Source organism: Bufo bufo, chromosome 1 (genome assembly GCF_905171765.1).
Source record: "Bufo bufo chromosome 1, aBufBuf1.1, whole genome shotgun sequence".
Lineage (NCBI taxonomy): Eukaryota > Metazoa > Chordata > Amphibia > Anura > Bufonidae > Bufo > Bufo bufo.
In genome coordinates, this window is record NC_053389.1 from 784,307,527 (window position 1) to 784,428,775 (window position 121,249).

The 121,249-nt window shown below is 45.3% G+C and overlaps 1 protein-coding gene, 1 long non-coding RNA gene and 15 other non-coding genes across 17 annotated transcripts; 14 read left to right on the top strand and 3 right to left on the bottom strand.

Moving 5' to 3' along the window:
* Positions 1 to 2,127: 2,127 nt before the first annotated feature.
* On the top strand, positions 2,128 to 2,200 carry TRNAV-CAC. Its single transcript has one exon. It is a non-coding gene; the product is annotated as a tRNA-Val (tRNA).
* A 334-nt stretch (positions 2,201 to 2,534) lies between these two features.
* Positions 2,535 to 2,606, top strand: TRNAE-CUC. Its single transcript has one exon. It is a non-coding gene; the product is annotated as a tRNA-Glu (tRNA).
* A 6,639-nt stretch (positions 2,607 to 9,245) lies between these two features.
* Positions 9,246 to 9,318, top strand: TRNAK-CUU. Its single transcript has one exon. It is a non-coding gene; the product is annotated as a tRNA-Lys (tRNA).
* A 288-nt stretch (positions 9,319 to 9,606) lies between these two features.
* TRNAN-GUU lies at positions 9,607 to 9,680 on the bottom strand. The gene has a single exon. It is a non-coding gene; the product is annotated as a tRNA-Asn (tRNA).
* A 6,385-nt stretch (positions 9,681 to 16,065) lies between these two features.
* Positions 16,066 to 68,576, top strand: LOC120986364 (CD209 antigen-like protein C). The gene is made up of 8 exons (XM_040414894.1): positions 16,066 to 16,097; positions 37,710 to 37,813; positions 48,827 to 48,937; positions 51,757 to 51,816; positions 59,068 to 59,115; positions 61,180 to 61,322; positions 65,879 to 66,000; positions 68,039 to 68,576. The coding sequence occupies exons 1-8, from the start codon at positions 16,081 to 16,083 to the stop codon at positions 68,169 to 68,171; spliced, it is 738 nt and encodes a 245-aa protein (XP_040270828.1). The 5' UTR covers positions 16,066 to 16,080; the 3' UTR covers positions 68,172 to 68,576.
* TRNAM-CAU lies at positions 21,809 to 21,881 on the top strand. Its single transcript has one exon. It is a non-coding gene; the product is annotated as a tRNA-Met (tRNA).
* LOC120986366 lies at positions 43,136 to 44,357 on the bottom strand. Its single transcript, XR_005775674.1, has 3 exons — positions 44,192 to 44,357; positions 43,446 to 43,448; positions 43,136 to 43,224 (listed from the first exon to the last, which is right to left on the bottom strand). It is a non-coding gene; the product is annotated as an uncharacterized LOC120986366 (long non-coding RNA).
* Positions 68,577 to 70,582: 2,006 nt separating the features above from the next.
* Positions 70,583 to 70,655, top strand: TRNAV-AAC. The gene has a single exon. It is a non-coding gene; the product is annotated as a tRNA-Val (tRNA).
* Positions 70,656 to 73,618: 2,963 nt separating this feature from the next.
* On the top strand, positions 73,619 to 73,691 carry TRNAV-AAC. Its single transcript has one exon. It is a non-coding gene; the product is annotated as a tRNA-Val (tRNA).
* A 7,255-nt stretch (positions 73,692 to 80,946) lies between these two features.
* Positions 80,947 to 81,019, top strand: TRNAV-AAC. Its single transcript has one exon. It is a non-coding gene; the product is annotated as a tRNA-Val (tRNA).
* A 13,560-nt stretch (positions 81,020 to 94,579) lies between these two features.
* TRNAV-AAC lies at positions 94,580 to 94,652 on the top strand. The gene has a single exon. It is a non-coding gene; the product is annotated as a tRNA-Val (tRNA).
* Positions 94,653 to 96,794: 2,142 nt separating this feature from the next.
* Positions 96,795 to 96,867, top strand: TRNAV-AAC. The gene has a single exon. It is a non-coding gene; the product is annotated as a tRNA-Val (tRNA).
* Positions 96,868 to 99,040: 2,173 nt separating this feature from the next.
* Positions 99,041 to 99,113, bottom strand: TRNAV-AAC. The gene has a single exon. It is a non-coding gene; the product is annotated as a tRNA-Val (tRNA).
* Positions 99,114 to 102,729: 3,616 nt separating this feature from the next.
* Positions 102,730 to 102,802, top strand: TRNAV-AAC. Its single transcript has one exon. It is a non-coding gene; the product is annotated as a tRNA-Val (tRNA).
* A 7,745-nt stretch (positions 102,803 to 110,547) lies between these two features.
* TRNAM-CAU lies at positions 110,548 to 110,620 on the top strand. The gene has a single exon. It is a non-coding gene; the product is annotated as a tRNA-Met (tRNA).
* A 3,209-nt stretch (positions 110,621 to 113,829) lies between these two features.
* Positions 113,830 to 113,901, top strand: TRNAE-CUC. The gene has a single exon. It is a non-coding gene; the product is annotated as a tRNA-Glu (tRNA).
* A 349-nt stretch (positions 113,902 to 114,250) lies between these two features.
* On the top strand, positions 114,251 to 114,323 carry TRNAV-CAC. Its single transcript has one exon. It is a non-coding gene; the product is annotated as a tRNA-Val (tRNA).
* Positions 114,324 to 121,249: the final 6,926 nt, after the last annotated feature.

Below are 121,249 nucleotides of genomic sequence, written 5' to 3' on the forward strand. Positions count from 1 at the left end.
GCGTGGGCGGGGCTAAGCTCCATTCAAGTGAACAGAGCTTAGCCCCGCCCAAGCTAGTTGATCCTAGTCGTGACTTCAGTGGGCCGGCGGTAATCAGTGAGAAGGCCGCAGCGCTACTGGAGCGCCGCTGCCTTCTCAAACAGCTGATCGGCGGGGGTCCCGGGTGTCCAGAGGATAGATCATCAGTTAAAACAAAGTGCAGAACCCCTTTAATTCAGGCCCACAGCCAGAAACCTAAATTCAGGCCCTTGACCAGACCCCAAAGTTAATCACACTCCAGTTAAATTACCATACTTCATATTTCAGACCAGATACTAAGTAAGTTAGACTCCAGTTCGGACCCTAAAATTAGCCAAGCCTCTGTCTAGAGCCAAAAATGTATTTTGACCTCAGACCAGACATCAAATTAATTTAAAGTCTAGTCAGAATGTGGCTCCCAGTATTAATAATGCCCCCATTAGTGCCCCCCCAGTAATATTAATGCCTCCAGAACAAATGCCCACATTAGTGCTCCCAGAACAAATGCCCCCATTAGTGCCCCCAGTAATGCCCCCATTAGTGCCCCCCAGAGTTAATAATGCCCCCATTATTGCCCCCAGTAATAGTGATGCTTCCATTAGTGCCCCCCAAAATTAATAGTGTCCCCATTACCACCCCCATAATTAATAATGCCCCCATTACCATCCCCCAGATCTAATAATGCCCCCAGTGCCCCCGGTAATAGTAATGCCTCCATTAGTGCCCCCCAGAATTAATAGTGCCCCCATTAATACCAGCTACAATAAATATTTCCCCCATTAGCACCCCCCAGAATTAAAAATGCCACCATTAGTGCCCCCAATAATATTAATGCACCCATTATTGATCCCCAGAATTAACAATGCACCCATTATTGCTCCCCAAAATTAATGCCTTCATTAGTGCCTCCAGTACTAGTAATGCCTCCATTAGTGCCCCCCAGAATTAATAGTGCCCCCATTAACACCTGCTAAAATGAATATTGCCCCTATTAGCACCCCCCAGAATTAATAATTCCCCCAATAATATTAATGCCCCCATTAGTGCCCCCCAGAATGAATAATGAACCCATTAGCATCCCCCAAAATTCATAGAGCCGCCCAGTAATAGAAATGCCCCCATTAGTGCCCCTCAGAATTACTAATGCCCCCTTCTCTTCTCTGTGCAAAAAAAACCAAAACCTCCCCTCCTCCATTTGATCACGCCACGATGGTGACCACTCGCTGCTGACTGGAAGCTCAGGACAGGACCTGCGCTCCAGCGTGATGACGTCTCGCAGGTCCTGTCCGGTGCATCCAGTCAGCAGCGAGTGTTCACTGCAGTGCGAGCAAATGGAGGAGGTTTTTTTATTTATTAATTTTTTATTAACACAATTGGGGGAGGGGGGGAGTTAAAGGCTGTACTAATGAGCGCTACACAATGGAAGCACTCATTAGTAACAGTCCTTATAGGACCAGTAGAAAAAAAGCACCGGCATCGGCAGGGCCACCAAAATACCTGCCTGGCAGGCGAGATACCGACCAGGTGGTAACTGTACCCACACTCCCTTGTCTCCCTATTTTAGAAAAGAGACGTGAGCGGGGGAAAAATTGCAAGTTTTGTGCGCCGATACTTGCGACATCCTTAGGCCTCATGCACACGACCGTTTTTCCGGGTCCGCATCCGAGCCGCAGTTTTTGTGGCTCGGGTGCAGACCCATTCACTTCAATGGGGCCGCAAAAGATGCGGACAGCACTCCGTGTGCTGTCCGCATCCGTTGCACCGTTCCGTGGCCCCGCCAAAAAAATATAGCATGTCCTATTCTTGTGCGTTTTGCGGACAGGAATAGGCATGTCTAGAATGGGCCGCCCGTTCCGTTCCGCAAACTGCGGAAGGCACACGGGCGGCTTCCGTTTTTTGCGGACCGCAAAAAGCGCACGGTCGTGTGCATGAGGCCTTAAGCCACTTTTGACCTGATAAATGACCTCTAGTTCTTCTAATTAGAATTAGGTGTTTGTAGCACATGGTAACATTTCATGCAGGGCTCTCAAGCAGGTCCTAGTGCTGTGCTCTGAGACCTCTATCAGAACAGTCAGGTGGCTCCCTGCAGGAAGGCTGATCTGTATAGAAGTTTCTGTAGTGTAGTGGTTATCACGTTCGCCTCACACGCGAAAGGTCCCCGGTTCGAAACCGGGCAGAAACACTTTTTTTCTTTTGTGAAACTTTTTCAACTTTAGTATGTTATAGCTTTTGTGAGCATTGAGAATCATGAACTGACTGTGTATTGTAGACTGGGCACTTAGAAAAAAAAAAGTTTTCTCATTCTAGGTAGTGTGTTATTATACATAGTCATAGAGCTGGCAATGACCTCTAGTGAAAGGAGACCAAGTGGACATCCACATTTAAATATATGGGTGAAGGAGGCAGCAGCACCCCATGTTACTCGCTGGGGAGGTATTTGTGGGTCAGTCTGTCCAAGAACAGTGGAATGGATGTAGGTTGTTCATATACAGATACATGTGCAGCTCCTTTCAGCTTCCCTGGTGGTCTAGTGGTTAGGATTCGGCGCTCTCACCGCCGCGGCCCGGGTTCGATTCCCGGTCAGGGAAAGAATGTTTTTTGTTTTTGTTTTTTCTTTAACTTTTTTTTTTTTTCTTCTTATGATTGATATGCATTACTATTAGGAGTATGCATTGTTTGCTACACTGATGCAAAAGAGCTCTGTGTAAAAGACATTAATTAGGGCCAAGTAAGTTACAACAAGACAACTCCTTGTTAACTGGAAGCCACCCCACCAAGGTTTAAATCTATTTCTGAGCCAGAAGATTGGGGATACACGTCTTATTTGGTGGGGGTCAGACTGCCTGGACTCCCATAATTATCGATCCTGTGTCCCCCACCCCCACCCCCACATATTTCCCAACTTTTGATAAACCCATGGAGGGACACCATCAGTGGGGCTCATAGCTTACGCCTCTAACCCCACCCAGTGCCTACCGATACACGCCCGACCCTGCATAGTCCCCTTTGTGCCCCCAGAAAGGACACAATGTGGGCATTACTACTAAAAGAGGGGCACAATGTGGGTATTACTACTGAAAGGGGGGGGGGGGGGTAATGTGGGCATTACTACTAAAAGAGGGGCACAATGTGGGTATTACTACTGAAAGGGGGGGATAATGTGGGCATTACTACTAAAAGAGGGGCACAATGTGGGTATTACTACTGAAAGGGGGGGCATAATGTGGGCATTACTACTAAAAGAGGGGCACAATGTGGGTATTACTACTGAAAGGGGGGGGGGATAATGTGGGCATTACTACTAAAAGAGGGGCACAATTTGGGTATTACTACTGAAAGGGGGGGCATAATGTGGGCATTACTACTAAAAGAGGGGCACAATGTGGGTATTACTACTGAAAGGGGGGGCATAATGTGGGGATAACTACCGTGTGGTGGCACAAGGTGGGCATAACTACTTTGAGGGGGCACTAAGGGGACTGGGCAGGATTGGACTTGTATAGATATGCATTCCGTGGCTTAGTACTATAAAATTTGCCACCCTTCTACATTCTTACCAACATTTCAGTTGGTACAATAGGGGCATGTAAGCCCTGCCCCTGGGAAAGCCCCAGTCCCACCTGGGTACACCCACTTATAGGCATGGGTTTGCGTTAGCCCCACCCATTCTCGACCCAGGACAGTGCAAATTTGTTGGGACTGCCTCTGAAAATCAGGGACAGTCCTGACAAATTCATGACAGTTGGCAACTAAAAATTATGCCCCCTTTTTAGCACCAATGCCAACATTGTGCCCCCCCCCCCAAAAAAAAAAGACGAAAGGCCGCCGGACTGAAAGTCCTGCATGTCCGACTTTTTAGTCCGGCGGCCTCTCACCGCGAACTGCCGTTCTGCGCCGGAACTCTGCCCCCCTCCCCATTATAGTCAATGGGGACGGAGCGGCGGCACGGCGAAATAGCGGCAGGACGGATCCAACCGGGTAAACAGCCTGTCGGATCCGTCCACAGCAGCATCGTGAGATATCTGTGACCGCACCATGCCTGCTGGGGAGTGCCAGGAGCTGAATGGTGAAGTAGGGATTGCGCGCTCTCTGCTCTCTGCAACTGTGTCTCTGCATCCTAAGAACACAGAGACAGTTGAGAACAAGACATACCTCCGCCCTCCCGGGACCGCAAGACAGCCATTGACATCTAGGACTGCCCTGCCAGATCCAAGACGGTTGGGAGGTATGAGAATACCCCCGAGATGTGCCCAGGGGTGCACCTGGCCTTTCTGCTGCCTGAGACAAAAACTAAAACGCCCCCCCGCCCATGCCAATTTCTTAATCTAACCCCTTTGCCACAATGAAAGTGCTTATAACCCACGTCCCTTCCGCTGCCCCCCTCTTGCCCCTACCTGGTGCTGCCTGAGGCGATCGCCTCACCTGGCCTCATTGGTGGTGCACCCCTGGATGTGCCCATCATACAATAATGATGCATTCTCATTGCCTCTGGCACAGTATGATGTCCCCTTTGTGCCTCTCCATACAGCATGATGAACACAGTCATCTCTGTGCCCCACACACCATAGAATGACCTCCAAGTGGCCCCTGACAGTATTAGGTTCCAATAAGTGCCCCCCATATAGTATGTTTCCTTAAAGAGGTTGTCTCGTCTAAGACATTGTTAGCATATCACTAGGATATGCCATCAATGTCAGAAAGGTGCAGATTTCAGAGGTGGGACCCTATTTCCAGAACGGGCCCCTGAAAGTGAAATAGGGCACAAGGTGCAAGCATATCGCGCTCACCCTTTATTTACATGGGAGTTCTGAAAATGAGCAAGCGAGCATCGGCTTTAACATTTTTGTCTACAAAACGGAAGTGGAGAAGAAAGTTAAACCAGTTGATGAACAGGGACCAGCAGGCTTGACGTGGGTTGTGTCGCTGTGCAGATTGATGATATATTAAATTTCGTGGATGACTTGTGTAACGCCCCCGAGTGGCGTTACCACTCTTACTCCCCGCTTCTATCTATTCCTAGGGAAGGCTGTGTCCAAGCCAGCAAAGCCTCTTCAGCTCTGCTGGATCCAGAGGCCAAAGCCTGAAGCCTCAAAAAGCCAGGAAGAAAATTCTATAGACCAGACTACCGAAAGTTAAGGAAAAGATTCCTATTAATCCTGTTAGCACAGCAGAGCCAGAGAGCAACAGATGTAGCAGAGCCGAGTGAGTTAGCCTGCCAGAATTTATGCCAAAGCCTGCTGGAAACTTTGGAGAAGCGTTTAATGAAAAGTAAAGCTGTTATCAACTTCATCACAAGGTCTGGACTCAATTTATTTCATCATCCCCTTCATCCACTATCTCTTTTGCTGCATCGGAGCCAACGCCTGGGGTTGCAGCAGATCCAGGTAGGAGCACCGTGACACGCGCACATCACGATTAAGGGAATTTGGGCCACCCTACACCACTCTGGCATACCTACACCATATCACTAGAAGGGGGCCTGTGCCCTTGTTGCTTCACGGCAACACAAGTAACTTTTTCCCTCTTAAAAGGGACCCCTAGCGGCGGCGATGCTGCATTTACTCCCTCAAAAAGATAATGCGACTCCTCCAAGGCCATCTGGATGGCCAAAAGTTCTCTATCACTAATAGAGTAATTACTTTCTGAAGCAGAAAAGGCCTCGGAGAAGAGCCTGCATGTCACCATCCTGCCTGAAGGAGCCTTTTGTGACGGAACTGCTCCAGCACCTATAGATGATGCATCTACTTCCAAAAGGAATTGCTTGGCAGGATCAGGATGTTGAAGAACTAGAGCAGGAAAAAAAAGGCATGTTTCAGGGAGGCAGAATCAGCCTCGGGGTCCATTTTTTTTGGCATCTACACCCTTATGGGTCAAGGCAGAGATGTGTGCAGTCAAAGACGAAAAAGTTCAGGGGTAGCAGTGAAATAGGGGTAAAGCAGGGGTCAGCAACGTTTGGCATTCCAGCTGTTGGGAAAGGTGGCAAACCTAGTTGTATCCATGTCTTTGGGACACTCCCTACACTCCCTGCCCTACCGTCTCTCGCCTTTTCACTAGATGTGCATCTCCGTCCCTGCACTCTTCCACAAGAGCCAGGGCTAGGTAAAAGAGGCCGACCTAGTAAATGCAGCAAGTACGCAGGGGGAGAATCAGGAGGAGAATGGGAGTGGTAGTTGTGGCACTGATATGAGTAGTGGTGTTTCACAGTGGCTCACTCCAACGCTTGCAGGGAGTGGAGGGTGCACCCTAAACATTCTGGGGCTCCTGCCTGGTGTTAGGTGGGCATACCTCCCAACCGTCTCCAGCTTCGCCATTTGCCAACTGCTGCTTCCCACAGAGTTGCCAACCAGAATCTTTCTTTTTTCTGGACAACTTATCCCAAAATCACAGACATCCAACATTTGTACAGACAAGTTAGAAAACCATAATGAATGATAAAGATTATAAGTAATCCATGTCTACAGCTCAATATACTGATAAGGAACTAAATACCAGCAATGACTGTGAGCTGTAAAATGATAATTACCACCAAATTATCAAGTACCACCAACCTCAGGCACATCTGGGCATAGCTACTGTGAAGGGAGCATATCTGGGCATAACTACTGTGTGGGGGCACATATCTGGGCATAACTACTGTGTGGGGGCACATATCTGGGCATAACTACTGCGTGGGTGCACATATCTGGGCATAACTACAGTAAGGGGGAACATATCTGGGCATAACCACTGTGAGGGGCACATATCTGGGCATAGCTACTGTGGGGGCGCATATTTGGGCATAACCACTGTGAGTTGGCACATATCTCGGCATAACTACAGTGAAGGGGCACATATCTGGGCATAACTGTGAGGAAAACATATCTGGGCATAACTACTGTGAGGGGGCACATATCTGGGCATAACTACTGTGAGGGGGCACATATCTGGGCATAACTACTGTGGGGGCACATATCTGGGCATAACTACTGTGAGGGGGCACATATCTGGGCATAACAACTGTGAGGGGGCACATCTAGGTATATCAACTGTGAAGGGGGCATATCTGGGCATAACAACTGTTAAGAGGGCACAGTGGGGGCATAACTACTTTGAAGGGGGCACAATTAGGACATAACTACTGTGTGCTGGCACAAAGGTGGATTTATTACAATGTGGGGGCATTAAGGGGACTGGGTGTGTATAGTTATGTTTTGGGCGGAGTTAGAGGCGTGGGTTAGTGTGTAAAAAACCGCCAGGTGCATGCCACACATATTGTTCCTCTTTGTGTTTTTCAAAATTTGGGAGGTATGGGTGGGGTGTCCTTGATGTTAGGTTAATGGGTGCAAGGCAGGAGAGCAGATATAGGGGCCCGCAGATGATGGATGGTGCAGTCAATAACCAGGCCCGTTTGGTTGCAATAAATGAAGTCTCTCTTTATTGACTAGATAATGGGAATAGTAGTTCACACAGCAGCCATCGACACAGTTCTGGAGTATGTTACAGAGTATGCTTCTTGCAATAGTTAAGTATAAGCAGTAGCAATGATGGTAGTAGTAGTCCTCCCTGAGTCTCACTCTAAACACACTTTGCAACCTTCCCAAATAACCACAGGTATGCATTTCGGTTCTCACAAACTCTTTCTGCAATTCCAAGGCTGCGGGGGCCAGTCTGTCTCAAAGTCTGGCGGGTGTAGGAGGCAATTAACCCTTTCCACAAGCAGTAAAGTCTTATTGCTACATGCGGTATATAACTTTCAGAATCCAGCACGGCCTTGATGGTTCTAGATGTCCTCTGATTGTCTGTTCTGTTCCAGTCCGGGACAGTCTCTCAGTTCAGTTGTTCTCCGGCAGCTTTTCAGTCTCAGGAATGGTGTTTCCTGGATGAGGCTTCTCTTTGGGCCTACTTGGCAGGAGCTCACACATGTATGTCTCGCTTCTAGCTCTGCTTAGCTAAGACTCTGTCTAACGAGGGGGCGGAACCAGCCCAGAGCCAGCGTAAAAAAAAAGAAACTTGAAACTTTCCCCCCCAAAAAGTTGCATTCAAAATGTTACAGACACACGGATCACGACTTTTTAAAGCCACTTTTATGGCACAAGGGAGATGATAAATTGCTCTCATAGTGCACAAAGAGACAAGTGGTTTTAGCATTAAAGGAGTTCTGCAGTTTGTTTAAACAGATGATCTATCCTCTGGATAGATCATCAGCATCTGATCGGCGGGGGTCCGACCCCCGGGACCCCCGCCGATCAGCTGTTTGAGAAGGCAGCGGCGCTCCAGCAGCGCCGCGGCCTTCTCACTGTTTACCGCTGGCCCAGTGACGTCACGACTAGTATCAACTGGCCTGAGCGCGGTTAAGCTCTGTTCACTTGAATGGAGCTTAACCGTGCTCAGGCCAGTTGATACTAGTCGTGACGTCACTGGGCCAGCGGTAAACAGTGAGAAGGCCGCGGCGCTGCTGCCTTCTCAAACAGCTGATCAGCGGGGGTCCCGGGGGGTCCCAGAGGATAGATCATTTGTTTAAACAAATTGCAGAAACCCTTTAAATCACAACATTTAACTCTGCAACTTTTAGCAGGGATCCGCTGGGTCACTTCAAAAACATCACTGGAGTACAGCAAGGAAGTGGGAACGCTGTATGTTTTTGTTTAGTTTTTTTTAAATGGTACTTTGCAATTTATGAGGGCACTAGGTGTGTGTGTGTGTTTTTTTATTTTTATTGAGGGGGTTCAGTATCAAAGGCATGTTGGGACTTTAAAGATGGCGTCCGCTCAGAAGCTAACATGGTTCCATAGACTACAATGGTAGATCACTGCAGTCTATGGGAGAAGCGATGAGACAATAACATGTTAAAGTCTCCTAGGGGGACTAAAAAAAGCGTGAAAAATAGAAAAAGGAATAAAAATATCTAGAAATTCTAATCCGTCCCCATTTTATACATAAATAAGCAAAAAAAAAATAGCAAACATCCTTAGTATCGCCATTTCCTGACATGCCTGTGCTATTAGAATATACAAGTATTTATCCTATATGGTGAACGGAGTAATGGAAAATAAAAAAATCTAAGTGAACAATTTGGTGTTTTTTATTTTGTTTCACAATGATATTAATTAAAAATGAGCCCTGACACAGCGAGGCTGAAATAAATATAAAAAAAAAAGATTATTGAAGGAAGAATAGAACAATGCAAGGAACAGCAGAGGTTCAATGTGTTCAGTACCTTACACACAACTAGCACTGATCCATCGTCTGCCCGGCTAGCTCAGTCGGTAGAGCATGAGACTCTTAATCTCAGGGTCGTGGGTTCGAGCCCTACGTTGGGCGAACTTTTTTTTTACCTCATGATAATTTTTTTTTTCTAAATTTCCACTGTAACTTAGATTTTTTTTTTCTCCCCGCTTTTCTTCCATTATTTTATTTTTCTGTTACACTGAATAGATTTTTATTGACAGTGCATTGTATTAAATACAATTATATTCAAATCTAATATCATTCTATATATCTACTGGTCTATCTATCTATATTTGAAGAATGATGGTAATACCTCACTAGTATAATATACACTCACTACAATACTGATTAATAATAATAATATAAAAAAAAAAAAACTCTCGTCCCTGGGTGGGCTTGAACCACCAACCTTTCGGTTAACAGCCGAACGCGCTAACCGATTGCGCCACAGAGACGGCTGATGACTTGGCTCTCCCTGCACTGTGGTGAGTAAGAGCCTGCACTCCCGGGAGCTTCCACAGGGCACAGTCAGCACAGACGACTCCCTGCGGCCGCCCACCTGATGGTTTCCCTGAAGCAGAAGGTAGGCGCTCAGCAACATCTACAGAAAGTCACCCCACTGAACTCCCTCACCCTGTGGTGCAAGTCTATGATCCTTCTCTGTACAGTTCAGCGACCAGCAGCATGGGGGAGTGAGAGGAGGCAAGCAGGACCCTGGGGCATACCATTGTAAGCTGCAGGGGTGTAGCTGGGCTGGATATATTAGAAACAGTCTGGTAGCGCAGGGTGAGCGGCTGGCAACGAACTGGTCTGATCCCTGAGTAATGAGCCCTTGGTCTGACTGTGTGATGATGCTGATCTACTGCTAGAAGGGGAGGTGTGATAGCAGGCAGCAGAGTGGCGCAGCGGAAGCGTGCTGGGCCCATAACCCAGAGGTCGATGGATCGAAACCATCCTCTGCTAGATGTGACTTTTTTTTTTTTTTACTTTACATATAATAAATGCATTTTTATACTTGACATTATATATATAGTGTGTACATGTATAGTATATAGGGAGTGTGTGTATATATATATCGATTTTGACAGAGTGTGTGTATATATATATTGTATATATAAAAAGTGTGCATATATTTTGACTGTATACATAGAGTATATATATAATTTATTTTTAACTGCATTATGCATTTGGACAGTTTGCAAAATAACAATCTTGGATATTTTGTGCCTATGGTTAAGGGCTCATTCACAAGACCATATATTTGAGTCCGCATCCGTTCCGTAAAATCATTCACTTCAATGGGGCTGCAAAAGATGTGGACAGCGCACCATATGCGGTCTGCATCCGTAGTTACTAGTGTTCGGCCGAATACCGCGTGTGCTCGAGCGCCATGCTCGAGTCTCCTCCCCGCACGTTTGTTTGCTGCTACGCAGAAAATAAACGTGCAGGTAAGTACTGCCTTCACTGTAATACCGTAGCCACATGTTGGTTACTGGCATTACAGTGATTGGCTGGCCGGAATACGTAATTGGGTGCTATATAGCACCCGATTACACGTGTTCGGCTCAGTATTAGTCAGGGAGAGCTGGAGAGCAGAAGGGAGAGATAGTGTAGGGATTGAAATAGCAATATTTTAGTTTTTATACTTTTTATAGCCCCAAAAGTCCTTTTAAGGACTATTGTGTGTGGCAGCAATATATATTTTGAACGCAACCTGCGCTAAATAGCTTGCAATTTTTGGCCGCTGCAGACAGCGACATTATCTGCGCTACATCTCCTGTCTAACGCGTGCGCAGCCTAAAAATATCTGTGACATCCAATGTACTTTTTCTGTAGATAGACAGTTACATGACCTGTTCTACATCTCCTGTATAACGTTTGCGCATCCGAAATATCAGTGACATTCATTGATTGTAATTTTTATTAGGCGGTGGTGACAGTGACATTACTTGAGCTATACCTCCTGTTTAACGTGTGCGCATCCTAAAAATATCTGTGACATTCTGTGTACTTTATTTGCGCATACACTTACAAAACCTGCGCTACAGTACGTGTGACATACTTGCAAGCATATATACCATCTAATATGCACAAGGCGAGCAGTAAGGGACGGGGAAGTGGCCGTGCTGATGATGGTACACGCAGAGGCCGTGGCCCTGGGTGCGGTGAAACTGTGCCTGCTGCCAGAGCACAAGAAACACACTGATCCATGATACCTACTGTAGCTTCATGTCCCAGTTTGCAGGGCGGCGCAGGACACCACTCTCGAAGTCAGACCAGTGCGACCAGGTGGTGGGTTGGATTGCAGCAGATAATGCTTCTAGTCAGTTAAGCACCACCCTGTCTTCCACAAAGTCCAGTCTCAGTAGCCAAGAGTCTGGTTAACAGAATCCTCACCCTGATACTCCTTCCACCCACCATGGAGAGTCTTGGCAAACAAGTGATCCCACACTCGGATATTCTGAGGAGCTGTTTTTAACGCCATTCCTTAATTTGGGCCTCTCACCAAGCCCGCTTGAAGAGGGACATGAAGAGATCTTGTGCCCTGATTCCCAAACTCTGGAGCATCCACAGTCAGAAGAAGATGACGGTGGGGATTGGCAATTAGTGTTTCACGAGGTGGATGATGATGATGAGACAAAGTTGCCAATAAGTCAACCGCAATTAGTGTCTCAAGAGGTTCATGATGAGACACCTTTGTCAATAACTGAGGTTGTTGTTAAGTCAACAAGTCAGGAGGATGACCTCAGTGAGGAAGTGGAAGAGGAGGTGCTGGACGATGAAGTCACTGACCCAACCTGGGAAGGTGGCAAGCCGAGCGAGGACAGCAGTACAGAGGGGGAGGGATCCGCAGCACCGCAACAGGCTGGAAGAGGCAGTGGGATGGCAAAAGGGAGAAGGCAACACCAAACAACTGTTCCCTGCCCACAACTGTTCCCTGGAGCACCCCCTTGCTGCAATCTCCCTTGCCAAGGGGTAGGTGTTCCGCAGTCTGGCACTTTTTGGAGGAAAGTGCGGACGATAAAAGAATTGTCATTTGCAACTTGTGCCTTATCAAAATAAGCAGGGACGTGAACACTAGCAACCTCACCACAACCAGCATGATCCGCCACATAGCTTCAAAGCACCCTAATAGGTGGGCCGAATGCCTGGGTCCACAACCAGTGTCTGCGGGTCACACAACTGCCTCCTCTTCCCCTGTATTACGTGCTGGCCAATCCCCTGTCCAAGATGCAGGCCCGGATGCCTCCCGCCCTGCACCTGGACCTTCACAAGCACCATCAGCTAGCACATCCACTTCTGTGTCCCAGCGCAGCGTACAGATGTCTATACCCCAGGCCTTTGAACGAAACCGCAAATACCCAGTTACCCCCCTAGATACCATAGCACTAAATGCGCACCTTTCCAAATTGCTGACACTGAGGGTTTCCGCAGCCTAAGGCCTTATTCACACGTCCGTTGTTTCTTTCCTGATCTGTTCCGTTTTTTTGCTGAACAGATCTGGACCAGATCTGGACCCATTCATTTTCAATGGGTCCTGAAAAAAAACGGACAGCTCAATGTCTGATTTTTTTTCAGGACCCATTGAAAATGAATGGGTCCAGATCTGGTCCAGATCTGTTCAGCAAAAAACGGAACAGATCAGGAAAGAAACAACGGACGTGTGAATTGACCCTAATGGCGGAGGCTGTCCGCGGTGCTCTGTCCCCAGCCACCAATATTTTTCACGGTGTGCAGTCCCAGCCTTACACCAGCATGTGTCCTGTAAAATTGGGAAGGTCCACTTAACAACTGACACATGGACAAGTGCTTTTGGCCAGGGACGCTACATTTCCCTGACAGCACACTGGGTGAACGTTGTAGAGGCCGGGAGCGAGTCGTATCCTGGGATGGTACAGGTGCTAACGACGCCAAAGATTGCGGGCCCTACTTCCATCAGGATTTCCACCACCACCTACGTTAGTGGCTGCAACCTCCCCTTCTCCTCCTCCGCCTCCTCCTCCAATTCCACCTCTGAATTATCATCTTGCAGCACCAGTCAGACATCAGTCAGTAGCTGGAAGCAGTGTAGCACTGCAGTGGGGAAGCGTCAACAGGCCGTGCTTAAACTGATCTGCTTAGGTGACAAACAGCACACCGCCGCAGAGCTGTGGCAGGGGATAAGGGACCAGACTGAGCTGTGGCTCTCACCACTCAACCTAGAACCAGGCATGGTTGTGTCTGATAATGGCCGTAACTTGGTAGCGGCTTTGGAGCTTGGCAAGCTCACACACATACCATGCCTAGCCGACGTGTCCAACCTAGTGGTTCAGCGATTTCTCAAAACCTACCCTAATTTGCCTGAGCTACTGGTGAAGGTGCGAAGCATGTGTTCCCATTTCCGCAAGTCATCGACAGCTTCCACCGGTCTGGCAACGCTGCAGCAGCGCTTGCAATTGCCAGCTCACCGACTTTTGTGCGACGTGAGCACGCGCTGGAACTCCACTTTCCACATGTTGGCCAGGCTTTGTGAGCAGCAGAGGGCAGTTGTGGAATACCAGCTACAACATGGTCGTCGCCTTTCCAGTCAACTGCCACTCTTCACAAGCGATGAGTGGGCATGGATGTCTGACCTCTGTGAGGTTTTACGCAACTTTGAGAAATCAACACAGATGGTGAGCGGCGATAATGCTATTAGCAGCATAACCATCCCACTTCTGCGTCTACTCAAACACTCGCTGCTCACAACTAAGGTGGACACTTTGCATGTAGAAGAGGTGGAAATGGGGGAAGACAGTACACAGGGTGATCGCCAGACCACCCTCAGTTCGTCTTCTCAGCGCAAATTGGATGATGATGAGAAGGAGGAGCAGGAGACGGTTCTTCCACTACAGAGGGTAGTACCCTTGGAAGTTTTATTCTATCTGTTCAGAGTGGATGGGTGGAAGAGGATGAGGAGACTGAGACTAATCCTCCTGATGAGGACAGCAAAGTATTTTCTGTTGGGACTCTGGCACACATGGCTGACTTTATGTTCGGCTGCCTTTCCCGTGACCCTCGCGTTGTACGCATTTTGGCCAACACCGATTACTGCTTCTTCACCCTTCTCGACACCCGCTCTGAAGAGAACTTCTCATCTTTCATTCCTGTGGTGGAAGGGACAAGCAAAATGGTGCAATACCAGAAGGTCCAAAAAATTTCCAGCTGACAACGCTGGCTGCAGAGTACGTACTTCCTTGGCCAATCGAGAAGGGGAAGACGAGGGGAACACACAGCAATTCCAACAGAGGCAGGGCAACACTCTCCAAGGCCTGGGACAGTTTTATGACACCCCGCCAGCACCCTCACCCTGATGCGCAGCCTAGTTTCACAAGGGGAGAAACATTTCGGAAGATGGTGGAGTACGTAGCGGACCGTGTCAGTGTCCTCAGTGATCCCTGTGTGATCCCTTACAACTATTGGGTGTCCAAGCTGGACATGTGGCACAAACTGGCGCTCTATGCCTTGGAGGTGCTGGCCTGCCCTGCCGCCAGCATTTTGTCAGAGCGGGTATTTAGTGCTGCTGGGGGCATAATAACTGATAAGCGCATCCGCCTGTCAACTGAAAATGCTGACCTGTTGACTTTTATAAAATGAACTTTGGTGCTCGACCAACACTAGTAGTTACGTTCCACGGCCCCGCAAAAAAGAAACAGCATGTCCTATTCTTGTCCGCGATTGCATACAAGATAAGGCATTACTATCACAGGGCTAGTCACTCTGTAAAATGCACATCGCACACGGCCGGTATACATGTTTTGAAGATTCGCAATTTGCAGACTGCAAAACACTATGGCGGTCTGAATGAGCCCTTACAAGGGTATTTTCTAGTAATTTAGTTACTATGGCTCCCCCCCATAAAGATTTGTTGTTTCTAGGCGGCAGATCCCTGTGGACACAGGGCGACGTGCTGTTCGGAAACAATTATTTTGGTTGATGCATCTCCAATGCTTTCACTTGAATGAGCTTGTCCATCGGGTGATCGACGGCACCTTTATTCAGGCCAATTGTCAGCAACGTATGTTTGTCCCCAATTACCTGCCCATGCAAAAAGGGTCTTAAAAGGGTTTTCTAGGCTTCTGATATTGATGACCTGTCCTCAGGCTTGGTTATAAAAGTGGTCATCAGTGGGGGTCCGACACCCGAGAGCGAGACCCCCGCCTATCAGCTGTTTGAGAAGGCACCGGCTCTTGCAGTAATGCAGCTGCCTTCTCACAGCTCACCAAGCACAGCGCCGTACATTGTATAGTGGCTGTGCTTGGTATTGCAACTCATCCCCATCCACTTCAATGAGGCTGAGCTGTGCCTAGGTCAACGTCACAAGGCCTAGGGGAAGCTGCGAGAAGGCAGTGGCACTACTGTGAGCACCAATGCCTTCTCAAACAGCTGATCGGTGGGGGTCCCGGGTGTCAGACACCCTCTGATCAGATACTGATGACCTATCCAGAGGGCACTGCACAGGGGTTGGGGTTTTAACTTAAAAACTCAATGAAAATCATCAGTTTTTTCACAGCTGCTAAAAATAGATGCAAGACGGCCAGAAAATAGGTGCCCTATCGATTGAAACATGGCTGTGAAAAATGTATAGCATGTCCGTTTTTAATGGCGGCGGTTTTATTTCACATCTCGTGGGGGCTTTTTATAGGGAGTCTGACTACTTGCTGTTACTAATTAACTTTTTATCTTCTGTCCGATAGGAGTTGACAGAACATAACCCTTCTATGCTGCTTGAAAGACAACCGGGAAAAGGGAAAGGTCTTGGAGATCAGTCACGTTCCAGATGATGATGGGATTTTAGAGAAGAGGGACATAGCTGAGGGTTGTCTTTATGCCTTGATGGTTTCTGATGAGGTGTAAGATCAGCATACTTTACATTTTTTTCCTTTTACTACATAGATGGTGTAATGTTTTTTTTTTTTTTTTGCAGTATGAGTTGTATTATTTAAAATCACCATTTTGAAGTATTTTTATCTTGGGGCTTGTTCACATCTGCGTTGAAGGCTCCGTTTACGACCTCTGTTGCAGATTCTGTCAAAAAGACCAGAATAAAAAGATTTTGCACGCAGTACTTTTTTTGTTAGGTAAAAATCAGGATCCTGAAGAAACTCCATTGTAGTCAGTAGAGTCTGTTCAGTTCCGTTCCGTGCTGAATCTGGCACTTCCATGTTTTTTCTGCTGATCTAGCAGAGTCGTATTACGGAAGTATGCAGCGGTGGTTTCACTTCAGCACCCTGAAGCAGAAGGTAGGCGCTCAGCAACATCTTCAGAAAGTCACCACACTGAACTCCCTCACCTTGTGCAACTCTACGATCCTTCTCTATACAGTTACCAGAGGAGGCAAGCCGGACCCTGGGTCATACCATTGTAAGCTGCAGGGGTGTAGCTGGGCTAGCTATATTAGAAACAGTCTGGTAGCGCAGGGTGAGCGGCTGGCAACGAACTGGTCTGATCCCTGAGTAATGAGCCCTTGGTCTGACTGTGTGATGATGCTGATCTACTGCTAGAAGGGGAGGTGTGATAGCAGGCAGCAGAGTGGCGCAGCGGAAGCGTGCTGGGCCCATAACCCAGAGGTCGATGGATCGAAACCATCCTCTGCTAGCTGGGACTTTTTATTTTTTTATTTTACATATAATACATTTATTTTTATACTTTACATATTATATATATAGAGTGTGTACATGTATAGTATATAGGGAGTGTGTGTACAGTATATTGTAAGAAGGTACCTGGAATCATTGTGGATGGAAGGTATGTGTCACCAAGGTTCCTGACCTCGGTGAAGTAAGAGCCGGTATTTTAGGGTACTTTCGCACTCGCGTTTGCTGCGGATCCGTCATGGATCTGCACAAAGGCATCCGTTCAGATAATACAACCGTCTGCATCTGTTCAGAACGGATCCGTTTGTATTATCTTTAACATTGCCAAAACGGATCCGTCTTGAACGCCATTGAAAGTCAATGGGGGACCGATCCGTTTTCTATTGTGCCAGTGAAAACTGATCCGTCCCCATTGACTTACATTGATCCGTTTGGCTCAGTTTTGTCAGACGGACACCAAAACGCTTCAAGCAGTGTTTTGGTGTCCGCCTCCAAAGCGGAATGGAGGCGGAACGGAGCCAAACTGATGCATTATGAGCAGATCCTTATCCATTCAGAAGCATTAAGGGCAAAACTGATCCGTTTTGGCCCGCTTGTGAGATCCCTGAACGGATCTCACAAACGGAAACCAAAACGCCAGTGTGAAAGTAGCCTTATGTGTCAGCAGCAGCTATTGCTAATTGACACTGTGAGATTTAGTATGGCTGTCATAGCTGATCCGGGACGGATCTTACTGGGAGTAGTCAAAGTGCTGGGTGGGTGACTACTCCCCATGTTTCAGGCCGGGTTTTGCCAGGCATAAAAACCAGCCAGTGGATTTCAGGAGTCTGTATGCTGTGAACTGAGGGCTGTGCTAGGATTTGAAGTTGGAACCGGGCTGAAGTACTCAGGCCCCGCTAAAGGTGAACAGGCCTAACAGGGTGTGAATTAACACCCAGGAGAAAAGGTGACTTTTATTGTTTATGGACTTTCCTTGTGTGTGAACAAACACCAAGCCACCTGCGTTTTGTGATACACCTTATCTGCATTTTGTTATACACCAATATGTGAATAAACACCGCTGTTTGATTCAAGAACTGTGTACTCTGCCTCTATACTGCATCCGCTAGTCCTAACTACCAGAGAGAATCCCCACAATAAATATATATATATATATTAAAAAAATAAGAAAAAGCGACACTCGCCAAATCTTCACAAAGCGTAGCTTTATTATCGTTGAAACACGTCAGGTGCGGGTCACAAAATGCAGCAAAGTCAGGCAACAGCCGTTTCGCGCTAAGATAGTGCTTTGTCAAGCCACTTGAAGGAGCCCAGCACTGCCCCGCATCCTCCGAATCTCCTCCTTGCTCCCCGACGTCACAAAGCCAGAGCGCCGTAATCTGGCAATGCACAGTGTCGGCATAGTGTTCCTTCCCTGTGCTGGCATCAGCCTCACAGGACTAACTGCGCATGCGCTAGCTCGCGCTTTGTGAGATTACTGGGCTCTAGCTTTGTGGCGTCGGGGAGCAAGGAGGAGATTCGGAGGATGCGGGGTGGTACTGGGCTCCTTCAGGCTGGACTCATCTCAAGGACAGGACTCATCTAAGGTTAATTCGCATATGGATCAAATCGTTTTTTTTGACACCATAAAAGCACACAGAGCTATGGGGACTGGATGTTGCAGATGTGCTAGCGGCCATCTAGCAGCCCATGTCCTCACCTCTATACACAAAATCCCGGTGACAGGTTCCCTTTAAAATGTATAAGCCGAAGACAGTTATTCACGAAGTCGCATGAGACTTCGTGGAATAACTTTGGTAGTTGATTTTAGGGCTCATTCACACATAAGTATATTTTTTTCTGCACCCGATCCGCATTTTGTGCCAGTCAGATGTGGATCCATTCACCTCAATAGGGCCGCAGAAGATGCGGACAGCACGACGTATGCGGTCCACATCTATATGTCCATTCTGTTGCATCGGCAAACAAATGGGGAGCAGTGAATGCAGCGCTCCTCCAGTGCTGGCTCTGTACACACTGCCTCCTGGCTTCCTCAGTCTCTCGCTGTGCTGAGTCCTGCGCACAGCAATGAGGACGTTGGCGCGCTTTGTGACCTCGCGTTGTGCGGCGTCGGGTCACAACACAGCGTGGCAGGAAGAGTGCTGTGGCCCGGGTGATGCAGAAAGCACCCGGATCATCCAAGTGATTTCAGCATCCGTATGTCTGTTTCCACACAAAATAGATGGACCACCGAAGTCACTGTGTCCGCTAAAATAATTAGGCAGATGGCACACGGACAGCATCCGGATTTGGCGGATCGCTATTTTGCAAACGTACTTTTTTGGATGTTTTTTTCTGCATTTACTGTGCAGTATAAATTCCATGTGCTCTTTATTCTGCCGGTCGTAGTGTTTTCTAACAGCCCCGACGACTGGATTAGTCGATTCTGTGGAATCTTTTCGCTCCTCTCTATTTGCATGAATACAAAATATATTGTTTCTTTTTGTTTTATCAATGTTATGTTATTTTTTATGATAAACAGTGATTATTCTTTATTTTATTGGTCTGCTATACTTTTTTTTTTATAACTTTGTGAAAACCTTTTTAAACTTTATTTTTAAGGAGAAAATGCGTTCCAAATCTTCTGTACTCCAATGTATTAGTGCTTTGTCAAGATAACATCAGTCGGCGCCTCTTAAAGGGAATGTGTCATTTTTTAAATCATGTTTTTTAAACACATTTATTTTTGTCATTTTCCAGGTCACTATATCTATATATAAAAAAAATGGCTGCTGCGGAGGTTCTTATATAGTAAGGGGGAGGGAACTTTTCTATTGGTTGCTAGGGCTGTTGCTAAGCTGTGACAAAGACATTGCAGCCTTCTCATTGGCCCACAAGCAGGAAGCAGGGAGGGATCATGGGTTCAGAGGAAAAAAAATCTAGAATATTCGCGAATATGAATATATGTCACTATATTCTACATCTTCGTGAACTCTTGAAGTGATTAAAATTCGCGATTCGAATATTCGCGATCAACACTAATCATCAGAAAGAAAAAAACTGCAGAACCCCCTTAAGACTTCTTGTCTTTCGAGAGCAGCTACATCGGCCATAGACACCATGTGACTTCTATGGGAGAGTTTTCTGGGCATGCTCTGTGACCTGTGCAGAGGTCAGGAGGGAGCAGATAAGCCGTGAGATCACCTATTGTGAATGGTGGATCCTGTGTTATCTATGTATAGGTGATATCTGTCATTGTAATCCTGCCTGTGATGATAATAGCTACTGAAAAGTTACCGGTACAGTAAAACAGGAAATCATTACCTATTATTAGACCTAGTGGTTATTTTTAATCATTGTGACATAAAAAATAAAAAAAAAACATCATTTATACAACGGGTCATTTTCTGATGACACATTCACATTAAATAAGTTAAAGGATTCTGTCACCCAGATTTCGCCTATAGATCGATTTATAGGGTCTGCTAGCTGTCTGCACGCTTTGCTTGACCCGGAAAGGAAGAGCAGAGTGGCGTGAAATCCCTGCATGCAGCGGAGCCGGAGCTCTTCCTTTCCTGGTCAAGCAAAGTGCGCAGACAGCGGGCGCATGCGCTGTCTGTTCCCAGAGGCTGATGCCAGAACAGGGACGGAAGACCGTGCAGGTGCTTACGTGCGGTGTACAGGTGCATGGAGATTCCTCTGAGTGACATTAGGGGAGCAAGGACCAGGGACTTTGGGATTGAGGGCGCTGCGGGCTCTTTCGGATAGGCGCATCTGGGCTCTTTTCAGAGGTCATTTACATATTTATAAAAATCGATTTTCTGCATAAACTACATCATTCATAAATATGACAAAGGTATATTGCGGACATGCTATAAGACTGTGATGGCTAACCTCCGGAACTCCAGCTGTGTGCCGGAGGTTAGCCATCACTGCTATAGGAGATCTGGCAGACCCTATAAACGGCTCTATAACATAATCTGATGACAGAATTCCTTTAAATAAATATGGAGATGCAAATCTGCTGTGACTGCAATGTCAAAAAACCACAATAGAAGCAGCAGCAGCGCCTTAATGACATATAAATTGACAGTATATACAGTATACACAGGAAACAGACTGAGCGGCTGCTGGGCCGCTTCTGAGAGAGCGATCTTGACTAGTCACAGGAGTGAGGGTTACATGAAAGTAGGGGGTTTGTAAGGAAGTTGCTGAGAGGGCCCTGTTCAAAAACATTTTTGTGGGGCCCAGTCATTTCTAGTTATGCCACTGGTGTGATATTCTCCCTCCTTATCTGTTCTGAGAGCTCTGGAGGTGAAAGAAAACATAGTGAGAAGTAAGGAAATGGACGTCACAGCAGTACAGTGCTGGAAGATTTCAGAGAAGGAATGAGCCCCCTGCTTCTGAGTGAAATGCATCTAGCTGTGCAGCTGAAACAGGAAATAATATGGCTGAAAGAGACATTAGGGAAGCCCACAAAATACATATTCCTTTATAGTTATGATTGTACAAAGAAACCATTGTACAAATCTTTTTTTGAAAACTTAGATTAGACGTTCAGTATATCATTTGGCCGACAGTTACCTCTCTCCCAACTCCCTCCTGACTCCCCTGTCCACATACTCATTTGGCTTGGCTAAAAGTCAATGTATATTCAGTAGGGAGAGAGAAGAAAGCTGCGTCCAGACTCCTCTTTTGTAATATATTTATTTTACCATTGTCTCTATGTAACATTCTGGTCACATGACTGACTATGAAACTTTTTCTAATTTCCTGTGATGTTATGTCTATGGGCGCGTCATTACTTACCCATTAAATCTGCCACCACTCCAGCAATCCTGCCGAAGTGGTCCTGGCAGTGATGGCATCATGTATGTCATTGATATGAACTCTTCACCATATCACTGTGTGCACACTTGCAGATCCTGCTTTGCAAAATACGACAGGATAGGCATTTTGTTGCATCTCCTGGCAATTAGGAGCCAGTTGCCTTGTTAGCGCAGTAGGTAGCGCGTCAGTCTCATAATCTGAAGGTTGTGAGTTCGATCCTCACACAGGGCAAGAGCTTTTTTTTTTTTTTCTCCCCCTCCCCCCTTATGTCCAGTAGAACTAGAAAAGGGATCAGCAACCTTCGGCACTCCCACTGTAGTGAAACTATGTCTCCCAGCATGCACACTTGCTTGGCTATTCTCTAAACTGTATGGAGCATATTGCGAAAGGGCTGCTGACCACTGGACTAGAATTTAAAGAGGACCTTTCACCACTCCTGACATGCCTGTTTTAATAGCCACATGCATCCCCCATGTAATAACAATTCTGCAGCATCTATTCTTATGGCTCTATGTTGTGTCGTTCCTTTATTATTTCTACTAGAACTTATGAATTCATTGCTAGCAGTCTGCAGTAAGGGTACAGAGGGGTGGTAACAAGTTGGGGGTGTGTACCTGTAAATGGTGTATCTGAAAATGGCAGCTCTGATTGGATTGAGTGTGTCTGTGCAGGTACACCCCCCCAACCGGTTACCACCCCTCTGTTGTTCAAATTCTTTTATTAGAAGAGCCAATATAGTAGCAGTACAATGAAAACAGCCTGATTACAAATCGAGGCTGTGTACAGTAGTTGTATACTTTCAGACAATCACATTAAATGTACGCAGATATATTGTAGAAAAATGGATACCAGAATATAACTCGGGAACCCAGCTTCATTGTAAAGGTATCACTAAATCCCAGTTACGGGAGAATATATAGATAGAAAGCTCTAACTTATACTACACAACAAATGATACATACAAGGACAAAGACACAGACAGACAGGAAGGAAAAAAAGGGGGGGGGAAGGGAATCCCTGATAAAACCAGTAGAGGTTTTAAAGAACAGTGCGGAGCAAGTCCTAAGTTTCACGGACCGTAAGTGGAGTACTCTCTAGTATAGGCGCTGCTAATGGTGCAGGTAAAGAAAAGAATTCTGCATGGATGGTGTATTCTCTCTAGGGACTGGCGACATCTCTATTTACGCCACGTGTTTAAAATCAGGAGAACCCTTGAACAGGATCCAAGGTGTCCAAATTTTTTAAAACTTAGTGGAGCTACCCATGTCCTCCGCCAGAGCTCCTCCATTCTGAAGATTTTTTCAAAGTGATAAGCCAGTCCCTAGGGAGAGGGGGGAGAGTGGATTTCCAGAATCTAGGGATAACCAGGGCTGCTGCTTGAACAAAGAAACTCAGAGCCTTTTTTTCAATGTGGAGATTGAGCCAGGAAACATGGAAAGCAAAGCGCCCTCAGGGGTCCGTCTGGAGGAGCTACCGCTAACCATTGTCATACAGATCATTAATAGCTTCCCAAAAAGGAGTGATTTTGCTGCAGACCACCAAATATGGGACATGTTGCCCTCCTCGCGACCACATCTCCAGCAAGAGCTAGGGCAGGACGGAAAGAAAGAATGCAGAAGGACCGGGGTCCTATACCACCTGGACATAATCTTAAAATTCTTCTCCTGGAGTCCACAGCTTATAGAAGACTTATGAGATAACCATGCCCCTTTAGATGTCCCCCGCGGGAAAGAGGAGAGTGGCTGAAGGGAGCCCCTCGCAAGGACCATAGATACAGTAGGATTATCTGTGAGGGCCAAACCCAGAAATGATGTACGACCCATTCCCAAAGGAAAGTCAGGATTATTAAGAAGGGGGGTCATAGGGCTGGGAGACTGAGTGAGACCTAATGGTAGTGCTATTCTATCCCAGATTTTCAAGATGCCCGAGGTCAATAGGGGGAGCCGCGAGGGTCTCTTGGATTTAGAGATCCAGAGTATATTTTGGGTTGGGTACCCCACCACAAGTTTCTCAAACTGGACCCATCTTTTAGATTGCCCATTGTGGAACCCATTCCCAATATGTATGAAAGGATTGATGCTTTATGGTAGTTAGATAAATCCGGGACCCCCAGCGCCTCCCTTGGCCTACTACGTACTAAAAATCTCATCCCCAGTCTGGGGGAGGATCCTAGCCCCAGATAAATTTAAGGAACATAGACCTCAGAGTCCATAAAGAAAGTTGTTCGGGAGGGGTATGGGGATGGTGCGAAAAAGGTATAAGATACGAGGGAGAATATTCATTTTAAGTGTGTGAATCCTACCGAACCAAGACAGTGGCAGCCCCCTCCAGGCCCTCAGATCCTTCTGAACATCCTCTATAAGAGGGGTGAAGTTCAGGAAGAAGAGACTAGCTAGGTCAGAGGGGATGGCCGTGCCTAAATAAGCTATGTGGCCTTGAGCCCAACGGAAGGGAAAAGAGGACTGTAAACTGTTGGCCAAGCTCTGGGGCAAAGTAACATTAAGGACCTCAGATTTGTGGAGGTTCACTTTAAAGTTGCTGAGGTCACCAAAGGACGAGAATTCCTTCAGAATGTTAGGGAAGCTGACCAGCGGATCAGTGCAATATATAAGGAGGTCATCTGCATAGATGGCTATCTTTGACTCCAATTCACCCATACTTAGGCCCTTGATGGATTCATTGGCCCTTAGAGCTCTGGCTAGAAATTCCATAACCATAATGTATAACAAAGGGAAAAGTGGACACCCTTGTCTGGTGCCATTATGGATACGGAATGGGGTTGATAAAGATCCGTTGACTCGGACCTGGACGCTAGGGTCACGGTATAATGCCAAAATTCTATCTATCATGCCAGGGCCGAAACCAAACGCTTTTAGGGATTCAGACAGAAAAGACCAATCCACTCGATCGAACGCCTTTTCTGCGTCGATCGACAAAAGACACAGAGGAGATCCCCCTTTGCTAGCATGGTCAATAATGGCCATGGTACGGATGGTATTGTCACGCGTTTCCCTCCCTGGGACAAAGCCCGCTTGATCTACATGGATCAAAGATGGTATAAACGGTTTCATTCAATCAGCTAAAATTTTTGCATAGATCTTCACGTCTACATTGATCAGAGAAATAGGACGATAGTTGCTACATGCTAGCGGGTCTTTCCCCGGTTTCGGAATAACACAGATGTGGGCCATCAAAGCCTGGGGAGGGAAAGATGAACCATCCGACAAGGAATTGCACATTCTAGCGAAGGGGGATGAAATCTCGTCCAGAAAGCTTTTGTAAAAGCGAGGCGTGAAGCTGTCTGGTCCTGGGCTTTTACCGACTGTCAAACCCTTAATTGTTTTATGCACCTCCGATTCCGTTATCTCACCTTCTAATTCTTCCCTCTGTTCAGCGGATAGTTTAGGGCCAAGCAAGCCGGACATATAGTCCCTGATCTTTTTAGTTTTAGTTTCAATGGGTAAGTCCGTGAACTTCCCTCTAATGTTATATAATTCCTCATAATAGGAGTGAAATTCTTGTAGAATGTCCCCTGTCGCATTAATTCGCCCTCCTATCCTACGATTTAGGGAGGGGATATATGAGCGTTCGATTTGGGCCGCAACATTCTCGCTAGCAGTCTGCAACTTTTATCACCATGACCATAGAAGAGTTTCTGTAGCCTGTCCCTAGCGCCCAGGTACATTTGGTCAATTATTTTCCTGAGAGCTGTGCGAGTCTCACAGTGCTCCTGGAAAGCCTCATTTGAGAGTGACCCCTTATGTTTCTGCTCCAGCTCCGCTAGTTTCACCAATAACGATTTAACCTCCCCAGCCCTAATTCTCTTAAGTCTGGAAGCGTGTAGGATGAATCTGCCTCTAACCACACACTTCAGGGCTTCTCCCATTTAATAGTCGTGGCTGGAAGGGTCAGATTCATGGTTTTAAGGCAAAGTCAGTAAAGGGCAGAACGTATGTCAGCAGCACAGACAGGATCTCTGAGTATATTGTCATTGAGTGTTTCCAGGAACCGAAGACCTGGAGAGGTCACCAATGTCAGGGCCACACCATGTCAAGGAGTGGTCAGAAAATAACGCAGGTTCAATCCCTGCGGCAGGGCAGGAATCAAGGTAAGGAGTGGGAGATAAAATATATAGTCCAGGCGGTGATATGTGTTGTGAGATGCTGAAAAAAACGTGTAATCTTTTGTGGTAGGGAATAAAAAGCACCATGCATCTATGAGTTTAAGGGATCTAAGATGTCTCTTGAAGCCACGGGCCACCCCAGGGGAGATAGAGGACCTACCAGAGGAGGCATCCAGGGACACATCTAAGGGAAAGTTAATATCTCCTCCTAGGACGATAGGCAGCCCATCCGCAAAGTCAATCAAGGTGGAAAACATCTTGGAGGCAAAACGAGAGTGCCCTGCATTAGGAAAGTAAACCTTAGCAATTATTAGGAGTCTAGACGATAGGGAAACCTTAATGAAGAGGAAACGACCAGAAACATCAGAGACTGTGTCTAAAATTTCACAGGGTACTGATTTATGGACGCCAATGGACACACCCCGAGATTTGGACTCTGAGTGAGTACAGTGCGACCAGGTCGTGTAATATCTACTTTTGCAGGAGGGCACATGTCCAGTCTTAAAGTGAGTCTCCTGCAAAAGAGCTATCGAGACCTTTTGCTTATGCATACTATACAAGATTTGATTGCGCTTAGCGGGTTCATTAAATCCGTTCACATTATAGGAACTGAACTTAACAGACGCCATCTAGGGAGGTAGGATTGAGGAATCTAAGTACATCCATATCAGGGAAGGAAGGGGAAGGAGAGAACAGCAGGGGAGAGAGGACAAGACAGGGTAAACAAGACAAAGACTCACAATTAGTACACAAGGCAAAAACTGGTGGCACTCAGCCTGAGGATTCAGCATCTCAGGGAGGTCTCCGCCACACAGACTAGACAGGTAGGACCGGTGGAAGCTCAGGACTAGCAAGCATCCTCCCACCATTCAAAATGAAGGTATAACAGGTATAAGCTATTTAGTAAACATGTTACTGCCCATGCACTAGCCCATAAATGGGAGCCAGGACACAGCCAGACTTAACAAAACTGCAGGTAACACTCACAAGGGAGTGTAAATAAGGGCTGAAAACAGACAGATTAGACTAACTGAAACAATGTGCAGAAAAACTAAATACGAGGACCCTGAGGAGTATAGAACGGGTGCAAAGGATTACTTATCAAGTGGGCAAATGATAGTCCAACATAAGAAAAACGCGGGTATCACGGCGTGTTCTTTGACTTCGCTGACCGCGGAGATACTTGTGTCCACGAGCTCTGTCTGGCAGCTGTGCAGGGGATGGCAACACTGGCCAGTCTGGGAGGGAAATCTTGGGCAACGAGAAAGTCTCAAGGAACTTAGGGAGATCCTCCAGGTCTCGGAACGTCGCCATCTTGCCGTCTTTCCTGGCATGTAGCTGAAAACGGAAAGCCCCCAGCGATATATGATGTCCTTCTCTCTCAGCAGGGTAAGAATAGGGCGAACCGCTCTTCGTAATGCAGTGTCCTCCTAGTATAAGTCAGGCAGGATCAGAATTTGGGGCCCCTTGGTAGGACAAGTCCTCGGACTGCCGCGCGGGCCCTCATATTGTCCTCCTTGATTCTGAAAAAATGCACTCGGCATACAATGTCCCGCGGTCTGTTGGGGGGTCTGCTGATTTAGGCCCTAGGGCCCTATGGACCCGGTCCAGCTCATATGGGTGAATCATTAGAGCCCTATAGTAAGAGCTGAATAACGCCTGGACAGAGGCTTCTAAGGTCAGCCGGCATAACGGTTCTGGCAGCCCCCTTAATCCGGAGGTTATTTCTCTGGTGACGATTATCAATGTCGTCAATATGGGATAAGATCTGGGAGATCTGGTGAATGAGCAGAAAGCACCTGCTGTTGGTCTGCAAGGTGCTCAAAGACGGCCTCCTGTGATTTCTCAGAAGCCTCCACCCGGTGACCCAAGTGAAACAATCTCCCCCTTCAGTACCTCCATCTCTGATCTGTAGGTCTGCTCGAGGCGGGAGTCCTCCTTTGTAGGTAAGGCTCTCAGTTGTGCTTGTAGGTCCCATCCGATATCGTGAGGTGCACGAGGAGTGGACTCCTGGAGATAGTATCTGAGGGCGATCTGGAAGCGGCGTGGGGAGGTGCCGGCGGCCATCTTGAGGGCTCCCTGCTGTCCCCGGCTGGGAACCGAAGAATTTCTGAAATGCCGGCTCCGTCACCCTGCTGATCGGTTGTCCGCAGCGTTCTAGGCTGTTTTCCTGCCCATGTCAGTCAGGTGAAAGCAGATTTTATAGCATGGAAATAGCTGAATAAGCTGGAATGGCAGGAGAGCTGCAGCGACACACGTCTCACTCAGCCATGAGCAAGCCATGCCCCCGTTACCACCCCTCTGTACCATTACTGCAGACTGCTAGCAATTCATTCATAACTTCTAGTAGAAATAATAAAGGAATGGCACAACATAGAGTCATAAGAATAGATGCTCCAGAATAGTTATTACACGGGGAATGCATGAAGCGATTGAAACAAGCATATCAGGAGTGGGGAGAGGTCCTCTTTAAGAAAGGAAAATCACTCGACCATTAAATTTTTTTACAAAAAGATCTCCTGCCAGAAACCCTCTCCCAATGGCTCTTTACTTAGGCCTCTTTCACACTTGCGTTGTCCGGATCCGGCGTGTACTCCACTTGCCGGAATTACACGCCGGATCCGGAAAAACGCAAGTGTACTGAAAAGCTTTCGAGACGAAACCGTCTTCCAAATGCGTTCAGTGTTACTATGGCACCCAGGACGCTATTAAAGTCCTGGTTGCCATAGTAGGAGCGGGGAGCGGGGGAGCGGTATACTTACAGTCCGTGCGGCTCCCCGGGCGCTCCAGAATGACGTCAGAGCGCCCCATGCGCATGGATGACGTGATCCATGTGATCACATGATCCATGAGCTTGGGGCGCCCTGACGTCACTCTGGAGCGCCCGGGGAGCCGCACGGAAAGTAAGTACACTGCTCCCCGCTCCCCGCTCCCCGCTACACTTTACCATGGCTGCCAGGACTTTAGCGTCCTGGGAGCCATGGTAACCACTCTGAAAAAGCTAAAATGTCGGATGCGGCAAATGCGCCGAAACGACGTTAGCTTAAGGCCGGATCCGGATCACTGCCTTTCAATGGGCATTAATTCCGGATCCGGCCTTGCGGCAAGTGTTCCGGATTTTTGGCCGGAGCAAAAAGCGCAGCATGCTGCGGTATTTTCTCCGGCCTAAAAACGTTCCGTTCCGGCACTGAAGACATCCTGATGCATCCTGAACGGATTTCTCTCCATTCAGAATGCATTAGGATAATCCTGATCAGGATTCTTCCGGCATAGAGCCCCGACGACGGAACTCTATGCCGGAAGACAAGAACGCAAGTGTGAAAGAGCCCTTAGGTTATCCAACACCCTCCACATAGGGGGCCTGGTCGAAAGGCCCCAAAGGGGTTTAAACCCCTTTAAAGGGAGTCTGTCACCTAATCTGAGTGTTTTTAGACCGCTAAGATCAGGTTATAGACCGCCGAAGCTCATTTGCATAAGTTTATAAAGTGTATTTTTTAACGATCTTGACGAGGGACATAGACAAGAGAGGTACCATTGTAATGGGGGCCAAACAAGTCTATACCCTGATCTGAGCGGTCTAAAACGCTCAGATTAGTGACAGACTCCCTTTAAGGGTTGCAAGTCCAGATGCAACCTAGAAATTAGCGGTAAATCGCAAGAACCACCAATAACCACCAACATCCACATATAGCCCCCATTGTAGGAATTGTATTGTGCTATTTTAGCAATTAATATACCAATGACCAATAAACTGTATTTTTCAAAATATGTCATGAACAACTGTATATAGAAAAAATTAACAAATTCTTAAAAATTTTATATTTCACTGGAAATTACGAAGATTTCAAATTGTCTCTCCTCTCTTGAGCCTGAGTTGGTTTCCTGGAAAAAGTTCAAATAATAACATGGGATAAATAAGGGAAAAGAGTTCCAGTGAAATTGTTTAACCACATCAGCAAATATACTTCCTTTTTGTCTTACTATTGTAAATGATTAAGCCACAAAATATCACTATATGTCATTAACCCCTTAGTGACCACACCACATTTTTTTTTTTTAAAATTTGCATTCCAAGAGCTATAACTTTTTTAGTTTTTTCATCAATGTATTTGTATGAGGTCTTATTTTTTGCCGGACAAGTTAGGCCTCTTTCACACGAGCGTGACGGATTGGCTCCGGATGCGTTCAGTGCAACTCGCACCATTTTGCAAGCAAGTTCATTCAGTTTTCTCTGCGATTGCATTCAGTTTTTTTCCGCGCGTGTGCAATGCGTATTTCACTGAAGCCCCATTCACTTCTATAGGGCCGGGGCTGCGTGAAAAACGCAGAATATGGCCTCATGCACACGAACATATTTTGTTTCCCTGTCCGTTCCTTTTTTTTTGTTGTGGATAGGATGCGGACCCATTCATTTCAATGGCTCCCGAAAAAAATGCGGACAGCACACTGTGTGCAAGCCGCATCCGTATGTCCGTTCCGTAGCCCCGCAAAAACAATATAACATGTCCTAGTCTTGTCCGTTTTAGGCATTGTTACAATGGATCCGCAAAAAAAATAAACGTATGGCATATGGATGTCATTCGTTTTTTGTTTTTTTTCCGGATGCGCAATTTGCGGACCGCAAAACACATATGGTCAGGTGCATGTAGCCTATATAACATGCTGCGTTTTTCACGCAACGCGGAACTGAATGCGTGAAAAAAAAAAAACGCCCATGTACACAGACCCATTGAAATAAATGGGTCATGATTCAGTGCGGGTGCTATGCGTTCACGTCACGCATTGCACCCGCGCGGAAAACTCGCTCGTGTGAAAGGGGCCTTACAGTTTTTAATGCGCCATTTTAAGTACATGCAATGATTGATTAAAACAAGCTGTTTAGCTAAAACCCCCTTGTTTGCGTCAGTAAAAAGGCGTATTAGTGGTCACTAAGGGGTTAACAGAGGAATCCTAAAGGTTTAATTAGTTGTTATTAAAACAAAAATAGTAGTTAAAAGTAGTTACAAACAGTTGGACAAAAAGATGAGGAAGATCTATTTGATTCACAGGCAGGAATTCAGAAACCATACTACTATAGTACAGGCCAAACAAGAGATGGAATGAAAAGATAAAACAAGAACACAAAAACAGCAGGAACATGAGACAATAAACTCCGGGACAAAGGAGATGCGGTGTGTTATTGGAGGCTTGGTGCTCCACTGAAGATGTTTTATGTAAATTCTAAGGTATGGGAATAAATAGGCTTAAACAATGGTAAAGTGAATAAAAGGTTTACTAAAGGGCCCTTTACATGGGCTGATTCTCGGCCAGATGATCGCTAACAAGCGTTCATAGGAACACTCTTTAGCAATTATCTGGTGGTGTAAAAGTGCTGCCGATTACCCGATGACTGGGCAAAATAATCGTTCATTGGGTAATCATTCATGTGGTCACAAACATCGTCGTTTGTCAAAAGCAGATAGTGCTGTGTAAACATCATCTGCTGCCGCCAAACAACGAGTCTGTATGGGGACAAGCGATGGCATTAGAGATTGCTCCTCACTGTCCCGTGGAGGAGATTGCTGCATGTAAAAGCAGCCGTCTCCTTCTCTGACAAGCAGGCGATTGTCTGGAAGGAAGCGTTCCTTCCAGACAATCGCCTGCAAAATTGGCCTGTCTAAAGGGGCCTTAAGCAATGGTAAAAACATATACAGATCACATGCAGAATAAGTAAAGAAACAATCACTTAACCTGCAATCAATGGGAAGGCTTCTGCTGCTGGTCAGCACCCAAAAATGGTGGAATACAGAAGACGAGGGGAAGATCAGGCTTGATTCAGAGTGAACCTCTGTCATGGCCTTTGGTTTGCGCTGTGACACTGTTGCCACACTTGCGGTTGCCCGCGGCAATGTGTTGCTGTGAGAGCATGCGGTGGAAGTGTCTCAGCCTTCTGGATTGATTGCGTGGCATGCTGTTGCCGGTGGTAACATGTGGATATGCTTGTGTGTGCACTTTCCCTTTAAGTGGCTTCCTTCCCTTGTCTGGTGTTGGAAGGGTTAACTCCCTTTCTAGTGTTTTGTGAACACTGGGTTTAGGCTAGGTCTACACGACGACATTTGTTTCGCGACATTTTGTTGCACTAATGTCGCGCGACAATTTTTATAATGTCAGTATATGGTGTCGCACTGCAACATGCAACATGCTGCGACTGCGACGCAACAGTCACAGAAAATCCATTCGAGATGTCGCGTGACTTATTGTCGCGTGACAAATGTCGTCGTGTAGACCTAGCCTTATGTGTGTGTGGGTGTGGCTGCTTGGGCTATTTAGTCTCTGCTGGATGCCTGAAGCTCTGGGTTCCTCCAACCTTGGTGTATGCTGGTGGTTCACGGTTCCTGGCTTGTTCCATCTGTCCAGTGAGGGCCACCCTTGTGGTCATAGATGTTCTTATGGTGTCTCACATTTATTGCAGCTATGGCTGTCCTGGGTTCCTGTGTGGTTTGTGGATGAACAGGTAGTCTCTCCCCTGCTCCTAGGTGAGGGATTTCCAGGGCGACTCAGGATATTAGGTATCCAGGGTATGAGCCGTCGCACCATCGGGGTCCGCTCATATGTTGAGGAGTCAGGGAGAGGATTAGGGATGCGGTAGGAGGTGACCTGCTCCCTTATCACTCCTTTTGGCTAGGCTGATCCCTTTTTTCCTTTGACACCGCACGGTGGGGGAATTCCCCCACTTCCCGCCGTGACAACCTCCTGCTGTGCCATGTGGACATGATCACCTAGATTTACTAATGTGCCTAGAATCTGTCTAAAAAGTGACAAAAATTAGCTCAATTAGGGTTGCTTCCAATTTGTTCAAGAGGGGTGCATTTAGTGGGAAAGGGAGGAGCATCACAGGAAAAGGCATGGCCCAATATACAACATTTTACGCCAAAAGTGCGTCCATTCTGGTGTAAACTTCTACCTCCAAGTAAGACTACTTTCACGCGTTTGGTGCGGATCCTTATCCATTCAGAATGCATTAGGACAAAACTGATCCGTTTTGGACCGCTTGTGAGAGCCCTGAACGGATCTAACAAACGGAAAGCCAAAACGCTAGTGTGAAAGTAGCCTAAGCCAACCAATAGTTGGTATAGGAGGGACCTGCAGTTCTGCCAATCCCTAGGTGACCACCATAAAAAGGCGCATTTGGTGGTCACTAAGGTCCTATATCCAACTTTTCATTTCCATGCATCTCATTTTGTACCTAATGAAACCCTTTGAGCTATTTTTGGGTATTTGGACCCTGAGAAAAATAACTGCTCATCATAAACTACCACATTTTGTGGCAGCAGCCGAGGTAAAGGCCATCTTACAAACATGGTTGCATAAATGGGCTTCTTACATAAAGTGTCCTTCTTACTAAAAATGGGTTGTCTGGATGCATCTTTTGCGTATTTTGAATGCCAGATCCGACACTAATACATTCCTTTAGAAAAAAATGCCGACATTCAGACAAGTCTTCAGTTTTTTTCGCCGGAGATAAAACCGTAGCATGCTACGGTTTTCTCTTTTGCCTGATCAATGACTGAACGGAAGACATCCTTATGCATCCTGAACGGATTACTCTCCATTCAGAATGCACGGGGATATGACTGATCAGTTCTTTTCCGGTATAGAGCCCTTTTGACGGAACTCAGTGACGGAAAAGAAAAACGCTAGTGTGAAAGTACCCTAAAGGAGTTATCCAACTCTGAACACTCCCTTTACATGGACCCACAATACGTCATGATTGCATCTCTCCTGTGCGCGGATAAAATATCTGTCAATGGGGGGGTGAAGCCAATAGCAGGCCGGGGCGGTAACGTAAGGAATGCAGGTCAGCGCCGTGGCCTGCTATTGGGTGCACCCCCAACCCGCCCCCTTGCCCAGTCCTTTGTGCTCTTTTGTATGCCTTCTGTAAAAAAAAACGAAGTAAAAAAAAAACATTACTAAAACCACACCCCCATTACAATACAAAAAATGTTATAAAAAAAGCCATGTTCACTTCTGGATGCCAGTTAATGGAAAGGATGCCCAGGAGCTAGAAAATGTATAAAGTAGAGCAACTAAACTGATGAGCGTCTAAGTTATAAGGAAAGATTAAAAGAATTCAATTTAGTCTTGAGAAGGGGGGAATGATTTACAAATATATAAATGTCTATGTAAAATACCCACAAAAGACAAGGGGGCATTGCCTCCATCTGGAGAAAAAAAAGTTCAGTCTCTGGAGGCAACGAGGCTTCTTTGCCATAAGAATTGTGAATCTGAGGAATAGTCTATCTCAAGCGGTTGTCAGGAACATGATTTGACTGTAGTAAAAAAGGTTAAGATGAATTTTTAGAAGTAAATATCATTAATGCTTATGAAAATGTGTAGATCTCTGGATTCTCACTCCCCTTCCATTCACATCCCCATCCATGCTTTGGTTGAACTTGATGGACCTATACCTTTTTTCAGCCATACTTAACTATGTTATGTAGGTGTGTGCTGGATGCTAACAAATTAGGATGTTCACACTTGTGATCATCTACCCACACATTTTGGAGGCAGCCATCTTGTGACCAGCACCATTGGTATTCCACAGAAAAAAGTCATATGATGTATGATACACAGTTATTTTGCTTATTTACCGCTGACACATTCTGAAGTGTTTTGCAGACATTTTCATCACTGCCCCCAGTGGGAGTCACAATATAGAATTATTATCAGTATGTCTTTGGAGTGTGCAAACCCACAGAAACATGAGGAGAACATCAAAACTCAACACACAGATCCTCCACTGTAAGGCACCATAGCTAACCTCTGAGCCATTGTGCTGTCCACCATGCTGTATAATTCAAGTTTTTATGTTAACCACTTCCAGACCGGGCCATTTACCCCCTTTCTGACCTGGCCTAATTTTGAAAATCTGATGTGTCACTTTATGTGGTAATAACTTTGGAACGCTTTTTCTTATCCAAGCCATTAAGAGATTGTTTTCTTGTGACACATTGTACTTCATGTTATTGGTAAATTTGAGTCTTAGGACGCTAGAAGGTTTAGAATTTTAGAAGCAATTTTGAAATTTTTTAAGAAAATTTCAAAAGTCTACATTTTTAAGGACCAGTTTAGTTTTGAAGTCAATTTGTGGGGCTTACATAATAGAACCCAACCCATAAATGACCCCATTTTTAGAAATTACACCCACCAAACTATTCAAAACTGGTTTTAGAAATTTTGTTAACCCTTTAGGTATTCCACAGGAATGAAAGCAAAATAAAGGTGAAATTTCAAAATAATTTTTTTTTGCAGATTTTCCATTTTAATCAATTTTTTCCTGGAACACATCAAGGGTTAACAACAAAACAAACCTCAATATTTATTACCTTGATTCTGCAGTTTTCAGAAACACCCCATATGTGGTCGCATACCGCTGTTTGGGCACATGACAGGGCACAGAAGGCAAGGAGCGCCAAATGGTTTTTGGGCACCATGTTGCAGAAGAGGCCCTGTGGTAGCCCCACAGTGAAAACCCCAAAAAAGTGACCACATTTTGTAAACTACACCACCCAAGGAATTTTTAAGGGGTGTAGCGAGCACTTAACTCAACAGCTATTTCATATAAATTTTAATACTTGCGTGTAAAAATTAAAAAAAAATTTTTTTTACAAGAAAATGGTGCTTTAGGCCCAAACTTTCTTTTTTACAAAAGATAACAGGAGAATATCCCCCCCCCTGCAATTTACTACCCACTTTCTCCTGAGAACAGTAAAACCCCAATTGTGGTCGTAAACTGTCATTTGGGGATACGCCAGGGCTCAGAAGGGAAGGAGCGGCATCTGGATTTTCTAACATGGAATTTTCTGTCATGGTTTTTAAGAGCAATAACTTTTAAAAAATTTTGTTGAATGAGCTGTGTGAGGGCTTATTTTGTGCAAGATAAGTTGTAGTTTTTATTGGCACCATTTTGGGGTACATTTGGCTTTCTGGTTGCGTTTTATCTCATTTTTGGGAGGTGAAGTCACAAAAAAGCTGTTTGTCATTTTTATATTTTCTTTTTACACCGTTCACTTGATGGGAAGATCATGTGATATTTTTATAGATCCGGTCATTATGGACGCAATGATACCAAATATGTCTCGTTTTTTTTTTTTTTTTTTTTACGTTTTACACAATAAAAACATTTTAAGAAAAAAAAATCATGTTTTTGTGTTGCCATTTTCCTAGAGCCATATTTTTTTCATTTTTCTGGCTATAGTCTTGTGTGGGGGCTTGTTTTTTGCGGAACGAGGTGATGTTTTTATTGCTACCATTTTGGGGTACATATGACTTTTTGATTGATTTGATATTATGTTTTTTGTGAGGTGACTAAAAAAAATGTTTTGGCATTATTTTTATTAGTTTGTTTTTTTACACCGTTCCCTTGATTGGGTAGATCATGTGATATTTTTGTAGAGCCAATTGTTACAGATGCGTCAATACCAAATATGTATATTTTTTTATTTATTGTTTTACATTTTACACAATAAGAGCATTTTTAGAAAAAAATTATCATGTTTTTGTGTTGCAATTTTCATAGAGCAATATTTTTTTTATTTTTATGGCTATGGTCTTGTGTGGGGGCAAATTTTTTGAGGGATGAGGTGATTTTCTTATTGCTACCATTTTGGGGTACATACGACTTTTTGATTGATTAATATTATGTTTTTTGGGAGGTGAGCTCACTAAAAAAATCAGTTTTGGTGCAATGTTTTATTTATAATTTTTTTTACGTTATTCACCTGATGGGGTAGATGATAAGATATTATTATAGAGACGGTCGTTGCGGACGCGGTCATACCAAATATGTCTATTTTATTTTTTTTCTTCTATTTTTTATCATTTTTTTTAATAACGGATTTGGGGGGAATTTTTTTTTTTATCTGAAACTTTTTAAATTTATTTTTTAAAACCACTATTTTTTATTTTTATTAAATTTTTAATATTTTTCATGTCCCCCATAAGGTCATACACTTCATTATTATTATTTTTTTTCAACATACATAGTAGCCCCAGTTACAGGGGAAATACACCCCCCAGAGCCTTAGTGTAGGCCTGATCGAGGTTTATGGAAGACCCTGCATTTACCGGGCCCCGGCGATCACATGGGCTGGGCTGGGACAGAAAGCAGCATAGTGCTTCCTGATCTGTATACACAATGCTCATTGAGCGCTGTGTATACAGCAATCTAGAAGGCAGGGACACCCAGGAACGGTCCCTGCCTTCTCTCACTGACAGCGGGCCCCCCCGCTTGGAAGCTGCACGATTAGTGCGCAGCTGCGATCACTGAATGGACGTTCCAGAACGTCCATACAAACCGACCGCCCAATGATGTTTATAGTGAATGGGCGGTCGGGAAGTAGTTAATCTTATTTTGGTGATTTTTTTTTGGATTTTTTTTGTTTTTATTTTCCATGTAGCTGTCTATATGTAAAAAAAATCCTAAAAAAATGCAGTTTTTGCTCTAGCTAGTAGGCCTAAAATAAGACGTCATGTTGTTGGAGAGCAGCTACATGAACCAAAGACACAGCGGACAGGAGGGGAGTAGATAGACTGTGATATCACAGACTATTGTGAATGGTGGGTCCTGCATTATCTATCCATAGGTGATATCTGTTATTGTAATCCTGCCTCTGATGATAGTGAGATGGCTGCTGAAAAGTTACCTGTACAGAATGGGAAGTCTTGACATATTTTAGGGCTAGTGGCCAGTGCTAAAACTGCATGATTTTAGAATTAAAAAGAAAAATATATATATATATATATATCTATATGGATAGTGATATGAAAACTAAAAACAATCACATAAATAATCTGTTTAATGTAAGAATGTGTCAATTTCTTATGACTTCTACACTTATCTGGCTGCTGATATGGACAAACATGTTTTGATCCCAGGCACTTCCTCCCTGATTCAGCAAATCTAAACCTAAAACCACCAACCTCATCATTTCCTTCTTGAATATGGACTCCGAGAGCAGCATCGTTCATGACAGACTTTATGAGTATGAGAGACAACCAGGTAACATTCATTTACAAAAACTTTTTTTTTACTATTATTACTTACTTTTGTGTTTTATGTCTTTAGAGTGTCATTTTGACCTCCTTTAAGGTACATTATGTTGGTGTTTACGGTTTTTGCTGTATGGAATAGCATCACAGACTGACATAGAGGTGTCCAGTAAGAAACAGATACAATGCGGTATATGTTTCTTAACATGGGTCTGTATGGGTGACAGATGCTACGTTATGGCATCCATCCCTGGGATCCGTTTGGAGCTTTTCCTGGCGCCCACCTTTACTAGAGGCCATAGGATACGTATCTGTGTTTCCATCTATGACCAGGACAGATTTGTATTCACTAAAAGGAAACACTAAAGGTTTCTATTGAATGACAGCAAGCAGAGATCTTGAAAACAGTGATGCAACTAATGTATAAATAATGAAGAGCACCACATAGGGTGATAGTGTACAAATTCTAGGTATTCGTGTCCTTCTGCAGAAAGTCACTGTATCCTGAGGACTGCAATACAGTTGAATAGTCTGCGGCCATAATGTTTTGGCCTATTCCCTGGAGGTATTCCATAGAATTTTTAGCATTGGCGCCCCCTACAGGAGCCATAACTTTTTTTCATTTTTCCATTTAATAGGTGTATGAGGTCTTTTTTTTTTTTTTTTTTGCAGCTACCACTTAATATTGTATATGATGTTGTGGGAAGCTGTTGTGACTACAGCGATATCACATTTTTATCGTTTTTCTTGTATGTTAATACAAGACTGAAATTTTTTTTTTCTTTCCATCGCTATATTCTGATCAACATAATTTTTATATTTATGTCTATGGAGGGCTCATTTTTTGCAGAATGATACGTATTTTTCATAGGGTGTGTATGACTTTTTAGTCACATTTTCACTTTCCATTTTTTTGAGAGGTGAAGTGACCAAAGAACTATGTTCCTATCGATCCTTGCTGTTTTAATTTTCCTGCAAGTTTTCACACTGCCACTAGGCCTAATAATATGTCAAGACTTCTTGTTGTGTACAGGTAACTATTCAGTAGCCATCACATTATCATCACAGGCAGGACTACAATGACACAGATTGCCTATATATATGGATAACACAGGATCCACCATTCACAATAAGGGATATCACAGATACCATAGCTTATCTAATCCCTCCTGACCTCTGCACAGGTCACAGAGCATGCCTAGAAAACTCTCCCATAGAAGTCAATGGAGTCCCGTCCTGTCCATTGTGTCAATGCCCCATGTAACTTCTCTGAGTGCAGTAAGTCTTGACGTATTGTCCTAGTGGCCAGTGTAATTAGGTCATGATTTAATAAAATAAAAAAATTCTGATGACACAGGGGGAAGGGCAGGGGTGGACTGCCATAGACCCTACAGCAGCGGTTCTCAACCTAGGGGTCGCGACCCCTTTGGGGGTCGATTGGCCCTTTCCGGGGGGTCGCCTGAGGCTTCCTATTGTGGGTCGCCCGCACAACGGCAGCGGCCCCTTATCCTCGCGCACAGGAAGTGATGTCCTATCACTGCCTGTGCTTGAAGGAGCCTGACGTCTGGACGGGTAAGTCGGGCCGCCTGTCTGCTGAGGTCCGAGTTTTTTCGTTAATGACACCGCCGCTGAGCACCACTGCCACCAATGATTTAATTGAGCCTGTCTAATTTTATTTTAATTATTTGGCTGAGCAAGGCTTAATTTATTTGGGGGGACATGAAGCACCGCTGATTTATTTATTTGGGGGATCCTGAGCACCATTGATTTATTTATTTGGGGGGGACCTGAAGCACCGCTGATTTATTTATTTGGGGTACCCTGAGCACTTCTGATTTATTTATTTGGGGGTACCCTGAGCACCGCTGATTTATTTATTTGGGGGACCCTGAGCACTTCTGATTTATTTATTTGGGGGTACCCTGAGCACCGCTGATTTATTTATTTGGGGGACCCTGAGCACTTCTGATTTATTTATTTGGGGGGGACTTGAAGCACCACTGATTTATACACCATGCTTCAATACAAAATTTCATTTATTTGTAATTAGAAATAAATATTTGACAATATATAACATTTTGTCTTTGTGATTAATTACTCTGCTTTAATTATGTTCAATTTGTAGCAATAAAAATACATCCTGCATATCAGATATTTACATTACAATTCATAACAGTAGCAAAATTAGTTATGACGTAGCAAGGAAAAAAATGTAATGGTTGGGGGTCACCACAACATGAGGAACTGTATTAAGGGGTCACGGCTTTAGAAAGGTTGAGAACCACTGCCCTATAGGAAAACTTCCCGGTAGGCTGATGCCCAGGGGGCTGCCTAAGCCCTTCTCATGGTTGCCAGCCTTGGTAAGTAATGATGATTTAATGTGTCCCTCCTAACTTCAACTGTATTGCCATCCTGAGGCAACCGGAGTAAGAGGACCAGAGGAGTCGTTTGTGGGAAGGTATTTTTTGCTGCTGGGGCAGTATTTTGTGAAGCACTGTGGTATTTATCTCCACTGGGGTGGTATAATGTACCACAATATGGTATTGCAGGCCCCACCTATTTGTGTTTTGGACCTATCTTCTGTCAATTTGGACACGACTACAAAATGTAGTCTTTGTTTTGCAGTAATTTTTTTCCAGGGCTGCTTTTAAATTCCTACTTTACCCCTTGGGGTTGGGGGGCACTTTCTGTTGTAAACTGGCAAAAATCTCAATTGAAAGTAATAGATTATTGAAAGGGTTGTCCCAAGAAAAATATTCCACAGTTTTCAAACCAGCACCTAAATCTGAATACTTTTGTAATTGCATGTAATTAAAAAATTTCAATAGTCACTGAGTTATTCAATAAAATATATCTGTATAGCGCCACCTGCTGTTTGTTCTTTTTCTTATTTCTTTGTCCTGCTCACTGAGAAAGCCGCACATGCTCAGTTTCATCCCTTAACTGCCTCCTGAGCTTTGATAGGGAGAGCTGAGACACGCCCCTCAGCTGTGATAGGGAGAGCTGAGACACGCCCCCTTATCTGCAGCAGAAAATGCACTCCCCATGAGCTGCCAGCTCGATATAAATCTAGAAGAGCAATGAATGGGGAGATCACTGAATCCATGTGAGGTACAGGGCCGGTTCTAGCTTTGTTAGAAAGAGATTGTCATGTACTATATGATGTCTTATTTTTTCCCCTCACCCATGACGGCACCCATGCGACTAGGACCTCCCATCCAGGACAGGAAACCTGAAGAGATAAAATGGTTCACACCCCCACCACACCTCAGTTCAGGTTTCCTGTCCTCCGGATAGGAGGTACCTGAGGAGCTCTGGCTCCTACCGTTGCTTGGCTCTCATCTCGGGAGGCTGAAGATGTCCGGGTCTACTACACCGTAAAGTGACCTATCCCTGGCGGCGTCAGTCTCCTGGGGGAGCCGCTGCCCGAGCCTGCTCTTTCTCCTGCCTCCTCCCAAGCTTCATGGGGAGCCGCTGTGGCCGTGTTCGGGTGGCTCCCGGTCCATTGCAGCGGGGTGCCCGGCGTTCCTCATTCCAAGATGGCGGTGCGCGCTTCTCTGGCGTTCTGCTGGCACGGCCCCTTCCGGCTCAATGATGTCATTTCCGGGCGCCGGGCCGGAAGAAGTGTGGGCATCCTTATGCTTTGGATTAGGCGTTTTTGGGCCTAGGGTTTAAAGGAGCCAAGGTGCGTTTTATAAATTGGCTGCATGAGAAGGCAGCCAGCCTTGTGTGCACACAGTGCTGTGCAGGATCTGGGTTTCCACCAGCATGTTGGAATCCATGTGATGCAGGACGCGCCGACCCACTGGAGCCCTCGAGGCCCACAAGCCCGGTATTGGTCCTGAGGAGTGGGGAAGCTTGACTCTACTACTGGTGAAATTGATCCTCTCCTAATTAATTTGGGGTGTTGTTTTGATTTATTGTTATAGGTAGCAAAAACACCAAATAAATCATCCAGAAAGACTAAACATAAAGAATGTGGAGGATGTAGAGTAGGCTTAGCAGCCTCTTATATTAAACCTCTATGTCAAGCATGTATAGATAATTTGGTTATGGAACAATCTCACAGCTTATCCAGAAATATTAAGGCCTTGGTATGGTAAGTAGTTAAATCTTCTATTAAATCACTTGGTCAGTCGCCCAAGATCTCCAGAAAGGTCTACCTATAATAAAGACTCTGATTCTGATTTTTCTGGGGAGGACGAGGATAGAGAATCCGGCCAGGCCTCATCAGATGATTTTTTCTCTTCAGATAAGGATTCAGCGGGGAGGGCTCTTTTTCCACCAGAAGATACTGAGCCTTTACTTAAAGCCGTTAAAACCACCATGCAATTAGAGGATTTAAAACAACCTGAATCTATTGCTGACCAGGTTTTGAGCGTCTCTGCCCTAAAAGGCATAGAGTTTTCCCCATTCATAAAAATATGAAAGCTCTTATAAGAAAAGAATGGAAAAATCCTGATAGAAAATTTTTCATTCCTAATTCTGTAAAAATAAAATATCCGTTTGAGGAGTCGGTAGCGGGTGTCTGGGACAGGGCCCCCATGGTAGATGCCCTGGTAACTAAAATAGCCAAAAAACTGCTCTACCATTTGATGACTTAGGCTGCTTAGGAGATCCGTTAGATAAAAAAGCAGACGTCTATCTTAGACGTGCTTGGGAGTCTGCTTCAACAAGTCTTAGGCCAGCCATTGCCGCCTCTTGGGTCTCCAGGTCCTTAAGGCTATGGTTAGATCAGCTGGAGTCGCATATTAAGGACAAAAGACCTAGAAAGGAATTACTATCTTCCCTCCCTACCTTTTCTAAAGCTGCAGACTTCCTGGCGGACGCCTCTACTGATGTGATCCGTTTTTCTGCCAGAGCTGCTGCCATGTCTAACGCAGCTAGACGGGCTATCTGGCTTAAATCATGGAAGGGGGATCAGGGTTCTAAGTCTAGACTTTGCTCTTTTCCATGTGAGGGTTCTAGGTTGTTTGGTTCCTCGCTTGATGACATCCTAGAGAGGGCCTCAGATAAGAAGAGGGGTTTCCCGGTTCCTCAGAAAACTTCCTGTTTTTCGTAAATCCCCGTAAGGCCAGTTTTAAAAGACAAAGGAGTAGGCAGGGTGACAGGAGAGACAGGGAGAAATTTGCTAAAAGATCTGGGTTTTTTTTGTTCAAGCCCCAGGACAATAGACCAAAGGACAAACAACAATGACGCCAGATCTCAGATGGGGGGAAGATTGTCTCAGTTTCTCCCAGTTTCTCCCAGTCTCTCTCAGTTTCTCTCAGTTTCTCCCAGTCTGAAGGTCCATTTCTCTTAAGTGTGATAGAAAATGGATTCCGGCTGGAATTCCTTTCTCATCCACCAGATTTTTTAGCCCAGACAGCTTGTCCCAAAAATCCAGAAAGAAGAAATGCTTTGGAGTTAGAAATTTACTCCCTCTTGGTGTCACGGCCATGGCTATGACCGTGACTCCTGAACCGCATGCGGTTGTCAGCGGTTTTCTTTGGTGTTCAATCACAGGTGAGGGCTGTGGTATTTGCCTCACCTGTGGTTGCCGCTGGCAACAGTGTGTATGTGGCAGCGTAGCAGGCTGAGCTGTGCCATTGCAGCTCGCTACGTTGTGCATGCGGTTTTGAGTTATGTGTGTATGTGTGCACTTCCTTTTTATGTTATTGTGTGCACGTCTCCTTTTAGTGGTGTTTTCCCTTCCCTGGTGTTGGAAGGGTTAATCTCCTTCCTAGTGTGTGTGTGCACTGGGTGTGTCCGACTGTGGGGTGTGGCTTCTTGGCCTATAAAGCCTCACTGCTTTTGCAGGCCTGCAGGTTGCTTCAGCCATGCTTAGCTGAGAGCAGCCTCATGTCTTTATTACCTGCCAGTAAGAGCCACCCCTGTGGTCATAACCATAATGTCGCTTTAAGTTATTTCTAGTTATGTGTGATGTCCGTGTGATGTTTTATATGTGTTTTTGTGCAGCTATGGATCTGGGTCCCTGTGTTTGGATGCGTTTGTGATCTGCACCCTGCTAACACAGGGATCCAGTCAGCAAGGCTGTGGCAGGTAGGTGGAACTCTTTGTTCACCTGCCATATCCATAGAGCTGTTTATGTCTCCCCTTTTCCTGCAGCTTGGCCGTTGAGACTCCTGCTCCTCCGTGTCTAGGAGGAGTGGGCTTGTCTTACTCAGCTCCTAGGTGAGGGTCATCTTGAGGGCTAGCAGGGACTTTTAGGTTCCGGAGCATGGGCCCTCCTACCATCAAGGTTGGCTCATGTAGCTAGGAGCCAGGGTCAGGTTAGGGATGCGTTTAGGAGGTGACCTGCTCCCTAATCCTGTCTTCATGGCCAAGCAGCCGTAACATCACCGGGCTCCACACGGCTGAGGATTTCCCCCATCCTCAGCCGTGACACTTGGACAAAGGGGTAGTTTGCCCGGTTCCCAAAACAGAGAGGAGCAAAGGGTTTTATTCCCCTCTATTCTTGGTGAAGAAACCCAATGGAACATTCAGAGTGATTTTAAATAAAAAAAATTAAACAAATCTCTGGTCTACAAAAAATTTCGTATGGAGATGATAAAATCAACTGTAAATCTCCTCTTCCAGGATTGCTGGATGGCAAGCTTGGATTTGGAGGATGCATATTACCCTGTTCCAATCCATGCTTCCTTCCAAAAGATTTTAAGAACAGCAGTCTGGGTCCAGGGAGAGTTACTGCATCTCCAATACAGAGCGCTGCCCTTTGGGGGTTCTCAGACTCCCAGGAGTCTTTACCAAAGTAGTAGCAGAAGTAGCGGCTTTTGTAAGACTGTCTGGAATTACGTTAGTGCCCTATATAGATGATTTTTTAATAGTCTCACAATCAAAAGAGAGACTAGAAAAAAATTAAATTCCTCTGCAAAATCTAGGATGGAAAATAAATTGGAAAAAATCATACCTACCGTATTTTTCGCCCTATACGACGCACCGGCCCATAAGACGCACCTAGGTTTTTGAGGACGAAAATAAGAAAAAAAAATTTGAAACAAAAGCTGTGCTTTTGGTGGGTTTTGAACTAATGGTGGTCTGTGGATGACACTGTTATGGGGGCATCTGTGGATGGCACTGTTATGGGGGCATCTGTGGATGGCACTGTTATGGGGGCATCTGTGGATGGCACTGTTATGGGGGCATATGTGGATGGCACTGTTATGGGGGATCATTGTTGGGGCATCTGTGGATTGCACTGTTATGGGGGCATCTGTGGATGACACATATATAGCATCTTATCTAATGTGTCATCCACAGATCCCCCATAACAGTGTCCCTGTGTAGTGAATGGGGGCCGGCATCTGGTTCTGTAATGGCAGCGGGGCCCGGTGAAGTCACTGTATTCTACTACACCGGGCCCCGCTCACTGTAGTATAATCATATCTAACTTGTGGGAATTGTTAAAGTATTCAAATCATTTTAAATCCAGCGCTGTACTACTTACTACTAACTTCTTGGCAGTCAGGAGGCCGGGCGGGCGCTTGCAGCGTAGCTCACTACGTCATGCACCTGCGCCACCTGCTTCATTCATAAAGTGGGCTACGCTGTAGTGAGCTCCTGACTGCCAAGAAGTTAGTAGTAAGTAGTACAGCGCTGGATTTAAGATGATTTGAATACTTTAACAATATCCACAAGTTAGATATGATTATACTACAGTGAGCGGGGCCCGGTGTAGTAGAATACAGTGACTGCCCCGGGCCCCTCTGCCATTACAGAACCAGATGCTGGCCCCCAGCCCCTCCTTCTTCTCAGCCGATACACCGGACGGCTGCAGCATTCGCCCCATAAGACGCACTGCTATTTTTCCCCCACTTGGGGGGGGGGAGTGCGTCTTATAGGGCGAAAAATACGGTAATTCCTTCTCAAGTTTGCATTTTCTTAGGAATTCAGCTGGACTCCCGTCTGCAAAGAAGTTTTCTTCCGCCTCCAAGGAAGGAGTCAATCAGGGAACAAGTATGGTCAGTCTTCCTTTCTTACCAGTGTACTTTCAGGGAAGCAATGGCGGCACTTGGGCAGATGACATCAGCGATTCCAGCAGTACCTTTCTGCACAGATCCACTCCAGAGAGCTTCAAGCAAACATCCTAAAATCATGGGACTGCTCCCCTTATTCCTTAGATTAGAGTTTCCACTTTTCTTCAAAGACAACTCTCCCTGTTGTGGTGGACAATTCCAGAGAATCTATCCGCAGGGGTTACATGGAAATTTGTAAACCCAACTATAATTGCCACAGACGCCAGCCCTTGAGGTTGGGGGGCCCACTTCCAGAACAGGTGCTGGCAGGAGAGATGGGACTTGAACACGAGGAAAGCATCCTCCAATTTCAAGGAGTTAAAGGCAGTAGAGATGGCACTGAATTTGGCTATACCAGAGGTAAAACACAGGAAGATTGTCTTCTATACCGACAATTCTACAACAGTGGCCTAGATAAACCGTCAAGGGAGAACGAGAGTCCCTTCCCTTTTACTTCTATGCCAGAAAATCTTTTATATAGCAGAGGAGAGAAGGCTTTTTCTGTCAGCAGTGCATCTGAAGGCGAAGGAGAACGTCATAGCAGACTTCCTAAGTCAAGTCTCCTTAAAACAAGGAGAATGGTGTCTAAACAAAGACATTTTTTGCAAATAGTCCAAAGGTACGGTCTTCCCACAGTGCACCTTTTTGCCTCAAGAGCCAACAGAAAATTAGAGAGGTTCTTCTCCCTCAACCATTTGGACCGTCCGTTAGCAATAGATGGGTTAGCACAGGACTGGAGCCAGGAGTTAGGGTATGCCTTCTCTCCATTTTGCCTTATTCCCCAGGTATTGAAGAAAATACAAAAAGAGGGGGCCTCTGTTATGCTGATAGAACCAATGTGGCCAAAGAGGTCCTGGTACTCCAGTCTGCTAAAGTTGGCAGTAGAGCCTCCGTGGTTCCTTCCGTTGAAAGAGGATCTTCTGTACCAGGGTCCGCTAGTCCATCCCAGCTCAGAAATTCTCCATCTCTCGGTGTGGATTTTGAAAGGGCAGGTTGGTCTAGAAGGGGATTATCCGCCAAAGTAGTCTCCACTATGCTGAAGAGTAGGAAGGCGGTTACCTCAAGAAAATATAACAAAGTTTGGAATGTTTTTTCAGCCTTCTTAGGACATACCCCAGACCAGTGGCATTCCTAGGGTATTTGTCACCCGGGGCGGGTCCTTTCACTGGCACCCCCCACCAATACTGTAAAAAAATGGTACCCCTTTACAGTAGTATTGCCCTCATTGTGCAACCTTCATAGTAGTTTTGTCCATATATGTGCCCTCTCATGGTAGTTATGCCAATATTGTGCCCCTTCAAGGTATTTATGCATTCACTGTACACCTTCACAGTAGTTATGCCCACATTGTGCCCCTTTAAAGTACTTATCCCTTCATTGTGCCCCCTTCACAATTGTAATTACATTTTTGTGCCTCCCTCACAGTAGTTATGCCCTCTCTGTGCCCATTACAAAGTAGCAATGCCCTATCTGTGCCCCTTCACAGTTGTAATGGCCTCTCTGTGCCCCTTCAGAGTAGTTATGCCCTCACTGTGCCCTCATAACAGTAATAATGCCCTCTGTGCCCCTTCATAGTAATAATGCCCACTCAGTGCCCCATAACAGTTATGCCCACCCACTTTACAAGAGTAATGCTCTCTGTGCCTCCTTCACAGTAGTAATGCCATCTTTGGTCCCTTCATAGTAGCAATGCCCATTGTGCACCTTCATAGTAGTAATGCCCATTGTGCCCCCTTAATAGTAGTAATGCCCATTGTGCCCCCTTAGTAATAATGCCCACTGTGCCTACTTCATAGTAGTAATGCCCACTGCCCCACTTCATAGTTATAATGCCCATTGTATCCCATTTATAGTAGTAATTCCCTCTATAGTAGTAAGGCCCATTGTGCCCCCATAATACTAGTAATGCCCTTTGTAGTAGTATTGCCCTCTGTGCCCCCTTTGTACTAGTATTGCCCTCTGTGCCCCCTTTGTAGTAGTAAAGCCCTCTGTGCCCCCTTTGTAGTAGTAAAGACCTCTGTGCCCCCTTTGTAGTAGTAATGGCCTCTGTGCCCCCTTTGTAGTAATAATGCCCTCTGTGCCACTTTGTAGTAGTAATAATGCCCTCTGTGACCCTTTGTAGTTGTAATGTCCTCTGTGCCCCCTTTGTAGTAATTTTGCCCTCTGTGCTCGGGAGAGACAGAGCGCAGGGAGCTGAGTGACAGGACCACAGCTCCCTGTGCTCCTGCAATGAAAGCTTCCATCTATATTGATGGGAGTACTCATTGCTTCTAGGCTCTGGCACCCCCTGAGAGCCGGCACCCGGGGCGGAGCGCCCTCCTGGGCACGCCACTGGCCCAGACCCTTTAAGTCTCCTGAAATATCAAAGAACTTAGAGTTTTTGCAAGCAGGGCTAGACAGGAATCTTAAAGCATCTACATTGTCCAGGTAGCTGCTTTAAAGGGTTTCGGTCACCTAAAAAATGGGTATTAAGCTGGCTGACATTAATGATGTGCTAATGTCAGCTAAACATAACTATATTAGTGCCATCTCACTGCCTAAAGCCTTTATTGAGAAAAACAAACTTTTATAACATGCTAATTAGCCTCTAGGAGCAGGGGGGGGGGGGCGTTGCATCTGCTCCTGGAGGCTCAGTTTGCCCACCTCTTTTCTCGCCCTTTTCTCGCTCTCCTGGAGACCAGGAAATTGAGTGGGGACCAGTGCAGTGGCAAGGGAATCGGTAAGGTGAGTAATGATTTTTTATTTATTTTTTTAACTCCCTCCTAACCTGTTTTTACATAAAATATTACCCTCAGACAACCCCTTTAAGGTAGAATATGTTCAAATTAACATGGTCATCCTTGAACAAATTAAGTTTAGAATTTGAGGTACCGCTGTTCTACAAATCTCGCCATAAATGGATATACTACAAGTTCCAGCAAAGCTGTCTTAACTATGAATTCACGTTACGATACCCCAGGCTGCTAGATAGCTGTGTGTGCATTACACTACTGTGTTTCTCATTACAGGCAGAAGGTGGTTTGATTCTTACACACAAAAGCCTGAATGGATTTCCTATGGGCTGCTGGCCTTATTGTATGTCCTCATTCTGGCCCTTTTTATTATGGTACATTCAGGAGGTAATAATGTTTTTCTTATTGCTATAAAATGTCACGATTCAGTCAATTCTGATGAAATTGTTACACCTGGGACTCCATGGCGACTTGAAGCCACCTGGGAAGGGTGGTAAAGTTGTGATCACAACTTACCTATAAGTTTCACCGTGTCAGAAATTTAGTGACACCTGATGCATGATGCATATGGCAGACTGTGTGGAGCCTGTATAATGTACAGTATGTCTGTACCAGACATGTACATAGAAGCGAGTGGACCCTATAGGAAACACTAAATAAACCCCCCTTTACATTATGGGGACAGGCTTTCCTCCCAAAAAGAAGTTTTCATGGCCATTGGGCCACTTCTCCTTCCACTTGTTTTCTAATACTGCCACAAAGTAGCAAAGGTAATGGCACCAACTAGGACTGGGCATCCTTTCTTCAAATTCCCCATAGAAGTTGCATGTACACACTTGTGGTCAGCTCTCCTGGCTTCTTAATTGTAGTCCTCTGGGTGCACGGAAAATAGCTGGAAAGCTTCAAACATGAAGAAAGCAATATCCCGCACTCCTGTGAGCGGTATAAAATCTTCTATACTTTATTTCAAAACATCAACATGGATCTTCAATATCTTTGCTTACGCATTTCGATCATAAGATCTTAGTCATAGTATACAGAAGTTGCATGGGCTACCCCTATAGTATGTATGCCCGAGTCGATGCAATGACATAGGAGTCCATATTGCCCCCTACTTTAGATTATCATTAGTGTTGAGTGAACTGAGCTTTGGATCAAAAATTCGAAGTTGCTTCAGTCAAAACTTCGCATTCAAATGTATGGGCTCCGGGAAGGTGAAATTCGTTATCACCCAAGTGTCGCAAGACTTCGGTGAATTACTTCCGACTTTTTAAACTTGAAAACCATTTTAAAACTTGAATCCGAAGTCGGGTTTGTTACCGAGGTACCAGCTGGTACCGAAGCCGACTTCAGAATCAAGTTTTAAAATTTTCAAGTTTAAAAATAGACGGCCAAGTTATTCACCGAAGTCTCGCGATACTTTGGTGATAACAAATTTCTCCTCGCCGATGCCCATACATTTGAATGCTGTACGGAGACAGTTTTGACTGAACTCAACTTCAGATCTACACTGAACAAAAATATAAACGCAACACTTTCGGTTTTGCTCCCATTTTGCATGAGCTGAACTCAAAGATATGAAACATTTTCTACATACACAAAAGACCCATTACTCTCAAATATTGTTCACAAATCTGTCTAAATCTGTGTTAGTGAGCTCTTCTCCTTTGCTGAGATAATCCATCCCACCTCACAGGTGTGGCATATCAAGGTGCTTAGACAGCATAATTATTGCACAGGTGTGCCTTAGACTGCCCACAATAAAAGGACACTCTGAACTGTGCACCGTTTTGCCTTACTGGGGGCGGGGTCAGAAAACCAGTCAGTATCTGGTGTGGCCACCATTTCCCTCACGCAGTGCAACACATCTCCGTTGCATAGAGTTGATCAGGTTGTTGACTGTGGCCTGTGGAATGTTGGTCCACTCCTCTTCAATAGCTGTGCGAAGTTGCAGAATATTGGCAGGAACTGGAACACGCTGTTATATACGCCGATCTAGAGCATCCCAAACATACTCAATGGGTGACATGTCCGGTAAGTATGCTCGCCATGCAAGAACTGTGATGTTTTCAGCTTCCAAGAATTGTGTACAGATCCTTGCACTATGGGGCTGTGCATTATCACGCTGCAACATGAGGTGATGGTTGTCGATGAATGGCACAACAATGGGCCTCAGGATCTCTTCACGGTATCTCTGTGTATTCAAAATGCCATCAATAAAATGCACCTGTGTTCGTTGTCCATAACATACGCCTGCCCATACCGTAACCCCACCGCCACCATGGGCCACAACCATCGATCCACAACGTTGACATCAGCAAACCGCTCACCCACACACGCTGTCTGCCATCTGCCCTGAACAGTGAAAACCGGGACTTATCCGTGAACGCCATGACGCCATCGAATGTGAGCCTTTGCCCACTCAAGTCGGTTACGAGGACGAACTGCAGTCAGGTCCAGACCCCGATGATGATGACGAGCATGCAGATGAGCTTCCCTGAGACGGTGTCTGCCAGTTTGTGCAGAAATTATTTGGTTATGCAAACCAATATTTGCTGCAGCTGTCTGGGTGGCTGGTCTCATATGATCATGGAGGTGAACATGTTGGATTTGGAGGTCCTGGGCTGGTGTGGTTACATGTGGCCTGCGGTTGTGAGGCCGGTTGGATGTACTGCCAAATTCTCTGAAACACCTTTGGAGACGGCTTATGGTAGAGAAATGAACATTCATTGCACAGGCAACAGCTCTGGTAGACATTCCTTCAAACGTTGCGAAATCTGTGGTATTGTGCTGTGTGATCAAACTGCACATTTCAGAGTGGCCTTTTATTGTGGGCAGTCTAAGGCACACCTGTGCAATATTCATGCTCTCTAATCAGCACCTTGATATGCCACACCTGTGAGGTGGGATGGATTATCTCGGCAAAGGAGAAGAGCTCACTAACACAGATTTAGACAAATTTGTGAACAATATTCGAGAGTAATAGGTCTTTTGTGTATGTAGAAAATGTTTCATATCTTTGAGTTCAGCTCATGCAAAATGGGAGCAAAACTGAAAGTGTTGCGTTTATATTTTTGTTCAGTATAGGATTCCAAGCTCGCTTTGTGCAACCCTAATTCGCTGTCTTAAATTTGTGTGGATAACCTATAGTACCTTCACTTTGCACTGACTAATTTAAAATTATGTTGTTGTTTTTTTTCTACCAGCCAATGTACCCAGTAAAAATGTAGTCACTTTAAAAGAAATGAATGACTTCAGGGGAAAAGGTAAGGTACTGTAATGATGAATGGAGCCTGTGCTATGAATACTGGTTTTATATATTTTTATAACCTTTTAACCCCTTAAGGACACAGCCTTTTTACACCTTAGGACCAGGCCATTTTTTGAAAATCTGACCAGAGTCCCTTTAAGTGCTGATAACTTTAAAACGCTTTGACTTATCCAGGCCGTTCTGAGATTGTTTTTTCGTCACATATTGTACTTCATGACACTGGTAAAATGGAGTCAAAAAGATAATTTTTTTTGCACCAAAAAATACCTAATTTAACAAAAATTTGGAAAAATTTGCAAATTTCAAAGTTTCAGTTTCTCTACTTCTGTAATACATAGTAATACCCCCAAAAATTGTGATGACTTTACATTCCCCATATGTCTACTTCATGTTTGAATTGTTTTGGGAATGATATTTTATTTTTTGGGGATGTTATAAGGCTTAGAAGTTTAGAAGCAAATCTTGAAATTTTTCAGAAATTTACAAAAACTCAATTTTTAGGGACCAGTTCAGGTCTCAAGTCACTTTGCGAGGCTTACATTATAGAAACCACGCAAAAATGACCCCATCTAAGAAACTACACCCCTCAAGGTATTCAAAACTGATTTTGCATACGTTGTTAACCCTTTAGGTGTTGCACAAGAGTTATTGGCAAATGGGGAGGAAATTTGAGAATTTCATTTTTTTGTCTAATTTTTCATTTTAACCCATTTTTTTCCACTAACAAACCAAGGGTTAACAGCCAAACAAGACTGTATCTTTATTGCCCTGACTCTGCCGTTTACAGAAACACCCAATATGTGGCCGTAAACTACTGTACGGCCACACAGCGGGGCGTAGAGGGAAAGGTGCGCCGTATGGTTTTTGGAAGGCTGATTTTTATGGACTGGTTTATTTACACCATGTCCCATTTGAAGCCCCCTGATGCACCCCTAGAGGAGAAACTCCCTAAAAGTGACCCCATCTAAGAAACTACACCCCTCAAGGTATTCAAAACTGATTTTACATACGTCGTTAACCCTTTAGGTGTTGCACAAGAGTTATTGGCAAATGGCGATGAAATTTGAGAATTTCATTTTTTTGCCTAATTTTCCATTTTAACCCATTTTTTCCACTAACAAAGCAAGGGTTAACAGCCAAACAAGACTGTATCTTTATTGCCCTGACTCTTCTGTTTACAGAAACACCCAATATGTGGCCGTAAACTACTGTACGGGCACACAGCGGGGCGTAGAGTGAAAGGTGCGCCGTTTGGTTTTTGGAGGGCTGATTTTGCTGGACTGTTTTTTTTGGCACCATGTCCCATTTGAAGCCCCCCCTGATGCACCCCTAGATTATAAACTCCATAAAAGTGACCCCATCTAAGAAACTACACCCCTCAAGGTATTCAAAACTGATTTTACAAACTTTGTTAACCCTTTAGGTGTTGCACAAGATTTAATGGAAAATAGAGATACAATTTCAAAATTTCACTTTTTTGGCAGATTTTCCATTTTAATATTTTTTTTCCAGTTACAAAGCAAGGGTTAACAGCCAAACAAAACTCATTATTTATGGCCCTAATTCTGTAGTTTACAGAAACACCCCATATGTGGTCGTAAACCGCTGTACGGGCACACGGCAGGGCGCAGAAGGAAAGGAACACCATATGGTTTTTGGAAGGCAGGTTTTGCTGGACTGTTTTTTTTTACACCATGTCCCATTTGAAGCCCCCCTGATGCACCCCTAGAGTAGAAACTCCAAAAAAGTGAACCCATTTTAGAAACTACGGGATAGGGTGGCAGTTTTGTTGGTACTAGTTTAGGGTACATATGATTTTTGGTTGCTCTATATTACACTTTTTGTGCGGCAAGGTAACAAGAAATAGCTTTTTTGGCACCGTTTTTTTTTTTGTTATTTACAACATTCATCTGACAGGTTACATCATGTGGTAATTTTATAGAGCAGGTTGTCACGGACGCGGCGATACCTAATATGTATACAATTTTTTTTATTTATGTAAGTTTTACACAATGATTTCATTTTTAAAACCAAAAAAATGTTTTAGTGTCTCCATAGTCTAAGAGCCATAGTTTTTTCAGTTTTTGGGCGATTATCTTAAGTAGGGTCTCATTTTTTGCGGGATGAGATGACGGTTTGATTGGCATCTATTTTGGGGTGCATATGACTTTTTGATTGCTTGCTATTACACTTTTTGTGACGTAAGATGACAAAAAATTTCTTTTTTTACATCGTTTTTATTTTTATTTTTTTACGGTGGTCATCTGAGGGGTTAGATCATGTGATATTTTTATAGAGCCGGGCGATGCGGATGCGGCGATACCTAATATGTATACTTTTTTTTTATTTATTTAAGTTTTACACAATGATTTCATTTTTGAAACAAAAAAAATGATGTTTGAGTGTCTCCATAGTCTAAGAGCCATAGTTTTTTCAGTTTTTGGGCGATTATCTTAAGTAGGGTCTCATTTTTTGCGGGATGAGATGACGGTTTGATTGGCATCTATTTTGGGGTGCATATGACTTTTTGATTGCTTGCTATTACACTTTTTGTGACGTAAGATGACAAAAAATGGCTTTTTTTACACCGTTTTTATTTTTATTTTTTTACGGTGGTCATCTGAGGGGTTAGATCATGTGATATTTTTATAGAGCCGGGCCATACGGACGCGGCGATACCTAATATGTATACTTTTTTTTTATTTATGTAAGTTTTACACAATGATTTCATTTTTGAAATAAAAAAAATGATGTTTTAGTGTCTCCATAGTCTAAGAGCCATAGTTTTTTCAGTTTTTGGGCGATTATCTTGGGTAGGGTATGATTTTTGCGGGATGAGATGACGGTTTGATTTTTACAATTTTGGCGTACATGCGACTATTTTGATCACTTTTATTACCTTTTTTGGGAAGTAAGGTGGGCAAAATTTCAATTTCATCATAGTTTTTTATTTTTTATTTTTATGGTGTTCACCGTTCGGGTAAAGTAACATGACCGTTTTATAGATCAGGTCGTTACGCACGCGGCGATACCAAACATGTGTAGGGAATTTTATTTTTTTCATTTTTTATCAGTGATAAATGTGTTTTTTGATTTTTACATTTTTTTCACTTTTATTCACTTTTTTTGGACCCAGACCCACTTGGTTCTTGAAGATCCAGTGGGTCTGATGTCTGTATAATACAGTACAGAACAATATATATTGTACTGCACTGTATTTTACTTACACTGAACAGATCTTTGCCTTTCAGCACAGATCTGTTCAGCACCATGGACAGCAGGACGCCTGAGAGGCGTCCTGTTGCCATGGGAACCTTCCCCGTCTGCTCAGAACTTCGCAGACGGGGAAGGGTAAGGAGGGGATCTCTCGGGGGGCTGTCTGGGGGCTCTCTCCCTCTCCATCGGGGGGCTGCAAAGGCACAGCAGCCCCCCGATGGGAGAGGGAGGGAGGGAGCTCCCTGCGCTGTTAACCTTTTCCATACAGCGGTCCGTACGGACCGCTGTATGGAAAGGGTTAAACGGCTGACATCGCATCGCAGATGTCAGCCGTTTATACCAGGGTGCCAGCAATGTGCTGGCACCCTGGTATACCCACTGAACACCAATGAATTTTCAAGGGGAGGCGGGCGGGGGATCGCGATCCCGCCTGCCGCACCGCCCGCCTCCCGCACCGCCCACACCGCCCGCAACCCTCCCCCTGCACCTCCCGCCACCATAAAAATCATTCGGGGGTGCAGGGGGGGGTGAATAAAACTTTTTTTAGGCATATAAAGTTTCTGAAATCGCAGCAAACCGCAGGTCTGAATTGACCTGCGGTTTGCCGCAATCGCCGACATGGGGGGGTCACGGGACCCCCCCGCGCATTTAGCCTAGGTGCCTGCTCAATGATTTGAGCAGGCACCGGGTTCCGATCACTGCCGGCCGGGCGGCAGTGATCGGAACAACACATGACGTACCGGTACGTCATGTGTCCTTAAGAGGTTAAGGGCTGATTCAAACGACCGTGCTTGGTCCGGGAAAAAACAGGCTCCCCTGGCCCAAACTGACTGGATCATAGTAATTTATGATGCAGTCAATTTCTATCTGATCGTGAGTCTAATATACTATATTCACATCATATGAATATAGTACAAAAGACGATCAGATAGGAACTGACTGTATAATAAATCGCTATGATGCAATCAGTTTGGCCCAGGAGGGCCACTGTTGGTCGTGGAAATGCAACGGACACACAAACCATTTTTCCTGGACTGAGCATGGTCAGCCCTAAAGGGTTTTCACACTGCGATAAAAAGCTGCCCTATAGGCAGTGGATCAACTTTTTTTATATGCCCCCAGTTCAGATGCTTCAAAAACAATCCTACATAAGATGTCTGTGACAGGCGCAGCACAATAAGTGCCTTTTGCGCTGTGGCATTAGAAGAATTTGATATCTCTAACTTTTTAGTTCAACCAGACTGTCTGTTACTCTGCTTTAATTCCTCTAGTGCCGTTCTATGGAAACAGTAGGCTTAAAGAGCACTCCAAATGCTTAAAATAATTTCTTTATTAACTTAAACTTTTCTTCATATATCACTGCCACCTCTGCAGCAGATAGTCTATGTACAAACACATGTTGCATAAAGTATCACAAAATGGCGGTATGGACAAAATGGTGGTTTAACTGTTCAATCTTGTCATTGAACATAAATGGTGGATATATTTCTCTCTTCAGTATCTGTACTCTCACTTTAAGTTATTTAAGCACTTTATTCTGAGAGGCATATCTGAGATTTGCTATGGGTTTGTTTGTATGCAATTATTTGATTGATTGCTTTTATGGTGGGACTGTAAAATGAACATATAACTGGTTCAGTATACAGTTCTAATCACAATAATTACAATATGGACATTATATAACTGTTCTAAACATCTATTTGGGCTTTTGTTCCCATGAAACTTAGCTCTGACTGGATGTGACTATTCAGCTCCTCTGCTCTGGTCTATACTGACTCCAGAAGATTCTGCTAGGGGATTTCCCACACAGGCTCAGTGTGAGGCTGGCTGTGATTGGTCAAGACTCCTGGGCAGTAACAACAGTTTAACTCTATGCTTTCTGTTGATAATTCTGCTGTGCCATTGAGCTTACCTTACATTCACCTACTGAATCTTAAAGGTATATTATCTTTCTGCTTCTGTGAACACAATATATAACTGTTATATGACACCCATGAAGTCACTGTAAATAACTCTCTTTATATCTCTAATATAAAAACATAAGAACTGTATTAACTTTATTGGCAGGTCTAGCTATATAAACATGTAAGTCATATTAGCAACCTGGGACAGGTCTTAGCTGGCCAGCTACAATGTCTACTGCACAAAATTCAAGGGGTTTTCCTTCAGATTATAAATTTATGTTTTTAATGGTTCAAATTATGTAAAATAATGTTCGCAATGAAATTATTTATTTTTCCTAACTCCTGTTCCAACATTTCCCAGTCCTCCTGCCAGACTGTGCTCCTTGGTGTCTCTCAACACACAGCAAATGTGTTAATAGCAACAGGGATCTCTTGCTATGAACCTGCTGTACACCTGAATCTGAATTTGTTATCAATTTGCTTAATTTGATGTTTGCTGGAAGGACATTTTTGATTGTTATTCCTTATAATTCCTTTAGTTTCTGTGCCTCGTGCCGGTGCTGTGAAAGCTGTGTGCAGCTGTTTCCAGAGTCTTGAATACTAGTCCTTTGGTTTTCTTTGAGTGCATCCTGGGAGTTGTGTTTCCGCAATCTTGTCGTCGCTATTGTAGTTGTGTTTGTTGTGGGTTCAGCTTTCAGTTTGGGTTTTGATTTTCTCACAGTCTTTTTGGACTTAGCAGTTCAGGGTCCGTTTTTGATAGAGTTTAGCCCTCTTACCTTCATTTATCACGCCCCACCTGTCTGCCATCTGCTGTCTCTTCCACTGTCGGAATCCATCTCCCTCATCCGTTTCCATCCTCATCCAGTTTTATGTCATCTGTTGGTGAGTTTATCATTCTCGATTAGCTGTCCGTCAATCTAATACATGCTTCAGATATCTTTTCTTGCAGCTGTCCTTTTGTTATGTGATTCTGCTCTACTCAAGTCCTGGAGGTATCTGAGTACCAAGAGCCATTGAATACAAGTCTGACAGTGTTGCAAACAACTCACATTGTTAAAAAATTACTGGTTAGTTAATGACTGACTGCAGTGGTGGCCCACCTTGATTGGGTGTTGATAGGGACCTGGAAGCAGAGGCACGTGGGGACCTTGGGAACAGAAGCAGCAGGTGATCAGAAAAGTGAGTGTGGCTTGTTTTATTATGTGGCACCATTCTGAGCCTTTCACTGAAAAATTTAACCCCATTACATTCACACCACCATCCCTTTTTACTTAAAGAGGACCTTTCACCGATCCTGACATTGTGAACTAAGTATCATGACATATACAGCGGCGCCCAGGGATCTCACTGCACTTACTATTATCCCTGGGCGCCGCTCCGTTGTCCCGTTATGTCCTCCGGTATGTTCGGGGACTTGGTTATAGTAGGCGGAGACTTAGGGGACTTGGTTATAGTAGGCGGAGTCTGCCCTTGTTCTGCTGGGCGTCTCCCTCTCTTAGGCTGTAGCGCTGGCCAATCGCAGCGCAGAGCTCACAGCCTGGGAGTTTTTTTCTCCCAGGCTGTGAGCTCTGCGATGCGATTGGCCAGCTCTACAGCCTAGAAGAAGAAGACGCCCAGGAGAACAAGGGCAGTCTCCTTCTACTATAACCAAGTGACCGAACATACCAGAAGGGCATAGCGGCAGAACGGAGCGGCGCCCAGGGATAATAGTAAGTGCAGTGAGATCCCTGGGCGCCGCTGTATATGTCATGATACTTAGTTCACAATGTCAGGATCGGTGAAAGGTCCTCTTTAAAGGACCCTGATTTGTGTAAGCATGCAGAAGCAGAATATTTCCACTGCTGCTTGTAGAAATAACTTTCTGACTAAAGGAAGTTGGCTGTAAAGTGCTTACCTTGCTTAGGGCCTACAGGTGTAGCTCGAAGATGCAGGGGCCTCGATGCAAGTTCTGTACCAGTATTCCCACACAACCCTGCTTTTTTACTACATGATACAGAAGACTTTGGGTCCTCTTAGACACCAGATGCAATTTCTGCATCACTCCTCTGCATTAAATAATGTTCAGTTACTGCATAGTGTTGTTCATGTCAATGAAATACTAACCACAATATTTTATTTCCCTGCAGTACATAACCTTTCTGAATTCATGGATGATGTACATACATCAGTAAAACGTAAGTCAACATGTAAGATAAAATCAGGGAAACTTTTATGTGAAATTCATAACTACTGATTCCTGGGTGACCGAAATCCAGTTAGTTACACCAATGTTACTCAATGCACCCTGGGAAAATAGCTGTCTTCAAGAATAAAAACTGTCCTTCCAGTGCCGCCTATAAGTGGTTGTCTGACACTGAAAAATGAATGGCAGGCAGATCACTCGCACATGACGTTTGAAGCCTCTATACTGTAGTTACATGCTATACCTGCATATGTAACCATTAAGGTCAGTGATTGAATAGGGACAGTAGCCAGTAACAGTGTTGGGACGGTAGGACTTTCCAAAGGTAACAATGTTTTCCCTTTTTAAAGACTTTCCTGTCTTTGATTTGCTGTGAACCAGCGGATCACTGCTAAAGAGCTAAATGTTGTGATTTAGTGCCTAAGCACTCTTATGCTAAAATGTACTCTTTTTGCTTGTGCATTGTGATCCCCACATTGTTTTGTATGTTAACATATAGTTAAGAGACAGCTTTTTAATGCAGTTGCTTGGGTAATGGGCTGGTTCTGCCCCTTGGTAGGAAGAAAGACGTGTTCTTGTGAACTGTTGTAAAGTAGGCCCAAGGAGAAGCCTAGTCCACGAAATTTAGACTGGAGAAGCTGACAGAGTAAAGCAACTGAACTGAGAGACTATCCTTGAGGGAAAGAAGGCCTGAAAGTCATATAGAAAGTTTAGAATTAAGGTTGTGCTGGATACAGACAGTAAGGTACCGCACAAAAATACTTTACTGCTGTGGAGAGGGTATATAGCTTCGGCGCCCACCACATTTTGACTGGCCATCTGGATCTGAGATCTGTACCACTCATGCTTGTGGTTATTTGAGAAGATTGAAAAGTGTACTTAGACAGAAACTCAGAGACGATTGCTACCATCATTGTTACTGCCTATACATAATTATAGGAGAAAGCTTACGATGTAATATACCTCAGAACTGTGCTGCTTTATGTACTGCAACTCCCATCATCTTTACAGTAATGAGAGACTTTATTTATTGTAACCAAATGGGCCTTTCATTGACTCTACCGTCCATCATCTGCCGCCAATTCCCTTTGTCTGCCCTCCTGCCTTGAACCCTGTCAATCACCTACCTTCAAGCCCACCCCAACTGCCATCAGGCAGGAGACCCCAAGAGTCCAGGCTGTACCCCAAGGAAAGAAAGGGTATGCCCTCCCATCACTGCACCACGCTTGGTCTAGGGAGAGCTGGAGAAGGACAAGCCACCATGAAGAACTATCACCACACTCATTGCTGCCACCACCACTCCCATCCTCTCCAATGCCTTCAAAACGCCTCCCTTTGCTGTCTGGATCCCTCCAGATTCATTTTTTATTTGTCAGAAAATCCCTTTAAGAAAATGTCCAAGGCTAAAACCTGAGACACCCTACTTTCTATTGATGAAGAGCAAAAGCTCCCAAACCATACTATTTCCGAATGGATCTCATTGAAATTAGTGAGGCATTAATGCACAAAATATATTAGAAAGTTATAGAATTTTTCATTATATAATGAATAAACTTTATTTGTAGAAATGGAGACACTTATTAGGTAGACGGCTATCTTTCCAGACTCCCCCATACACATGCACACTTGTCTTGACTGAGTAGGAATGTATCCTCATTAGGGAAATGGAAGAAAGCCGCTGTCAGACTGCTCTGGCAGTGGCTCATCTCCTGGAGAACAAAAGGTGCAGGCAAGTTGAAATCTGACTGCTCAATCCTTATCTGACCTGACATCTGCCATACACATTAGCTGACTGACCAATCCTGACAAAATCGGCAGGTTTGGCCAATGTGATGTCCATCTAATGTTTATGGCCATCTTAAGTGTTCATTTTACCACCACAGTAGGTTGTCTGTGTAATACAGGACAGGTCCTCCAGAGAAAGAGATGCTCTTTGTAGCCACAAACCACTCTAGTAAAGAGATGAGCATTCTGAAACAAGGACTCCCCCCTTACACAGTATCCCGCTGACCACCAGGGAAGCACAAAATTCTCCAGCATGTGTTGTATCTTTCAGCAAAGACTTGTGAGGCCGGATGGAGGAAGTTTGATGACAGTTGCTACTTCCTTACTGTATTTAAATCTGATTGGCCAAAAATCAGGAGTTCCTGTCTCAAGAAAGGGGCGGACCTAGTTGTAGTCAACAGTGATCGGGAGCAGGTGAGATAATGGTACAATGTGGGATACAAAAGGGCTATCAGATCCTATTACTTTTTACAGCTCAACTGCATACAGTATATAGCCAAAGTTCATCAGTTTACTTTATTATTTGCTAGTTCTGTCATGATATACATTTTTCTGCTTTAAAGGGAACCTGTCACCAGTTTTATGGTGTCCTAACTAAGGGCAGCATAAATAAGCAACTGATTCTCTTAGCACAATGTTGGGTCACTTTCTTTAATTGACACAGTCAATCTGCCAACATCTTGTATTGAAAAGCTCCAGCTGATAATGATGAGTCATGAATATTCATGAGCTCCTAACTCTCCCCGCCCACCTGCTGCTGAATGTCAGTTATTTTCCATATGAATCAGCAGCAGGTGGGCAGGGGAGTGGCTATAGCTCTGAATTAAATATACGCTGGACTCAATGACATCACGCTGGACTCAAATCAGCTCATTAGCATGCAGCATGTGGCATCTTTGTGTGTACATTATGAGGTAACCATCTGTCACGCCAGTAAGTGAATACATCTAGGGTACTTTTTAGTAGTTAATGATTGTATATAATTAGTTAGATTATAATCAAATATCCACATGACAGGTTCCCTTTAAGGATTGAATCTGTGAGACTAAACTTCACTTCTAGAATCCATTGTTGTCTGATTTGTAATATTTCTTCAACCTGTTTATTTGCCAGCAGCTCCTCTAGTAATTCATGCAAAACAAAATAATTGTGGTGTAATAATATAATATCGCTCCTAAAGGGGTTTTCCAAAGTATACAACATGTCCCCTGATGCCCGGGCCCCTCATATAGGTTATACTTACCTCGTTCCTGGCACCCGCATCGCTCCTGATCCCCGCACGGCCACTGCTGCATCTCCCCATCGCGCGGATCAAAACCTCCGGTGATAGAGGGAGAAGCCAAAAGCAGGCCGCAACGGGGACAAGCCTCCCAAGCGTCGTCCACAATGCTAGGAAGGCACGTCCCTGTCGCAGATTTTATTGGCTGCTATGTTTTGTTCCGCGTGATGGGAAGATGCAGCGCCGGCCGTGCGGGGATCAGGAATGACGCGGGTGTCGGGGAGCGGGGTAGGTATAATCTATATGAGGGGCCCGGGCAGTGGGGGGCATGTTTTATAAAACAGGAATGGGCTTTTCTTGTTGGTCACATATGAGATCAGAGGAGAGGCACAGGGGAAATTTAAGGGTACGACCACACGGCGTGGATGTGATCCGGTCGGGTTGCGGTCAAGAACCGCGCAGCCAATTACCCCGCAGCAGATTTTTTAACTAATGAAGAGCGCACTGTATAGTTGCTCTTTATTGTTAATGGCCGCGCAGCAACTTCAATACCGCGCGGCCATTAACAGGGAAGGCTGACTATACAGTGCGGTGTTCATTATGTTAAATGAAAAGCAGCTGCAAGCTAATTGGTTGCACCGTTCTTGACCACAGCATGGCCGCAACCCAACCGGATTACAACTGTGCCGTGTGGTCGTACCCTAATTTGAGGGTAATATTGAAGTCAGTTTTAGTTGAGTCTGCATTGAGTACTTTGCTCTAAATTTTATCACATATCTAAAACTTTTGTCTAGAAATGCTACTCCAGTTTTTTTTTCTTACACCACCCTCCACTGGAGTGAGATGTGACTTTTTAAAAAGTTGCACTGATAAATCTAGAGTGAAACTAATTAGTATAGCTATCTACAACTACTGATATATTCCCCAATTGTCTTCAGCGTTTCCTTTTGGGAGTGCAGATATCGATTCTACTCAGTTCCCCAGCAGAGACTGCTCTCCTGAGAGAAACTGCTCATTTCCTCGGTTGTTCACGGGTGGATGTATAGTACGACACTACCGGAATTAAATGGATCCGTGCCATTTAATACATACGGATGCAACGGTTTCGGCCGGATCTGGTTGTATGAAATCTAAACGGAAAAAAATAAAATGGATCCAGTATGAAAATCATTGTAAGGCCTTATGCACACGATTCCGTGTTTGATTCCGTGTCCGTTGCGCAGTTTTTCTTGATTTTCTGCGGACCCATTGATTTTCAATGGGTCCGTTGAAAACTCGGCTAATGCACCGTTTGCCATCCGCGTCCGTGACCCGTGGTTCCAGGCCATCAAAAAAATATAACCTGTCCTATTATTTCCGCGGAAAACGGTTCTCGGACCCATTCAAGTCAATGGGACAGCTAAAAAACGCGGAGGCACACAAGATTGTCATCCGCGTCCGCGTTCGTTTTTTTCCTATCATTTGCATGGCAAACCTGTCTTAGACTTTTTTTTACATTCCTTTATGTCTGGTGGTCCTCCAAAAATAAAGGAGGAAACACGGAAACAAAAACGGACACGGATCACGGAACAACGGAACCCCATTTTGCGGACCCATAAAAACAACTGTTGTGCGCATGAGGCCTAAGTCAATGGGCCCCATATCCATTTTTTTTTAGCTAACAAAAAAAATATTGGATCTAGCACCATTGACTTACATTGATCCAGTTTGTTCCGTTTCACAGACCGGACACAAAACCACAGCTTGCAGCGGTTTTGTGTCCAGTCAAAAAATACAGAAAAACATAAATTCTTTCTGATCAATTTTGTCCCCCTTGACAATGAATGGGGACAAAAACGATCCGTATTGGCCCAGTTTTTAGATCCTCTGCTGGATCTCAAAACCAGAAAGCCACAACACAAGAGTAAAACAGGCCTTACTTTGGCGCTAATGCTCCCAGTAAAGTGCTGACTCATTTTTCGCCCACTGCACCTCCCCCACATTGACTCAAGATATACACAACTTTTCCACAGATATATTTCCAGCATCTTAAAGTGGGAGGCAAAGGATTATTAGGTGAAAAATTCTCCCCTAATATGACCCACACCCTCTTAAAAAGGACCTGGCATGTCCTCCAACAATGGTAGCTGCCTTTGCCTGGCCGTACTCCTCAGATTCTGTTGCTATCTTTCTTTAGGCCAACCCCATTCCTGAGCAGTCAGTGCCATTAGTATCACCTGCCAATATGCTATTAAGGACATGCACTGTCAAAGGACTGGTCCCCGGTGCTGATTCTTAATGGGATGGGGGTCAATCAGAGTACTCAGACATTGTACAATCAGCACGGACAGTGCCAGAGAGCTCTGGTTCACTCCCCGTTAATAATCAGTGCCCAGGACAGCACTCATGACATTACATGGCCTCAATAACATATAAGAAACTGAAACTAATGGCGCAAAATTCTCAGGGACAGGGGACCTTGGGAAAAAAAAGAGGCGGAATCTGTGGCGTGGCCTCTACAGCCAGGTAAAGGCAGCTGTTGCTGTTGGAGGACATGACAGGTCCTCCTTAATAACTTCCTCTGTCCAGTGCTAGGGATCCTCCTGACAGGTCCTCTTTATTAACTTCCTCTGTCCAGTGCTAGGGATCCTCCTGACAGGTCCTCCTTAATAACTTCCTCTGTCCAGTGCTAGGGATTCTCCTGACAGGTCCTCCTTAATAACCTCCTCTGTCCAGTGCTAGGGATCCTTCTGACAGGTCCTCCTTAATAACTTCCTCTGTCCAGTGCTAGGGATTCTCCTGACAGGTCCTCCTTAATAACTTCCTCTGTCCAGTGCTAGGGATCCTCCTGACAGGTCCTCCTTAATAACTTCCTCTGTCCAGTGCTAGGGATCCTCTTGACAGGTCCTCCTTAATAACTTCCTCTGTCCAGTGCTAGGGATCCTCCTGACAGGTCCTCCTTAATAACTTCCTCTGTCCAGTGCTAGGGATTCTCCTGACAGGTCCTCCTTAATAGCTTCCTCTGTCCAGTGCTAGGGATCCTCCTGACAGGTCCTCCTTAATAACTTCCTCTGTCCAGTGCTAGGGATCCTCTTGACAGGTCCTCCTTAATAACTTCCTCTGTCCAGTGCTAGGGATCCTCCTGACAGGTCCTCCTTAATAACGTCCTCTGTCCAGTGCTAGGGATCTGAGGGCACCTTTCAAAAAGAGTCATGGCTTCTGTTCACATCACGTCAGAGATATACTTTGGAACTCTTCCCTGACATATACCTCTGAAGCAAGGTTCAGACTGTGGCATGTATAGCTATACAGAGGCATATGTTTAACATTGGGCACAACGTTTTTGCTGTGGTTCACTGTGTAGAAAATTCAGCTGCTCTTTTCTATGCAGTAAAAAAAAAAATTGGTTTGCCAAATCACCCTGACAAAGGCCAAAAAGATGCTCTTTTCACATCTGGTAAATTGAACCTATGGCGATGTTCAGCCATACTTACACTGCAGGCTGGTGGTTAGATTATGATGATCTAATCATGACCAAGTAGTTTCAGTGTAGCCATTGACTTTGCTTTGGTATTATGGATTAGCAATAATCTAGTAATAATATAGAGTGTTGCCTAGCAAAATGCAGTGCCAAAATGGTTAGTTTGAAGGAATCGTGAATACCGGTAATTGCTGTCAAAGCTTTTTCTATGGTGGGAAGTGTAGAGTGGGCTTTACACAATGATCATCAGGATGGAGTTTATGTTGTTCCTTGCTGTTCTCTCTTTTTTAGATTTTTCTTACGTCTTATTCTGATGCCTCCTCATCCAAACGTTATTGGATTGGGCTCCATGATATGGATGAAGAGGGAACCTGGATATGGGTCGATGGAACAAATTATGAAACAACGTCCAAGTAAGTTTCCCAAGAATACCAATAAAGGTGCAGAAAGGAGCCATCATTTTTTTCCAAATACGTTAGTGACTATTGCATTCTGCCATCTTATTGAAAGGGAATTCCACCTAGGTAGGAAAGATAGGCTCTGGTATTCTAGATGGATTCAAATAGTGTGAATCAAATAGATTGTGACAACGGCAACTGTCCTATTTCTAGGTTTCTGAAATATCTACTGGTAAACAGTCCATGCACTTAGCAAAAGACATAAAACTTGCATAAAGCTTGTACAACACAACAAGGTGCCTTCGCAAAGGCACAATTTTGTCCTCTAAAGCAAAGAGAATATCTATCTAATATGATCTTTGCCATAGAGTGCCATTTTTTCCCATTAGAAGAAACATTTTGATGATATCCTATTAGATACAGAGTTAATTTAGCCATACATAGTAGATAAATGTTGATTGTGGCAGACTGAACAACCATGTAATGTGTATTGGGGCCTCCTGACGGCAGATCTTGGGGGAGATTAGGATCGATACACATTAAATAAATATTGCTGAACCCGCTGATTTTAACAGGACCAGACAATCATCTAATGTGTATTAAGGCTTCACAACTGTTCCCCAGCAGCAGATGTTGGGGGAGATTAGGATAAAATGGGCATTTGGACTACAACTGTCCAGTCTTATTGTTCTTGGAGAGATAGGACACTGCCAAATGTTCAGCCAACAGCTATCTTATGCATATGGCAAGCCTAAAGGTGGATTTAGATGGGGCAATAATCGTGCAGATTATCAGGAACAAACATTCCCAACAATTACTTGTTCCCAAAAATCTGCCCAACTAAAGGTGCAGCCGATCACTCGATGAACAAGTGAAACTGTAGTTCATGCAGGCACCTAAATTATTGTTTCTGGGCAGCAGATCATGCTGTCTAAACAGCAATCTGCTGCCCAGAAACAACTCAGCTGTATGAGGACTAGTGATTGCAAAAGCCATCCTTCGTCCTCATACTGTATAAATTCAGCTATTCATTTCCACCTAACGAGCAGCCAACTGTTGAGAAGGAACGCTTCCTACCCGACAACATGCTGCTCCTCGGCAAGTCTAAATCCATCTTAAGGCCTTATGCTCCTAGCTGTATTATGGCTCCATGTTTTATTGAGACATAATTAGGCCCTCATTGTTACAGTGGCCGCCCCAACAGTCGCTGCTCTGCTCATCTGCCTTGTTCCCGGCAGCGCAGACCTGCCTCCTGTTCCATGGGGGATCGAGATGCTGGGATAGCTCTGTCCCTCCAAACAGGCTGCGGCCCACTTGCTGGCACAGTGTTTCTCTGTCAGCCCGTAGGGCGTCAACCTGGCTAGTGCGTGCACACTCTAGTCTTCACCAGCCAATGGCTGCCAATCTTGGGGTACTTCCCTGTGGGCAGATGCCTAAGAAATAGGTTCGTAGTCAGCTAGTAACCTGCTAGGTTTGCTGTATTTTGTTAGTCTGTCCTTGTACTGACTTCTGCCTGTTCTCTGGATATTGACCCTGTGCTGCCTGCCCTGACTTTGGACTGTTTACCTTATTGCTCATACTCTGCTTGCACTGACCTTTCCCTGATTGTGGTTTTGCAAGATCCTTCAGTGCTGTGCACTGATATCTTGAATCCCGTGGGTCAGTCATTAATCATATAGAGACTACTCCAGGAGGTAGCAGCCTGGTGGTTTCCCTGCAGTGGAGTCCAGATTCCTGTACAGGAGTTAAAGGGTCACTACCAGGGAACTGCCCAGATAACGCCCTTAGGGGTAGCCCAAAGTCAAATCTGTTGTTTGACACAGTGGTTCCACACCTACTGCAAAACACCCACACAGCTACATGGGGTCATTCTTAAAATAATCTCTGCATGGCTCCAATTTCACAAAGGTTTTTCTGTAGAATTCATTTAAAAAAAAAACATTCTGGTTTAGGATAGGTTATAAAAAAATATCACAGTGGTATTTGTAGCTTTGCACTATAGGTTACTGGTATCAATTTACTCAGCAATAATAATGCTCAATTTTTTTTTCAGGCATTGGAAAAAAGGTGAACCAAATGACAATGATCAAAATGAAGACTGTGTCCACTTGTGGAGCTTCGGAGAATGGAATGATGTTCCCTGTGATTATGACAATGCTTATGGGATATGTGAGAAAAACCTCTGAGCTCACCTTACAAATCTAGAAATATGCTACCCATGTCATTTACCCCTGGATGATGTCTGTTTTATAGTAAGCATAACCATACACATTAAACTAAAGTTGATGAAAACTGACGATTCACCCGTAACAAACTTCTGTCAGGCAAAGATTTTACAAAGAACAATCATTTCAGCTGGTCAATAACACACTGTCATCATCTAGGAATAATTCCGCCATGTTTGAAATTTTTGGGGTGATGGTCAGAAGAAAAGCCTTTCTTCTTACAAAAGTTCTTTAGTCCACAAATAATCTTCCACTCCAATGGCCTTAAATGTGCATGGCCGTGTAGACAAAACGAATGCTCACCAGACGGTCATTCATTTCAACCATCAACCTACTTCTGTCTAATGTGTTCCGCCCCGGTAAGGAACTCTTTTTGAAATTCCTTTTTGTGTTTGTCTTTTGTAAAAATGAACAAACGGCCTTAATAAAGTGTTGTTGCCTGAACCCTTCCTAGTTTTAAGTTTCTTTTGATTGTAGCATCATAATTCTTCATTGTGACAATATAATAGAAGGTGCCTCTCCCCTACTCTGGAGCTCACTACCCCAACGCATCAGGCTCTCGCCCAACATCCAAACCTTTAAGAATAACCTGAAAACCCACCCTTTCAGCAAAACCTACCAGCTGCCACCACACAGCCACATGAGCAGCCTATACCCTCACCTACCCTTCCCTTATAGATTGTAAGCTCTTGCGGGCAGGGTCCTCTACCCCTCTGTACCAGTCTGTTAATAGTTTCTTGTGTATTGTATTTTTATAATCGTTGTGGTCATAGTTTGGACCTAACCTGGGTAAGGTATTTTAACAAATATATTAACAAATGCCTAAACAGGCAATAAGACCTATCTTAACCCAGGTGAAATTAATACTTCACTTTTATTATTATATATATATTAAAATCTGAATATTATAAATGGGTGCTCATTTTATTTATCTTTATTAATTGTTTTTACAAACCAAAAATCCTATGTTAAAAATGCAGTCGACACTCCACTAGTGGATTAGAATACTGAACAGTGAGGAGTGCACTCGCTCCCCCCTCTCACTTTGGATACAAAGTGCTGCCGTGTCACCGTTTATAGAGCTATTGCCAACTGAATACTGTTGTCAGTGTAGCAGTGTAAAGCAGTGGGAACCAGAAAGCGTCACCCCACTGTCAAAGGGACGCAATTGCACTTAGAAAAACAACTTGATATTGTTGGTACGGTGCAGGTGCAGTATGGTGTGGGTGCTTGCTGCCCATTTCCCCTGAAGAAGCCAGAATACTGGTGAAACATGTCGGGGGGGGGGGGGGGGGGGGGCAGTTTTAGTTTTTAAACGCAGCCTTCCACTCCACAGTGAATAAGCTGTGGTTAGTCCGGCTGGACTACATTCCAATAATGTGATCATCCAAGCACTTCAGATAGACACGGCATCTCACGGAGTCTATCAAAGCTTGTAGGGCCATATGCCAATCGGCATCAAGCTGGCCTGATGCTCATATGGGTGCCAATTGCGTCCCTTTGACAGTGGGGTGACGCTTTCTGGTTCCCACTGCTTTACACTGCCACACTGACAACAGTATTCAGTTGGCAATAGCTCTATAAACGGTGACACGGCAGCACTTTGTATCCAAAGTGAGAGGGGGGAGCGAGTGCACTCCTCACTGTTCAGTATTCTAATCCACTAGTGGAGTGTCGACTGCATTTTTAACATAGGATTTTTGGTTTGTAAAAACAATTAATAAAGATAAATAAAATGAGCACCCATTTATAATATTCAGATTTTAATATATATAATAATAAAAGTGAAGTATTAATTTCACCTGGGTTAAGATAGGTCTTATTGCCTGTTTATATTTTGTATATTTGTATTTTTATATTTGTGTAACCCCGGCTGGATGTACAGCGCCATGGAATTAACGGTGCTTTAAAATAAATAATAATAATAATGGGATGATATTGCTAGGATAAATATCACACAATAAAAACTGAAGGTAACCTCTGAACATCTTCTCACTAGTATTTTTGAGAAATGTTGGAAGACGATATCAAGGGGCATAACATGAGCTAAGACCAGAGCTGGGCTCAGTTCTTGGGCAGTGGTCAATAGCACATGGCGACAATAATAATAATTATAATATGTTCCTAATAATCTAATCTTTGCAGTGCAACACCATTGACTACCATTATAAAAACTGTTGTGTGACTTTTGTGTGACAAGAAGTCGCCGTGTATCCCTAGCCTAAGACTCTAACGGAGCAGAAGGGGGCGCTAGTTACCACCACAGTATAACAACCCCAATAAATACAACCCCATAAGATACAATACGAATACATCCAATACACTAAACAGTATAACAACCCTGGAAAGGTCAAACAGCTCCCCATGTGGCAGTTTCTGTAGTGTAGTGGTTATCACGTTCGCCTAACACGCGAAAGGTCCCCGGTTCGAGACCGGGCAGAAACAACTTTTTTTTTTCCATCCTACATTGTGGTTTATCAGAATTATTACTATAATTTTATTCTTTCTTTTTTTATTCTTTACTCTGTGACTACTTGATAAACACAATCTCCTTTAGTTCTGACAGTAAGTGCTAACTACATAACAGTAAGATGTGTTCTAACCATAGCATAGCCTTGTGACTGCAAATCCAGAGCAGCCAGACAACATTCTGGCAAAAGTAAGAACCTATTTTTAATTAAAAAAAAACAAAACAAAAAGTAAACTATAACCACATCATGTAAATGTTGGGCCAGAATTTCCTTAAAGGGGTTGTTTACTACCCGGAGGCTTTTGGGCAGACCTACCCAGGGCGTGCAGACCAATGGAAGGAATCATATGTTCTTGATACCCGCTGCTGGGTTTAGGCTCCATCACTCTGGCGCTGCTGCAGCTCTCAACATTTGGGTTGACGCGGTTCACATGGTCGCTACAGTCAGTGACACGAAGCATGGGGGGCGGTCACTGGCAGCAGCGGCCACGTGATCAGTGTCTAAGCGGGTGTTGACACAGGGAGACTTGAGAACTACTGCGGTGTCGGGGGGAGGGGCGCATACTTACCAATATTTTAACTGGTAAAACTGGTTTTACGTTAGAAACGCCTATTTTTAGCCCAGAACAACCTGTATTTCGGGCCAGTTGGCAACTATGGGAGCAAAGAGCTGGAACCCAGTGGTGAGGATCAGGTAAGTATGATTCCCTCTGCAGGTCTGGCTATGCTGATGGATTTGCCCTGGGGGGGGAAGAACATCGCCCCATCAGTGACCTGTGATAAAGGGGCTTTAAAATAACAAGTCATCTAAACAATGAGACAAAAAGAGAGTAGTTACTTTTTACAAAAGTTCTTTAGTCCACAAATAATCTTTCACTCCAATGGCCTTAAATGTGCATGGCCGTGTAGACAAAACGAATGCTCACCAGACGGTCATTCATCTCAACCATCAACCTACTTCTGTCTAATGTGTTCCGCCCCGGTAAGGAACTCTTAAGGGGCCCATTCAATTTTTTTAAATTCTTTTTTGTGTTTGAATTTTGTAAAAATGAACAAACGGCCGAATAAAGTGTTATTGCCTGAACCCTTCCTAGTTTTAAGTTTCTTTTGATTGTAGCATCATAATTCTTCATTGTGACAATATAATAGAAGGTGCCTCTCCCCTACTCTGGAGCTCACTACCCCAAAGCATCAGGCTCTCGCCCAACATCCAAACCTTCAAGGATAACCTGAAAACCCACCCTTTCAGCAAAGACTACCAGCTGCAATGAGCATGAGGCCACCACACAGCCATGTGAGCTGGGTTCTCCCCTTCCCTTATAGATTGTAAGCTCTTGCGGGCAGGGTCCTCTACCCCTCTGTACCAGTCTGTTAATAGTTTCTTGTGTATTGTATTTTTATATTTGTGTAACCCCGGCTGGATGTTCAGCGCCATGGAATTAATGCTGCTTTAAAATAAATAATAATAATGGGATGATATTGCTAGGATAAATATCTCACAATAAAAAATCAAGATGGCATCGGCCGGCCAGTTGCGAGCAAATGGATGAGGTAAGTATGATTTATTTTATTTTATTTAACCCTATGTTATTACTATTATGATCAGCTATGAACGCGGCATCTGAGGGGTTCAATGACGGGGGGGGGGGGGGGGGGGGGGTGCAATGGCCACTCCCTGTCATTACACCCACTACTTACAAAGAAAGTGAATTGTTTTGGAAAAATTTGAAAAAGCAACCAAATTGAATTTTGGAAGACTTCGCTCACCACGAAATAATACCATAGGTACATGAGACAACTTTTGAAAATTGCAAAGAGCCAGCACTATTGGCTCCTAGTCCATGGTAGGGTCAGGGGTAGACATGCTTCAGTCCATCATTTCAGTTGTACAATCTGTTCCTCCACCGATGCTGTAAGGGGGGTAAATAATAAATGGCTAATTGGGAAGAATGAGGGCATATGATGAGCAAAGAGCACAAGTGTGTCAGATGGAGATGTATGATGGTGCCCCGTTGTACTGGGCTTTTTAGACTTATAGTAGAGTTTTACAAGACACGGGTATCCAGTGGAAAGAGTGACAAACAGCAGAAGCATTTGTATATATCCAAGATAGAAAGATCAACCTTGTTGCTGAATTCATGATATGTTGAAGCAGACCGTGGGTGACCATGTCCACCAGAGTAGGATCCACAGGATCCACATGTGAAAAACAATGCTCTCTATAATTGCCTGCCACAATGGTCTATCTGATCAACCACATTATCTCATACATTGCTCCCAAAACAGGCAGCCATGCTCCCTCTCCACTATTCCCCCCCCCCCAAAAAAAATAAATCAGCCATTGATCACAATGCCTTAGAATATTGAGCTGCAGTGTCACCAGCCATGCCACTCCTAGGGCTAAATTCAGCTGGGTCTCAGCTGTGGAGCTCCTGACTGCACTAGGGCTTCCAGAAAACTGTGGGTCCCCTGAGTGTCTAGTGTTGGCTTTAAGGCTAGGGCTACAATAAGTCGCGCGACATATAGGGTACAACTACACTGCAACATGTGTCGCGCAACATTTATATCGCACCAATGTCGCGTAGCATATTTTGAAATGGTAGTCAATGGTGTCGCACGGCGACTGCGACACAACAGTCGCACAAAAATCTATCCTGGAGGAATTTTTTGTGACTGTCATGTCGCAGCATGACGCAGTGCAACACCATTGACTACCATTATAAAAACTTTTGTGCGACTTTTGTGTGACAAGAAGTCGCACACCAACTATCGCCGTGTATCCCTAGCCTAAGACTCTAATGGAGCAGGAGGGGGCGCTAGTTATCACCACATAATAACAACCCCAATAAATACAACCCCAAAAGATACAATACAAATACATCCAATACACTAAACAGTATAACAACTCTGTAAAGGTCAAACAGCTCCCCATGTGGCAGTTTCTGTAGTGTAGTGGTTATCACGTTCGCCTAACACGCGAAAGGTCCCCGGTTCGAGACCGGGCAGAAACACTTTTTTTTTATTTTTCCATCCTACATTGTGGTTTATCAGAATTATTACTATAATTTTATTCTTTCTTTTCTTATTCTTTACTCTGTGACTACTTGATAAACAGAATCTCCTTTAGTTCTGACAGTAAGTGCTAACTACATTACAGTAAGATGTGTTCTAACCATAGCATAGCCTTGTGACTGCAAATCCAGAGCAGCCAGACAACATTTTGGCAAAAGTAAGAACCTATTTTTAATAAAAAACAAAGCAAAAAGTCAACTATAACCACATCATGTAAATGTTCGGCCAGTATTTCCTTAAAGGGGTTGTTTACTACCCGGAGGCTTTTGGGCAGACCTACAGAGGGCGTGCAGACCAATGGAAGGAATCATATTTTCTTGATACCCGCTGCTGGGTTTAGGCTCCATCACTCTGGCGCTGCTGCAGCTCTCAACATTTGTGTTGACGCGGTTCACATGGTCGCTACAGTCAGTGACACGAAGCATGGGGGGCGTCACTGGCAGCAGCGGCCACGTGATCAGTATCTAAGCGGGTGTTGACACAGGGAGACTTGAGAACTACTGCGGTGTCGGGGGGGGGAGGGGGGGCCGCGTACTTACCAACATTTTAACTGGTAAAACTGGTTTTACGTTAGCAATGCCTTTTTTATTAGCCCAGAACAACCTGTATTTCGGGCCAGTTGGCAACTATGGGAGCAAAGAGCTGGAACCCAGTGGTGGGGATCAGGTAAGTATGATTCCCTCTGCAGGTCTGGCTATGCTGATGGTTTTGCCCTGGGGGGTGAAGAACATCGCCCCATCAGTGACCTGTGATAAAGGGCTTTAAAATAACAAGTCATCTAAACAATTTAAAACAATGAGACAAAAAGAGAGAGAGGTCCAATCTTACAATCTAAAGGAAATAGGATGAATAACACCATAGGTATATGGCGCAACTTTTGAAAATTGCAAAGAGGAACATGTGCCTCCTCATAGTAGTAACATAAAAATTTTTAAATTAAACTATAGGTCCCTTTAAAACTAGGAATGTTAGAAAGATGTAATGTTTTACAGCTCCACAGAATGGGTGCAGTATGGGAGAATTCCTGGAGATGGGGGTGAGAGAAAGATTTACAAACCGTCAAAATGCCATAAGGAACCATAAGGAGGGACATGTGCCCCCCCCCCCAGATAGAGAGAGCCAGTAGTAGGGAAACTGGGATAGTTATGTTGGGATAGTCCGGGATAGAGGTGGCCACATGGCTGGTGGGACCAGAGTCTAAGGGGGAGGTAAGGGAACAATGGGGGGCGGTTCTTAGAATGGGAGATAGTTGTAAAAGTAACTGGATTAGGGGTGGAGTAGTATTGGTGGGATTCTTGGGAGAATCAGTGGAGGTGTGCCGCCACTATTGGCTAAAGGCTATGTACACCTTTGGGGGCACAATCTGTTCCTCCCCCTATGCTGTAAGGGTGGTAAAGAAAGAGTGGCATACCTGGCCGCAGGATCGCAGACAGCCTCGTTCTCATGAGAGACACGGTACAATATATCAAAGACAGCCGTGTACATGCGGCCCTGGTCAGCCTTGACCAGGAAAAGGCCTTTAACGAGTGTCTCATGAATTCATGGGCAGGGCTTTGCGCAAGCTGGGTCTGGGCAGGAGGTTCTGTTCGTTTGTTGACCTGATGTATCTTGACATTTGCAGCACGGTGTTGGTGAACGGCTGGAAGACTGACCCCTTTTCAGTGCGCTCCGGTGTCAGACAAGGCTGCCCTCTTTCACCTCTCCTTTTTGTTTGTGTTATAGAATCCTTCGCGGAGTCTGTCCGGCAGAATGGAGAGATCAGAGGGATCTTGGCACCAGGACCTGGACACTACGAGGTCAAGTGCTCGCTGTACATGGACGACGTGACAGTCTTCTGCGCTGACCGGCGTTCGATGACTGCACTCATCCTGACCTGCGAGGAGTTCGGACCAGCTTCAGGGGCCAAAGTCAACTGCGGCAAGTCAGAAGCCATGCTCTTCGGGGACTGGCAACTGGCTTCTTCTGCCCCCTTCCCATTTACCATCAAATCGGGCTTCATCAAAATTCTGGGAGTCTGGTTCGGGAAGGAAGGTGCAGCCCTAAAGTCTTGGGAAGAACGCTTGGCCAAAGTCAATCAAAGAATCGGACTGTGGAGCCTCAGACACCTCACGATTGAGGGCAAAGCACTCGTCCTGCGTAATGCAGTTTTGCCTGTGCTACAGTACACCGCACAGGCATGGCCCCCTATTGCCACTGTTTTCAGGGTTCATCACCAGGACAGTGTTTTGCTTCATCTGGGGATCTGAGATGGACAGAGTGAATGAAGCGAGCCATCATGTACAAAGAGCCCCGCAAAGTCGGAATGGGCATACCGGACCTGCCCACTTTACTGCGGATCGCTTTTGTTTGTGACAGCGTTCGTCGGTCTCTGAGAACAGCCAACGGCTCTGCGGGCAAGGCTATGTCTCGCTTTTTCCTCCTGCCCCTCCGGAGGGGCCTGGGCTGGGACAAGTGGGACAGCTCCATCCCTCACAACTGGCACACTCCCTGGTTCTACGGGGACGTCGTCAGGTTTGTGAGGGAACATCAGCTGGAGGGTCTCAAGCCTGACTTGTGGAAGCCAAAGACTATCCACAAACTCATCAGAGCAAAGGATGTGGTGGAGTCAATTCCAGGGATCCATGACGACACTGCAGAGACAGTTTGGACTAATGTGTCGACAGACAGGTTAGGCAACGGGCATAAGGACTTGTCATGGATGGCCATACAGGGAGGACCGCCAATTCGGTCATTCAAGCACGCCAGCAAACTGTGCAAAACTCAGTACTGCCCCAGGTGCCCCTTCGTGGAGGAAACATCGTACCACCTGTTTCGGGAGTGTAGCTTTGCGCAGGGCCTGTTGGATGCCCTGGAACATGAACTCAAAGACTCTGTGCCCAGGAACAGCCTGCAATACACTTCGGTGCTGCACGGACTATTTCCTGGGACTCATACTGTTGGAGCCATCCAGGAGGCCTGGCGCCTTATGAACTGCTTTAACCACCTCCGGACCGCTGTACGCACAGACGCGTCCTGGAGGTGGTTGATTGATTCTGAGTGGACGCGCCGGCGCGTCCTCTCGCGAGACGCGAGATTTCCTGTGAAGGCGCGCACACAGGCGCGCGCGCTCACAGGAACGGAAGGTAAGAAAGTGGATCTCCAGCCTGCCAGCGGCGATCGTTCGCTGGCAGGCTGGAGATGTGATTTTTTTAACCCCTAACAGGTAATCACCCCATATAGACTCCCTGATCACCCCCCTGTCATTGATCACCCCCCTGTCATTGATCACCCCTCTGTAAGGCTCCATTCAGAAATTTTTTTGGCCCAAGTTAGCGGAAATTATTATTTTTTTCTTACAAAGTCTCATATTCCACTAACTTGTGTCAAAAAATTAAATCTCACATGAACTCACCATACCCCTCACGGAATCCAAATGCGTAAAATTTTTTAGACATTTATATTCCAGACTTCTTCTCACGCTTTAGGGCCCCTAGAATGCCAGGGCAGTATAAATACCCCACATGTGACCCCATTTCGGAAAGAAGACACCCCCAGGTATTCCGTGAGGGGCATATTGAGTCCATGAAAGATTGAAATTTTTGTCCCAAGTTAGCGGAAAGGGAGACTTTGTGAGAAAAAAATAAATAAAATCAATTTCCGCTAACTTGTGGCAAAAAAAAAATATTTCTATGAACTCGCCATGCCCCTCATTGAATACCTTGGGGTGTCTTCTTTCCAAAATGGGGTCACATGTGGGGTATTTATACTGCCCTGGCATTCTAGGGGCCCTAAAGCGTGAGAAGAAGTCTGGGATCCAAATGTCTAAAAATGCCCTCATAAAAGGAATGTGGGCCCCTTTGCGCATTTAGGCTGCAAAAAAATGTCACACATGTGGTATCACCGTACTCAGGAGAAGTTGGGGAATGTGTTTTGGGGTGTCATTTTACATATACCCTTGCTGGGTGAGAGAAATATCTTGGCAAAAGACAACTTTTCCCATTTTTTTATACAAAGTTGGCATTTGACCAAGATATTTATCTCACCCAGCATGGGTATATGTAAAATGACACCCCAAAACACATTCCCCAACTTCTCCCGAGTACGGCGATACCACATGTGTGGCACTTTTTTGCAGCCTAGGTGGGCAAAGGGGCCCACATTCCAAAGAGCACCTTTCGGATTTCACAGGTCATTTACCTACTTACCACACATTAGGGCCCCTGGAAAATGCCAGGGCAGTATAACTACCCCACAAGTGACCCCATTTTGGAAAGAAGACACCCCAAGGTATTCCATGAGGGGCATGGCGAGTTCCTAGAAGTTTTTATTTTTTGTCACAAGTTAGTGGAAAATGATGATTTTTTCTTTTTTTCTTACAAAGTCTCATATTCCACTAACTTGTGACAAAAAATAAAAACTTCCATGAACTCACTATGCCCATCAGCGAATACCTTGGGGTGTCTTCTTTCCAAAATGGGGTCACTTGTGGGGTAGTTATACTGCCCTGGCATTCTAGGGGCCCAAATGTGTGGTAAGGAGTTTGAAATCAAATTCTGTAAAAAATGGCCAGTGAAATCCGAAAGGTGCTCTTTGGAATATGGGCCCCTTTGCCCACCTAGGCTGCAAAAAAGTGTCACACATCTGGTATCTCCGTACTCAGGAGAAGTTGGGGAATGTGTTTTGGGGTGTCATTTTACATATACCCATGCTGGGTGAGAGAAATATCTTGGCAAAAGACAACTTTTCCCATTTTTTTATACAAAGTTGGCATTTGACCAAGATATTTATCTCACCCAGCATGGGTATATGTAAAAAGACACCCAAAAACACATTCCTCAACTTCTCCTGAATACAGAGATACCAGATGTGTGACACTTTTTTGCAGCCTAGGTGGGCAAAGGGGCCCATATTCCAAAGAGCACCTTTCGGATTTCACTGGTCATTTTTTACAGAATTTGATTTCAAACTCCTTACCACACATTTGGGCCCCTAGAATGCCAGGGCAGTATAACTACCCCACAAGTGACCCCATTTTGGAAAGAAGAGACCCCAAGGTATTTCGTGATGGGCATAGTGAGTTCAAAGAACTTTTTATTTTTTGTCACAAGTTAGTGGAATATGAGACTTTGTAAGGAAAAAAAAAAAAAAAAATCATCATTTTCCGCTAACTTGTGACAAAAAATAAAAAGTTCTATGAACTCACTATGCCCATCAGTGAATACCTTAGGGTGTCTACTTTCCGAAATGGGGTCATTTGTGGGGTGTTTGTACTGTCTGGGCATTGTAGAACCTCAGGAAACATGACAGGTGCTCAGAAAGTCAGAGCTGCTTCAAAAAGCGGAAATTCACATTTTTGTACCATAGTTTGTAAACGCTATAACTTTTACCCAAACCATTTTTTTTTTACCCAAACATTTTTTTTTATCAAAGACATGTAGAACAATAAATTTAGAGCAAAATTTATATATGGATCTTGTATTTTTTGCAAAATTTTACAACTGAAAGTGAAAAATGTCATTTTTTTGCAAAAAAATCGTTAAATTTCGATTAATAACAAAAAAAGTAAAAATGTCAGCAGCAATGAAATACCACCAAATGAAAGCTCTATTAGTGAGAAGAAAAGGAGGTAAAATTCATTTGGGTGGTAAGTTGCATGACCGAGCAATAAACGGTGAAAGTAGTGTAGGTCAGAAGTGTAAAAAGTGGCCTGGTCTTTCAGGGTGTTTAGGCACTGGGGGCTGAGGTGGTTAAGGACGCTATTTGGTTTGCTAGGAATCGGCTCATTCTCAGGAGGGAGAACAAGTCCGTCCTGGACTGCCGCAGACTTATCCATAGTCTGCTGCGGGATTACAACATCTTGGACGTTGACGACGAAGAAGAGGACTAAACCCCTCTCCTTCCCCCTCTCCCCCCATTTGTTTCAGTCTTCTCAATAAAGCTTGGGGCATGTGATTTCCCCTCCCTACCCCCTCCTTCCCATCCCCCTCCCCTCATCACTGTCTAAATGCTTTGTTGGAAGGTTTTGTGATTGAATAGGAATGCTAGTGTAGCATCCATTGTGATGTATAGTGTAGGTTAGCCTGTGCTTTACATAACAATGCCATGCTCGCAAAGATGACTGTAAGTAATTTATTAAGTGCTGCCTCGTGGCCTGCGCTGCTTCACAGAACTAAAGTCTGTATAACGATTGTAATAAAGGTGTTTCAATCAAAAAAGAGGCTAATTGGGAAGGATGAAGGCATATGATGAGCAAAGAGCACAAGGGTGTCAGATGGAGATGAGAGCAGATATGTACGATGGTGCCCCGTTCTACTGGGCTTTTTAGACTCATAGTAGAGGTTTAAATTTAATTTTACAAGAAACATTTGTATATAACCAAGAAAGAAAGATCAACCTTGTTCTGGTTGCTGAATTCATGATTAGAGATGAGCGAATTTCCGCTTATGAAATTCGCTTGCGATTTGTTTACTGGTAAAAGCAGAATTACGTTATAGATTCTGTTACCACGGACCATAACGCAATTCTATGACGGAATGCATAACGGAATGCCTTTAGAGGGATCCCGTCATAATAGAAGTCTATGGGCTGCATAACGGATCCGACCCGTTTCCGTTATGTAGGGGAGTCCTCTCCTGCATAACGGAAACGGGACGGATCCGTTATGCAGCCCATAGACTTCTATTATGACTGAATGAATAACGGAAACGGAATGCCTCTAAAGGCATTCCGTCATAGAATTGCGTTATGGTCCGTGGTAATGGAATCCATATGCCAGTTCTAATTTTACCAGTAAACAAATCGCAAACGAATTTCAAAATATGAAATTTGCTCATCTCTATTCATGATGTATTGAAGGAGACCATGGGTGACCATGTCCACCAGAGCAAGATCCACAGGATCCACGTGTAAAAAAAACACAGTGCCCAGCCAGCCATGCTCCTCCTAGGGCTAAATTCAGCTGGGTCTCATGCATGTCTTGTGATTTCCCCCCAGTGTGGAGCTCCTGACTGCACTAGGGCTATCAGAAAACAGCCTGTGGGTCCCCTGAGTGTCTAGTGTTGGCTTTAGGACTCTAATGGAGCAGGAGGGGGCGCTAGTTACCACCACAGTATAACAACCCCAATAAACGCAACCCCATAAGATACAATACAAATACATCCAATACACTGAACAGTATAACAACCCTGGAAAGGTCAAACAGCTCCCCATGTGGCAGTTTCTGTAGTGTAGTGGTTATCACGTTCGCCTAACACGCGAAAGGTCCCCGGTTCGAGACCGGGCAGAAACACTTTTCATCCTCTATCGTTTCTACATGGTACCTTATCACAATTATTACTATAATGTTATTCTTTCTTTTCTTATTCTTTACTCTGTGACTTCTTGATAAACAGAATCTCCTTTAGTTCTGATAGTAAGTGCTAACTACATAACAGTAAGATGTGTTCTAACCATAGCATAGCCTTGTGACTGCTAATCCAGAGCAGCCAGACAACATTCTGGCAAAAGTAAGAACCTATTTTTAATAAAGAAAACAAAACAAAAAGTCATCTCTAACAACATCATGTAAATGTTGGACCAGTATTTCCTTAAAGGGGTTGTTTACTACCCGGAGGCTTTTGGGCAGACCCACAGAGGGCGTGCAGACCAATGGAAGGAATCATATGTTCTTGATACCCGCTGCTGGGTTTAGGCTCCATCACTGGCGCTGCTGCAGCTATTAACATTTGGTTTGACGCGGTTCACATGGTCGCTACAGTCAGTGACACGAAGCATGGGGGGCGGTCACTGGCAGCAGCGGCCACGTGATCAGTGTCTAAGCGGGTGTTGACACAGGGAGACTTGAGAACTACTGCGGTGTTGGGGGGGGAGGGGCGCATACTTACCAATATTTTAACTGGTTTTACGTTAGCCTATTTTTAGCCCAGAACAACCTGCATTTCGGGCCAGTTGGCAACTATGGGAGCAAAGAGCTGGAACCCAGTGGTGGGGATCAGGTAAGTATGATTCCCTCTGCAGGTCTGGCTATGCTGATGGTTTGCCCTGGGGTTGAAGAACATCGCCCCATCAGTGACCTGTGATAAAGGGCTTTAAAATAACAAGTCATCTAAACAATGAGATAAAAAGAGAGAGAGGTCCAATCTTACAATCTAAAGGAAATAGGATGAATACCACCATGGGTATATGGGGCAACTTTTGAAAATTGCAAAGAGGAACATGTGCCCCCCTCATAGTAGTTATGCGAGATATGTGCCCCCCTTCACAGGAGTAACATTAAAAATTTGAATTAAACTATAGGTCCCTTTAAAACTAGGAATGTTAGAAAGATGTAATGTTTTACAGTTCCACAGAACGGGTGCAGTATGGGAGAATTCATGGAGATGGGGGTGAGAGAAAGATTTACAAACAGGCAAAATGCCGTAAGGAGGGTCAAGTAAGGCCGGACTAAAGGTTTACCCTAAGGGTAGGCCATAATGAGGAATTTAGGTACAAGGGCCTGGTAGGCGTAGGGTTAATGGGAGGCGGAAGGGCGGGATAGTAAGGGTGGAGTTAGGGGGACCTTATATAAGGGGCTTAGCCCGGTGGACATTTTAGATCAATTAGTAAAAGCGTGCAGGGACCTACCATGCAGTCCGTGGAGGAGATGATAGAGCGGTTGCGGGCAGCAGGGGAGGCCCGTGGATCTGAATGGCTGCAGGGGCAGATGGCTGGTTTACTGCAGGGGGAGGCGGTGGGTATAGCTGGCCCACCGCCATGTGCACAACGGCCGCGGCGGGTCCGGCCGACGGCGCGCCTTAGCCCCAGTGAAACCCCCAGGGCTCGGCGCAGGAGCCCCTCTAGGGACCCTCCACAGGCAGGGGACAGTGGGCGCATCTTGTCCCCGTCCTCCAGAGGTGGGAGGAATCCGGGTGCGCAGCGGAGCCCCGAAGGAGGCAGGGCCACCCCCTCCCTGTCTTCACCTGCAGGCAGCGCGGAATCAGGAGCTGGGTCTGCGGGTTCCTTGCTCCCCCTAGTGGCAGGAACGTCCGCTCGGCGAGGGAGAGTGAGCAGCAGGAGGACGGAGCCTGTGCCAGGTGTGGCCACTAGAGATCGGAGGGCTCCAAGGGATCCTGGGCAGGTTTCTCCTGCCCTGGGACCGCAAGAGCATGTTGTGAGGGCTGCGGATTTGGGGAGCGCACCCAGCATGAACGTCACTGGGGTGCAGACGTCGAGCGGGTCAAGCACAGCCAGGGAATCCGTAGAGTCGTCTGCGAGGACCGTTCGTTCGGAATCAGGATCAGCGGCTGAGGGGTTCACAGCGCCCAGGCAGCCAGGTGAGAACATGTGGGGTGCTTTTCAGACATTAGTTAGCAGCCCGAGGGGTGCGGGGACTGGGGGAGGTCACGGGGAAATAGTGGGGAGCTTGGGGCAAATTTTGACTAGTTTGGCGGGATGGGTTTCAGGGTTGGGGGTGGCAGGTGCGTCTCCGTTACCGGCATGGGGGGTCGGTGGGGGTTTGGGTGTGGCGGCTGGGGGCGCACAGTCACGGGGGGATGATCGGTGTCGATTCAGACACAGGTGGGTGGCGAGGAAGAGAGGCCTAAGGTTGACGACGCGGCAAAAGGGGAGGTGTACGTGTGTTTTGAGGGGCCGTTGGGAGCGCACTTAAAGTAAGACGTTCGTGAGCGGATATGGCGGGGGGAGCATGTTGAGATTTTTTCGCTTCTTCCCCTGGAGCGGTTTAACCTGGATAGGGAACGACTGGGCGAGGGGAAAAAAGGAAGAGGACGAAAAACGATGGCATAGAATCCCGCGTACGTTCGCCAATTGGTTGCAGGCGTTTGCGATCTTGGCGAGCGTCATTGGGGAAAAGACGCCTGAGTGTTGCTCGGCCTTGTTTTGCTATCTGGATGCGATTGGGGAGGCATACAGGGTATATGGGGGTTCCGGGTGGCTCAGGTACGATGAACAATTCAGGCAGAGGAAGGCGGTTCGGCCTAATATTCGGTGGGACCATAAAGATATAAGTTTATGGTTGCGGGTGACCGCACCGGGGCGGCAGGGGCAGTCCATTTGGGGGGATGCGGAAGGCGCATCGGGACAGTCTACTTTGTCAGCAGCGTCCGCCAGAGGTTTGTGTTTCCTCTTTAATGAAGGCAACTGCAGGTTTGGAGCAAAATGCAAGTTTAAGCATGAGTGCACAACTTGCGGGGGTACCCATGGGGCTAATCAGTGCTTCAAGGGCGGTAAACACAGAGGGTCATACTCTGCTACAAAAGGGTCGGACTGCAGTTCGGGTGGAAAGGATGGAGTAATACTTAAATAGGTATCCCAGGCGAGAGGCGGCGGAGTTGTTAAAACAAGGGGATTTCGTATTCCGTCGAACCCATTGCCAGTGGTTGTACCGCGAAAAAAATTGCGGTCGGCTTTAGAGTATCCGGAAGTAGTCTCCGAAAAAATTGGCGAAGGAGGTTGCCTTGGGCAGGATGGATGGGCCATTTGAGCAAGCGCTGTTAGCTGTCTTGAGGGTGTCGCCGCTGGGGCTCGTGCCTAAATAAGAGCCGAACAAGTTTAGGCTTATACATCACTTGTCTTTCCCAAAAGGGGCGTCGGTCAATGATGGTATCGATCCGGACACTTGTTCGGTGGTCTATACGTCATTTGATGCGGCTGTGGCGTTGGTTAAAAAACTGGGCCCTGGGACTTTGTTGGCTAAGACCGATATCGAGGCGGCCTTTCGGTTACTCCCGGTTCACCCGGATAGTTTACACCTGTTGGGTTGTTTTTGGGATGGGGGATATTTTGTGGATAGATGTTTGCCTATGGGTTGTTCCGTGTCATGCGCGTATTTTGAGGCATTTAGTTCTTTCTTGGAATGGGTAGTGGCTGATGTGGCGGGGTGTTCATCCATTATTCATTACTTGGATGATTTTCTGTGTTTGGGACCGGCGGGTTCGCGGGTTTGTTCTCTTTTGTTGGCTACGTTGCAGAAGGTTTTTGCGGAGTTTGGGGTGCCGTTAGCTGTGGATGAGACTGTGGGTCCGGCGACGGAATTAAGTTTTTTAGGAATTGTTATAGATACGGAAAAAATGGAATGTCGGCTTCCGGAGGAAAAGGTGGCTGATTTGCGGGAAGAAATCGATAAGGCGAGACAAAGGTTCGGCTGCGGGATCTGCAGTCTCTTTGGAAGTTAAACTTTGTGTGTAGAATTATGCCTATGGGCCGGGTTTTTTGTCGACGGTTGGCGGCGGCTACGGCGGGGGTGGTTGCACCACATCACTTCATTAGGTTGGGGCGGGAGTTGAAAAGGGATTTGGAGGTGTGGTCTGGTTTTTTAAAAGATTTTAATGGTAGAACATTAATGATGGGGGAGGTGGTGGATAGTTTTGATTTTGAGCTATTTACAGATGCAGCTGGCGGGGTGGGGTTTGGGGCTTTATTGTCATGGCCAGTGGTGTGCGGCTCGTTGGCCGGAGTCTTGGGTTGTGCGGGGGTGGGTCAGGAATTTGGCTCTCCTGGAGCTTTTTCCCATAGTTCTCGCAGTGGTGTTGTGGGGGGATAGATTTAGGAACAAGAAGGTGCGGTTTAATTGCGATAACATGGGGGTGGTACAGGCGATCAATGGTTTGACGGCTTCGTCTCCACCCGTGGTTCGCTTGTTGCAGCACCTTGTGTTGCTTTGTTTATCGTTTAATGCATGGGTGGTAGCGGTTCATGTGCCTGGGGCTTCTAACAGCATTGCGGATGCTCTTTCTTGTTTGCAGTGGGAGCGGTTTCGACAGTTGGCTCCGGAAGCGGAATCGGAAGGCCTGGAGTGTCCGGGGTCGCTGTGGGGACTATTGGAGGTACTGTAGCGGGGTTGTTGCAGGCTTCATTGAGCGCAGGTTCCTGGGCCGTGTACGGGAAGGCTTGGAGAGAGTGGGAGCAATGGTGTTCAACTTTGGGAATGAGAGTAGACGAGGGGGAGATACCTTTACTGTTGTTCTTGGGGCACGGTAAGGAGCAAGGTTGGACGGTGGCGCAGTTGAACAAATGTGTGGCGGGCCTGGCATTTGGTTTCAAGTTTCGGGGCATGGCTGGCATTACGAAGGCTTTTTTGGTGAGACAGGTATTGAAGAGTTGGAGGAGGGGTCAGCGGTCGGAGGATCGAAGAAGGCCAGTGTCGTTTTCCTTACTGTTGAGGATTGGTAGACAGGTCGACTTAGTCTGTAGTTCTGTGGGGGAAGTTTGCTTGTTTCAATTGCAGTTTTTTCGTTAGCGTTTTTTGGGGCTTTTCGTTTGTGGGCACTGGTGTCCAGGAGTGTTGGGGTTGCGGGGGGTCTGTATGGGGAGGATGTGGATTTGTTTCAGGACAGGGTGGTGGTCAGACTGCGAGCGTCTAAGACGGATGTGGAAGGTAGGGGGCGGTATGTTACCCTGTTTTCGGTGCCAGAGTGCTTGTTGTGTCCGGTGAGGTGTTTACGGGTTTATAGGGAAGGGGTGTGTTTTGATTGTGGCCGGCTGCTGAGGCATAGTGATGGCTCATTTCTTTCCAGGTTTCATTTTGTAGCGGTATTTAAAAAATGTCTGGTAGGGGCTGGGGTGGACCCAGCAGATTTTACGGGTCACTCCTTCAGGATTGGGGCAGCAACTGAAGCGGCTAGGTTGGGGTTGTGTGACGATATTATTAAGAATTGGGCGTTGGGAATCCATCAGGTTCCGGTCATATGTGCGTTTGGTTAGTCTGTCAGGGGAGTGATGGTCAGTTGGATAGTAATGTGTTTTTCTTTTGTTTGTGGTTTTATTGCAGGCTCCAGTCCGGTGCTAGTTTGGATCATCGGACACTCGTTTGTTTTCTGGGGGGCGTTGAGGGCGGATGTTCGGGAAAACGGACGTCAATTGGGGTTTGGGAGAGATGTCGCGGTTGTGAAGTGGCTAGGATCTAGAGGTATGTTGTGGGGAAGTGTGCTGAAGGAGGTTCATCGGTTTGTCAGGTTGGATAGATCTCCGGACATTTTAGTGCTCCATGTTGGGGGCAATGATTTGGGGGTTAGACCGGCGAGGGAATTGATCAGGGATATCAAATTTGATCTCTTACAGCTTTGGTCATTGTTTCCTCACATGGTCACTGTATGGTCAGATATTGTGCCTAGAAAAACTTGGCGGGAGGCGCGGTCTGTCGAAGGGGTGAACAGGGCTCGCATTAAGGGGAACAGGGCGATTGGGCGGTTTGTGGCTAAGAGTGGGGCTGTGGCAGTTAGACATGTGGATCTTGAGTCGGGCCTTGGCGGGTTTTGGAGGGCATATGGTGTTCACCTGAATGCGTTTGGGATTGATCTGTGGTCACTGGGACTACAGGGTGGGATTGAGAGGGCCCTAGAGATGTGGAGGAACGCGCAAACATGAGGTTTTGGGTGGTCAAGTTGCGCGTTGATGGCGGGGGGAGGTCCTCGGAACTGGTGGAATGGGTTGGTGCTTGAGAATGAGAGGGCCTCAATGGTGGGGCTGGACTCTCAGAATTGGGCACTTGGTTAATCGGTGAGGCATCCATCAGTTGGTGGCTCTGAGCTGGGTGTTTACGGCTGGAGGCAAGGTGGATTGTCCAGTTGGTGGTTTTTATGGATTTATACATGTTGAGGCTTCTAGGACCTCCCTCGTCTGGGTTAATTTATTGTTAATATATTTGTATTTTGTTTAATAAATAACGGCTGTTGTGGCCGATTCAAATCCGACTCAAGTCTCTGTGTTTTATTGGTAAGGGTCACGTAAAATGGAAAAGACGGAGGTATTACGGGTTAAGGGTAGTTAACAGGGCCCGAAAGGGTCACCGATAATTCGCTCATGTGTCCCCCCCCAGGGAGAGAGAGGCAGTAGTAGGGAAACTGGGATAGTTATGTTGGGATAGTCCGGGATAGAGGTGGCCACATGGCTGGTGGGACCAGAGTCTAAGGGGGAGGTAAGAGAACAATGGGGGGCGGTTCTTAGAATGGAAGATAGTTGTAAAAGTAACTGGATTAGGGGTGGAGTAGTATCGGTGGGATTCTTGGGAGAATCAGTGGAGGTGTGCCGCCACTATTGGCTAAAGGCTATGTACACCTTTGGGGGCACAATCTGTTCATCCACCTATGCTGTAAGGGTGGTAAAGAAAGAGTGGCATACCTGGCCACAGGATCGCAGACAGCCTCGCTCTCATGAGAGACACGGTACAATATATCAAAGACTGCCGTGTACATGCGGCCCTGGTCAGCCTTGACCAGGAGAAGGCCTTTGACCGAGTGTCTCATGAATTCATGGGCAGGGCTTTTCGCAAGCTGGGTCTGGGCAGGAGGTTCTGTTTGTTTGTTGACCTGATGTATCTTGACACTTGCAGCACGGTGTTGGTGAACGGCTGGAAGACTGACCCCTTTTCAGTGCGCTCCGGGGTCAGACAAGGCTGCCTTCTTTCCCCTCTCCTTTTTGTTTGTGTTATAGAATCCTTCGCGGAGTCTGTTCGGCAGAATGGAGAGATCAGAGGGATCGTCGCACCAGGACCTGGACACTGCGAGGTCAAGTGCTCGCTGTACATGGACGACGTGACCATCTTCTGCGCTGACCGGCGTTCGATGACTGCACTCATCCAGACCTGCGAGGAGTTCGGACAAGCTTCAGGGGCCAAAGTCAACTGCGGCAAGTCAGAAGGCATGCTCTTCGGGGACTGGCAACTGGCTTCTTCTGCCCCCTTCCCATGTACCATCAAATCGGGCTTCATCAAAATTCTGGGAGTCTGGTTCGGGAAGGAAGGTGCAGCCCTAAAGTCTTGGGAAGAACGCTTGGCCAAAGTCAATCAAAGAATCGGACTGTGGAGCCTCAGACACCTCACGATTGAGGGCAAAGCACTCGTCCTGCGTAATGCAGTTTTGCCTGTGCTACAGTACACCGCACAGGCATGGCCCCCTCTTGCCACCGTTTCCAGGGTTCATCACCAGGACAGTGTTTCGCTTCATCTGGGGATCTAAGATGGACAGAGTGAAGCAAGCCATCATGTACAAAGAGCCCCGCAAAGTCGTAAAGGGCATACCAGACCTGCCCACTTTACTGCGGATCGCTTTTGTTTGTGACAGCGTTCGTAAGACTCTGAGAACAGCCAACGGCTCTGCGGGCAAGGCTATGTCTCGCTTTTTCCTCCTGCCCCTCCGGAGGGGCCTGGGCTGGGACAAGTGGGACAGCTCCATCCCTTACAACTGGCACACTCCCTGGTTCTACGGGGACGTCGTCAGGCTTGTGAGGGAACATCAGCTGGAGGGTCTCAAGCCTGACTTGTGGAAGCCAAAGACTATCCACAAACTCATCAGAGCAAAGGATGTGGTGGAGTCAATTCCAGGGATCCATGATGACACCTCAGAGACATTTTGGACTAATGTGTCGTCAGACAGGTTAAGCAACGGGCATAAGGACTTGTCATGGATGGCCATACATGGAGGACTGCCAATTTGGTCATTCATGCACGCCAGCAACCTGTACAAAACACGGTACTGCCCCAGGTGCCCCTTTGTGGAGGAAACATCGTACCACCTGTTTCGGGAGTGCAGCTTTGCGCAGGGCCTGTTGGATGCCCTGGAACATGAACTCAAAGACTCTGTGCCCAGGAACAGCCTGCAATACACTTGCTGTACGGACTATTTCCTGGGACTTATACTGTTGGAGTCATCCAGGAGGCCTGGCGCCTTATGAACTGCTTTAAGGACGCTATTTGGTTTGCTAGGAATCGGCTCATTCTCAGGAGGGAGAACAAGTCCGTCCTGGACTGCCGCAGACTTATCCATAGTCTGCTGCGGGATTACAACATCTTGGACGTCGACGACGAAGAAGAGGACTAAACCCCTCTCCTTCCCCCTCCCCCCCCCATTTGTTTCTGGCTTCTCAATAAAGCTGGGGGCATGTCAGGGCCGGTGCAAGGATTTTTGCCGCCCTAGGCAAGATAAAAATTGCCGCCCCCCCTATTCAGATGATCTGCCCATATCATGTTCCACCGCTTTCTCAGCATTTAAATTAAAAGAACTGCTATGTTTCCCTTAGGGTTAATCCAGCTTCTTGTAGCCGTCTCCCTGACAGCCGCTAGAGGTGCTTCAGCGATTCTCACTGTGAAAATTACAGTGGGAAGACGCGGAACATAGTTTTGAATGCGTGCGCATGCGCATTCGCAGCTGAGAGGAGGATCGGGGAGAAGAGTTCCCAGTGCCGGCGCTGGAGAAAGGTAAGTGGCTGAAGGGGTTTTAACCCCTTCAGCCCAATGGGAGGGGGACACAAGGGTGCCCCACTCCTAACAACTATATAGTGCCAGGAAAATGAGTTTGTTGTCCTGGCACTATAGTGCTCCTTTACCACCAGTACTGCACAGTGTCTTTTCTCTGTAGGAACAGGCTATAGACGCCAGTACCACTACATTAAACTGTACTGGTTCTGGGACTATAGTGTCCTTTTAGGCTCCATTCACACGTCCGCAATTTCGTTCTGCATTTTGTGGAACGGAATTGCGGACCCATTCAGTCATATGGAGCAACACGATGTGCTGCCCGGACACGGAATTGCGGATCCGCACTTCCGGGTCCGCACTTCCGAGTCCGCACTTCTGTTCCGCAAAAAAATAGAACATGTCCTATTCTTGTCCGCAATTGCGGACAAGAACAGGCATATTCTATTAGTGCCGGCAATGTGCGGTCCGCAAAATGTGGAACGCACATTGCCGCTTTCCGTGTTTTGCGGATCCGCGGCTCCGTGTATCCGCAAAACACGTTGCGGACGCGTGAATGGAGCCTTAATGTGAGGTAAATTTGTTTCCAATGTAGTATTAATAACTAAACAATTACATAATAAACATATTGCATTGTCTACTTACCACCAGGACAATAAGATGATCTGGTCTCTGGCTGCAGTCTGGCTCTTGGTCTGGCTCTGGGGACTCCCTTGTCACTCTCTTCTCCCCCCCTCCATCCCTTGTCACTCTCTTCCCCCCTCCCTTGTCACTCTCTTCCCCCCTCCCTTGTCACTCTCATTCCCCCCCTCCCTTGTCACTCTCCCCCCCTCCCTTGTCACTCTCATTCCCCCCCTCCCCTGTCACTCTCATTTACCTCCCCCCTCCCTTGTCACTCTCATTTACTCCCCCCTCTCCCTTGTCACTCTCATCCCCCCCCCCCCCCCCACCTCTAATGTAGCGTGGCCGAGCTCTGTTCTAAGTGAGCATTTCCTGTCAGTCCGGCCGGGTACTGAAAACAAATGCTCCTGTAACGCGGACTGAACAGAGCTCGGCCACGCTACATTAGAGGCGCTTCCCTCCTGTCAGTCCCTCTCTCTGGGCAATTTTGCATGGACAATGTCACTGATACCAAAATCATTCCGACCTTCCCAAATAGGAAACCATGGATAAACAGAAATGTCCAAAACCTTTTGAAGGCACGTGACATTGCTTTCCGAAAGGGAGACCCAGAGGAGTACAAAACAGCCAGGTCCAATCTGAAGAGGGGCATTAAGGAGGCAAAGCACTGCTACAAAACAAAAATACAACATCATCTTACAAGCTCTGATTCCCGACGCATGTGGCAGGGTATCAAGTCCATTATGATATATAAGAGCAACACCTGTTCTATCAACACCGGAAATTCTTTCTCTCCTGATGACCTAAATTATTTTTTTTAACGATTTGACAAAGACAATGAGCTGCCTATCATCAAATTAGCCCAGCAAGAGGCTCCATCATGTTCCCTGATGCTGAGAGCACATGAGGTAGAATGGGCCTTAAACCACATTAATCCCCGCAAAGCAGCTGGCCCTGATGAAGTTCCTGGAAAAGTCCTAAAAAACTGTGCTAAACAGCTGAAAACAGTGTTTACTAGTATGTTTAACAGCTCACTAGAGCAGGCCATTGTCCCCACTTGCCTGAAGTCCTCCACAATTGTCCCAATTCCAAAACAGGCAGGGGTGAAGACCTTAAGTGATTATCGCCCGGTGGCTCTCACTGCTATTGCTATGAAGTGCTTTGAACAACTTGTTCTCAGGCACATGAAGAGCAAGATCTGCACCTCCATGGACCAATACCAGTTTGCTTACAGAGCACATAGGTCAACTGAGGATGCTGTCTCACTTGCCCTTCACACTGCGCTGTCACACCTGGAGCAGAGAGACAGTAATGTGCGGATGCTGTTCACTCATTACAGCTCAGCCTTTAACACCATCCCTCCCAACAAGTTGGCAACGAAACTGAACAACTTGGGTCTCAGCTCACACCTGTGCAACTGGATACTGGATTTTCTTACAAAAAGACCACAAGTTGTACACATGGGCAAGCACTTCTCTTCATCCTTAACACTAAACACTGGGGTACCGCAAGGCTGTGTGTTGAGCCCTCTCCTTTACTCCCTCTTCACAAATGACTGTAAACCTATTCACAATACCAATACCATTATAAAATTTGCAGATGACACGACCGTGATAGGCCTAATCTTCAACAATGATGAAACAGCCTATAGGAAAGAGGTTGAGAACCTAGAGAGATGGAGTAAGAACAACAACCTCCTACTCAATACCAAGAAAACAAAGGAGCTGATTCTGGATTTTAGGAAGAAGAAACGAAATGGACACCATCCCATTAGCATTAATGGTGGAAACGTGGAGATAGTTCAAAGTTTCAGATTCTTGGGAGTTCATATTAGTCAGGACCTGTCATGGATAAAAAACACAACAGAAATTGCCAAAAAAGGCCTTCAGAGGCTTTATTTTCTGAGGAGTCTGAAGAAAGCACAACTCCCAAAACAGCTGCTAGTCAATTTCTACAGGAGCACCATAGAATCTGTTATCACATACTGCATTACAGTGTGGTCCTCCGGCTGCTCTTCTGAGGACAAGAAGACCCTCAAGCGCATCATCAGAATGGCTGGCAGAATCACTGGTATTCAGTTACCATCACTGGATGACATCTTCACTGCTCGCTGCAGCAACAGGGCAAAAATTATCTGCGGGGATCCAACTCACCCCGGCCACAGCCTTTTCATTCCCCTACCCTCTGGTAGGCGTCTTAGAGCCCTACACGCCCGCACCACTAGGCTAAAGAACAGCTTTTCCCCCCAAAACAATCAGTCTCCTAAATTCTCGGAGACTATTGCCCCTTCTAAGGATAGAAACTACCACAGACTGAAAGTGACTGCTGTATTCATGACCCCATGATGATCTCTTGTCTGCAGTGGTGTCTGATCAGTGTGTATATATACTCATAAGCACTTCCTACTTTGCTCTTGCTATATATATTGTTTTTTTTTTCTAGTGTAATACTTTAGTTTAAATGTCAGTTCTTGTTCCTCTGTCCATGGCATCTAGGATTGCTCCAAACAACATTTCATTGTATTGTACATTGTATTACATTGTATTGTACAGTGACAATAAAGGCATCTTATCTTATCTTACTTTCAAAAAAAAAAACTTGCGGCAACCCTTTTCTTTTACAGGTGGTGCTGGCCCTGGGCGCATGTGGTCTCCCCTTCTCTCATCACTGTCTAAATGCTTTGTTGGAAGGTTTTGTGATTGAATAGGAATGCTAGTGTAGCATCCATTGTGATGTATAGTGTAGGTTAGCCTGTGCGTTACATAACAATGCCATGCTCGCAAAGATGACTGTAAGTAATTTATTAAGTGCTGACTCGTGGCCTGCGCTGCCTCACAGAACTAAAGTCTGTATAACGATTGTAATAAAGGTGTTTCAATCAAAAAAGAGGCTAATTGGGAAGGATGAAGGCATATGATGAGCAAAGAGCACAAGGGTGTCAGATGGAGATGAGAGCAGATATGTACGATGGTGCCCCGTTCTACTGGGCTTTTTAGACTCATAGTAAAGGTTTAAATTTAATTTTACAAGAAACATTTGTATATAACCAAGAAAGAAAGATCAACCTTGTTCTGGTTGCTGAATTCATTATTAGAGATGAGTGAATTTCCGCTTATGAAATTCGCTTGCGATTTGTTTACTGGTAAAAGCAGAATTACGTTATAGATTCTGTTACCACGGACCATAACGCAATTCTATGACGGAATGCATAACGGAATGCCTTTAGAGGGATCCCGTCATAATAGAAGTCTATGGGCTGCATAACGGATCCGTCCCGTTTCTGTTATGCAGGGGAGTCCTCTTCTACATAACGCAAACGGGACGGATATGTTATGCAGCCCATAGACTTCTATTATGACGGGATCCCTCTAAAGGCATTCCGTTATGCATTCCGTCATAGAATTGCGTTATGGTCCGTGGTAACAGAATCTATAACGTAGTTCTGTTTTAACCAGTAAACCAATTGCAAATGAATTTCAAAATATGAAATATGCTCATCTCTTTTCATGATGTATTGAAGCAGACCATGGGTGACCATGTCCACCAGAGCAAGATCCACAGGATCCACGTGTAAAAAACACAGCGCCCTCTATAATCGCCAGCCACAGTGATCTAATCAAGAGCAGTCACATTATCTCAGACATTGCTTCCAAAACAGGCAGCTATACTCCTCCCCCCCCCACCAACAAAAAAGAAAAAGTCAGCCAGTGATCACAATGTCTTAATATTCAGCCACACTGTCACCAAAAACAGCCAGCCATGCTCCTCCTAGGGCTGAATTCAGCTGGGTCTCATGCATGCCTTGTGCTTTCCCCCCAGTGTGGAGCTCCTGACTGCACTAGGGCTATCAGAAAACAGCCTGTGGGTCCCCTGAGTGTCTAGGGTTGGCTTTAGGACTCTAATGGAGCAGAAGGGGGCGCTAGTTATCACCACAGTATAACAACCCCAATAAACGCAACCCCATAAGATACAATACAAATGCATCCAATACACTGAACAGTATAACAACCCTGGAAAGGTCAAACAGCTCCCCATGTGGCAGTTTCTGTAGTGTAGTGGTTATCACGTTCGCCTAACACGCGAAAGGTCCCCGGTTCGAGACCGGGCAGAAACACTTTTCATTCTCTATCGTTTCTACATTGTACCTTCTCACAATTATTACTATACTGCTATTCTTTCTTTACTCTATGAATACTTGATAAACAGATTCTACTTATAATTCTGACAGTAAGTGCTAACTACATAACAGTAAGATGTGTTCTAACCATAGCATAGCCTTGTGACTGCTAATCCAGAGCAGCCAGACAACATTCTGGCAAAAGTAAGAACCTATTTTTAATAAAGAAAACAAAACAAAAAGTCAACTCTAACAACATCATGTAAATGTTGGGCCAGAATTTCCTTAAAGGGGTTGTTTACTACCCGGAGGCTTTTGGGCAGACCCACCCACCAGGGTGTCCAGACTAATGGAAGGAATCATATGTTCTTGATACCCGCTGCTGGGTTTAGGCTCCATCACTGGCGCTGCTGCAGCTATTAACATTTGGGTTGACGCGGTTCACATGGTCGCTACAGTCAGTGACACGAAGCATGGGGGACGTCACTGGCAGCAGCGGCCACGTGATCAGTGTCTAAGCGGGTGTTGACACAGGGAGACTTGAGAGCTACTGCGGTGTCGGGGGGAGGGGCGCATACTTACCAATATTTTAACTGGTTTTACGTTAGAAACGCCTATTTTTAGCCCAGAACAACCTGTATTTCGGGCCAGTTGGCAACTATGGGAGCAAAGAGCTGGAACCCAGTGGTGAGGATCAGGTAAGTATGATTCCCTCTGCAGGTCTGACTATGATGATAGATTTGCCCTGGGGGGGGAAGAACATCGCCCCATCAGTGACCTGTGATAAAGGGCTTTAAAATAACAAGTCATCTAAACAATGAGATAAAAAGAGAGAGAGGTCCAATCTTACAATCTAAAGGAAATAGGATGAATAACACCATGGGTATATGGGGCAACTTTTGAAAATTGCAAAGAGGAACATGTGCCCCCCTCATAGTAGTTATGCGAGATATGTGCCCCCCTTCACAGGAGTAACATTAAAAATTTGAATTAAACTATAGGTCCCTTTAAAACTAGGAATGTTAGAAAGATGTAATGTTTTACAGTTCCACAGAACGGGTGCAGTATGGGAGAATTCATGGAGATGGGGTGAGAGAAAGATCTACAAACCGGCAAAATGCCATAAGGAGGGTCATGTGTCCCCCCCAGGAAGAGAGAGGCAGTAGTATGGAAACTGGGATAGTCCGGGACAGAGGTGGCCACATGGCTGGTGGGACCAGAGTCTAAGGGGGAGGTAAGGGAACAATGGGGGGCGGTTCTGGAAGATAGTTGTAAAAGTAATTGGATTAGGGGGGGAGTAGTGTCGGTGGGATTCTTGGGAGAATCAGTGGAGGTGTGCCGCCACTATTGGCTAAAGGCTATGTACACCTTTGGGGGCACAATCTGTTCCTCCCCCTATGCTGTAAGGGTGGTAAATAAAGAGTGGCTAATTGGGAAGGATGAAGGCATATGATGAGCAAAGAGCACAAGGGTGTCAGATGGAGATGAGAGCAGATATGTACGATGGTGCCCCGTTCTACTGGGCTTTTTAGACTCATAGTAAAGGTTTAAATTTAATTTTACAAGAAACATTTGTATATAACCAAGAAAGAAAGATCAACCTTGTTCTGGTTGCTGAATTCATGATTAGAGATGAGCGAATTTCCGCTTATGAAATTAGTTTGCGATCGATTTGTTTAATGGTAAAAGCAAAATTGTGTTATGGATTCTGTTACCACGGACCATAACCCAATTCTATGATGGAATGCATAACGGAATGCCTTTAGAGGCATTCCGTTTCCGTTATTCATTCCGTCATAATAGAAATCTATGGGCTGCATAACGGATCCGTCCCGTTTCCGTTATGCAGGGGAGTCCATGCTCCTCCTAGGGCTGAATTCAGCTGGGTCTCATGCATGTCTTGTGATTTCCCCCCAGTGTGGAGCTCCTGACTGCACTAGGGCTATCAGAAAACAGCCTGTGGGTCCCCTGAGTGTCTAGGGTTGGCTTTAGGACTCTAATGGAGCAGAAGGGGGCGCTAGTTACCACCACAGTATAACAACCCCAATAAACGCAACCCCATAAGATACAATACAAATGCATCCAATACACTAAACAGTATAACAACCCTGGAAAGGTCAAACAGCTCCCCATGTGGCTGTTTCTGTAGTGTAGTGGTTATCACGTTCGCCTAACACGCGAAAGGTCCCCGGTTCGAGACCGGGCAGAAACAACTTTTCATCCTCTATCGTTTCTACATTGTACCTTCTCACAATTATTACTATACTGCTATTCTTTCTTTTCTTATTCTTTACTCTGTGACTACTTGATAAACAGAATCTACTTATAATTCTGACAGTAAGTGCTAACTACATAACAGTAACATGTGTTCTAACCATAGCATAGCCTTGTGACTGCAAATCCAGAGCAGCCAGACAACATTCTGGCAAAAGTAAGAACCTATTTTTAATAAAAAACTAAACAAAAAGCCAACTCTAACAACATCATGTAAATGTTGGGCCAGTAAGTCCTTAAAGAGGTTGTTTAGCACCCGGAGGCTTTTGGGCAGACCCACCAGGGTGTCCAGACTAATGGAAGGAAAGGAATCATGTTTTCTTGATACCTACTGCTAGGTTTCAGCTCCATCGCTCTGGCGCTGCTGCAGCTCTCAACATTTGACGCGGTTCACATGGTCCCTACAGTCAGTGTCACAATACATGAGGGACAGCCACTGGCTGCAGCGGCCACGTGATCAGTGTCTAAGCGGGTGTTGACACGGGGAGACTTGAGAGCTACTGTGACATCAGGGGAGCACATATTTACCAAGGGGCGGATTGGAAACTTAAATTGGCCCTGGAAAACAAACTAAAAGTGGCCCCGTTTTGTAGTTGGGTCCAAATTGATGGAAGGCAGGGCCAACACAAGTAGGCGGGGCCAGCAATACCATATTGTGGTATATTATACCACCCCAACAGAGCCAAATATCACAGTCCATCACAAAATACCGCCACTAACATCACAAAATACATTCCCCAGAACATCCACTGGCCGGCCATGAGGAGTGCTCAGGCGACCCCCTGGGTATTGGCCCACCAGTGAATTTCCCTGTAAGGTCTATGGCCAATCCGCCCCTGTACTAACCAACATTTTAACTGGCAAAACTGGTAAAAAGTTTGGCCAGTTGGCCATTTTGGCCAGTTGGCAACTATCGGCGCAAAGAGCTGGAACCCAATGGTGGGGATCAGGTAAGTATGTTATTTTAATTGTTATTTTAAAGCCTTTTATCTCAGGTCACTGAAGGGGCGATGTTGTTCACCCCCAGGGTAAATCCATCAGCATAGCCAGACCTGCAAAGCATAGGGAATCATACTTACCTGATCCCCACCATTGGGTTCCAGCTCTTTGCGCCGATAGTTGCCAACTGGCCCCAAATGCAGATTGTTCCAGGCCAAAAATGGGCGGGGCTAACGTTTTACCACTTTTACCAGTTAAAATGTTGGTAAGTACAGGGGCGGATTGGCCATAGACCTTACAGGGAAATTCACTGGTGGGCCAATACCCAGGGGGTGGCCTGAGCACTCCTCATGGCCGGCCAGTGGATGCTCTTGGGAATGTATTTTGTGATGTTAGTGGCGGTATTTTGTGATGGACTGTGATATTTGGCTCTGTTGGGGTGGTATAATATACCACAATATGGTATTGCTGGCCCCGCCTACTTGTGTTGGCCCTGCCTTCCATCAATTTGGACCCGACTACAAAACGGGGCCACTTTTAGTATGTTTTCCAGGGCCAATTTAAGTTTCCAATCCGCCCCTGGGTAAATATGTGCTCCCCTGATGTCCAGTAGTTCTCAAGTCTCCCCGTGTCAACACCCGCTTAGACACTGATCACGTGGCCGCTGCAGCCAGTGGCTGTCCCTCATGTATTGTGACACTGACTGTAGGGACCATGTGAACCGCGTCAAATGTTGAGAGCTGCAGCAGCGCCAGAGCGATGGAGCTGAAACCCAGCAGTGGGTATCAAGAAAACAAGATTACTTTCCTTCCATTAGTCTGGACACCCTGGTGGGTCTGCCCAAAAGCCTCCGGGTGCTAAACAACCTCTTTAAGGACTTACTGGCCCAACATTTACATGATGTTGTTAGAGTTGGCTTTTTGTTTAGTTTTTTATTAAAAATAGGTTCTTACTTTTGCCAGAATGTTGTCTGGCTGCTCTGGATTTGCAGTCACAAGGCTATGCTATGGTTAGAACACATCTTACTGTTATGTAGTTAGCACTTACTGTCAGAATTATAAGTAGAATCTGTTTATCAAGTAGTCACAGAGTAAAGAATAAGAAAAGAAAGAATAACAGTATAGTAATAATTGTGATAATGTATAATATAGAAACTATAGAGGATAAAAAGTTGTTTCTGCCCGGTCTCGAACCGGGGACCTTTCGCGTGTTAGGCGAACGTGATAACCACTACACTACAGAAACATCCACATGGGGAGCTGTTTGACCTTTCCAGGGTTGTTATACTGTTTAGTGTATTGGATGTATTTGTATTGTATCTTATGGGGTTGCGTTTATTGGGGTTGTTATACTGTGGTGATAACTAGCGCCCCCTCCTGCTCCATTAGAGTCCTAAAGCCAACCCTAGACTCTCAGGGGACCCACAGGCTGTTTTCTGGAAGCCCTAGTGCAGTCAGGAGCTCCACACTGGGGGGAAATCACAAGGCATGCATGAGACCCAGCTCAATTCAGCCCTAGGAGGAGCATGGCTGGCTGGGCACTGTGTTTTTTTACACGTGGATCCTGTGGATCTTGCTCTGGTGGACATGGTCACCCATGGTCTCCTTCAATACATCATGAATAGAGATGAGCAATTTTCATATTTTGAAATTCGTTTGCGATTCGTTTACTGGTAAAAGCAGAACTGGCATATGGATTCCATTACCACAGACCATAACGCAATTCTATGACGGAATGCCTTTAGAGGCATTCCGTTTCCGTTATTCTTTCAGTCATAATAGAAGTCTATGGGCTGCATAACGGATCCGTCCCGTTTCCGTTATGCAGGAGAGGACTCCCCTGCATAACGGAAACGGGACGGATCCGTTATGCAGCCCATAGACTTCTATTATGACGGGATCCCTCTAAAGGCATTCCGTTATGCATTCCGTCATAGACTTGCGTTATGGTCCGTGGTAACAGAATCCATAACACAATTCTGCTTTTACCAGTAAACAAATCGCAAGCGAATTTCATAAGCGGAAATTTTGCTCATCTCTAATAATGAATTCAGCAACCAGAACAAGGTTGATCTTTCTTTCTTGGTTATATACAAATGTTTCTTGTAAAATTAAATTTAAACCTCTACTATGAGTCTAAAAAGCCCAGTAGAACGGGGCACCATCGTACATATCTGTTCTCATCTCCATCTGACACCCTTGTGCTCTTTGCTCATCATATGCCTTCATCCTTCCCAATTAGCCACTCTTTCTTTACCACCCTTGCAGCATAGGTGGGTGAACAGATTGTGCCCCCAAAGGTGTACATAGCCTTTAGCCAATAGTGGCGGCACACCTCCACTGATTCTCCCAAGTATCCCACCGACACTACTCCACCCTTAATCCAATTACTTTTACAACTATCTTCCATTCTAAGAACCGCCCTCCATTGTTCTCTTACCTCCCCCTTAGACTCTGGTCCCACCAGCCATGTGGCCACCTCTGTCCCGGACAATCCCAACATAACTATCCCAGTTTCCCTACTACTGCCTCTCTCTTCCTGGGGGGGGGGGGGGGGGGGGGGGGGGACACATGACCCACCTTATGGCATTTTGCCTGTTTGTAAATCTTTCTCTCACCCCCATCTACATGAATTCTCCCATACTGCACCCATTCTGTGGAGCTGTAAAACATTACACCTTTCTAACATTCCTAGTTTTAAAGGGACCTATAGCTTAATTAAATTTTTTAATGTTACTACTATAAGGAGGCACATGTCCCTCTTTGCAATTGAGAAAGATTTCCAAACAGGCAAAATGCCATAAGGAACCATAAGGAGTGTCATGTGTCCCCCCCCAGGAAGAGAGAGGCAGTAGTAGGGAAACTGGAATAGTCATATTGGGATAGTCCGGGCTAGAGGTCCCTTTGTGCAAAACAGAGGTGGCCACATGGCTGGTGGAACGAGATAGTCTAGGGGGGTGGTAAGGAAACAATAGGGGGCGGTTCTTAGAATGGAAGATAGCTGTAAAAGTAATTGGATGAGGGGATTAAGGGTGGTGTAGTGTTGGTGGGATTCTTGGGGGAAGCAGTGGAGGGGAGGAGTACCGGCACTATTGGCTAAAGGCTATGTACACCTTTGGGGACATTTTTTTTTTCATTATGAGCTAAAGATCATTTTTTCAATTGGTCTTTATTCAAAATATGGAGCCCTTTTTTCTGTACAAAGCTGAGATGCTCTGGTAGCAGCCTTTGGATTAGTTCTTTTTTCCGTCAGTTGGGGAGCTGACGGGCTCCTTATCTCTGCTCTATGACCTTGGAAACACTGATTATAGCTCAATCCTTATCTTACTGATAAGAACATGGCTTAAAGGATTACAATGATTTGTCAATGATTGCCAAAAGATCTGTAATCACCTTATAATAACAGCTTTCATTAATGTCCCCTGCCCCTTTCCACTGCTTCCTTAAAGACCGCTGCTATGGCTCATCTGTCTCCGGCTAGGAAGACAGAGGGGCGGTCCTTCACACTGCATGCCTGCATTAGGCTTCAGAGTGAGGAGGCGTGTCTCTCAGTAATCCAATCTGATTGGCTGGCAGGGAGCTGCTGGCTACAGCAAGTTTGTACGTGACCTGAGGGAAGGCAGTTTTGGCCTCAGAGAACTGGCAGAGGAGCCATCTTGAGAAGATCCTCATAATGTAGGATTCAAAACAGCCGTAACTAAGGGGAAAACTCAAGGAAAACAGTGGTAAGTGAGGAAACTAAAGATTGCTTTATGCATATTGCTGCTGCAGCAGTAACATATGCTAAAATTGATTTTTTTGATGAAAATATGACAGTTATCCTTTAAATAAATGTTTATGACACATAAGGGTTATTAATTGAAAGTGAAAGTAGGATGCACACAGCTAGAAAAACATCTAACCCTTTGTGACAGAACGCCTCTATTTTTAATGAAGTCCAATTGAAAAAAATTATATTTAGCCCCAAATTGGTGAAAAGCAATCATAAAAAATTTGTTCCCAAAGGTGTACATAGCCTTTAAGTTGTACAATCTGTTCACCCACCTATGCTGTAAGGGTGGTAAAAAAAAGAGTGTGTAATTGGGAAGGATGAGGGCATTTGATGAGCAAAGAGCACAAGTGAGTCAGATGGAGATGTATGATGGTACATGGCTTTTTAGACTTATAGTAAAGTTTTGAATTGAATTTTACAAGAAACATTTGTATATATCCAAGAAAGAAAGATCAACCTGGTTGCTGAATTAACGATGTATTGAAGCAGACCACAGGTGACTCTAGATGTCCACCAGAGCAGGATCCACGTGTAAAAAACACAATGCCCTCTATAATTGCCTGCCACAGTGATCTAATAAAGAGCATTCACATTGCCCATATCTCATACATTGCTCCCAAAACAGGCCGCCATACTGCCCAACCCCCCCCCCCCCCCGCCCCAAAAAAAAAGAAAGAAAAAGTCAGCCATTAATTATAATGTCTTATAATATTCAGCCACACTATCACTAAAAAAAGCCAGCCATGCTCCTCCTAGGGTTAAATTCAGCTGGGTCTCATGCATGCCTTGTGATTTCCTCCCAGTCTGGAGCTCCTGACTGCACTAGGGCTATCAGAAAACAGCCTGTGGGGCCCCTGAGTGTCTAGGGTTGGCTTTAGGATTTTAATGAAGCAGGAGGGGGTGCTAGTTGCCACCACAGTATAACAACCCCAATAAACGCAACCCCATATAATACAATACAAATACATCCAATACACTAAACAGTATAACAACCCCAATAAACGCAACCCCATAAGATACAATACAAATGCATCCAATACACTCAGCAGTATAACAACCCTGGAAAGGTCAAGCAGCCTTTCTCATGGCAGTTTCTGTAGTGTAGTGGTTATCACGTTCGCCTAACACGCGAAAGGTCCCCGGTTCGAGACCGGGCAGAAACACTTTTTCATCCTCTATCGTTTCTACATTGTACCTTCTCACAATTATTACTATACTGTTATTCTTTATTTTCTTATTCTTTACTCTGTGACTACTTGATAAACACAATCTCCTTTAGTTCTGACAGTAAGTGCTAACTACATTACAGTAAGATGTGTTCTAACCATAGCATAGCCTTGTGACTGCAAATCCAGAGCAGCCAGACAACATTTTGGCAAAAGTAATAAAATAAAAAAAATGTCAACTATAACAACATCATGTAAATGTTGGGCCAGTATTTCCATAACCTCTTACGAACACGGGGCGTACAGGTACGCCCTGATGTCCCAGTACTTAAGGACACAGGGTGTACCTGTACGTCCTGTGTATTTCCGATCACCGCCGTGCGGCGGGCAGTGATTGGAACTGGGTGCCTGCTGAAATCAATCAGCAGGCACCCTGGGTCAATGCCGCGGGGGGTCCTGTGACCCCCATAATCGGCGATCGCTGCGGATTAACCCCTTCTATGCCGCTACCGCAGCATAGAAGGGGTTTGTGTTTGAGGGAGCCCATTGAGTCCCCGCACTGCTGTGTCGGGGACTCAATGTCTCAGAAGGCAGCCCTATGCCGTGTAGAGGCTGCCCAATGCTTTGCACGGCATCAGGACCTGCCTTCTACGGGAGCCGATGAGATCCCGCCTCTGGCAATGCATTACAATACAGATGTATTGTAATGCATTGCAGAGGGGATCAAACCCCCAAAAGTGAACATCAGAAATAAAGTAAAGGAAAAAAAAGGAAAAAAAAAATGTTTTTAATAAAATTAATAAAGTAATAAAATTAATAAAGTAAAAAAAAGAAAAACACCCCTTTCCCCTTATTTTATAATTAAAAATAGAAAAGAAACACACATATTAGGCATCGCCGCGTCCGTAATGACTGGCTTTATAAATATATCACATGGTCCACCCTGTCAAATACCATAAAAAAAGAAAGAAAAAGGTGTAAAAAAAGCCATTTTTGTCACCTTACATCACAAAAAGTGCAACACCAAGTGAGCCCCTACACAAGACAGTCGCCCACAAAATAAATAAAACTATGGCTTTCAGAAGGTGGAGACACTAAAGAATCTTTTTTTTTTAAAATGCTTTGTTATGTAAAACTGAAACAAATAACCAAAAAAAAGTCATATTTGGTATTGCCGCGTCCTTAACAACCTGCTCTATAAAATACCACATGATCTAACCTCACAGATGAATGTTGTAAATAACAAAAAATAAAAGCGGTGCCAAAACAGCTATTTCTTGTTACCTTGCCGCACAAAAAGTGTAATATAGAGCAACCAAAAATCATATGTACCCTAAAATAGTACCAACAAAACTGCCACCTTATCCCGTAGTTTCCAAAATGGGGTCATTTCTTGGAATTTCTACTCTAGGGGTGCATCAGGGGGGCTTCAAATGGGACATGGTGTCAAAAAAACAGTTCAGCAAAATCTGCCTTCAAAAAACCGTATGGCATTCTTTTCATTCTGCGCCCTACCGTGTGCCCGTACAGCAGTTTACGACCACATATGGGGTGTTTCTGTAAACTACAGAATCAGGGTCATAAATATTAAGTTTTGTTTGGCTGTTAACCCTTCCTTTGTAACTGGAAAAAATGGATTCAAATGGAAAATCTGCCAATATCTCTATTTTCCATTAATTCTTGTGGAACACCTAAAGGGTTAACAAAGTTTGTAAAATCTGTTTTGAATACCTTGAGGGGTGTAGTTTCTAGAATGGGGTAATTTTTTGGGGTGGTTTCTATTATGTAAGCCTCGCAAAGTGACTTCAGACCTGAACTGGTCCTGAAAAAGTGGGTTTTAGAAATTTTCTGAAAAATTTCAAGATTTGCTTCTAAACTTCTAAGCCTTGTAACGTCCCCAAAAAATAAAATAGCATTCCCAAAATGATCCAAACATGAAGTAGACATATGGGGAATGTAAAATAATAACTATTTTTGGAAGTATTACTATCTATTATAAAAGTAGAGAAATTGAAATTTGGAAATTTGCTAATGTTTCCAAATTTTGGGTAAATTTGGTATTTTTTTTTACTCTATTTTACCAGTGTCATGAAGTACAATATGTGACGAACAAACAATCTCAGAATGGCCTGGGTAAGTCAAAGCGTTTTAAAGTTATTCACACATAAAGTGACACTGGTCAGATTTGCAAAAAATGGCCTGGTCCTTAAGGTGAAATATGGCCGTGTCCCTAAGGGGTTAAAGGGGTTGTTTACTACTCGGAGGCTTTTGGGCAGACCCACCCACGGTGTCCAGACCAACGGAAGGAATCATACTTTTTTGATACCTACTGCTGGGTTTCGGTTCCATTGCTCTAGCGCTGCTGCAGCTCTCAACATTTGGTTTGACGCGGTTCACATGGTCGCTACAGTCAGTGACACGATGCATGGGGGGCGTCACTGGCAGCAGCGGCCACGTGATCAGTGTCTAAGCGGGTGTTGACACGGGGAGACTTGAGAACTACTGGGGGAGCACAAACTTGCCAACATTTTAACTGGTAAAATCAAGAAAGCTAAGCCCCGCCCCTGGGAACACCCTGTCTCTGGGGTTTTATGTTAGCTCCGCCTATTTTTGACCCGGGACAACCTGAATTTGCCAGAATCGTCTTTGAAAATGAGAGACAGTCCTGCCGAATTTGGGCTAGTTGGCAACAAAGAGCTGGAACTCAGTGGCACGGATCAGGTAATCATGATTCCCTCTGCAGGTCCGACTATGCTAGAGCATGTGCCCAAAAGTCCCCTGGCGGTAAGGTTGCCACCTTTCCTTTGAAAAAATATCCAAAGGGTTCTGGTTGTGGGGGTATGGTTTAACACGGGGTATTAAGTTGCTATGTTATAATGTGGCTCCTAGTATTAATAGTGCCCCCCAGTAATATGAATGTCTACATTAGTGCCCCCAGTAATAATAAAGCCTCCATTAGTCCCCCCCCAGAATTAATAATGCCCCTATTAGGGCCCCTATTAATATTAATGCCCCTAGTAGTGTCCCCCCCAGTAATAGTAATGCCCCGATTAGTGCCCCCCAGTAATAGTAATGTCCCCATTAGTGCCCCCAAGTAATAATAATGCCCCGATTAGTGCCCCCCAGTAATAGTAATGCCCCCATTAGTGCCCCCCAGTAATAGTAATGGCCCCACTTGTGCTTCCCAGTAATGGTAATGTCACCATTTAGTGCCCCTCAGTAATAGTAATGCCCCCATTAGTGCTTCCCAGTAATGGTAATGTCACCATTAGTGCCCCTCAGTAATAGTAATGCCCCCATTAGTAATTCCCCCATGAAACATACGGTCCCCCAAATGGTAAAGTTCTGAAAAACCAAAACGTATAACTGCGTTGATATAAAAATAAAAAAGGTATTAATATCGGAACAGCGAGACGAAAACTAAAAGCATTTAGGCGATCCTGACAGCCCAAAATGGCCTGGTCCTTAAAGGGGTTATCCCATCTTAGACAATGGGGGCATATCGCTAGGATATGCCCCCATTGTCTGATAGGTGCGGGTCCCACCTCTGGGACCCGCACCTACAAGGAGAATGGAGCCGGTGAGAGTTGTGGCTGGAGGACCCCTGATTTCCCGGGGTCCGTCCACCACCAGGCGCAGCTCCCCGCCTCTCCCATTGAAGTGAATGGGAGCGCACCGCGCATGCACGGCCACCGCTCCAATTCATGTCTATGGGGCCGACGGAAATAGCCGAGCCAGCGCTCGGCTATTTTCGGTGGCTCCATAGAAATAAATGGAGGGCGGCTGCGCATGCTCAGTGCGCCCTCCTCAAGTTTCTCCGCTCCGTTCTCCTTGTAGGTGCGGGTCCCAGAGGTAGGACCCGCACCTATCAGACAATGGGGGCATATCCTAGCGATATCCCCACATTGTCTAAGATGGGATAACCCAAAGTCAATAGGCAGCGGCCTAGAATAAGGCCCCTTATAGACCGCCATAAGAATCGCATTGGCGGTCCTTAAGGGGTTAAAGATGCTACAAATTGAAGCAATATTGTGCGTTGTCCCGTCTCAACGAAACGGAGAGACGAAAAAACTAAAAGCATTTAGCCGATCCTGACCGCCTAAAATGGCCTAGTCCTTGAGGGGTTAAAGTCTGGGGAGAAAAAAAAAATATATATTTAAATGATATATATATAAAAAAAATATATATATATGTTTTAGTTTTTTAAGTTCCAGTATTAAAGGCCTTCATATAATAAATTCCATCTCCAGAAAGATGACATCACCTAAGCTCTGCAGAAAGGAGCCTCCTCCTCCAGCAGCCGCTCACTAATCCTCTTCTACTCAGATCACCACACTACATTCCAGGCAGCAGAGTGGCGCAGCGGAAGCGTGCTGGGCCCATAACCCAGAGGTCGATGGATCGAAACCATCCTCTGCTAGAATATTTTTTTTTTCTTTTTTCCCCCCTTTATTCTTCATTATTGCCCTGGGAATATTTTATGTATACAGTCATTTCATAAATTGTATAAAATTAAGACTAACCACTGTATTATTATTATTCATGCGATATAAGCCCCTGCAATAGCTTTACATACTATTAGCAATTCTGGTTATGATAAAGATATCGCTATGTGTTTGAGAATTCGGAACAATAACGCAGCGTTTCTGAGCAACATTACAATGTGAATTTAGCGCTATTATTATTTCACCATTTACTGTCACTCGTCGTTATTCTACTGCTCGGTTCAGATCGTGTTCTATATACAAGTGCTGGCTGAGAAGACGCTGTAAATACCAATAGCTGCAGCGACCTCGTGTGTTGGTGAAGGGAATTACAGCGTCGTATTTTCCCACCTTTTTTTTCTCTGCGCCTCAGTGAGGAGAATCCTGTCACATTTTTGACGCCAATAAAATGGCGGCTGTTTGTCGGTTGAGACGCTCATTTTAGCTGACAGAGCAGATGCTTACGTTATAGCGGGGTCCTAATGATAAGTGGGCGACATGAAACGTGTTATAGTGTGCTGCCCAAGCCGATGTTACGTACTAATTAGATATATATTAGGCCCTGTTCACGCTGAGGTTTACGCGTCGTCCGCTTGTCTGCAGATATAGGCTCCATTCACACGTCCGTATAATGGGTCCGCATCCGTTCCGCCAATTGCGGACCCATTCATTCTTTATGGGGATGGAATGGATGTGGAGAGCACACTATGTGCTCTCTGCATCCGCATTTCCGGTCCGCGGCTCCGGAATGTCCTATTCTTGTCCGCTAATGCTGACAAGAATAGGCAGTTCTATAGGGGTTGCCGGCAGGGTGTCTTGCGGATTAGCAATACGCTACGGACGTGTGAATGGACCCTAAAGCTGTGACTGCTCTGAGAAGGGACGCGTCCGTTCTTGGCTCGGTGTCGGCCTGCTGTTTAGCTCCATTCATTGGAGCTAAGTCACCCGTGGGTCCGCAGCATCCAAAGTGAACGACAACATTCTCTGTGTGAACAGACCCCTACTGCCGAGATGTTTATTCACTTTACAGTTTTGAGAGAAAGCGCTAAAAGGAGCGGCGTAATAACGTATGTTTCATTCAGATTTATTAGGCACATACACATCAGATCAGCGTTGGCCAAACTTGACGTGTATGGGACAGTTAGAGTCGAGGGGCCATATTTAAAGAGGACCTTTCATGGGTCCAGTCATTGTCAAATAAGTAGGAGGTTGTATAGGGCATAGTGCAGGGATGTAAGGTCACTTACTAGTTTGTCTGGGCGCCGCTCCGTTCCCCCCGCTGTGCCCCCCCTTTTACTTTTCCCGCCTGGTATGTAAATGAATATCATCGGTACAGGGAGGAGGAGACTGCCCTGTTTCTCAATGGGGGTCTCCTTCTCAAGGAGAAGGTGAGCTTTTTTTTCGCCCTGGCCGTGACGCTCTTCGCTGTGATTGGACCGCGCTACAACCAGGGAGAAGGAGACGCCCATTGAGATACAGGGCAGTCTCCTCCTCCCTGTACCGATATTCATTTACATACCAGGCGGGAAAAGTAAAAGGGGGGCACAGCAGGGGAACGGAGCACCGCCCTGATAAACTAGTAGGTGACCTTACATCCCTGCACTATGCCGTACACAACCCCCTACTTATTTGATAATGTCTGGACCTATGAAAGGTCCTCATTAAAGGGGTTATCCCATCTTAGACAATGGGGGCATATCGCTAGGATATGCCCCCATTGTCTGATAGGTGCGGGTCCCACCTCTGGGACCCGCACCTACAAGGAGAATGGAGCCGGTGAGAGTGTGGCTGGAGGACCCCTGATTTCCCGGGGTCCGTCCACCACCAGGCGCAGCTCCCCGCCTCTCCCGTTGAAGTGAATGGGAGCGCACCGCGCATGCACGGCCACCGCTCCCATTCATTTCTATGGGGCCGACGGAATTAGCCAAGCGCTCGGCTATTTTCGGCGGCTCCGTAGAAATAAATGGAGGGCGGCTGCGCGTGCGCAGTGCGTCCTCCTCAAGTTTCTCCGCTCCGTTTCTCCTTGTAGGTGCGGGTCCCAGAGGTGGAACCCGCACCTATCAGACAAGGGGGGCATATCCTAGCGATATGCCCCCATTGTCTAAGATGGGATAACCCCTTTAAGGAGAGGTGGAGTGTGATAGACCTCGTAGTTATCTATGGCTAATGCCACATCACATCTGTGGCAGGGTTGCCAACCGTCCAGAAATTTCTGGACAGTTCGTAAAAATATGCAACGTTTTTTCCATGATTTTGGCATAAGTTGTCCAGAAAAAAAAAGATAAATTCTGGTTGGCAACCCTGTCTGTGCGGCACAATCTGTAAATGCCCATAGATGTTAATGCCCAGGTGTATGCCAAGTGTCCAGTTTATGTTGGGATGCCTCAGCCTGAAAGGCTGGTTCCAGACATGGCGGATTTGTAGCGCAGATATCTCACTGTAATTTCTCTGCAATTCATAGTAGAATACAAGTGGTGCCCGGAGTATGCCAGCTGGTTTTCCCTGCTGCCCAAACCTCCCCATTCTCAAGATGTAGCCCCTGCAGTTTATGGCGCCCTATGCTCACTTGACGTGGTGCTATCTTCCCCAGCCTAGCCAGCAGGGAAGACTACCACTGAAGAAACAGTGTTCCAGGTTAGACCTCGTTGGAGATCCAGCAGGTTGTTACGGCACAGAACAGCCTGCTGGATCTTATGCGTCTGGCGTTGCCGGATTCTCTACGTCACCACCGGATCCCCATAGACTGCAATGGGGTCCGGCGGTGATCCTGCGCAGTCCATTTTTTTAAATATTTTTTTTACAATGGAACTCTATGGTGACGGATGTCACTGTATGGCATAAGTCTGAGACATCCGTTTTTTTTTTTAATACATTAAACAGATGGGAAAAAACGTGACGCGAACCTAGTCTTAGGGTCCATTCACACTTCCGTATGTGTTTTGTGGATCCGCAAAACACGGACACCGGCAACGCGCGTTCCGTATTTTACGGACCGCACATCGCCGGCACTCTCATAGAAAATGCCTTATCTTGTCCGCAATTGCGGACAAGAATAGGACATGTTCTATTTTTTGGCGGGAACGGAAGTGCGGATCCGCAAAATGCGGACAGCACATTCCGGCCCCATTGAAAAAAAGAATGGGTACGCACCTGTTCTGCAAAATTGCAGAACGGATGTGGACCCATTTTGGGGACGTATGAAACTGCTACTAGCTGAACCACAGTAATCAGTGGGCAAACCAAGAACAAATCCTAGTTGCCTTGTTAGCGCAGTAGGTAGCGCGTCAGTCTCATAATCTGAAGGTCGTGAGTTCGATCCTCACACAGGGCAAGAATTTTTTTTATTTTTTTATTTTTCCTTTGCGTGTTTCCTTTTTAACCTATCCATTTATTAAAATTTCAAGGAGTACAAATCTTTGCAAAATGTAGGCAGCCTATTAATGGGGGACACCGAGCACCTTGCTTTATATAAATGTCATTTTCAAAAACTGAAGGACCTGCCTGGGATTACCTTAAACTGTTTTCCAACAGTTTTAGGCCTCTTTCACACGGCCGTTTTTTTTTTTTCGTTTTGCGGGCCGTTTTTTGCGGTCCGTATACGGTCCTTATACGGAACCATTGATTTCAATGGTTCCGCAAAAAAAATGGAATGTACTCCGTATGCATTCCGTTTCCGTATTTCCGTTTTTCCGTTCCGTTTTAACATAGAACATGTCCTATATTTGGCCGCAAATCACGTTCCGTGGCTCCATTAAAGTCTATGGGTCCGCAAAAAAAACGGAATGCATACGGAAGTGCATCCGTATGTCTTCCTTATCCGTTCCGTTTTTTGCGGATCCATCTATTGAAAATGTTATGCCCAGCCCAATTTTTTCTATGAAATTACTGTATACTGTATTTGCCATACGGAAAAACGGAACGGAAACGGAAACACAACGGAAACAAAAAACGGAACAACGGATCCGTTTAAAACGGACCGCAAAACACTGAAAAAGACATACTGTCGTGTGAAAGAGGCCTTATACTGATGGCCTATCCTCGGGTGGTCAGTATCTGATCGGTATGGGTCCGACGCCTGGGTCCCCCCACCGATTGGCGCAGCCATTCAAGCGAATGGATCTAAGCTGTCATACCAAGCACAGCCACTATTCAATGTTCACCACTGTGCTTGTTAAAGGAGTTAATAGTAAAAATACCCCCCAGAATGCCCGGGCTCCTCCCATAGATGATACTTACCCGCTAACCAGCACTCGCGTGCCTCCAGATCCCTGCACGGCCACCGCTGTATCTCCCCGTCGCACAGATCAATATATCCGGCGGCGAGGGAGCAGCCAATAGCAGGACTGGAGGGGGTCCTGCAGCAGTAACCATAGCAACAATGGGGAAGAGTTATGAAGCTGTCTAAAAGAAAGACTATTGTTGTTGCCCATGCGTGCAGCCTTACTTTCTTACAGTGCGTATGCTGTGCTGCGATCGGTTGCTGTGGGCAACAAAGATAGTTTTTCTTTTCGACAGTTTCATAAATCTTCCCCAACGTGTTTACCGTAGAGTAAAGGTGAGTTTAACCCCTTCCTGACATATGACGTACTATTATGTCATGAAAGCCAGTGACTTCCCGCATCTTGACGTAATAGTACGTCATGGTGATCGGGGGCGGGCATCGGAATCCCTGATAGCCGGGCCCCTGTTGACCGCGACATAGAAGGGGTTTTCTGCGGGTGAGGGAGCCCATCGGGTCCCCGCGCTGCTGTGACGGGGACCCGATGGGTGACTTGGCAGCCCGATGCCGTGTGCAGAGGCTGCCCAATACCTTGCACGGCATCGGGACCTGCCTTCTACGGGAGCCGAGGAGATCCAGCCCCAGGCAACCTGTTAGTGTATGACAGATGTATTGTAATGCATTGCAGAGGGAATCAGACCCCCAAAAGTTGAAGTTCCAGAGTAGGACAGAAATCAAGTTTAAAAAAAAAATAGTGTTTTTAATTTAAAAAAAAAAGTTTCAAGGAAAAAAATTAAAAAACGCCCATTTAAGCTGATTTTATAATAAAAAAAAAAGAAAAACACACATATTAGGTATGGCGGCGTCTGTAACTACCGGCTCTATAAATATATCACATTATCCACCCCGTCCGATAAACACCATAAAAACAAACAGTGTCAAAAAAAGCTATTTTTGTCACCTTGTCACCTTACATCACAAAAAGTGCAACACCAAGCGATCAAAAAGGCGCATGTCCCACAAAATGGTACCAATAAAACCGTCACCTCATAACACAAAAAATGAGTCCCTACATAAGAAAATCACTCAAAAAATTAAAAAAACAATAGCTCTCAGAACATGGAGACATTGAAACATAATTTTTTGAAATCCGCAGGTGTCAGCAGGGAAATCCGTGCGGTCAATCCGCATAAATTGATGTGGATTTGCATGCGGATTTGATGCGGATTTGGTGCGGATTTTCCGCATGTGGATTTTCCTCTCCCTATTGAAGTGAATGGAGAAAATCCGGTCAGGAAAAATAAAATAAATTGACACGCTGCGGATTTTAAAATCTGCACTGAAAAAAATCCACATTGTGCGCATGAGAATTTCAAATTCTCATAGAATACAATGTACATGACCTACGGGGCGGAAAATCTGCATGCAATCCTGATCATGTGCATTTACACTAAAAGTACACCTCGTCCTACAAAAAAAAATTCCGTTATAACTTTCAAAATGAAATCGTTTAGTACCAAGTAGTGTAAGGAGTTAGGGTACTTTCACATTAGCGGCAGGGGAGTCCGGCAGGCGGATCCGTCCTGCCGCTAGTTCACGTGTGCCCCCGGACGGCCGCTCCGTCCCCATCGACTATAATGGGGGCAGGGGGCGGAGTTCTGGCGGCAGCGCACGGCGAGAGGCAGCCGGACTAAAAGTACGACATGCAGTACTTTTAGTCCGGCTGCCTCTCGCCGTGCGCTGCCGCCAGAACTCCGCCCCCTGCCCCCATTAAGGTCAATGGGCAGTTCGGGCGTACATGTGAACTAGCGGCAGGACGGATCCGACAGGCTGCCGCTAGTGTGAAACTAGCCTTAGGGGCCGTCTGGTGGTGCCCGGCTTTACTCATCCCCCGCAGGCTGTGATCCTGAATTGTCGCCCAAACATATGTAGCATTATACATTGGGGCGCTACAAGAGTGCCGTTACTTGGGGCAATACGGTGGGTGTTATTTCTATTGGGGGCACTGCAGAAGGCGGGGTTTAAAAAAATCAGCCAATGACATTCATCCGCTTTTAACGGCCATTTAAAATTGATGCAAAACTGACATTAAAAAATTGATAGAAAGTGGACGCACACAATGATGCAAAATGCCCATTTTTAATGTCTTTTTTATTTTTTATTTCTTCCTGTGGAGCCAAGTAATAATTCATATTCACTTATGACTTTCTGATCATTAAATCCAATCTAACACTTATCATGGAAGAAGCTTGGACGTCTTCTAGTGCCTTGTGTTACCACTGTAGGCACTTAGAGGAGAGTTTTCCTCTGCATCATCAGCTTCCCTGGTGGTCTAGTGGTTAGGATTCGGCGCTCTCACCGCCGCGGCCCGGGTTCGATTCCCGGTCAGGGAATGAATGTTTTTTATTTTATTTTTATTTATGAAAATAGTGCTTCTCTACTACTACTAGCATAATTTTTGTTAATTTTACTAAAAACCACACGTTGTCTAATATGCCTTTATATACATGTCTAGATATTCTGGTGCGGAAATGTACAGTAGTATATAAGTCCAGTCTATGGCACAGTCTGTTTCATTCACCTCCTCACATGAGCAATCAATAATTTACTGAAAAACAGGAAGCGCAGATCACAGTCTTCAAGGGTCACATGTGACCTTCTAAACAACATTCTGGAAGTGATTGACTAATTGTGCCATGGATATTTCTGAACTCTGCTGCCTCCCACTGCCAGGACAGCTCAGTTTCTGTAGTGTAGTGGTTATCACGTTCGCCTCACACGCGAAAGGTCCCCGGTTCGAAACCGGGCAGAAACACTTTTTTTTTTTTTTTCTCCCCCCTTTTTATTTTAATATTTATCTTCTACGTTTTACATGCATTGTTAGATAAAAACACCCTACAGTACAAATTTAGAAATGTTGGAAATAAAAATGGAAAGGACGTTTGGCTGCAATTTTTGCGTGAATAATAAAGCAAGTGATTGTGTTTTTTTTTATTTATATGGGGCAGCTGTAGTTTACATTAGTACTTTTATGTTATGCATACAGCTTTTTGATCATGTTCTATTTTAACCCCTTCATCCCCAGAGTTTTTTTTTTTCACACTTGCGGCAGAGGATTCCGGCAGGCAGTTCCGTCGCAGGAACTGCCTGCCGGATCCGTTAAAACGTATGCAAACTGATGGCATTGGTCAGACGGATCAGGATCCTGATCCGTATGACAAATGCATTGAAATGCCGGATCGGTGTCACCCGGAAAAAAAAACGGATCCGGCATTTATTTATTTTTTCATTTTTTTTTTCCTGCAGTCTAAGCATGCGCAGACCGCAATGCCGGATCCGTTTTGCCAGAACACTCGGGGCCGGACATGGCATTAATGCATTTCAATGGGGAAAAAAATGTTCCGGAATTTTGGACGGAGATAAAACCGCAGCATGCTGCGGTATTATCTCCGTCTTGAAAAGGCAAAACGACTGAACTGAAGACGTCCTGATGCATCCTGAACTGATTACTCTCCATTTAGAATGCAGGGGGATGAAACTGATCAGTTCTTTTCCGGTATTGAGCCCCTAGGACGGAACTCGGTGCCGGAAAAGAAAACCGCTAGTGTGAAAGTACCCTAACATTCTGGGGACATCATTTTTGTGATTAGCTTTTTTTCTTCGTTCACATAGACGTACGAGGGCTTGTTTTTTGCGGGACAAGTTGTACCTTCTAATGCCACCATTAAATATTGCATACAATGTAGTGGGAAGCTGGAAAAAATAATTCCAAATGCGGTGGAATTGGAAAAAAAAAAACATGCAATTTTGCCACATTTTTTTAAATTAGGTTTTGTTTTTACGGTGTTCTCTGTGTGATAAAACTGACCAGTTGCCTTCATACTCCAGGTTAGTTACGATTACCGCAATGCCACATTTGTATAGCTTTTATTGTTTTTTAATACTGAAATTTTTTTAAATAAATAACAACCTTGAAAAAAAAAAAAAAAAATTGTTGCAAAAAATGTTATGAACAATGTAATTTGCAACCCCCCAAAAGTATCCTCATTATTTAGTGTAAAATACATTTTATTGTGCACACATGAAATAAAAATAAAAATAGAATAAAATTATCAGGTTATTTTGTGTGAAACATGAATGGCCGTGTGCCCGTACAGCAGTTTACGGCCACGTATGGGGTGTTTCTGTAAACTGCAGAATCGGGGTAAGAAATATTATACATATAGTTTTGTTTGGCTGTTAACCCTTGCTTGTGTTACAGAAAAAAATGATTAAAAATTGAAAATCTGCAAAAAAAATTAATTAAAAAAATTTCAGCCCCATTTTGCTTTAATTCTTGTGGAAAACCTAAAGGGTTAACCAAGTTTTGAATAATTTGAGGGTTATAGTTTCTAGCATATTCTATTTTATTCTATTGTTTCTATTATGTAAGCCCCTCAAAGTCACTTCAGAAATTGCTTCTAAATCTCTAATGTCCTAAAAAATAAACAAAAATTTACAAAAAAAAGTCAGCCTAAAGTAAATGTTAAAGGGGTTTTTCCCCTTTTTTATATTGATGATCTATCCTCAGGATAAGTCATCAATATCAGATCGGTGGGGGCCGAACCCCTACACCCCCCAACGATCAGATGTATGAAGGAGACGTCCCATAGAAGTGAATGGGACAGCACAGGTGTAATTACACTGCTCACTGTTACAGTTGCAACGGTGAGCAGGTAAACAGAGGAGGGGAGGCAGCGCTCATACGCAGGAAAATATTTTTATATTATAAATATATACATATATTTTTATATTTTATCCCCTTAAGGACCTCCGCAGTACATGTACGGCGCTGGTGGACGTGACTTAAGGACCAGCGCCGTACATGTACGGCGGGCTGATCGGGCGGGTGCAGGAGCTGCGCCGGCACGATCAGCGGCATGGACCCGGCAGTCACTGACAGCCGGGCCCCTTGCTGCACAAGCCGGCATCAGCGAAGAAACAGATGCCGGCGTATTAACCCCTTGTATGCCGCGGTCAAAGCTGACCGCGGCATGCAGAGGGTTTGCGGAGGGTACGCGTGCCCTCCGCATCTCTATCGGGTTCCCTGTGCTGCAGTGGCAGGGACCTTGTGGCAGAGAAGGCAAGCCTGATCAGGCTGGGTCTCACAGGCAGGCTGTCAGCATAAAAGCTGAGAGCCAATGCATTACAATGCAGGTTGTATTGTAATTAGGGTGGCCACTGGCTTCACCCCAGAAAGCCGGACCTCACCGACCACCCCCCCCCAAATGGATAAGCCATGCCCCGTCTCCGTGAAGCCACGCCCCCGTCGCAGGGAGGGAAAAAAAAAATATGGGGGGAGGAGAGCGAAGAAGTTTGAGCGGAAGGTGAGCTGGGGGCAGCCAGGGTGCTTTCTCCCCCTCAGTCAGCCACCGGGAGCCATGTCTTCGGGCTCTAGTGACTAACTGGGGGTGAGAGAAACCTCAGTCAATTGCTGCAACTCATGCTCAGACAGCAGAGTGACTAAAATAATAGACGGTGGAGGTGCAGTAGACATCGCATATCTAGATTTTAGTAAGGCTTTTGACACTGTCCCACATAGAAGACTTATCAATAAACTGCAGTCATTGAGCATGGACTCCCATATTGTTGAGTGGATTAGGCAGTGGCTGAGTGACAGACAACAGAGGGTTGTAGTCAATGGAGAACATTCAAAACAAGGTCATGTTACCAGTGGGGTTCCACAGGGATCTGTACTGGGACCAATTTTGTTTAATATCTTCATAAGTGATATTGCAAAAGGCCTCGATGGTAAGGTTTGTCTTTTTGCTGATGACACAAAGATATGTAACAGGGTTGATGTTCCTGGAGGGAAACGCCAAATGGAAAAGGATTTAGGAAAACTAGAAGAATGGTCAGAACTCTGGCAACTGAAATTTAATGTGGATAAGTGCAAGATAATGCACCTGGGGCGTAAAAACCCAAGGGCAGAATATAGAATATTTGACACAGTCCTGACCTCAGTATCTGAGGAAAGGGATTTAGGAGTAATTATTTCAGAAGACTTAAAGGTGGGAAGACAATGTAATAGAGCAGCACGAAATGCCAGCAGAATGCTTGGATGTATAGGGAGAGGTATAAGCAGTAGAAAGAGTGAAGTGCTTATGCCGCTGTACAGAACACTGGTGAGACCTCACTTGGAGTATTGTGCGCAGTACTGGAGGCCATATCTCCAGAAGGATATAGATACTCTAGAGAGAGTTCAGAGAAGAGCTACTAAACTAGTACATGGATTGCAGGATAAAACTTACCAGGAAAGGTTAAAGGACCTTAACATGTATAGCTTGGAAGAAAGACGAGACAGAGGGGATATGATAGAAACTTTTAAATACATAAAGGGAATCAACTCGGTAAAGGAGGAGAGCATATTTAAAAGAAGAAAAACTACCACAAGAGGACACAGTTTTAAATTAGAGGGGCAAAGGTTTAAAAGTAATATAAGGAAGTATTACTTTACTGAGAGAGTAGTGGATGCATGGAATAGCCTTCCTGCAGAAGTGGTAGCTGCAAATACAGTGGAGGAGTTTAAGCATGCATGGGATAGGCATAAGGCCATCCTTCATATAAGATAGGGCCAGGGGCTATCCATAGTATTCAGATATATTGGGCAGACTAGATGGGCCAAATGGTTCATATCTGCCGACACATTCTATGTTTCTATGAGCTACTGAAAGGGAGGACATCCCTGTGTCCGTCCAAGCCCTGCGCCTAAAACCGGACGTCAGGCCACCCTAGTTGTAATGCATTGCAGAGGGGATCAGACCCCAGAAGTTGAGGTCCTAGAGTGGGACAAAAAAAAAAGTATTTTTCATAATAAAAAAAAATAGTTTCAAGTAAAAAAAGCCCCTTTCTCAAAATAAAACATAAAATTGTAAAGAAAAACAGACATATTGATACATATTGGGTATTGCCGCACCCGTAACGACCGGCTCTATAAAAATATCACATGATCTACCCCCTCACCAGGACGCCATAGAAAAAATAAATTCTGTGCTAAAACAACAATTTTTTTGTCACCTCACCTCACAAAAATTGTAATACCAAGCGATCAAAAAGTCATATGCACCCTAAAATAGTACCGACCAAACCATCATCTCATACCGAAAAAATGAGCCCCTACATAAGACAGTCGCCCAAAAAATTAAAACAAAACTATGGCTTTCAGAAGATGGAGACAAAAAAAAAAAAAAAAAGATTTATTATGTAAAACGGAAACAAACAACCCAAAAAATTTGTGAATCGCGAATTGTGGAACGCACATGGCCAGTTTCCATGTTTTGCGGATCCGCTAATTGTGGATCCACAAAGCACTACGGCCGTCTGAATGGGCCCTAACTGCTCTTAACAAGGATTTCACGTTTTAAGGGCCAGTTCACACCGGAGAGCTGATAGGCTTCACAACGAATTCAAGCCAGGCTGGCTTTTATTCAGGAGAAACACTATAGCACATGCTAGTGGATCAATTATTGTGGAAAATACCTGTGGGGACTCGCTCTGGTAGAGAGGATTAGCGGACGCAGTATAGAGGCAACAACAAGTTCTTTGGATCAAACAGTTCAGTGTTTTATTCACACTTTAGGCAAGTGACAAAACAAGCAGTCATATTCAAGAAAAAAGTCACCTTGCGGTGTTGGTGGTAATTCACATAATGCGGCAATTCTGCCTCAAAGAGTCCTTGCTGATAGCAGCACCTACCTGTTTTCACACCAAACAGGTAGCAAGCCTTCACTATACTATACAAGGCTCCCAGATCCCAACACAGAGACATGGCTTCTGAGCCCAGCTGCCTATTTAAGGACAGCCAGAAGCTGCCAAAACCTCACCTGGCTGTAAATCAGCCCAGCAGCACATGCTGGGAGGTAAATACCTGTTTTCCCAGACCAAACCTCTCACTCTGTCACATACCCCCCTTTGTTAAACTCTGAGGGGGTGAACACACGCCAGACAGTGTACCTGGGACAGGGCATTCGCATTTCCCTGTAACCGGCCTGCCCTGTGTTCCACCGAAAACGTAATGTTTTGTAGGGAGAGAAACCATCGGGTGACCCGGGGATTTCTGTCCTTGGCCTAGCTCATCCACTTGAGAAGGGAGTGGTCAGTCACCAGGTGGAATTTTCTCCCCAATAAATAATAGCGGAGAGATTCCAGTGCCCACTTCATAGCCAGGCACTCTCTCTTCACTATACTATACCGGGTCTCGGCTGGGGTGAGCTTACGGCTGAGGAAGACAACAGGATGCTCTTCTCCATTGACTTCCTGAGACAGTACAGCACTACTTCGGAGGCATCGGTCTGTACTATAAACAGGGCCGACTTCAAAGCGGAGAAAGCCTCTTCCGCCCGATCATCCCAGCGAACCATCATTGACTTGAGTCCCTTTAAGAGTCCTGTCAAAGTGGGGAACAAACCTCATGTAATCGCCCGCCATTCCCAGGAATTATTTTTTTTGCCTAGTGGTGACAGGTCGGGGCCAATTCCATATCGCCTTTATTTTGTTCACTTGGAGTTTGATGACTCTGCGCCCAATGACATACCCCAGGTACTTAGTCTCTTCTAACCATATTACACATTTTTTTGTGTTAGCGGTTAGGCCAGCTTTCCGAAGGGAGTCCATACAGCCTGCACTTTTGGTAGGTGACTTTCCCAGTCGGTACTGTGGATGACAATATCGTCCAGGTAAGCCGAAGCTGTGGACAAAGCACAATGTCCATTAGTCGCTGAAAAGTGGCGGGGGCGCCATGCAGACCAAAGGGTAAGAACTTATATTGATACAGCCCCTCAGGCGTAAGGAAGGCAGTTTTCTCTTTGGCAGCCTCCATTAAGAGCACCTGCCAGTACCCTTTCGTGAGGTCCTAACCTCTCGATGAGCTCATCCACCCGCGGCATGGGATACGCATAGAATTTGGAAACCTCGTTAAGTTTTAGAAAGTCATTACAAAACCGCAACGTCCCATCCGGCTTGGGTATCAATACTATAGGACTGGCCCACTCATTTTTTGACTCCTCAAAGACGTCTAGCTGCAACATTAGCTGCACCTCCTCCGATATGGCTTGTGTTTGAACCTCGGGCACCCGGTATGGTTTTAATCAGACTTTTGCCTGAGGCTCACTGACATGTCATGCTGGATTATGGAAGTGTGTCCAGGGAGGTCCGAGAACACATCCGTGTTCCGACTAACGAACTCCCTGGCCTCCTGAGTCTGTTTAGAGGAGAGCCTGTCAGCAATTTTTACTGTGGCAGCCGCCTCTCTTGCATCAGACAGAGGGGCTGGTAACTCTTCTCCTAGAAAACCCGGCCGTGTGCTGTCTTCTGTACAGGTTTCCCTATCTTTCCACGGTTTGAGTAAATTCACATGGAACCCAGTAGAGGCCTGGGGTACCTCTTGCACTGCGTACATGAGATAGAGCAGAAGAAGGTCCTGGTCGTTCCCATCTTTAGACACTACCTTTTTCAACATATTTTTTAATGTTTGGTTAAACCGTTCTACCAGACCGTCCGTTTGCGGATGGTAAATGGACGTTTGTAGTTGTTTTATGTGCAGCAACTTACAGAGTTCCCTCATCACCTTGGACATAAAAGGGGTCCCTTGGTCGGTCAGAACCTCTTTAGGTAGTCCCACTCGGGAAAACATCTCCATTAACTCCTTAGCTATGAGTTTGGCCGAGGTATGTCGCAGTGGCACCGCCTCCGGGTACCGAGTGG

Excerpts from the sequence above, each read along its gene's own strand:
- LOC120986364 (XM_040414894.1), top strand. Across the intron at positions 48,938-51,756 it reads TATTATGGTACATTCAGGAG|CCAATGTACCCAGTAAAAAT; the intron begins GTAATAATGTTT and ends TTTTTCTACCAG. Across the intron at positions 59,116-61,179 it reads TGTACATACATCAGTAAAAC|CAAAGACTTGTGAGGCCGGA; the intron begins GTAAGTCAACAT and ends TGTATCTTTCAG.